At 38.8% G+C, this 112,947-nt stretch overlaps 2 protein-coding genes across 3 annotated transcripts; one reads left to right on the forward strand and one right to left on the reverse strand.

Annotated features, from left to right (window-relative positions):
* The first annotated feature begins 9,901 nt into the window (after positions 1–9,901).
* Positions 9,902–71,607, forward strand: LOC124283075 (glutamate receptor-like). 2 transcript variants are annotated; one of them, XM_046719096.1, is made up of 17 exons: positions 9,903–10,188; positions 15,199–15,351; positions 49,441–49,686; positions 50,786–50,982; positions 52,141–52,194; positions 54,349–54,510; positions 57,768–57,956; positions 58,312–58,419; positions 59,024–59,137; positions 61,342–61,554; positions 62,516–62,862; positions 63,503–63,701; positions 66,877–67,124; positions 68,126–68,237; positions 68,822–68,959; positions 69,525–69,626; positions 71,341–71,607. In XM_046719096.1, the coding sequence occupies exons 1-17, from the start codon at positions 10,101–10,103 to the stop codon at positions 71,413–71,415; spliced, it is 2,745 nt and encodes a 914-aa protein (XP_046575052.1). In that variant the 5' UTR covers positions 9,903–10,100; the 3' UTR covers positions 71,416–71,607. The 2 variants fall into 2 exon arrangements, with proteins under 2 accessions (XP_046575053.1, XP_046575052.1); XM_046719097.1 differs by lacking the exon at positions 69,525–69,626 and having other exon boundaries at positions 9,902–10,188.
* A 10,114-nt stretch (positions 71,608–81,721) lies between these two features.
* LOC124283148 (glutamate receptor-like) lies at positions 81,722–95,420 on the reverse strand. The gene is made up of 9 exons (XM_046719176.1): positions 95,235–95,420; positions 94,481–94,624; positions 87,805–88,050; positions 86,350–86,564; positions 85,715–85,768; positions 84,852–84,983; positions 84,055–84,237; positions 82,751–82,858; positions 81,722–81,856 (listed from the first exon to the last, which is right to left on the reverse strand). Exons 1-9 carry the CDS (start codon positions 95,356–95,358, stop codon positions 81,737–81,739), a joined length of 1,326 nt encoding a protein of 441 aa, XP_046575132.1. The 5' UTR covers positions 95,359–95,420; the 3' UTR covers positions 81,722–81,736.
* Positions 95,421–112,947: the final 17,527 nt, after the last annotated feature.

The raw sequence follows: 112,947 nt of genomic DNA on the forward strand, positions 1-112,947 counted from the left end.
TTACATTTCTGATGAGATTATGTTTCAAGGGCACAATTAATGCAATACTTCCGTCTAAATTAGTCAAAACGCAATACCAAAGTGTTAACACAATGCCTGTTTTCTACTTAAACGGACAAATAGACATGAGCACATGAATAACTAACACGAGTCTGACAAGTCTCAGATCGCACTGATATTTTACACCGTGTGTCAGCATTATTTTCACAAAAACGGTAAACGTCTGGGGCTTTCTTCATCAACAAGCTGAGAAGTCGTGATATAACTGGAATATTGTTCAAGGCCATGTTACACCAATCTGACTCGTTCGCTTTACTCTAAGACAAGTAAACCTGAGGGGTACATCGAAAAGCATTAAATTAATACAAAGTGCTCACAGTGTAAGTAAAACCGTATGTGCAAATCGTAACAAAGACTCTGTACAACTAAAGAATATACATTTACTTTTGATTTACAAAATGTAAACACAAACCTAAATCATAGCATGATAAAAGGGGGAATATACCTGAAAGCACCTTATTGTATGGTGTTATGAAGCAAGTTCATATTTTGATACAAATATAATCCCATGTAAGTTCTGAACGTGCAATGGCAAAATGTACATTATTCAGAACTTACTATTGAACGTTGCATCTAAACTTAACGAAATTGTTAGGACTACCGACAAAATCGACGTTGACTAATTATATTAGCATAACTATGTGCTGTGTCTCAAAGGAATATTTAAGTTCGAACCATTTTCAAAACTAATTATTAGACTTCGTCAGCATTAGGGTGTCCATCAGCTCAACACCAAGTCCCACACTAACAGCCGGAACACGATACTCCGTGGGGGGCACATGTCAATATCTGCCAATCACAAGTGTCATCCCATGCGGTACAGCGAGGACGCACGGATAGCCTCGGGCGATTCAACAACACAGCTTAAGTGCTAACTAACCAGTGATTGACAGACTAGATTTCAAATACATTACGCCCCAAATTGTGCTTTCACAACATAAAGGGAAACAATAGGTTTTACGGTGCTTATGTTTATACCACTTGTCGATAAACTCCGCGCGTTTGGTACCTATGTCACAGACCTACCTGGATTAGAAATGTTAATATCCCATAGGAATATATGGAAATAAAATCAGTAAACTAACAGCAATTGGGGTTTGGAGATTAACCGTCCCAAATCAAATTTCACTGAGGCTATAGGTTCCAAATCAGATCTACAAGCGCGGTTAAATCTACAGGTAATCAACTTCTACATTCAAAACTCTTTGGAGTTGGTTGAGTCCAATGTTTGGAGTGGCTTTGGAGTTGGTTGAGTCCAATGTTTGGAGTGGCTTGTCTATCTGAATTACGGAATCAGTGACAACAGCTTTTACTGTGGTGCAGTATGTACTCAAATAGGTTTTATACATCGTGATTCTGCACCCGAGCATGTGGCAGGCATTGAACGCATTAGCACACCAGTCTGGAAACAGAAATAGGCACTTCTATGAGAGCAACGCAATCAAGGTTTTGTTCTACACGCACATTGTAATGCAAAGATTTATGGCATGGCTGGCGCATATTGAACAACACCAACATTAAAAATATAAGTATTTTACCAAGACTGAAAAAAGTTGCACTGTTCTTTTGTATCCCTCCGCTTCGATGCAGCCGTGAAATGAGTTGTTTCATTCAGATGGAGTTTATTGTTATTTGATAACCTCTGACCCATCTGAATCCAGTAGTGTCATATTCCATGTTGAAATTGGCGATTGTTTCGTAATGGTGGTTAATCAACTGTGTAAACAATCTGATATTAAATTCGTAATTAGGTAATTCTGTTCATCCTTATGGAACTAAATAAATTTGATAAATATCTTGAGATCATCGGACATCATGTATTTAAAACTTACAGTATGACTGTAGACGGATGTTTGGGTAAATGTGTGAACATAGATGTGAGTATTGCGAAAAAAGCGGCGTAAAACTAAACTCTCTTGTGTTTTACCTCTGTTGAAGGAGGGCGGGGGTGGGTGAGGTGAGGTGAGGTTGAGCTTGTGGTTAAAGCGTCTCTTCCACGCCGAAGACTCGGGTCCGATTCCCCACATGGGTAGAATGTGTGAAGCCCATTTGAGGGGTGCCCCCGCCGTGATATTGCTTGAGGAGAGAGATTGCGAAAGCGGCGTAAAACTAAACTCACTCATTCACTCTTGTGTAAAGTTGTTGACGTTAGTCAAGGAGGAGAGGTGAGGAGAGGTGGAGGAGAGGAGAGGTGAGGAGGAAGAGATGTTGAGAGGTGAGGAGAGGAGAGGGGAGGAGAGGTGAGGAGAGGTGAGGAGAGGTGAGGAGAGGTGCAATCCTGTTTAGTGTGGCGTTAAAGGTATCTCACCCATACAGTGACGTGCTGTACCTGTGTGGATGCACTATGTTGTCTCCGTGTAGGTCAGTCCTATCCCCTTAATGGCGAGTGACCGACAGGAGCACAAGTACCATCTTTCAGGCATGTTGGTATTATCCGCCCAGGAGATCGAAACACCTTTCATTTTCCAAATGGCGGTATGGAGGTTGCTAAACAAATTTTAGTGTATCCGTAATTGAAGTGGTGTTAAGTTGTTTGTTTTGGGGTCTTTTTGTTGTTTTTTTGTTGCTTAACGCCGCACTCAGCAATATAACAGCTGTATGGCGGTATTAATATTAAGTTACTGTAGTAATTATGTATATCACGGGGTGCTGGCTGCTTCCTGGAGTATGTACCAACTGGATGGCCAACAGGTGATTTTACTACATTGGAAGACGCTTTTGGTGTAGTGTTCATGAGTCCATTATCGACACAAATCAGGATTCAAACCCGTCTGTTCAGTAAAACCACTCTGTATAGTGAGTTATATCATGCGTGTGCTACAGACACACTCAGTATAGTAATCAGGTTGGATTTCGAACACAGAACCCAGCAAATAAGGGCTATATTTGTGTTTAGCAAAGGTGTAAAATCCCACTTTATTATTTGTTTTATATAAACTCCAAGAATAGGAATTTACAGATATCTGAAGTGTCACTATTGATGATATTGTTGAATATCTCACCGTTAAAATTGAAATTCAGCTACATATTATATTCTAATGAAATATCTTATTTGTCATAATGATTTCGAACATTTAATATTCAACCTCATTATGTATTATACAACATTTTAATATACATTAAATAAAGGGACGTTTGCCTATTCGAGACTCGATGCTTCAAGTGACGTAGTATTCTCGCTGAACTATTTGTGCCTGCTGCACAAACAACACTGAATGATGTAACAGTTGGAAAATTGCCAGCTTCAGGTGGAAATTTTGTCAGTGTATCAAACTAGTGCTTAATGGAACTCTTCCATACTTAAATACTTAATTTCAGACTTAAACTATCAAAACTTTTTTCAAACGTTCTTTGACTCAGGATGATCATTCGCTTCGTGAACACCTGGTGTCACCACACAAAGGTTTCCAAAGTACCCCTTATATTTCTGCATGCAATCTTGTTTTAATCATGCACCACTTCTTATGTTCCTGATATTTAAGAGGGATGCAAAATGTCACTTACAGAAAATTGGAATCATAAAACTAGTTCTCTAACTACTACGCATTTCTGCAAAACATTTTAAATAGCTAATAATGAACATTTTTTACTATGTCTCAACCTTACACAAAGCACAAAGTGTTACTCTGTTGATAGTATCCAACTGAGAGTTGTTTCCCGAGTGACAGACCGTAAATACATGATGTTTATAGGTTTGTCAGCACCAAACGTACGCGAGTTCTTTGCACCAAAGAGGGAACTGTCGGATGCCTGTCCCTTCCCCTACCACACACACACACACACACACACACACATATATATATATATAAATATATATATATATATATATATATATATATATATATATATATATGCACTCACCACCACAGAAATCTGACTCGCTGTAATAAAACAATGTCATTAGTATTGCTCAAAGCATCATTAAAACGTCATTAAACAAAATCCACTCACTCACTCAAGTTTTGATTCAAAGTTATTCCTTATTACAGGTTGCAGAGTGCACTTAAGTCAACAGAGACGGTGTTGATGGCTTAAAAATAACCAAGCTAGCACGAATTCAAATGTAACTCAACCAATCGTTTAGAAAACTAATATTGGCACTATTAAGAACACCAATTCAGTTAGATTTAAGTGATTATCGAATAGTGACTCTCTGGCGCCTCTCAGCGCCTAGGGTCGCATTTATTACGCGTTGCCACAAATGACATATCAGTCTAAAGATTGTTCGTCTTCATCTCTGACGTTAAGGAATGAAATAAACTTTAATATGCGTCGTTTCAATCTAATCTAGACTAACATTTTATCACCACGCGACATTAAATTACTTCCTGGCTGGTTACAATTTCAACAAAGCTCGTTGAATTTTCTTCATGTCTGAGCCAATCCTGGAGAAAGTTGATTTTTTTGTTTCAATAATTATAACCTTTCCCCTTTTTCCAAAAATGGAAACGCTCAATACACACGTTGGTCTTGTCAGCAACTCTGTGGTGATGCCAGGTGGAACAGGAGCTTACATATAGAGACCCGTGAAGATCTGGGTTAGGATTGGTCTTCAGTAACCCATGCTTGTCATAAGAGGCGACTAACGGGCTCGTCAGCCTCGCTGACTTGGTTGACACAAGTCATCGTATCCCAAATGCGTAGATCAATGCTCATGGTGTTGATCACTGGATTGTCTGGTCCAGACCTGTTTATTTACAGACCGCCGCCATATAGCTGGAATATGTGCTGCGTAAAACTAAAATCACTCACTCAATAACATGTAGATTGTGGTATGTTCACCTGCCTACACATAAACTGTTGCACGAGTTTTCAACAAATGGCCCATTGTGACCAAAGTCTTTGTGAAGGCATGTTCAGGACCTCAGCGACCAAAATACCCTGTTTTGTGCTCTGTTTACTCAGGTGAATATTCGGCTTGATCTTGTGTGTGCTTGTGACCGAAGGTACCAATGGAGCAGGATATGCTTAACCTTTCAAGAACTCCACTCTTTGACACTGAAGCATAGCGCATGCTTGAGATATATTGGGATTCGCTTTGTTGTTAGCACATATATTACGATTATAGAACAAGCTGAAGAGATGGTAATAAGTAAATGACAGTACCATTATCAAGCGACAGACTCCTTGAAAAATATAATTGAAAATGGTTTGTAAACGTCTTCCTGGTTCACAAAATGTTCGTAATCATCTTGATGGACGACCAGTATTAATAAGGGCTACCCTCCCACGTCAGTTGTTAAAGGGATACACTGTCCAAAACGTTTTGAAATCCAACACTCTATTTTCTTGTAAGTGGACATCATTATCTAACTGTATTTTCCTGAAGTCTCGTACACACTCGAACATATTCTGTAGTTGCATAAATTGAAACAAGAAATTGTCGTACACGCCACAGATCGGTATGGTCACTTCAGTAAAATGTCACTTTTCGATTACAGATGCCATATAATATTCTGGCTGTTCAAGCAGAACATATTGCTGAGCTAATACGCAATATAATCTTCCGAAACACGATATTTCTGAAAGTCCAGTAATTCACTTAGGTAAATTAAATTTTCCATTTTGGAAATAATATTCCTCGGAGAGAAAAAATGGTCTCCCCGCACATGTTTGAACGTATCGGGCATATTTTATTTATGATATGATGTGCCCTTGAGAAATATCAGTCAATACTGCTCGCTGTGTTGGAATATCAGTGGAATTGAAATGCCACATTATTCGATTTTGCTGAGGGTGTAATCATCCACTTTAAATGAAAAGAACGCAAAGTGGAGGGGCTTCATTATGCGATGTTGAAATTATCAGTTATTGACGACCTCGTTAACAAATGTTCTCAGAGGTATTATCAATAGAAACACTAAAAAACGAATTAATACCCTGACGTAATAAAGTTTCATCACTTTCAATCAGTATTTTTTCGCTCTGTGAGGTAATCAATATTTTTCAATGTGGGTCAGTATGCCATCCCAAAATATTTGTAAATAAGTATAATTTTTTACTTCGGGTCACATGAGGTTTTTTGGGGTTGTAATCATCATCGTGATATTGAAAGAGGAACTTGGGAACATATACAATATTGTTATAACATTTGTAGTATTTGGTAAACATCATATCGTTTAATGGGTCCAGTGTGTGAACCAGAAAGTCGCAAATATTTCTCAACCAATTATTATACAAATCCATGTATGGTTTAAATGTGTAACAACAATTAGAGGGAATGTTCAGCATGCTCTGGTATGTATGTGCGCTAATACTCAGTAATGTATTTTAACATCCCCGCCCATCCCATCATTGCATGCGTTCTGCAACTTTCGTCCTTCTTCCTACAAAGCCAACTCCTTAAAACCATACTTTATATATGCATGCATGATGAACATACACACTATGCATGAATTAATACTATGAGTTTATAACACGAATGTACCTCTCATACAGCACATAAAGTTGTATAATGAAGCTCTTCTGTTCAATTAGCTCTGATGGTATAGAGTGTTACAGCGTCGGTCCTTTATCAGTGGAATGTGATACGACCACTACCGTTAATCAAAGGATCAACTACCAAATGAACTTTTTCTGATGCATGCTTTGTTAATGACTCCAAAATGCACTCTGCTTCGTTCCCATGGTGTTCTGATGAACAGTAACTCCAGCACGTTTTACCGCAAAGAATATTTAAAGCAGTTGTTTTTTCATAACATTTACAGCTCTGCATTTATATGCAAGAATTGACATCAAAACATTTCCTCTTCATTTCCTCACTTTTTTCGTTTCTGTCCCTAAATGCACTAACAATATTCTTTCCCTTATCTAATGATGACAAATACCACGAGCTTCCCAGATGAAGCCCTACCACCAATTAAACGTCATCACTGGGAATGTAGGAATGGTGTGGCATTCAGGGATTTCGAGGTAGATAGGTTCACTGTGTTCTGCCCTGACCACAGACATTCACTGACCACAGGAACTCACCCCTAACATCAGGGTCAAATATACACAGCCAGGCTGATAAGAAGTTGTAGCCAGCGACTCCATCTAAGTCTCTCTCACAGAGCATACAATTAGTAGTATCTTATAAAACAACCAAAACCCTCATTCTATTCTCATCCGATTCGTGCGCCTTTCACTGCTCCAGGATTTTTTCAGACTATAGGGCCGTTAATATTCGTGAGTTCCTCATAGATATGTAACTGGATTTCAGGGACATATGTTTGTCTATTCTAGAACAAGCATGGGTACTGGGTACATCTTCCAAAACTGCCTGTACTATTTTAAGGGACTACAGCCATACTCAACCAATGGCACTGCCGGCGACCTGAAATTATCTCCAAGTACTGTAGTCATGTTGAGAATCGATCCCAGTGTGCAGAGCGCACGCTTTAACTACCCAACTCCCCACTTCTGGGAACGCAAGGGGACGTATATAGAAGTATAAGACCTTCCCTGAAGACAGTGGATCCAGATTTCAAGCCAAACCATTGTTTAGAGGCAAAATGTCTAATCTCGCATTTAACTGAAGGCGACAACTCCGTGTCTAAAGGTACATGTAAATAAAACTAACAAAAGCCGTTGGAACAGGAATATTATACCAAACGAAAAAGCTACACAACCTTTCACGGTCCATAGAAATCTCTAAACTCGTGAGTACGTGGTTATAAAATCCCTCTCTAATAGTGATGATACCAGGTTTTCGCCAACAGGTGAGCGAATACAAATATGGTACAGGTCACAATAGGGAATTGTCACTGATGAGTCTGATTTAATTATTTCCATGTCTCCCGTGAAACTTTTGAAATCTTTACTGAAGAATGACGCACTTTGAAATCTTTGATGAAAAGAGCAAGCTTGATTGTACCAAGACAATTGTAAAATGTAAACTCCCAAGGCAGGACATGAAGGGAAAGATGACTATTGGAAAGTTGAAATCTCCTCTTTTGCCATTTCAATCTGAACATTTAGTAAGCAGACATTATTTTATTATCAATGACGATGCAGTTTGGGACGTGCTCCACAGGTCTACAATACAGCTTATCGAAAGATGATCTAAAGCCTTGGATAAAAATGTGTCAAATATTTCAGTGAGTACATTTTGTAATGATTATGTTTTCTTATACTGTTCAAGGCGCAGAGACTTGAATGATCCGGGATGATATAATTACAGCAGTGTAGCTAATCTTTCATTCTCTTACTTTACTCTAAGAGTGATAATGCAACAATGACCGAAATATGTTGTCCATAAATAATGACAATATGATATCATGTATTGCCTTTTTGTTTGCTGTTCGTTGCACAAAACAAATCAGAACATAACTTGATCATGTACTAGGAACAGGGTATAGAATAACATGTTGTTTTTCCAAAAGCACTACTCAATGAACTGCTCATTGTCATGAATGAACAATAAAGTAAAAGTTAAATTTGGGTTCATGTTAGGCAATAAAGCCTAAATAGTTGTAATCTTTTTAAAGTATGATCGATTAGTTTGTGTTTGCACCGGTAATTAGTAAAGCACTTAGGAATGCACACAATTCCCCAAACCAATTAAACGAAACCTAATTCATGCGCTGGGTGTTAAGTCCAAAAATCCCATCGTCTGAGGTGTTTTATGATCAAATTGTTCGTTTCACATAACATTCCTTTCACTATCACGGCAACAAGATCAAAGCTATCGAAGACAAGTAATAAAGATTAAGATAAAATATTGCCAGTGCATACACCTTCTATTAACCGATATTAGAAAATTATACCGCATTTTTTCTCATTATGAACACAAGTGCTGACCATTGCTGAATGCATAAATAGTGAAACACAAGTGCATATTTGAGCAATTATTCTAAAACACTCTCCCCATATACAATCTAATATTTATTCCTGTCTTTGAGGAAAGGCCACATGTGGTAACACTGGTTTCCTGTCGTGACAATTAAAAAGAAAAGGTGTTTAAATAGCATAGTTATGTGTTAAACACCGACATTTCTACAGAGCAGACCCATGCAGTAATTAAGCCTTTATCTCTTAAAGTATCGTCCCTGCTCGTTCGTGATTCTTCACAAAGCCAAACTGAGCGAACCGTGGCACTCCAACGATAGCTTGCTTCTAATCTTTTGCCGGAGGGGAGCTGGGCACTACCAATCGATAAATGACAAAATCAAGCAAATGGAGAAATTTCCCCGTGTACGGCACATCCACATTCCTGCAATGTCGACTGGCCTCCATTATGACATATCGTCTGCTTGCGTGATTCCCGCGCTTTTATATCAACAACTAACACGAGAGAAAACGGTTATTTCCGAGATTGGAAACCATCCTCCATTTTTCAACTGAGGCAATTTTGTGACGCCACGCGGCGTGTTTAGAAAGGTGCTTGGCGTCTCACAAATAATGTTTGCCACGGTCCTCATTGTCCTTAGGTAATGCAGATAAGAGATATAGAGCCAACTTGTCAAGTTTCCCTTTCACTTTTGTGTTTACATTCATTCGTAGGATTTAAAAATGGAGGTTATAAACCACGCGATAATTAAATGGCTAAAACGAGAACAAATGATACAGTAGTGTTTACCATGAAAATCATTCTTTCCCAAAATGATATTTAGTTAGAATTCTGATTTCGCTAGAAGGCAAGGCTAAAAGTAAGACTAACGAGTCTTTGGAAAAGCCTGTGCGCGTCAACAATAGCCCTTTAATGATCTCTCCTTACCAAACATTCAATAGTGTTTACCGATCGAACTTCTGAGCTACACACTGACTGCCATCGCTAGCAAGACTATTTACAAATGGAATTACCCAAAACATTAGCAGGAATCACTGTAATGCACAATCCGACAACTTTCATTTCCACCCGTTGTTTCGGCTGAGCCGGGGGAACGCATGCGACCTCGCTCGGAGTTAAAGAAAATTGGATCTTTATTGCGCATGCGCACTTGTCCTTTTGAATCCTCCTCAAATATTAGTTGTGTGCAATGGCGAACGATGATGATCGAAGCGCTTGAGCTTCGTTATGGCTATAAGGTTTCCATCTCGCGTTTCTTTATTCACTGGACATGAGAAAGACGCCAGTTCTTGCGTTTCTTCTTTGTCACTGGATTTATCTGGGGTCGTTCCAGAGCACGTTAGATCGAGTGCCAGTTGGTAAGTAATACTTTCCTTCATTGTTATCTATATAGCTCTTCTGCCACCATGTTTTACAGCCATACGCTGTAGCTCTAGGCATCACCTAAACACTAGCAATACCTCACATTCCCCTACAACCACGGAGTCATATATATTGTACATTTCATTCATATTACTAAGTTATGGGCCAAATAAACACACATGGGTGGTTATATGGTCTTTCTATGGGGAAACATTGCTTGTTTACATGCCAGACAAAACTAACAATTTCGTGCGTTATTCTCAGCTTGCAATAGTTTTTCGGGGGCTATACCGGTGCTTGACACGCGAAGGATTCAAGAAGGCCGAGAAACCCCTGTTAATGCAGAAATCAATAGACCGGGACCCTCAGGGAGGTGGTTCCAGCATGTTCTGAAGCAAGTCGTCAGCAGAGTCATTCTAGAAATGAGTCCCCATTTCCCCCAGCATTGAAACCCTGGTACACAGACAGCCGTAGTAGATGTTCCGTACATGTGTGTATTCCCCTGGCACTTCAGTCGGATTAGTTCGTGATTGTTAACTGTGTTTATTGTGCTGGCCATCTTCTTTCCACCCATTTGTTTTGCTAATGGCACATGTGAGAAGCACGTGGTCTGATAACATTGAATAATGTTAGACATAATACACGGCAATATTCCATAGAGTCTCTTAACTGTTAGGTTTCTGTAGTGACATTTCTCGGGTTCCATGGTCCTACGTTATCAGATCCTCCATAGACTCGAGTAATGGGTTTCTGAAATGGTAATGAACCAAGCAAGGTAGTTGTAGTTTATATAGTCCTGTTTGCATTAAGCTCAACATTCGTTATTTCAAACTTTTATTTCAAAATATTTATCTGCATCGAAGACTACTCCAATGTCGCATTTGATAACGAATCTTGTTTTACAAAAAGGCTAAGATTATTATATTTCATTTTAAACATTGAGTTGACTGTCACTGAACTGATTTATGAGCAATAGAATAACGCATATCAACATAAACCAAAATAAGAAAAAGTTCTTCAACTTTGGTATTTGTTAGTCATTGCTAAATAAGATTCTTTGAGATCAATTCAAACAAAAAGTACAAAAAATTACTACCGTTGCAAAAGATTCCAGAAACAATAACCTAGATGAGATGTCTGCAACAACATACGCCTCGGGCATATTAATTAATTAGAAGCCAAAAAACTCATATTTCCTGAATAAAACATTAACCACTGAACACGGTTTTTTGGCAACATGTAAAACCCTATTTTCTGTCTCCCTATTACCGCATGCAGTGTCAGAAATAATACACGAATGGTCCATGTCGATTTGACCCAGACCTTCGTGCGGTTAATATGAAGAGAATCACAGTTCTACGCAAGTATCACACCTTGACAGCACACCCTTACTATAATCATAATAGAACATTCATGCAATAGATATTATTCACGTCTACAGGATACCATTCACACAAGAACCCGTTACATTTATCAGTGAGAAACGGCCTTTACATTCCAATCCTCAAAACTACGTACGAAGTGATGAAATGGAAATATCAATACTATTACAGTTAACAAGCCATCGTTCGAAAACAGCTTTGCGGTTGGATGAAAACAGAAGTTGCAGTAAAAATTGTGATTGAAAGAACGACCCTCGACATCGGTTCAGTAATTAAGCTATCATTAGCATCGTTATGATTAATGAACATCCGTTTTAACTGCATCCACAGACATGAAACACATACTAGAAACAATTAGACACAAAAGTCTCCACAAATCGCGTAACGTTAATCATTCGCCTGCTGGCGAGGGACTAATTGCTACTAGATTCGCTAGCTCGCAAACACCTCTGCAGAGAAAGACTTCGGTGGCTAGGCGTTGCTATGGGTGTTCATCAATTCTTGACGCCTCTCTGGATTATTTCTTACTGTCGCCATGTTGGATTGTCAGTCGGAACGAATGAGCGGAATTACGCCGACACCTATGTGGCAGTGCCCTGACATGCCTACCATCTCCACCTTTATATGTCTTTATATCAAGGAACTGGACGTGCAACATACGGCGTTGAATGCTTCTTTTGGTCATCCCTTGGGAATCGTATGTTCGGAGATATCAATCATAAACCTCTAACCTTTGCAAACCCAGACATGCCTGCTATTTGTGTACTTTATAGAGATGAAGAATACATAGCTTATGAATCTATTTAGATTATTATTTCTTGGCCTTATCTGTCTGGTCAAAGGTGACCAACTATAGATGCATGTTGTTAGTGGAGCTGCATTAGCTTTCATATTTTCTTTCAATATTACACACTGTTATTCGTATATCCGTATACGACAGTCACGTCCGAATACACGACAGTCATGAAAGTCATCGCTTGTCACTGGTTGTCTACTGTTGTCTAAGGTGCCGTAGTTTTAGGTGCAGAGTTGCGTGCCTTAGGTGTGAGAGGATTGTGGGCTGAAACCCAGATCGTACGTTTATGTTTCTGGAGCTTTCAGTACTTAGCCGTAACCACTGGTCACCAGAGTGATATAAGTGAAGGGCTTTCCTTCTCACGTAAACTAGCACGCAGGGGTGTAACTGGAATAGTGTTCAAATTGGCGTTAAACCAAACCCCTCATTCACTCAAGTTAGATCTAGATGTCAAAACTTACAAATGACAAATGACCTCAATCCTGCAGAGACTGTCTGGTATTACATATAATATAACTCCATTAGTTACAGCGTATGTTGCGCTATTTAAGACCTCATGACAAAAACAGGGCATTTTGGTGTATTTTGAAGAATACATATTCAGTATACATTATGCCCTTGGCACTGTAGCTTGGATACATGTTCTTGTCTTGGTTCACCCGCGGGGAGCAGATTACAGAAATGGGTTACTTCTCTCATGCAGGAATATGTATGTTGTCTTTATTAGTGCGGACAAAGTTCCAATCCACATGTCTCCACTGTGTGTAGGTCTGTAACATAGATACCCCTGCTTATAAGTTCTCCACAAAGGTCTCCAGACCTTCCTTTCCACATCAAGCATGTTCACTGTAGGGCAGCAAGATATCAACTTCACTCATCACGCGCATTACACCATCACAAGACACATTAATTTAATATACTTCTCCTAAAGACCTAGACGTAACAGGAACTTACCACATCAGGCGTCTTCCAGTGCGTAAAGCAACACACCATTGAATTGCGAGTCTCCTTGAATCAAAGATTGTCACACATGTTAATACGGTTTGGACACTCCTAGGGCATTATGTCCACATGGGATGGTTCATTTGTGGATAATCAAATGCAAATTGATATTCAGTAATAATCCAACACGGTGCTGGTTCATGGATATCGGTTAACGTCCGATCGATTTTTAAATTTAGGCTTGTGCAGGATTGAGATTAGTCTCAGTAGTCATTCGTCATTCATAATGTTCTACACAGAGGTTATTGTGACTTCATACAAAGTACGCAGTGTGGCTCAATATAATATCTGGAGAGGATATCTGAAACAGTGACATCATCTGTTAGAGCAAATGTAAATAGTCAACGTGAACGTGTTATGCTACCAGCATTGCGCTGAAAATGTTTTGACACAGAAAAAAATGTGACTTAATTAAGCTCTGTGCTTGTACAAACAGAGAATTGATACAGGACAATGAATGAGAATGTCAGATATTGATTTTAGATATCGATGAACTGATACCCAGTGGTTGGTGTCAGGTGACAACAATATTTAACATATGTAACATATATTTAGATGCCTTAAACATACGCATGGCAAAGGGGTCCGAATTAAACCTTTTCAACGTAAGTATATGCATATATTATTTTTAGGGGCGGGGAGCACATAATGTGTATATTGTGGAACTTCCTTTAAACTTCGTGTTAAATGCGAATACACTAGCACACTAAAGGACAGAGGGACATTCCATAGTCATTATAGCTTTCCGCTGTACGATTGCAACTATTTCCTAAACTTATTTTGAAGAATATCTATGAACGAGCGATAATGCAAGATGTTCGCGAAAACATTAACGCAGCCTTTCCCCATGTGGAACCCCCGACGAACACATCAGGGGTAGGTCAGTTGTCCTCCAGAAAACACCTGAGGAACACACAGTACAAGACAAAATGCTGTACGCCATTGTTGGTAATGATGCGTCAGTTTGGAAAGGTCTTCGCATGTCTGCTATAAACATCGTGAACGCTTTGCAGAAGCCTTGAATGTTGTCAGCTTGCTCAAGCAAATGTTTGGCAACAGTTGACTGACGGTCTTAAAATCGTCGTGGAAATAGCATGCTCGACTGTGTGTCATACGTTGATGAATGTTGACACCAAGAGCTGGTGCTGCCTGAAACTTTTATTCGAAAGAGAGGGAAAAGTGAATACTGGAAGGTAACAACAAATATCAGTTGTGTTTAGAACGCACAGTAGTGTCGTTAGATAATGTCACAGATGAACCATATTATCTAAAAGCTGGTTACAGGTTAGAAGGAAATACGTATACCTTTAGATTAACCACACATTAAGCACTGGTTATGTTTACTTTTCAGAACGAAAGTGTCATGTTAGTTAGGTTTTTTTCGGTAGCCATGTGACTGTGGGATTGATGAATGATGTGTTTCTGCAGTGGTACACTGCGTGGAGATCATGTTTGGAGTCCTCGCTTTTAAGTGGCTGGGATATTGCTAATTAGGGGGTACAATCCTATTCATTCATTCATTTCCTCAGAATATTTTGTAAAGTTTTGATTGTATGGTCCATGCGAAGTACACGCTAATGGCTGTTTCCATTTTCACGAACATGTGGTGCTGTGACTAATTTGCAACGATAAACTCATATCATCTTCATCACTATTTTGCCTATGGAGCCGAGTCAGTTTGAATGAACGTAAGTTAATATACCATCAGTGTATGAACCAATTCTTCAACCATCAACATGCATAGGCCCATACGTCAGTGAATGCTAAGTTCCATTTTAACTCCAATTTGTCTGACGTTGTTTTTGTACATTTCCTTTATCAAACAGGTGCTGTGTTTGATCGGAACTCAATCCAGGTGGATACAGCCTTCAGTCATGAGGTACAGAAGAAGAATAGTGGGTCCGGGCACCAAAGGTTCGAACTCCAAAACTGGACAATCACACTGGATGTCACCGATAGTTTCGCTGTCAGTAACGCCCGTAAGTAGCGCCCGTTGGTCTCCAAGCCAGGACAGAATTGAGCGAATAGCTTCAAATTGCATTAATAACAAGCTCTATTTTTCAGCGAGGCTCTTCCTCTGACACCTGCGCCAAAGGTTGTCAATTTCAGTGCCGTAATTGACAATATGATTAATTTGACAGGAGACGACTGGATTGTATTTCTCCACATCAGTATCTAAGTTCTCAAAATAATTACCTTGTGTCTACTCGCCGTTGACTCTTCTGCCACAACAACTGCTTCGATTTCAGGAGGCCACCAATCGCGTGATTAGGGAGGCTCACTGATTTCAAATTAGGAGCGGAAGAGAATAGTATCTGTTATTTGTCATGTCTGTAAAGAACATCAATATATGAAAATTGTTTCAAGTGTGTTTCCAGTCATTTTATGGTGTTTGTCACTTTTGCAAATGTTTGACGAATGGGTTCAGGGACCTTATTCGTGATTGGCTGCACATTTTTAGAGACATTCGAAGCATGGATTTGGAGTTAAACAGTTAAGGGTTGTAGATTTCAAAATGGAATTAATGACAATTGCCATGATATGTTCTATTTATCATGATTTTGAAAAAAAGTAGTTTAAATACTGCGTGTGCCTTCACTCTGTAAACGTGTCAACACTTTGGCTGTCTCCTGCACCTGATTGCTGTAACGGATATGATGCTTTTAGAATTCCGTATACATAATGATGAAGGAATGAACCAAAGTTTCAAAATTGATTTCAGGTCTCAATGGTCAATGGCATTATTATTAAAAAAACATCGTATAAAACTATTAAGATGAATGTCGAGTATCGTATGGGATGCTGCCCTATCTGTGAGGACGTACAACAATATAAACATACCTTAATGTGTGCTATGTACATATCTTTCACACAGATGCCTGTTTCGTTAGAAAAGTAAACAACATTCTCAAGTCGTAACACAAAAAGATTAATGAGACTTGATTTGACTCTTTTACATCTTAGATGAAGAAAACTGGAATACGCATAGAATTATGTATTGACCGCACACATATTGATCCAAATCACATGCACGGGAAACATTTAAGATCATTTATCAACAATTACTTAAGAAATACCTTCCGCTCACGCGATATTGAGTAAACATTTTGTAAACTGAATAAACACATTTTCTTCTGTCTTCACGACGCTTTCAAACTGAACTAACAATTACAGCGCATCAAGAAGCAGTGATATCATACGTTAATAAACTCAGTCAATAGTTTTGCAGAAACGCGCATTCCCATTGCTTGTGTATATCAATGCAAACCACATCGCGTTCTTTAATGAATCAAGAAACTGTATAGCCATACAACAGAATCGTTTCCCTTATATGCACAAATTTGGCCCGTTCTGCTGATAAGAGCAGCTCAAAAAGGTCGGTCTGTTGACAAATAGACAGAATAAATGTATTAATGTTGTCCGTCCTTGTGTGCTGCCGTAATATTCATAGGCACGCACGCACGCACGCACGCACGCACGCACATACATACATACATACATACATACATACATACATACATACATACATACACACACACACATACATACATACATACACACACACATACATACATACATACATACATGCACACACACATACAATCACACACACACACACATACATACATACACACACACATACATGCATACATACTTACATACACACACACACGTACATGTAGAAACATTGGTAATGTTGAAATTAGTGCTTGATTGCTGCTCGTTGCAATGTATTACATAAACTCAGCTTTATGCGTTTTATCAGTCGTAACGGTCACCTAGACGGTATGCATTGTATTATCCATGTCTCTGACCCTGTCTTGAGAGTAATGTATTCCCAACAAATAATTATCTAAACGTAAATAATAGCATTAGATATATTACGAGCTGGAATGATGCTGACATTTCAATATGTCAAGCAGAGTCACATGGGAATGTCACGATATTTGTGGTTGCTTTATGGTTGGTTTGAAAGCTCATGTTTTAAAGTTTGAGGTTGAATTGCCAAACACGCCAGATATGCATGTAACAACAGAAAACCAATCAGCATCATGCATTTAAAATGGTCCCTAGGCAAATGATTTAATGATTATTAATATATCGACATTTTGGTGGCGTTTATACATAATGCAGTGTTTGTAAAAGTTATCAAAATATCATTGTTGTGACTATAACTGTTTTGGGGTTTTTTCATCTAGACATAATTGTAACATAAAGCAAATTGGAACTAAATATCCTTAGTGTTTTATATTTCTTGTATTTTAAGTATTTTAAATTATATATAGTGACACCGTGATGATCTTCACACTCACGCTGTGGTGTTGCTGGAATATTGCGGCATAAAACCATACTCACTCAATCGACCCTTATACCGATTAACCAACTTCTGGAGCGTTACTGCTTGGATCCCTAAAATATATATTCATAGGATCATAATGCCGAAGATTTAAGAGTTACAATTTTGAGAGTTTCAGTGGTTTTTATTATTTTTGACTTAGATTATATTGGCAACTGTACGGATAAAACGTATCTTATACATTCATAATTACCTTATAAATAGAATGTGGAGTTGAACTAGTTTAATCGTTATATGTATTGGTTAAGAACCTGAAATCTTTCCTTAGACATGTGATAATGTATAAAATCAAAACGGTTACGCATGGGTACATTAAAATGCTAAACCTCAATCGGTGATCTCTTGTGAAATAGATTCACAAAATCATAGCACCACACAAACACGCTGTGGATATTGCAAATATCTCTTTCTGTCAGTCGTGTAATGAAGCACGTTCATTCATATCCTACAAGCATCTTCTTTGATATGAATTAATTCATGTCATATCAAAGACGACATTGCTGAAACATTTAATCACTTTAATTAAAAATCGAAGCCAACGATAATGCGTTATGCTCGTTGGCTAACCTCATTGAGTGAGTTCCAATGTTCACGATATCCTTTGAATGTGGACGTCTCTGGTCTTGTCATGGTGCGGGTCAGATGGTGTAGGACCCCTGTCTTTTGCAATCGATTTGCCAATGTATGATGAATGGCGCATGGCTTTATTCATTAAGGGCTTTTTCAGAAAGAGAGTCAGAAAATGGAAATACAACTTTAAACCAAACCTTCAATTGTCTTGGTATACTGTTCCAGGTTTTGGATACGATAACTGAAATTATGTGACATTTGTAAACAAATACAAAAACAATTAACATGCTCTCTCAAAGTCGTCAAACTCTACCATAAACAATATTCTTAACCTCGGTCTGGTGGAGTGCTCAGTCGTTAAAGTGTACATGCTGTCATGTTTCTATACTACAATGTGCAAAGGCCATGTCCTTTGTACCCCACGAAGATATTGCAGGAATATTCCTAAAAACGGCATAAACCATTCTCTCACTATCCCTAATATACATGCATTTGAGTTTGCACAAAGATACATCCGCTGAAATGAAGTTTTATACCTTGAGTCTCTTTTTTCACGAAAACAAACATTACGCAGGAAGAATGCATCCGTCTTAGTTGAAGCAAAGACAAATGCGGTAGCTAATACTTATTTGTTACTTAAAGAAAACATTCGTCTGAAGGAGTAAGAACACAGGGACAATCGTGTGCAATGAGAGATGCATTACTTCAAAAAGAACATTTCTTCTGAAACATATAGATTACTTTTCAGATATTAATTTAAAACAAATTACATCAACTCTAGTTGGTGTTGAGTGCAGTTGATGTCGAAGACGCGAGAGACAGAAATGTTCTCGTTATTATTCAACTGTAGTCGGGGAACTCATCCATCAGTTTAACCAAGTTAATGTAGATCTTATAACTCTTCGTCTTCTACAGATAGCAAGATAAATACTTGATTAATTGATCCTTGTCAGCCCTAAACAAATCGGCCTGTTCATACGTCACTGATTGAAGATTTGGCGGTTTCTTAAGACAGTTTTATTACTGTTTCTACAGACTAGGCAAGATTTAGTTTCATTCTGCCATTAAATAGAGTAAATGACTGTCACATTTCCTGAAATGATGCCTTGCATATTAGCACGTTCAGATCCATGGAGACAGTAAATTTGTCTCGATTACTCAATTTCACCGTTTCATTCCTTTGGGCGAATTGCAATAATTTTAGAAACATCAAAGTATCCGTTTTACAATATTATTCTAGTTATTTACACATGTCTGTAAAAATTATACATCAAAGATTAAAACAGATTTTATTTCATTTCAAATATTTGTAATCCACATAATGATACGCATTACTCGTGTCACAGTATGTTTCCGCCGAACATGAAACATCCATTCAGTACTCTCATTTGTGAAATCAAAAACAAGATGATTATTGTTTCTTATACAATGCAATTGAACCACCTCACTAGGTCAAAACATGACCACACATTCACCTCCCAAATGTATTAATCAATGCGAATACTGCAAGGCAAATGACACAAGAAGAGCTATGATATGTGTCCTTTTGGCACACTTGCGCGTACATATTGTTACAAGATAGTCTGAAACATTGGTTTGAAATATTATTAGATAGGACAAATAGCCATTGTTCGTAAAGTGCAAGTAATAAACCTATCAAAATGGCATGTCAAACGTATTGAAAATAAACCATTTGCCTAAAAATACATTCAAGTATAATGTTTTATCAAAAATCAACTTTATACTATTTGTTTTGACTTCTTTATCTCCTGTGAAAATCACCTCTAATAAAATTAGACCAACCCATCATGAATACCTCTCGGAGTCCGCTAACTTCACCTATATGTTCAATATAATTATTAGTCTAAATAATGCATGAAGTGACTGCGCTGTGGGGTTTCCTCATTCCTGCAATTATGAATATCTTATGCGGCCAGACATTCTCATCATAATACGTTGCACTTTTGCAGAAAATATACTTTTTCGATCAACCACATATACAGATGCATGTCTGTTTTAACATCGGCACAGTTGTTTATATAACATACTGAATTAACACTCATGGTTCTGGCTTCCATATGTATCTGTCGTGCACATGATTATTAGTAAAACTGGTCTGACATGTAATCGATATAAACATATTAGAAATCAATGGCACCGGAATTTGACCCAATTGATCGTGCATACCCAAACTGGGGAAACCCGTTTGTCTGTATTTTAGACTGACTTTGAATAGGAAAACAGTCTTTATCTTTGTTTATGCTAGCAGTATAAACACGTCTAAATCTTCTCAAAGCAAATACAGAGGAATCCATTCTTCGATAGCGCTTTTTGCCCAATTTCGTTTGTAGAAGAGATAGCATCCATTTCCTTTCGCTTGCTGATTAGAAGTCTCAATTCACTCAATTCAGAAAAGATGGTAATTTGACGAATAAAATACACAGGGTTTCAACTAAGATTTGTGTTTTCTTTCCTGAAAAAGGATGTTTCACGGAGCATTTGAAGGAAAGGTTTCAACAAATATTGTATTTCGTTTCAGACAGATCATTGTTGGTTATGTATGAGAGGCGCTAATATTCACTCCTTCTATGGTTTGTGATCAGGAAATTTGCCATACCGCTACAGAATTCTTTGTCTGTCAAAACAGATATGAGTTTTTGTTAGAAATGAGCTTTTAACCGGCTGCAAGGAAAGATTGAAGAACAGTCTCACGTTGCATTGTATACCATTACTTTGGACTTGCTCTGTGCGATGACGCCATTTCCAGGAAACAAAATAAGGATATAACGTTGCTGAGTTATTGAATATTCTCTCTTATTATTCTAAGCATAGAAGCATATTGCGAAGAACGTGCAATAAAATCTTACTACAAATGAGGGTATATTAAGAACTGATTCCCTTTCGAGTAATGTCCAGTCGTGTCGCAATTAACTACAATAAGGTCACTTGACCTCTTTTACTCCATGTGTCACTATGTTACAAAGCTAAAGAAGCTTATGAACCTAATCTTATTAGACCTAAGCTCCTTATCCGTTTTCGGATCCTGTGATCGTTTTAATACCAAATTCGGATTCTTGATATGCCACAATCTTAACCGTTACAAACGTCTGCGACGGACAAATATAAATCGTGTATCATATTGAACTAGCACGCCGTCAGCACTGCTGATATAGCTCACGGTGCATGTGTATCCATATCACTCTCTCATCCACCCTTCAGTCTCATGACTGATGCTGGTCATGACCATACATGGTTTAAGAGAATTAAGGTAACGCTCTTGTTTCTGAAATCACGACCTCGATACCACTTTTTCATATTGAACGTATTGTCCATTTTACCAATACTTTGGTGTAGTACCACCGTTCTTCTATGTGACCCTTAGCCCTGCAAGCGGATACACGATGATTGTCTTGTAGAACGTGTTTTGTTGTATCAATATTGGGCAATTTTCAATCACTGTTTGATAAAATCGCAGCTTTTCCGCTTCCATTATCCTGATCGAATATCCTACAGCAACAAGATCATTTCTCACCTAGTTTCTCGCAGCACCACTTACACAAACGCATCAATTCCATTCATCATATCTTGCATGGCACCACCTCCTGGGAAGTGGCGCTTTTATTTTGTGCACAACAGGATTGGGTTTAACAAAGCAGTATGCAGATGAACGACAACAAAGGACAGTTCAATAGTAACAATTATCTTCTCCACTGGATGCTAATGACATCTGATTTTTGCGCCACCGCTACAAACACGAACCTGCTGATTTTAATCGAATAGACGCGGTCTACAGAGGATGGGAAGAATAGTGTTAAAGAAGAACCATGTTAGAAATATAACGTTGGAGGGTATTTAGGGCAAAGTTGCTGACTCTTGATATTCTCTAAATAGTCTCAGTGCATATTTAAACAACATGGCTATTATAAAGTCCACGCAGCCAATAACGACATCTCGACGGACAGCACTGATATTTGACGATGGCATGGTTTACTGCTGCCGTTCACCTAAGTTAACCACCTTGTACATGTTTTTGCAATTATCCATAATTGTGCTGGAAATTGCCGGTTTCCTTTGAGGGAACAAAACTAACGAACTCATCTGTTGGATAGGTTGAATAAGTGAAGAGCGAGATGTCTTAGTGCAAGATAATTTCATGAAATATTAAGGTCATTAATGACAGCTACGATGACTTTGTTTTCATTGACCTTTGTGCCATAAGTCATGATTTCAACTCTGGAGTTTAATCTCTTATACACTTCGAACGCGTGTCACGTGACGTTTCGGTGTATCGTAAGTGATTTTAAGTTTAACATATATACCTTCATGGGTAGTATTAAACATGCGTGTGGCTTCATGTGTCATTTTGAAACATAGCTCTTAATGGGTGGGACATACGTGTCGGTTGATGAATTCCTGAACATATGCGTTTTTATGGTTTATGTTGAACACACGTGTCGATTGATGAATCTTGTTGAACATATGTCTCTTAATGGGTTATGCCAACATACGTGTTGTTTGATTAATCATGTTAACCATATGTGTCTTAATGGGTTGAACATACGTGTCGTTTGATGAATCATGTTGAAGACAAATGTGTCTTAATGGGTTATGTTGAACATACGTGTCGTTTGATGAATCATGTTGAACATATGTGTGTCTTAATGGGTTATGTTGAACATACGTGTCGTTTGATGAATCATGTTGACCATATGTGCCTTAATGGGTTATGTTGAACATACGTGTTGTTTGATGAATCATGTTGAACATGTGTGTCTTAATGGGTTGAACATACGTGTCGTTTGATGAATCATGTTGAACATATGTGTGTCTTAATGGGTTTTGTTGAACATACGTGTTGTTTGATGAATCATGTTGAACATATGTGTCTTAATGGGTTATGTTGAACATACGCGTTGTTTCATGAATCATGTTGAACATATCTGTCTTAATCGGTTATGTTGAACATACGTGTTGTTTGATGAATCATGTTGACCATATGTGTCTTAATGGGTTATGTTGAACATACGTGTCGTTTGATGAATCATGTTGAACATATCTGTCTTAATGGGTTATGTTGAACATACGTGTTGTTTGATGAATCATGTTGAACATATGTGTCTTAATGGGTTATGTTGAACATACGTGTCGTTTGATGAATCATGTTGAACATATGTGTCTAAATGGGTTATGTTGAACACACATGTTGTTTGATGAAGCATGTTGAACACACTTGTCATTTGATGAAGCATGTTGAACATATGTGTCTTAATGGATTAATCATGTTGAACATATGTGTCTTAATGGGTTATGTTGAACATACGTGTCGTTGATGAAGCATGTTGAACACACGTAACGTTAATGGGTTATGTTGAACACACGTGTCGTTTGATGAATCATGTCAACACACGTGTCGTTTGATGAATCATGTTGAACATGTGAGATGCCTAATTATTTATGTTGAACATACGTGTTGATTCAGAAGTCATGCTGATGATATATGTGGTTTCTTGGTTCCCGTTGAACACAAGAGTGGATTTACGAGTAGTCTTACATGCATGTGGAACCATATGTAGAATGTTGAACGAAGGTGTCTTTATGGACCATATCCACGTACAATGATGCCTCTATTCACATTATTTCGAAAAAGTAGTTGCATATCCTTTGTAGCAGCTTGTAAAATATGTGATAGCAAAGTTTCACCAATTTTACTGTATGGGTCTGAAATATGGGGGACAAGATACTTTGAAGTTATAGAAAAAGTTGACACACAGTATCTAAAACGTTTCTTACACGTTGGCAAATTCGCATCTAATAAGGCTATACTTGGCGAAACAGGGCGCCACACGATGTTTGTTTCAACACAGATAAGGGTTATAAAATACTGGATAATAATACTTCATATGAATTCTTCTAGATATCCATACCAATGCTACATAATGTTAATTTTTTTTAGATGATGCTGGAAAGCAAAACTGGGTGTCAAATCTCAGAAATTTGCTATTTTACACAGGTCTTACCCACGTTTGGTTATCACAAAGTGTGGGTGATTCTATATTGTTTACTACTATATTCAAAGATATTGAAAGACATTGATTGCCAAAATTCGCATAGTTGTATATCATCTTCGCACTATTTAAGAAACTATAGTAGCATTAAGACTTTGTTGCAGCCTGAAAAATATATAGTTGTGTCTCTCGGATAGGTCTTTGCTAAGAGCCTTATTTAAATTTAGAATATCTCTTTATGATTTTCATAGTAATCATCTACGTAGAAACAAAATTGAACATGTATATAAATCACTCTGTTTGCAATGTGATCTTAACGTTATGGAGGACGAGTTCCACGTCTTGTTTATTTGTAACAAGTATCATGACCTGAGATTAAAATATCTCCCAAGCCTATCTAATGTTAAGCACTATTCAGTGAAACTCTTGTGTAATATATTAAATACAGATAATGAGGATAATTTACGAGCACTCGCCCTTTTTCTTAAAAATGTATTTCTATTGAGATGTAAATGGAAATAGAAATATTGCTGTGTTGTTCACCACGTGACATGCGTTCTATCAAATGCAATTGTATTCTGGGCTATGAGGCCGAAATACTGAATAAATATACATCATATTCATGCCATTAATATAAGTGGTATTTCATGGGTCTTATTGAACATATGGAATTGTAATTTTATAATTCAAGTGCTAATTCATCACGCTGAAGACACATGTCAACCACATTCATTGTTTTATATACAAATAGCATCCATCGCAGGACATAGCCGTCATTTCAGCAACCTCCTTAAAAATGGTATGGAATCCTCACTCATTCATTCACTCACCACTCACTGCGGATGTTCTTTCAGCTGAGTCATTACTGGCATTCTGTTGTTTATGGACGGCACCTCCCACCATCTGATCAATCAAACACAAACAACCACTTTAGATAAAATCACTCCTATCGTTCCCCAAAGGAAATAAGTCAGTTTGTCTTGACAGATAGTGATTTATGTAAAGTTGTTGAAATTTACTGTCAACATAATAAGTTATTTCAAAGCTTCTGGGAAGGTACAGGTATCTCAATGATATAGAGGACACTGAATCCGTTGACAATATATAGTAATCCTTCTGATTTTCATCTCTAGTCACAAAAATCTTCTGTTTCATTCACACCTTATTGTAAAATAAAGTCCTACAAGTTCCACAAGTTTAAGTTGTTTGCTAGTTCTAATGGACAGTGTCAGCTACTACTGCAACACACACCCAGGAGGGATTCAGAGATTAGAATAGGTCTCCAGTACTCCGTGAGAGTGTTTTCACAAAGACCAAGCTGGGTAAACGTGAAACCGTTTGTTGCAGACTATACATGATGTCATGAAGATGCATCGAGAAAACACTTGAGTCTATTGAGCAAAGTGTCCAGTTGTGAAAAGTCCGCAAAAGAAGCATGGGTCTGTGAAATTTGGGCAATCATAAAGGAGGAGCAGTGGTCTATATATTGATTTCGTTTGTCAACATGTTTGTCAGTATCTTTAATTAGATGATCGGATCTGAATTTGTCATTTAGATTACCTATTTTATCTATATTGCTTGGATGTGATCAATCGTGGATTTCCATGCATAGCTGCACTATGAAAGTAGGCGACACAATTAAAACTACGTATGAATACCGCTATGTGTGACTTCTATTACGACCAAGCGTACTCTTGCGACAAAATAGCTATACGGTGTCTGCGCAGGACGTCGACCCTTGGGTCCATTTGACTTATGCCAATTAACAGGGGATTCAAAAAGAAAAATGAAAAATCCAGTGTTTTTACAAGGCGATAATCCGGATTATGCGATTGAGGGCACAGACACCAGGAGAAAAGTACTATATTTCGTCCATTTATTATAATTTCATTTTACACATTCTTTTACAACGACTTGGTAACCACTTTGCACCACTCTACTGCTATATACAAATTGTTAGAAATGTTAACAAAATCTATTAAACGATAATATTATCTGAATCTTTTGCGGTTGCATCAGATAGCAAATGTTAGATATGGAAAACGCGGTCATGTACATCAATCGGATCTTATATATATATTTTACTTTCATTTTCTTTGATATTAGGCATTGACAAGATATTAGGCATTGACGCTATCTGGATATCCAATCTCGCTTCCTCTTAATCACTCTGTACATAAATCCTCCAACACATAGGCATCTTCCACCACGAGAAGTAGGAAGAAATCGCTGAATTAATTGTGCATTTCCCATTTCGAAATGGAATGCAATCTACCGCGAGTTCTTTCCTATAAATCAATATTGAATGAAATATGTTCATCATTGATGATATTTGAGTGAACTACGTGAGTGAACTATGTTCACGCCTTACGCGATGTTCACGTTATCGTACATCTTACTAGCGGATTAGCGTGACTAGCAACACCTTCAACATCAAAGTTTACCGCGGAAATGTCCACAGCGAAATTTCAAAAGGTCGACTTCTTGTCCATAAACCAACTATACATACCATATGCCATATCGTTCATATTGTGGAAGAAATAGAACCATATATGTCGTCAGCATTTCAATGTAAAACAAAAATGTCTAGCAAAAGTGCACATTTATTAACGAAACATTAAATATTACGCTTTAATCGTTTCATTTCCAGAAAGATATACATACGTAAGCAATTGAAATAATTGACTGACTGACTCAGTTTACGGCCACAAGATTTTTTTTGATATAATACTAGGATATATCACAAACCATTTCCATCATCATAAACAGTCTGCAAAATGCAGAATCCACTGTACGAATTCGACTATATCATGAGCATATATTTATTAATCACTTTCAAATAGTGATTTTCCGGGTGTTGGCGATGTTGTCTCTTATAAGATAATAACATCAACCCTTTGATGTTCTATTTTGATGTTCTATAGGTTCCAGAAAATTTTAGCAATTAAATGTTTCGGTTGGTGTACTGACGCATTTGGAAGAGTTAAGTCTTGATTTAATTTGAGTTAAGTTGATAATGCATGCCTAAGGAATAGGTAACACCTTCTATTTCCAACCAGAAGCACCACACAGGCAATTAGCGCCCGGCAATACATTGGGGAGATATTCGTCTGGTGAAACACTAGTGGACTTTCTTTTCCCAAGTCACCCAGGTAATTACAATGGGCGATTGAGCAGTCTAATGTAGTATTGTCCAGAAACCAAGTGGCCATTTGAATGCATCGTTGCACTCTACGTTGATCCGACCGCGGATAATGGCAGCGTAATTATAGAAAATCAGATGATAGTGGCTTCTCCTGGGTTCTCTTGACCTAACTATCGAGTCAGAGAATATTAGGGTTCTGTTTTCTGGGTCTACAATAGATTGAATTCAATTGCTGATAGCCTCAATGAAATATAATATCTACAGAATTAATATGGCTTGAGTCTATATTTAGGGAGTAAAATTATTGTGATTAGATAACGAACGTGGGCTTAGATGTGTGGTTTGTGATTTGTAAGATGGTACACGTATTCGGGTGCTACTTTATACAAATCCACTGTGGTGTGATTATATGTTGTCATGGTATCATTCAGCAAATTGCATACATTAATAAACGACAAAACCCGTTCCATTCCCTATAAAATCTTGAGTGGAGTCCCGTTTAAGCTTCCGACGTATGCACCCTATGTGTTCACGAATCACTAGCACATGGTGATAATACTAAGTGTTCGCTAGTATATGAGCATAACCTGTCCAACTGGTGGCACCCGTCACAAACACACGAAAACGAAATCGGGATCATACGATCCAGGTGAAAACATGGTGAGTCCTCGTGGTTTGGTAGGCTGTCACTTTTACCCGAAGTCATGGCAAAATGATAGATTTCATTTTCCTCACTGGTCAAAAATTTAATGTCACACATATGACCATCATGAACATTTCAATATATCTCTTGCTTGTGGAACTTTTCTTTGTATTTATTTCAGTCAGTCTGTGGATTTTGACGTTGTGCTTATTAGTCAGGAAATTAGTGAGGATCGATTTAGTGCGTGGCATGTTGCTCATGCTTTCATTCACTGCTCTGTGATATAACTTGTACAATGCTCATTTATCATTATTCATTACTTTTGCGTTAGTGTATCATAAATTTTAGAAAATATCATGTCTTCACGTACAGGTTTATATGGAATAAACTAGTAATTATATGCATATATACAGAAAAACGTTCTTGTGAATACGCCCGGAAACATTATTCAGTCATGCACTTCCTCACCAGAAGGGAAATGCCATCGGAAGACGTATCCGGGCACAAGTTTTTCCGTGGACGAATGTTTTGATAATTACTACTGGTTGTTGTACTTCCAAACAGCGTCATCGTTCAGTCTGACTGGTGGCTACAAATATAGCATTTCCATTTCTACTTAGACGTCGCACTTACTCATGAGTCCCAACAGGGAATACAGCCGAGACATGGGTAAACAACGTAGTCATGTGAAAAGTGCTGGTCTGGCACATTTACCCATATCATATTTGTTATGAATATGCAATGAATAAAAGTGCACATATTACTGACTGAGCCTCGCTGAAGTCTTGGTTGCAGTTGTCATGAATATTATGACAATTGCCTGTTCAGGTGGAAATGCAATAAACGTTGCACGAATTTGAGTTAGATTATTCTGGTATGAGGTTGCTTTTATATGAGTTAACTACACATTACCTTTTATTCTTAAAAAGGTTTAATTATATAACGAGTTGAAGTTTGTATGATTTTTCGGAATGAGTTTACTCCTTTACGAATCTTTTATTATACAATATGAATCTTATAGAATTGTTTTACTCTTAAAATACAAGTACGTGTTTACTTTTAAACGAGTTCACTTTTACTCGACTTGACCTTAAATTGACATGAATCTATACTTTTACACTCAATACGAATTTACTAAAGTGGCCTGAATGTTTTGCTAATTTTCTTGTCATATACAGTACAACCAGAAATTATTGAGAATTTAAAGATTGTAATTTATTTTATTTATTCACTAATTACTCACGTATTAAATGTGAATATTAGCAGAACATAACTCCAGATTCAAAGACAGGTGAACAGTTAGTATTTTGTCAAGCCATCATGGGCAGCAATGCAGGCTTCAATGCGGCGGGGCATACTACTGATCAAAGAAGTTAGAAAGTCGTGGTCCATGCTGTCCCAATATCGGACCACCTCTTCTTTCATTTCAGCAATATTTGTCAGATTTTTCTTATTGACACTTTCCTTCATAAGTCCCCAAACATTTTCTATTGGGATTTAGGTCAGGGCTATAGCTTGGCCAATCTAATAATGTCATATTTTGGGTCCGAAACCAGGCCTGTGAATGCTTTGAAAGATGTTTTGGGTCGTTGTCCTGCTGGAAAATCAAAAAATTCCATAGAACACGTGAGCAGATGGAAGTAAATGTCCCTCGAGAATACCTGTGTACCGCTCACTGTTCATATTCCCTTCAAATACACAGAGGGGCGTTGCCCCTAACACAGATATGCCACCCCACACGTTACATTTCGGACTGTACTTTGGGCGCTGATACAAAGGTTTTTCAGTTTGTTTGGTCCAGAAATTCTGTGTATTAGGAAACAGCCACACAGAACTTTCATCTGAGAAAATCACATTGTCCCAATTAAAATTTCTATGCTGTAAGTACCAGTTCAACATTTGCTTCTTTTGTTCAGGTTTCATGATCGGTGATGGAATTCCTCGACTTTTCTGCCAACCCATTGCATGCAGCTCAGTTCTAATTGTCTCATTACAGACAGCCACAGTTCCTCTATCAATCGCGATCGTATTCAGCCTTAAGTTTCCTAAACTCCTTCGTTTGTTTTTAGAAACAAGAATACCAAGCCGCCTCCTGTCACCGACAGTCAAATTTCTGGGCCTACCTGCGCCTCCCTGGTGCTCAATGCCATATCCATTTGCAATATTTTTCAAAACACGATAAACAGTGGACAAAGGGATGCCTGTTCTACTTGAAATCACTTTAGCTGATCTGATGTCCTTGTTATAATACTCTAAAATCAACTTCCTCTTCTCTAAAACATCCATACTGAGGATCACTGAAAATGTCGTGTGCTAGCAAGTAAACAAAGCGGGATAACTATTCACAAACTAATGAAAAAGGTTTAACGGAGTTGTCTCTCTTGAATGAAACCAAGCACTTGAAAGCTTGTCAAGGTTGTTTATACTAGAAATCCAATTAAACATATTCCTAAAATTCTGAATAATTTCTGGTCATACTACATGTACGAGTTACGACTTTACTTTCCTCCGAGTTTACTATCATTGCTGTTTGCTTCATCCAGATTGTTACCATACGACTACTCTTTATGTGAGTTTCCTCCTAAACGACTTTACTGTTTGAAAAGGGAGAATATCACAGAGCCTTGCCATTGCTGTAAAAACATTCAGAACGCTCAAGTTATAAACCGCTGGTGTCCGACCGGCCATCCATTACTGCACAGAGGCGCCTCTTAGTTTGTCTGTCGGCTTTCGGGAATAGTCAGCTCCGAGGCACATACAGAGGAGAAACCTCTTAGGAATTTTTTCATACAATCTTGAAAAGAAATGTTTCAAGGTCGAAAAGCAAAATCTTACGACTGTTTTTCTCCCTGACTTTACATAATAGGGCCAGGGGATGTGATTGATGGGGCTTACCGTATTTGGTCTGGTTACTGGAAAGCGCTAGCAAGCAACATGGCAGGAACTGCTTTGTAAAAGAGCATATGCACTTGAAAATTGATTATTGCTTACAAATCACTAATTACAAATGTTGTCAAATCGTTACAAAGTTGAAAACACTTCCCGAAACAGTCCATGCATGAGATACAAAACACAATTATAATTCCCGTATCAAATGCATCATCATATTTGTTGTATACTTTTCTTTTGCAAGTTCAGATACATTCGACTGCACTGGATCCTGATAGTAAGGCAATTGTTATCGGTAGGAATTAATATATTGGACACACAGCACGCATTATGAAGTATAACATCCATCACATCACGCAGAACGTATTAATATGTTTGTTACTGAATGTAATAAATACTTGCTACATTCATTTCAACATTGGTTTATATTCATCAAATATATTTTATATCTGGTACGAAATGGATATTTTGGTTTATGGAACATTAGAAGACAACTCGTGTACGTAGTGGACGAGCGAGGGAGTCGGGTTTGATTTGAAAAGCATATCAGATATATTACTGCATGTCCGGGAATATGTAATGTATATCATGTTATTATATATTAGATTGTAGATTGAAACAATCAAGCGTCACACGCCAAATATGCTTTCACAAGAAAAGTTTTATGCGTTCCCAATTTCAAAGCAAGAGAAAAACACTCGCCATGTGGAGACAACTAATGTTTACCTAAACCATATCGGGGCTTTACATCAGAAAACTTTCCTTTTCGCATTTCGGAGCAAAGGTTGGCAATCCAATACGAACCAGAGAATTTGTCAAGTTTAGAAAATAAAAGTGCACAGAGTAATAGTTGTAGTGTAGTAGTAGTAGAAGAAGAGGAGAAGGAATAATTATGGTTAATGGTTGACAACAAAGACATACTAGTAGAAGACGTAGAGTTTGTAGTAGTAAGAGGTGGGGTGTAGAAGAAACAGAAGTAGTAGTAGTAGTAGTAGAAGAAGTAGTAATATTAGTAATAGTAGTAGTAGTAGTAGAAGTAGTAGTAGTAGTAGTAGTAGTGGAGGTAGGAGAAGGATAGAAGGCGTAGTAGTAGAAGATGTAGTGTTTGTAGTAGGGGAGGAGGGGTGTAGAAGGGATAGTAGCTGTAGAAGTATGGGGTGGATGGTATCGTAGTAGAAGATGTAGTGGCTGTAGTAGTAGGTGAATGTAGAAGGGATTGTAGTAGTAGAAGGAGGTGTTGATAGTATCGTAGTAGAAGACATAATGGCTGTAGTAGTAGGTGGATGTATAAGGGATTGTAGCTGTAGAAGGAGGTGTTGATGGTATAGTAGTAGAAGATGTAGTGGCTGTAGTAGTGGGTGAATGTCGAAGGGATTGTAGCTGTAGAAGGAGGTGTTGATGGTATAGTAGTAGAAGATGTAGTGGCTGTAGTAGTAGGTGGATGTAGAAGGGATTGTAGCTGTAGAAGGAGGTGTTGATGGTATAGTAGTAGAAGACATAGTGGCTGTAGTATCAGGTGGATGTAGAAGGGGTTGTAGCTGTAGAAGGAGGTGTTGATGGTATAATAGTAGAAAATGTAGTGGCTGTAGTAGTAGGTGGATGTAGAAGGGATTGTAGCTGTTGAAGGAGGTGTTGATGGTATCGTAGCTGACGATGTAGTGGCTGTAGTAGTAGGTGGATGTAGAAGGGATTGTAGGAGTAGAAGGAGGTGTTGATGGTATCGTAGTTGAAGATGTAGTGACTGTAGTAGTAGGTTGATGTAGAAGGGATTGTAGTAGTAGAAGGAGGTGTTGATAGTATCGTAGTAGAAGATGTAGTGGCTGTAGTAGTAGGTGGATGTTGGTAAGAAGTAGAAGACATATTGCTGTAGCTGTAGAAGGAGGTGTTGATGGTATAGTAGTAGAAGACATAGTGGCTGTAGTAGTAGTGGATGTGAAGATGTAGAGAGGTGTTGATGTGTAGTAGTAGAAGGAGGTGTTGATGGTATAGTAGGATTATGGCAGCTATAGAAGATGTAGTGGCTAGTAGAAGACATAGTGGCTAGTAGTAGAAGGTGGATGTAGAAGGAGGATTGTAGTAGTAGAAGGAGGTGTTGATAGTATCGTAGTAGAAGATGTAGTGGCTGTAGTAGTAGGTGGATGTAGAAGGGATTGTAGGAGTAGAAGGAGGTGTTGATGGTATCGTAGTTGAAGATGTAGTGACTGTAGTAGTAGGTTGATGTAGAAGGGATTGTAGTAGTAGAAGGAGGTGTTGATAGTATCGTAGTAGAAGATGTAGTGGCTGTAGTAGTAGGTGGATGTTGAAGGGATTGTAGCTGTATAAGGAGGTGTTGATGGTATAGAAGTAGAAGACATATTGGCTGTAGTAGTAGGTGGATGTAGAAGGGATTGTAGTAGTAGAAGGAGGTGTTGATGGTATAGTAGTAGAAGATGTAGTGGCTGTAGTAGTAGGTGCATGTAGAAGGGATTGTAGCTGTAGAAGGAGGTGTTGATGATATAGTAGTAGAAGACATAGTGGCTGTAGTAGTAGGTGGATGTAGAAGGGATTGTAGCTGTAGAAGGAGGTGTTGATGGTATAGTAGTAGAAGATGTAGTGGCTGTAGTATTAGGTGGATGTAGAAGGGATTGTAGTAGTAGAAGGAGGTGTTGATAGTATCGTAGTAGAAGATGTAGTGGCTGTAGTAGTAGGTGGATGTTGAAGGGATTGTAGCTGTAGAAGGAGGTGTTGATGGTATAGAAGTAGAAGACATATTGGCTGTAGTAATAGGTGGATGTAGAAGGGATTGTAGTAGTAGAAGGAGGTGTTGATGGTATAGTAGTAGAAGATGTAGTGGCTGTAGTAGTAGGTGCATGTAGAAGGGATTGTAGCTGTAGAAGGAGGTGTTGATGATATAGTAGTAGAAGATGTAGTGGCTGTAGTAGTGGGTGAATGTCGAAGGGATTGTAGCTGTAGAAGGAGGTGTTGATGGTATAGTAGTAGAAGATGTAGTGGCTGTAGTAGTAGGTGGATGTAGAAGGGATTGTAGCTGTAGAAGGAGGTGTTGATGGTATAGTAGTAGAAGACATAGTGGCTGTAGTATTAGGTGGATGTAGAAGGGGTTGTAGCTGTAGAAGGAGGTGTTGATGGTATAGTAGTAGAAGACATAGTGGCTGTAGTAGTAGGTGGATGTAGAAGGGATTGTAGCTGTTGAAGGAGGTGTTGATGGTATCGTAGCTGACGATGTAGTGGCTGTAGTAATAGGTGGATGTAGAAGGGATTGTAGTAGTAGAAGGAGGTGTTGATGGTATCGTAGTAGAAGATGTAGTGGCTGTAGTAGTAGGTGGATGTAGAAGGGATTGTAGGAGTAGAAGGAGGTGTTGATGGTATCGTAGTTGAAGATGTAGTGACTGTAGTAGTAGGTTGATGTAGAAGGGATTGTAGTAGTAGAAGGAGGTGTTGATAGTATCGTAGTAGAAGATGTAGTGGCTGTAGTAGTAGGTGGATGTTGAAGGGATTGTAGCTGTAGAAGGAGGTGTTGATGGTATAGAAGTAGAAGACATATTGGCTGTAGTAGTAGGTGGATGTAGAAGGGATTGTAGTAGTAGAAGGAGGTGTTGATGGTATAGTAGTAGAAGATGTAGTGGCTGTAGTAGTAGGTGCATGTAGAAGGTTAACTAGCTGTAGAAAGGAGGTGTTGATGATATAGTAGTAGAAGACATAGTGGCTGTAGTAGTAGGTGGATGTAGAAGGTTGTAGCTGTAGAAGGAGGTGTTGATGGTATAGTAGTAGAAGATGTAGTGGCTGTAGTATTAGGTGGATGTAGAAGGGATTGTAGTAGTAGAAGGAGGTGTTGATAGTATCGTAGTAGAAAGATGTAGTGGCTGTAGTAGTAGGTGGATGTTGAAAGGGATTGTAGCTGTAGAAGGAGGTGTTGATGGTATAGAAGTAGAAGACATATTGGCTGTAGTAGTAGGTGGATGTAGAAGGGATTGTAGTAGTAGAAGGAGGTGTTGATGGTATAGTAGTAGAAGATGTAGTGGCTGTAGTAGTAGGTGCATGTAGAAGGGATTGTAGCAACTGTAGAAGGGAGGTGTTGATGGTATGAGTAGTAGAAGACATAGTGGCTGTAGTAGTAGGTGGATGTAGAAGGGATTGTAGCTGTAGAAGGAGGTGTTGATGGTATAGTAGTAGAAGATGTAGTGGCTGTAGTATTAGGTGGATGTAGAAGGGATTGTAGTAGTAGAAGGAGGTGTTGATAGTATCGCAGTAGAAGATGTAGTGGCTGTAGTAGTAGGTGGATGTTGAAGGGATTGTAGCTGTAGAAGGAGGTGTTGATGGTATAGTAGTAGAAGACATAGTGGCTGTAGTAGTAGTTGGATGTAGAAGGGATTGTAGTAGTAGAAGGAGGTGTTGATGGTATAGTAGTAGAAGATGTAGTGGCTGTAGTAGTAGGTGGATGTAGAAGGGATTGTAGCTGTAGAAGGAGGTGTTGATGATATAGTAGTAGAAGATGTAGTGGCTGTAGTAGTAGGTGGATGTAGAAGGGATTGTAGTAGTAGAAGGAGGTGTTGACGGTATAGTAGTAGAAAACATAGTGGCTGTAGTAGTAGGTGGATGTAGAAGTGATTGTAGCTGTAGAAGGAGGTGTTGATTGTATAATATTAGAATATGTAGTGGCTGTAGTAGTAGGTGGATGTAGAAGGGATTGTAGCTGTAGAAGGAGGTCTTGATGATATAGTAGTAGAAGACATATTGGCTGTAGTAGTAGGTTGATGTAGAAGGGATTGTAGCTGTAGAAGGAGGTGTTGATGATAAAGTAGTAGAATATGTAGTGGCAGTAGTAGTAGGTGGATGTAGAAGGATTGTAGCTGTAGAAGGAGGTGTTGATGATATAGTAGTAGAAGATGTAGTGGCTGTAGTAGTAGGTGGATGTAGAAGGGATTGTAGTAGTAGAAGGAGGTGTTGACGGTATAGTAGTAGAAGACATAGTGGCTGTAGTAGTAGGTGGATGTAGAAGGGATTGTAGCTGTAGAAAGGAGGTGTTGATGGTATAATATTAGAATATGTAGTGGCTGTAGTAGTAGGTGGATGTAGAAGGGATTGTAGCTGTAGAAGGAGGTGTTGATGGTATAGTAGTAGAAGATGTAGTGGGTGTAGTAGTAGGTGGATGTAGAAGGGGTTGTAGCTGTAGAAGGAGGTGTTGATGGTATCGTAGTAGAAGATGTAGTGGCTGTAGTAGTAGGTGGATGTAGAAGGGATTGTAGCTGTAGAAGGAGGTGTTGATTGTATAGTAGTAGAAGATGTAGTGGCTGTAGTAGTAGGTGGATGTAGAAGGGATTGTAGTAGTAGAAGGAGGTGTTGACGGTATAGTAGTAGAGATGTAGTGGCTGTAGTAGTAGGTGGATGTAGAAGGGATTGTAGTAGTAGAAGGAGGTGTTGACGGTATAGTAGTAGAAGATGTAGTGGCTGTAGTAGTAGGTGGATGTAGAAGGGATTGTAGCTGTAGAAGGAGGTGTTGATGGTATCGTAGTAGAAGATGTAGTGGCTGTAGTAGTAGGTGGATGTAGAAGGGATTGTAGCTGTAGAAGGAGGTGTTGATGGTATAGTAGTAGAAGTTGTAGTGGCTGTAGTAGTAGGTGGATGTAGAAGGGGTTGTAACTGTAGAAGGAGGTGTTGATGGTACAGTAGTAGAAGATGTAGTGGCTGTAGTAGTAGAAGGGCGAGGTGGTAAGGAGGAACTGTTGTAGAAGTTGTAGTAGTAGTAGTAGTAGTAGTAGTAGTAGTAGTAGTAGTAGTAGCACGTGGAACAGTAGTAAAAGGCATAGTTGTAGCAGCAGGAGAACGAAGGAGGAGGGATATTGACATTATTGACTTAAAATGAGGAAACATCATTCTTTTTGATTTCATGACCTGGCTACGCATGGCATTAAGTTAAGCTTTTTTCAGTCTGGGTAGACTATACCGCCTGCTCTATGTAATACCACATGCCTCCATCCCCACTATCGCCATGACTGTTATCCTCATCCTCATCACTGATTTGCAAACAAAAAGTTTCATCTGTTGAAAGGCAAAAACACACTCTTGACTTTCAAACTACAAACTTCTTAAAAACAGACGGCGACCCATCATGTTCGAGTGCAAGACACGGTGGCAAATAGAGGAAGGGTAACTTAGCAGTTTTGTTTGCAAACTACGTAACGTTGACTCTCCAGGGAAATATGTTGTTAACATGACTACATCATTTGCAGTGTTTTGTGCGCTTTAGATCAAGCAATCTCTGTTTTCACTGACCTCTCGACTCTTGAAGCATCTCTAAGGATCCATCCTAGACATCGTTTCCCTCATCGTTCGATCATCTGTAAGGTTTTATGGTCCTTAGTGTCTCTGTGGTGTTTGATTGCTGCCTGAATGTTCCTGTCTCGTAAAACTATTTTACAAACCTATTACGACAGACCTGTTACTGTCTTTGACAAATTGGTTTCAGGGATGTTAACGGGATTCTCACTCAAAGGAAACGACACACAGTAACTTTCAAATTAACTGTTTCATTGAATCAGCAAGTCTATGGTAAACATCAGAGGACTGATTCTCACGTATTAATGCCATTCATTAAGCATTACCAATATGTAGAACAACATATATATCTTTTGTTGAATTACCACGTCCAGAAAAACAGTCACTAACCAGTTCTTAAGGGCATTGTTTCAATCAGATGGCATGACTTCTTCATCATAATTTACTCATCTCTTCGGGGCACAGACGGATCCTAAGTATATTGATCAAACAAGGGAACGAAATCCTAGTACAAACAGCGACATTTAATCCGTATACATTTGTCAATTTGGGAAAATGTTACATAATAGCTTCATGATAAACCAATTCGTTTCACACCCTGAAGCATGAAATAACTACTTGTGGTACAAAGAGTTAAATGTGAGGCGCCACATATGAAGAAGGAAATATTACGTCCCAATTATCCAATATCTTTGATAATCTTTGTCTGAGAAGGCGATACTTAGGCATCTGAAGCAAGTATTTAGCTGTCCCAGGGGCTACCTCCCTAAATAAACGGTTGGGCGGATAGACGACCGTCGTTTTTCCGCCTTGACGAGAATTGTCCTTTGATTACAAGGCACATTGCATTTCTTTCGCCTGATGGGGCAGAAGACCCCGAATCTCTCTTACCGCTGCGTTATAATGATACACGATTCACTGGCGGTTAGATCGCTCACGCATTATGAGCTTTTACTGTCAATTCGATCTGTGTCCAAGATTCAATTCATGTGTGATTGTGTATGCTATGACAATCCAGATTAAGCGGCGGTGATGGTTGACTGTGTAGACGCAACCTTCTACAAAGGGTTAAATCTGATTTTGCGCCAGCATAACACCTTTCTCTTACTTCTAAGAAACCAATTACTGGAGATGTTTGCTGATGGAATTGGATGTTAGATGGCATTGCGTCATTGTCTTGATCATATTTGGTGGTGTTCTTGTGTGCAGTGACCTAGAGGGTACCTTCCGATTTGTTCAGTGAAGCTGCGATTTGTCTTTGTCGGTTTTGCTGGATCTTTGTTGAAATTTCCAGTGATTTGAAAACACGTAACTCGGATTAAATTAATGTTTACGAACTCGAGTTTCTATGTCAGCTACATAGCCTATTTATCTGTCTCGTTATTGTTTCGCATTTTGGAGTTGATAGATTTATTTTTTCTTAAAGCAGTCCCTAATTTCATTAGATAGGGTTAATGTTTTTGGCACCAACGGTGAAGAAAGGTGTTGTGGTCTTGTTCTCATTTTTTGCAGTCATAATTGAAATGTCTTGCAAAACATTCGCCGCAAAGTTTCAACAAACCACTATCCGGATATGCAATTTAGAAAAAAATATCTTTGATAGGCTGAGGAATTACCAGCGGAAGAAATTGACATGTAATAAAATATGCATGCAATATCTGCAAAGCAAATCAAGTTATTTTTTCGGTGAATCAGCTGTTTTCTCCGGGAACTTAAATGTTGCTGGGGAGTCGTAGTGAAGTCACGAATGGTTAACAGCGAAGGTGTTTTAAAGTCGCGAAACTTACATGTTGAGACCTTGCTTTATACATACTCTGGTACATGCTTGCCTACATGAGAACCAAAATGTCGCGTCATTCACGAAAACAGGTAATAATCCTTTGTCCATGCTCAGAACGTGTTTCGAATAAAACTCATGATACTAGTTTCTGCAGATATATGATTAAGTTCGTATTTTCTGACGAGTTTCTCAAATAGTTATGATTAAAGTATGTGTCATTTTTATTAATCCCATTTCTTCTTATTACAATTTGTACTCATAATAGAAAGTGAGAATATTACATATTTCTCTTGTTTTATTTAGTAGGTTTACCTTCACCGCTATCATTATCAGTGAAGTGCTTGATAAACAATCTTGTGAGAAGTTTGTTACTGAGCAGTTTCTATGAGATGTCACTGAATAAACTAATATATCACAGTACGAACAACCATCATTTGACATAAACCATGCTTGTTGGTTATTGTAAATTGCTGGTTTTGTGAACCTTTGCTTTTTGTTAGAAAGGTCAGAGTTGAAAACTAGCTACCTAGTAATAATCTTGTTAATGTCAAGTTTGTCATTGTCTTAGTCATGTCTGCCTCTGCTGTGTAGGGAAAGCTCTGAAATCCCACACTTAAAATTGAACATTTGTATTTAATTTCGTCGAACATCTTTGACAGGTTTTATGCACTGTGATATTCAGTCTAATCGATAAATATATGGTGCACTAGTTTCTAGCTGTTTTTCTTTTTTTGGTTGTTAGTTTTGGTTTTTGATTTATTTTGCTTTGCTTATCGCTTGAAGTTCACACAGAAATCCTCAAGCAACATGACGCATTTTGGTCTGGTGTGCAGAGACAGTCCATGATGATGATGAAACTAATAACAAGGATGGTGATGAGGGTCATGATGATGATATGAAGATGTTGTTGTTGTCATTTATATTGCACCAGTTCCACACAACGAACTTTTCAGTGCACACATTCAGTGAGAAAATAAAATACCTTCCCCTATTGAAATATTCTCTGGTAACAGGCTGCAAACTCCGGATTATGTCATTGAAAATATTCAATATTAGTATGTAGTATACAGTTGGCGCTGTTGTTATTCCTTATATGTTATAAGAAAGTTTCATTTCTTTTTAGAATATCCATAAGACAATATCTTTGTTAATGTTATGTATGGTAAGTAATTATTTTTGTGTAATTATTAACCACATAACTAACATGTCGTTACTACAACTATAACACCATGTACAACCATGAAGATAAATAGCTTTCAATCGTATTTGACAACCATGAAACCAATTAAAAAAACCATCTTTGAATATGATTTAAGATGGTAAGATATGGACAGCACTTACATCATCCAGGACGAACTTATTCGCGCACTCATTCACTCACACCCTCACTAGCATTTAAAGTTTTCAGAAGTCTTACGTTGTGGTAAGGTCCATGCCATACACAATTAAACAGATAACAAAACTATCTTTTTACATAAAAATCAATCACTCGGGTTAATTCTTTCAGAAATGAAAAAAAACATTAAAAGAACCTTGGCGTCTTTCCAGTCGACAAATGAACTAAACGTACTTATTCCGATTCAATTTTAGAAACAGAGTGTCAAAGAGACTTAAACCACATGCCAATGATATAAAGTAATACGGCTTGAGCTGTGTAGAAGCAGTGGCTTCTGGTTCAAGAATGATTTAGAAATCAATTACTTTCTTTGAGTTCAACATTTTCTGTTCTTCTTACACAGTGACCTAACGTGCTGTGTACAGAGGGGTAAAATAGACAAGTTATCTTCATAACGAAGTAAAAGCATTATCTCAAAAGCAATTTGGAAACATAAATCAGGAAAAAATAGATTTCATCTGATTCCCGTTACCGACAATGAGTGTGAAATATCATCGCTTTGTTCCAAAGCGTAATCTAATACAATTATGCACCCAATGTGTTTTTACCAAACCAAGTATTCGCCCTTGTAATTTAATTCTGTCAAATATCAAGCAAATGGAAATTGATTTATGGTACTTGACGTAACAAAGGATTGCCATACAAGCAGGATGTGTTAAACCGAGATCTATCTGCTGCATCCAGCGAGTCCTCTCTTACTGGTTCCTCGTTAGATTTAAGCCTTTGACATGATGGCAATGAGACACCCTCAAGGCTTAACGAGATTTGTTTTCGTTCAGTTTATGTTCCAGACTCTAAGTTAATGTCGTTGCCATGGGAACACGGAATAAAGTTCAAATATGAGATATTTGACTGATCGTATGTCTAACGCGTGTGATGGATTTACGACGTGAACAGACTAATAAAAGCAGGTTACAGTGCTTATAATGAATTCGAGAGTACGACGTAATCGCAGGAGAGGATTTGTCGTTATCATTAATACCTTGAAATCACTGTCTATTTGTCAGCTGTAATCGACTGAAACAAGACATGTTACCCGCATTCACCGCATTATTACTTGATGCATACATACAGATGTAATTACTTACTTAGCAACGAGTGTTTTGCAAACATAACTTGTCTGCTGTACATAATATGAACCTGGATTCATCTCAAATATAATTATGTACTTTTACTTACGCATTTCATTGTCAAATGAAAGCAAACATGGATGAGTAAATCAAACTAGTACTATTGTATGGATACATAGATTAATATTTTGCTCTAAATCAACTTGAAATGTTTTCATTGTCCATCTCTCACAAGGTGGTATAGTGGTTCAAGCATTCGCTCGTTACACCGAAGATTTGGTTGCGATTTCCTGGATGGGTACAATGTGTGTAGCCCGATTCTATTGTTAACAGGTGTGAGATTGGTTGAATATTGCTAAAAGCAGCGTACAACAGCACTCATCCATTATTTCAAACATTATAGAATTACTTGGGTCTGTCGATGTGTACAGTGGACTTTTTTACGTTAAACCAGATGTTTGGTATTAGATCTACATGTATGTTTGCTATTGCTAGTATAGCAGAGTCTATGTTGAAACAAGGATAAGCAAAATACCGTAATGTGTAGCTTGAACGATAATCGCAGAGAAGGGTGACCATACGTAATGTTTGGTTGATTGTATTTAGTTGTCTTTTTTTTTTCTTTTGGAGGGGGTAATTATTTTCATCTTCTGTTTAGCGCCGTACTGAAATCTGTGATGGACTTTGCGAATATTGATCCAGGCAATTGGGATCCAATGTCATGCATCAACCAAGTCACCGTCCCTGACCAATGAATCCTTTTAACTGCCTCCCAAAACAAACATAAATTGTAGAGGATTTGTATTTTTTCCCGGAATCCCTACTGTTTGCACAGTGGAAGAGTGAACTGGTACCTGCAGTCACATTAAAGAACAGTATTCCAGTGTACGGTGACGATTATTTGTTGTTACCAGCTATATGGCGGTGGTGTGTAAATAATCGAGTCTGGACCATACAATCCAGTGATCAACTGCATGAGCATCGATCAACGTAATCGGGATACGACGTTACGAATGGCTCCGAAGTTGGTCTTTACTTAATAGAGCGTATAAATCGGCACAGAACTATATATATATATATATATATATGAGACTATGATCAGTATATATACATATATTTATTTTAAACTGGAATAGAGCTGGAACTTTCGCTGTTAAAGGTCAACTCTTTTACCAGGTAATCAGTTGCAAGTTTAGTGGGAGAGAGAGGTGTACCTTGATTTCATCTACTGTATCCAGTTAGAGAAGTAAGCCCTGTCCTCCACAGGAGATGTTGCTTTGGTGAGATCAAACCGTAATAGATATCGGTACAATGAAATTGTATCACACTTTTGAAACATAGTTCGACTGTAACGTCATTGGTTACCAGACGCCACAATCAAATTACATCACCAATCTCCCTGCCACTGAAGCTGGTTAGCTGAGCCTTTTACAACCCAGACAGTGGTTAATACTCTTTACAATGTGAATAGTTTGGAATGATTTGGATAACATACAGAATTTCACCCCTGTGTCTTTAGACATCAAATATATCAAGATTCGCAAAGGTGAAACATTGAAACCTTCCATCAAGTCTCGGATTCATAAACTTTTATTGACTCTTGTAGATACAGAACATACCCCCTTGGTCAGATTCCCTTTGTGGATTATACAAGAGGAAACCATGTTTGTCCTTTGTCTTCAGTACAAGAACACACTCTATCATGGAGTAACTGTTTTTTAAGTCAGACATGTTCTGAATATAAAATATCGGTTAAACCGCGGACGAGAAGTAACATGTTTAGTATTGGGGAGACGGTGAGCTAACTGTATTACTCCTAGTCGTGGACACTGACCAGAGGGACAGACAGGATAATGGAACAAACACTCTATTGATTAGCGCCAGAGTACGGCAGGTGTTTCCTTTGAGATCAGACTGTGGGTGCAAGCCTGTCCAAGCAAACTATTCACGTCTAGCTCTCTTCAACTCTCTGACATTATTAACAGTGTGCCTTTGTAATTCCCGATATCAGTGAACAACTCATCTCATGATGAATGTAGAATTGTTGGAGTAATGTTCATCGTTTAGCCACCGCTTTTTAAATATGTTTCAAATAACGTGTTTCCACGCATTCCACTAACAGACGAACACCACTGACTTGATGCGTCGCTAAAGATATCGTACATATATGGTCAGGGCTGAAATTACTTGTTTCATCATTCCAACAGCGATTGCTATTTGCGTTGAACGTCCAACCCAATCTGGGTAACTCGAAGTATGCTGTAAGGCAATGTAACGCTATTTCCCGTCAAAAGCGTTATCGGTATTGCTATATACGAACAATCTGCTTACTCCGAACTACGGATAATTCGACATAATTTCAGTCTTAGTCCCAGAACCGAGATTTTGTCAGATGTGCTCATGGACTGTCGCCAGAATGGTAACCCTCTGAGAGCTCCCTAATTCCAGAGAGCTTTCCTTCCATTTCAGCTGACACACTGTAATGAAACTGAATATTGTCAAAACGCAACGCACGCATTTCATATGGTATCAAATTGACATTGACACTGCTTATAGTAGGTGCTTTCTGCTTTGACTTACAATGCTATTGAACCAAATTGTAATTAATAGTAGAAGAACGAAGGGTAGCCTCGTTTTTCAAGCGTCCGTTCGAATGTCACGGGTCCGAAAACAAAACAACCCGTTGTCACTCACCAGTAAATGCCTAGTGTAATAAAGCATATACATTAAACATGTACAATTTTTACAAAGTGTATTTGAGAGAAACTATTATGCAAACGACAGACACATCGTGAAATTGCTTGGGGATTTTCACAGTTCGTCACAACAGACAAAGTTATCTTTCGCCAAAAATCAATAATTGAAATGTATTCTTTCAGTGTGCCTGTAGAGGAACTACTAATTTTATATCACTACCTGCAGATATTTATCACAATATATTGAAGACTAAGTACTGATTAACATTTTTAAAAAATAGCTTCCCATTGACTCGTTATTTATCCTTCCACAGAGAGAGAGAGAGATAGGTTTCTATTTATCGTTATGGCATGAATTTATGTGACATTAAAAATTCCGATCAGGCAAACTGCATGGCATTTTGTCTGCATTTCAGGATTCTAGGATAGCGTTTCTATAACAACGAAGAACTGAAATGTCAAATGATACATAGAAACAATTTTCAGGAACAGGGAAACGGACAAGAAAACGGATGTTTGGTCCTGGTGAATATCACTGATAATAGAGTAAACAAACTGATCACTGTTCAGGGCCTCAATTAATTGTACATGCAGAGGTCATGTAGGAGTCCTAAATGTGGCCGAGAACTCAAGTTTCTAACATACGATGCCACGAAACATATGTGCATGTTTCTACTGAAAACCACAACCCAGTTAATATTGTCAACCGTCACACATGCACAAAACATAAACATGAAGTTAAAGCACATGTTAACATGCTTTAATTGATCTCTCATTTCATAAAAATGATGTTAGTGGTTAATTTAAATTTAGCCTTCATGTTTCTTTAATAAACATTCAAATATTGTCCTTGAAAAACATTCAGCAGCATTGTTGTTTTGTAAAATATTCCCCAATCTAAAATTGATCCTTATATGCAGGTCGTGAAAGGTTTTCTTGGGGAGTACTTTGTTCAATACCGAGGTCTGCATTTCATTGGAGTACAAACGACTTTCTGTCGCATGGGAATATTTTGAATGAAAATCGTTAGAGAGCTCTAAGCCAAAGGTGTCTGTTCAGGACATGAATAAGCCCTGGTCTGTATTTAAGTCTCGAGAGCTTATAGAAATCACCACTTTCTTTCTCTAGGCTCACTCATGGTTCAAAGATTACACTCTTTGGGCAAATTTTCCTTCGATTTCGTTCAATAGACCCATAATAACCTGCAAATATTTTGAATGGGCTAAACCTCCTTCCCCTGGGGATGGAACTAAATGGAAAATTAGCGAGATTATTCCAGGGATAAGAATCAAATCGCACGAGGGGTACAGCAGGCACTTGATGGCTTGTTTGCCTAGCTACCGGGAACATTCTCCACAAAAGCTAGCTCCAATTTGTTTGATCAGCGACATCTCTGCAAGTATAGTTGAACACTTCCGTTGCCTAATCCAATTCCTGGACCCTCTTTGTAATTGGCCCTTCTTGAATGGGAAGAGATAGCACTGCCTGTAGGTGCATTGCTGCGAAAATTCAATTTTCTTTTTCTAGACCCTCTATCGATTAGAAAGCGCCACCAATAGTAGCTGTAATGACGGCGGAGATCTCATTAGCCTCAGAAGTCGACTATCCCAACGGTTAAGCCGGACCCTGCTCTATGGACGAGTAGAGTTTGCGATAGAACGAGCGCCCCAAGTTGCTTTACAAGAGTCTTGATACTGATATAAACGGGATAGATTGCTTGGCGCAAGACCAGAAAAGAAATTGCATTTTATACGAGCCACTATCAGTCTCTGTACAGCTCATTATCAAGTTACCAAACAGAACCCGTAGCCTTTGTGACGTCATAACATATAAAGAACTATTTCAAGAATGTTATGTCTGCGTTTGACCGCCCCCCGAATCATTGGAATTGCTCCCACCTCGTCCAAGTTCACCTTTAATGGACAGATGAGACCTAGAGAACATGGTGCTGTAAAACTGGAGTTTGAGATGCAGCTCCGCCAAGTATATTGCTACCGGAATTGTCATTTTGTTCACGACAATTCCCAACGGTTCCAATAAATACCATTCAGTGTTAGCGTCAACTCTAGACAATATCCTAAAAAACAAATCGAGGCCTGTATAATCTATTTCATGCCGCCTCCCATAAGAGACAGCTGCCATGGAAACCATCCGCCACATGTTGAAAAATAGATCAGATAGAGGAAACAATGTTGATAGAAGCAATGCATGTTTGTTATATAGTGTTTGTAGCGCGAATAGATTCAATATATGATTGAATTCTACACCCTTGGGGCATACATAAAACAGAGAAGAAATTGAAACAAAGTTTAATTAAATATATTCTAAGAAAAGGCACACAAACTGTTATATTCCTAAGATAATCCAATTTTGTGAGACACAATATATTGCTTTACACACGCACACGCACACGCACACGCACACGCACACGCACACACAGAGAGAGGCTGTGGTTTTTCTCTTGACTTGCAACATGTGATACTTTGAGAGGTCGTCTTAGGTGACTCATTGTCCAAAGTCAAGAATGTATGTTTTTATCTTTTTAATGTAAATGTGCCTTATCTGCTTCTTTTATAATTTTTAATTTTAATTCCAACAAAATTCCAAGGAAAGGACATAGGCACCCGATAATAGTATTAGCTTTACTTTTAACCATATTTTGGTACCATTATAACAGTCACATATTTATAGCGGTTGTGTGTACGTTTAAAAACAGAGCCTGTATATGTGTCGGTGAAGTCACTTCAGTCTCCACGTTGTAGTGAAGTTGCAGTGAAGGAGCAGATATGATGATGCAGGTGGCGAGAAACTTCCGAAGTGGCTCAAGAGCCCGTTAATGAGAGGAAACGTGTCGGCTTCTGCCCTTCCTTACCTCTAGGAAGAAACCCCATATGGTGCACAACAGTCAGACCCTTCAAAAGATATCCACTTTGGAAGAACAAACTGTGGCCCGACTAGACCTATAAGTACATTTGTCAGGTTGGATCTGCCTGAATTTACCAATGACGTGAAAGGGGGAAAGGTTGTTTGTGCAACTTGGGAACACTCTTGTTAAGTATTTGCTGCCTAAATTGCTTGTTATGAAACTGAGGGAGTCTGGAAAAGGAGGTTGTTTTCATGCAGGTCGTACATCAAAGCGACTCAAACCTGTTCCATATTCATAATATATCTGTACTACACGCAGTGTGTATTGCACAAACTATGCTGTATCACAATGATTCATTTATGAAACACTGACAAATAGTTAAGGTACAAGGTGGCATCCGTCTCCTATCCAATATTTAGAACCAGTCGAAGCACGCCATTCTTCCACCATCCCGCAGCAGTGACAGATATGGTAATGTTGTAATTCTCACAATTTATGAATTAGAATAGCTATGAAGTGAGTAATATTTTTAGAGGTATTCAAGCAATATCATGGGGATGAATAACCAGTTGCAAAGCATTCGAATCGCCAACATCTTAGAGTTAATCAATACACGAAAGTTATCGATGGAAATACAGTAGAACATTCAGGACAATTTCATAAATTCGCATTCAAGTTTAAGTGATGACACCAGGTATTTGTGAAACGGGTTGGCATGGGCTTCTCTGATGACCCAAGGTTACAATGTAAGTCATTAGTACAGTTTGACTGTAGCTGTATAGCTCATGGCCGCCGTGATATTGCTGGAATATTGCTAAAAGCGGTGTAAAACAAAACTCACTCACACACCGTCTAACTCATGGAAATAGTGGATGAAAACATTTATTCCGAACGTCAGGGTGTTGACAAGGCTTCAATACTGGAAACGTTCCACTGTAGCTATTCATAGTCTATAGAACTGATTGGAGTTATTGAAAACACCCAACTGTGATCGTGCATCGAAATTGTTTGGAAAACCGGATTACTTTGTACACGTCACACAATATCTTCAATAAGACTAATGTTTAAATAGGTATTTCGATTTAATGATTGCTTTTTGAAGAATCTAGATGTTGTGTTCGTTTTGTACAAACCTATATATCGCCGGGCCCACCGGTGTTGACAGCATATTGTCATGCGTTGATGTCACTTATCTGTTCCAACTGATTCATGCTCTGGTTTCGAGTTACCAGACTATAAGTCAGATGGGGCAAAGAATGAATCACACTTTATTATATTATGATGCGATTTATATTCTTATACCATTGTCGAGCAAAAGTGATCTATGCCGAAACGCTGCATCATAAAGTTACATTCCATAAGAGTCATACTTTTCTTATAACTCATCAACTTCTACAATGATCGGGAGCTCAAAATGACAAATTCGTTGAGGTTGTTGTTTGCTCGGTGTTCAGATTTTGCCATCTTACTCGGATTGTGTAAGGGCCCCTTTGTCAATGCTGTAACATCACAACTCTTCCTTGTTAGGGCTCTGACTCACTGTTTAAATGTCATATGAATGTGATTCCTTCGATGTAGCCGGCGTTTAATCATGCTGCAGACTATGTTTATGTACACGAGTATTGCAAATATACTAACCCGAAACGAAACTCGAAATAACTCGAATGGACAATTATGTATTGTATCCTTTTTTAGAATCAAACGCACATTTATCAAATATGTAAACAATGTTAACGATAGTTTAACGTTAACCATAGATACTGTTGTTCTTCGCCTATACTGTCACATGTTAAAGTACTCGTGACGTGAAAATAAAATCATTATACGTTATACTTCAACAACTTCCTACTTTCGCATTTTATCAACGGCTAATATAGGTGCTGAGTCACTGGTTTACCTTGGAGTAAGTGAGTGAGTTCAGTTTTACACCGCACTCAGCAATATTCCAGCTATATGGCGGCAGTCTGTAAATAATCGAGTCTGGACCAGACAATCCAGTGATCAACAACATGAGCATCGATCTGCGCAATTGGGAACAGATGACATCTGTCAACCAAGCCACCGAGCCTGACCACCCGATCCCGTTAGTCGCATCTTACGACAAGCATGGGTTACTGAAGGTTCATTCTAACCCGGACCTTCACGGGTACTGGTTTGCCTGGTCCAGAGTCGACAGCAAAGGGTGAATCTTTCTTTACTACACGTTGATCATCACTGGACGTTCACTCAAGGCTGTAGCTGCTTTGTTCTCCACAGTTGTAGTTACCCCAACAGTGGCAAGCCATAATGTCAATGAAATACAGTTCTGGACATTGTGAAACCTATATGAAGTCACAGGTCAGGTGGTATTTTGCTAACGAAGTCTTCTTTCCTTTCAGTGTGCTCCCATCTCTCGAACGGCGTCTTCGCCATCTTCGGTGTATCGAATGCTTCATCTCTGGCCACCATTCAGTCGTACACCAACACCTTCAAGGTCCCCTTCCTCACATTCAGTATGGCTCAAAACACATCATCCAACAATTCCTTCCAGATTTATATGCGCCCACTGTTTGTCAATGCCATCATCGATGTTATAGCTCACTATGAATGGAAGAGGATCTACTATATATACGACACGGACGAAGGTAGGGGAAACATGTGTATCCACTTGAAATAATCTGCTATAATTGTCTGGTTGGGACTGGTATGTCCATACTGATATATGGAACAGTCACTTTAGCCAACACTTTGCAACTTTTGGAACCACCACGCATTGTTTTTCAGGACAACCGACGAATATATTGGATGATTTGCTTTTACTTGAAACATAAGGACAAATTATTTGTTCAGGTTTTCAGTAGCGGGTTATTGTCCAAGACAAACAAAATCACATGCCTCCCATCATATCAAACGGTCAGCCTTTAGGAAAGCTATAATTTTGAAATAATTTGTGTATGTGCACAAAGCAGTTGATCAAACACAATATCATGCACATGTGTCTGGACAGATACAGTTGGTGTTCGATCTAGATACTGTAATGGAACTTTATGTAGATTCCATCAGAGGCAGGAGACAAATGTCCCTGTGGGTTTCCCAATGTGTCTTCATTGCCACAGGTTGTCAATCAAAATGGGAATTATAATTCCAGAATATATAGATAATATTTCGTATCTGTTCGAAGGGATTCAGCTCATGACAGCCGCTTGTCCGCTTTAAGTAGTCGCATCGTGACTGGGGATACTGAACAGTGGGGCATGGCAGGGTGTATTGCATCTTGTCTGTGTATGTCTCAGTTTCTTCTTGCTCATTGTTTTTTAAAATCTCGTGTATGGTGTAATATTACTAATGCATCGTCTTACTATTACCGACACGTGTTATTTCTAATTACATATTACGTCTCATAATTCCTAAGTTTGCCATCTTCATTCTCCCCACGAATATTGACGTCATTATTTTAATGTTTCAACCAATTTCCCCCCCTTACATATTTGGGTTTGCTTTCCAATGCTAGGTACAGCTGACGTCTTCCGCATTTCAGTGGCTCTCCTCACCAAACATCAATGCGATGTATAAAGGGGTTGACAAACTAAAAGCACTACTGTAGACAGGGCTTGTCGCATCCTTCCCTCTAATATGTTGCCTGACTACTAGTATATTTATTCAGTCTCTGTAACGTCGAATTCCTGTAGCTGAATGTTTGTAGTTTCGAGTCAAGTGTGATTATTGTGTTTCATTTGTTTGCAGGTTTAATTCGTCTGCAACAGCTCTTCCAGTCTGTAAATATGCACGAGTATGTGTTAGACATCAATGCAAAGCGAGTTTCGTCAGTGGAAAACTGTTATATGGTTCTAAGGGACCTCCATTTAATGGAAAGCGAGAATAACCAACACCTGGTTCTAGACATGGAAATTGGGAAAACTCAAGATGTTATTTTAAAAGTGGTATGTGTATTTTTGCTATTTTAATTATTAGTTGATGTATGTTTTTGTGATAGTGAATGAACATGCTTTTGCGCCGCGTTTAGCGATATTTCAGCAACATCACAACAGGGACACAAGAAATCGACATGACCAATCATTGAGGTATGGAGACCCAGGGAGATAATACGTAGCTTGCTTTAATTTAGCAAGGATCGTATTCAGTTGTGTAGCTTAGTAGCCAAAGCGTCCGCTAGGTACGTGGTAGAACGGGTTCGATGACCAACGGGTGAATTATATAATGAAACAAACAAACACCACCTTAACAGATTAAGTTGGAAGATACCTTTGATCAATCGGACCCAATATCCATGCGGTGTTCCGATGCAATTCCCTATTTTGCCTCACACCATACGTTCCCGAATTATTTCAGGTGAACAAATTACTAGACTTAGCATAATGTTTATGACGGGTGACACCGGTGGGGCAGGACACGCTCACCTTTCCGCGAACACCCGGTGTCATCATTATGTCATAGTGATTCATAAACACATGCTCTGTCATCGTACTGCATGGTGACAATCACTAGATTGTCTGGTTCAGACCCGATTTGTTTACAAACAACATCATACAGCTGTAATATTGCTGAAACAAATATCTGCTCGTGGTAAAGTCACAATTGTAAAATCGACTCTGTTTTTGGCAGGTATTTCTTATGACTATGGAAAGGGTTTTGTCGCTTTTGTTCTGTATTATTACTAACGAGCGGCCGGATTAGTGGTGTTTCATACACCACTTGATTTGTGCATTTGTGCATTGTATTGAATGACACTGAAGCATCACTATTGAATATTGGGTTGAACAAAGAGTGTAAGCAATGCGTAGATCCCCATGAAGCACCTGATCAATATCCGGCTGCCGTGGGTGACGTTGCATAGAGATGTCATAAATGGTTGTAGTTTGAGGGACCCAGGATGGAGAAGCGTTATTGAGGAGGCAACTCATTGCGGAATGGCAGGTCACAATAGCAACACATTATAACTATGATTCTCGGTGTATAAAATGTTACTTATTAGCAACGCATCAAAGAATAATTATATATATGACATAAAAGAATAATAAACAAATTTAAATTACCTGAATATATTTCCAGGTTTTTACTGTTATTGTATTCCATTTCAGAAGACGGATCCTAACATCAACAATGTAAAATTTCATTTTTTGATAGCAGAATTGGTAAGTATACATTTAAATACATAACCTTCCACAAGATTTCTTCCCGACTCGACGCCTTGCGACGCAGTAGAGTCCAAGTGTCTGGACAAAACTCAGCATGAGTCCCACATAAGCATTTATTCAGAAAGTGAATGTCCAATTTCCAAATATCTACATACAACAAAGACCTCTTATTTTTTATGTTGTTGCTAAACATTTCAAACTATAGGGTCTGTTTTATAATGCAAGGAAGGAGAATATGCATCTGAAAAAAGGTTAAATAACTATTTCGGATAACTGTTTCAAAATATGTCAATGCACCATCGACCTTGGGTTCTGGCCTCCAATATGAATATGCCGCTTTGTGAACCAGAGCAGACAATTTTGTCGGAAAATACAAAGCAAGCACGGTTTCTCGAAATAGCTGTGTTTTTAGAACAACACATTAGATTAAGTTATTTTCGAAGTGTGATAACAAATACACAATGAAATATGTCATCACTGCCAGTACTACTCACGGCACAGTAATGTACTAATGCGTGATGTTATCAAAGCTAACATTGACACTGAATCTAGGGACAAACGGTTCGATATTAAGTGTGAATCTGCTGATCTTGATAAAGCCTTTTCAGAACGCTTGTCACAATGATCAACGTTCTTAATAAATCAAATGCCAACGGACTCATAACATAAAAGATTAGTTATCATTATTTACTAATACCCCAGGGCAAACTGCACTGTTCATGAAAGGCCTTCAAGACCCACGTAGGCGATTATGCACGAATCTGTGACATCATGAATTACGATTTCTCGTGATATCTTCGGCACTATCGACATGAATCCGGTACATTATTTACTGATCTAGAATTACGAGAACTCTTTAGGCGATCGAACATAAATCTAATGTCAAGACCAAAGAATGAACGTCTGAGATCTGGTTTAAAACAAAATCATTTACTTTTGCTGATGTCCTTTTGATTACATTTGTTGCAGGTGTTACGTTTGATAAGCAATTTTACCAAGAACCAATATTCATCCTTTGCCAAGAATAGAAAGGAACGCAGTAATTTCAATGAATCGGAATTTATTCATCTGAAATAACAGTTTACTTAAAGTACCGAGTGGAAACAATTGTTGATTTGAAAAAAGGGTTACGTTGATTTCAAAACACATTTATTCTCCATTTAAAGGATTTCAGAAATCGGTTTGTCAATTTCATCACGATGTTTTAAATATAATTCACTCCGAATCTTCCTGATTTGCACTTTGCTCTTTCGCAATACCAATTGGGGAAGTTTAGCTGATACCTGACTGCAGCAATCACACAAGCACTACCAATACAGAAAAAAACATTACGTAAGAGCCATGTGATCGATGTGCCCCTTTGCACAGGATACGATGCGTTTGTAATAGGTATGGTATGTGAAAAAGGCGCGTTTAATTGAGACGAAAATACAAATTCTTGAACCAGCCTGAAAAAAAACTATTTTGGAACTCAGTAAAAACGTTTTCATTTGCAGATAAAACATCAAATATCTTTCCATAAAAAGCAAGGATACTCTCCTCTACAAATCAGCTTAATGCACAACGCACGTTGAACTTATACATATGTACATAACCTTCATTTTGGTGAGCAGCATTTTCATGCACTACAGCAGCGTATACGAACCATCTTTGCTGGTGTCACATAAATCACAAGAATATTCCCTGATGGTGTGTCTTGCATAACTGCTTTTCCAACGGGACGTTTCATTATTGCTCCATCTCAGACTGTTTTGAATTTTCCAAAGGAATACTGGTTTTAACTGAAGGGTTTGAGATATTAGTATTCATGAGTACACTAACTACATTGTTTGCTCTCGTTTCATGCTGAAGGTAATTAAATGAAAGTCATTCATGTTTCTATTTTCATCTTACATGCTAGTATGTATTTTTTGTTCCTGGGACGTGGTGCATTGAACGTTAGTTCGGTTGTCGTATATAAGCAGATGAACACATACTGACTTGCATATCGTTATGGCATGCTCATATCAATGAACCCCTGTTGACCACCTTCTGTAACATTCTGTACTGATATTTCAGTTCCAAATAAGGTCAACAGGCTGAAATCTACACGTTACCGATATCTACATTGATTCATGTTTGTCTAACATATGTTCAAATTCCGTTTTTCAGGGTATACTTGAAATGAATCTGACACACTTCACCATCGGAGGTATGAACATCACCGGATTTGAAATCATTGACCCAAACAACTCCACCGTGAGAACCTTCCTTGACCAGTGGGCCAATATGGACAGCAAGCAATGGCCAGGAGCCGGACATAAAAGTATTAAGGTCAGCTAGACATGGTCCTGCTGTGAGCAGTGTCATTAATAAAGTGTCCGTATATCATTTGCTTGATCACGGTGTTAGGATCTACATATAAAAGTCGCATCTATTATAATAAAGAAGTTATCTCTCCATAAAAATATTTCCTCTTCATCACACCAGCTTCTAAATGACACTTAAATACGTCCAGTATATCCGTTTACCAGAAATACCACTTATTGTAGGAATAAAAATCACCATTCTATCATCAATAGAACAGCACATAAATCCGGAAGAATTTTACTGTGTACTATATATTTCCATATGAAATAGACGTGCTAAAATCCCTCTGCTGTTTCAAAATTATATATTTCTAAACACCTTTTTGTATGATATGTTATGTTCTCATGCTGAAAACAAACAGACAGAGAAACCGATGATGTCATAGTATGTTAGGCAGCCGTTCCTTTCCAGTAGTTAAGTGAGATGGTTTACAATGTACGTTCATCTGCTTACTTCCATCATAACGATCATAATAATCATTCGATTTGACCCAGTCCCATCTGGAGGAACATACAGTCTGTCTGTACACACTTTTCAACTGATAACATTTGTAACTTAGGCGTCTATGAAAATACAAAATCAACATGTGAACTGGCATTATATGTTGATGTTTCCAATATAACCCATGACAGTTTAGGGTGGATGTAAAGATAGACTCGGTCGTGCTTAGCATTGTTCTTGTGTATGGGGGTATGAAGATTAGGTTCCAAAACAGCATCTGAATGATATCATATCGGTATCCTCAACCACTTTAATCTGTCATTGTTTTACTCCGTGTAATTATCATTTGTTTCATAAACATTACTTTGACATGTAAAACCAAATACGTGTAGATATTGAAATATTGACTGAAAATACCGCTTTGCTATACATTTTCTGTTGTTGTATTTCTGTTGTCTTCATTATTGTTACGTGTGTTGCAAGCCGGCAGGACAAAGACAGTGCTTGATTATCCATATCTGACCGGGTCCATGCATGTACCACAGCCAAATCTCTTGCTCATAATGGATGGACCCTTTCCTTTGCATTCCCATTTGTGATACCGCGATATTCTCATGAGGTATTGGGTGTGAACATTCAGGGCGCCGCAATATTCGAAGTGAAGGGTTGTATACCTTAGGTGGTCCAAACACATGTTCATGGGTTCGAAACCTGGAATCGCCCTTATTACGCTTTTAAGTTTCTCACCATTCATGAGCTCGTTGGTTTTACTGAAGTGTTAAATATCTAAGAGCTGCATCGCGTCCGCTTTCCATCATTGTACCTCAAGCTGAGAAGATGAGATATGGCTGAAATGGTGGCCAAACCGTTGCTGAACCAAACTCACTTAATCACTTCTAAGCTTCCCAAATTAGCTTGATCCCACATGGTAACAGACTCAGCATCCTTGAATGACCTACATGGATACAGAGGATATAACATAACACTCCACTATGTCTCTAGCTTATCGTTGGGTTTCTTTTGATCTCCTTTTTACTGGTGTTAACATCCACATTTTCGCTCCAATCTCCATTTATATTATATTTCATTCCTTTGGAAACTGTCTTTCATGAATATGACCCAGCTCGTATTGCTGCAGATCATTATTCAAAATCTCAACACAGTGGCCCCTACCGACGAAAATGACATTCCACCAACACGTATAGATTTTCAGACTACAAAGGCTTTAAAAACTTCAGAATAATACTACTAGGGGTGTACAGACAGATGAATCGTTAACTCAAACCATGAGTGTTAACTTCACTTCCCAAGAGATCTACAAGAAGATAGAAAAATCCTTTAATCAACTAAAATACACCCTTCAGAGTTCCACGGCGGACACTAGCATGAAAATAACTAGCTTGGGAGACAACCACCTCTTCTGTTGGTACCATGATAGATATTCGCGGAATGAGGAAAGACAGTACCTTTCGCTGTGTGTGTTATGTAGATCTTGTCGAAGGTCTTGTATTGAGTTTAGCTTAGAACGATGCAGACTCATCCGACTGTCTTCATTTCCCTTGGGAATGTTACATGCACGGAGAAACTTAATCAAATTCCTTTGAAATAATTGTAGAAAGTAAATTTGTGCCTTTGATGTTTATTCGCAGACAGGACATTTGTTCGCTAGAATACCAGATGCATGTTTAACAAGTGCAGAGCAAAAAACCACCTGCAAACGCCTTCCATTTTCAGGACTGTAGTTTTTGCTCATTTCCTTCAGACCAGTTACTCGCCTACGTGGTCAGTCCACCTGTGCGGATCTTAAATTTAAACCAGCAAGTACACTAACACATAGCATGTACATTTTTACACCATCTTACAATGAATTCAAATTATGTTCGTACCAACTAATAATGATAAATTAATATATTTTAGCATAATTGTAGGGAATGGTTACTTTTAACAATGAAACTGTAATTAAAAGAGTGTTAAGGTGTTCTTAACATTTAATTATATTACTGTAAGCTAGAACTACATAAGGGCAATTTATTTTATCAGTCAAAATACTTCGAATATTTAAAAATAAATAAAAATGTGTAGGTACTCTCGCGCTAAGGCTAGGAAAACAGATTGAGTTCATAAATTATTACTTATGATAACTGTATGATTACTATGATAACTGCATGGTGATGTTAAATATATTCATCAGGCAATTTTTCGAGATATCTGTCTGCCTAGGAATGACAAGTCTTTATGGCTGAGACCGCCTCCGTGGTGTAGTGGTAAGAGCGTCCGCCCGGAGAGCGGAAGGTCGCGGGTTCGATCCCCGGCCGCGTCATACCAAAAGACGTTAAAATATGGTACTTGTTGGTCCCTGCCTGGCGCTTGGCATTAATGGGTACAACAAGGACTGGTCGGCTCGGAGTCAGTATAATGTGTCTGAGTGGGGTATTCATGTTTCACTGCGGCATGGTATCTCAGTGGGCTAGCACTATTGAACCAGCTTAAATCTGGGCTAGTACAAGCAGCCGCACATACACATAAACACGCATGCACGTCGTCATATGAGCGAAATATTCTCAAGCACGACGTTAAACCCAATTTCACCTCACCTCTTTATGGATGATCAACTTCTTTATTGTACAATATCGATGTTTCGGTATAGATGCTTATACCGTTTTCAAGCCGAAACGTCGCTATTGTACAATAAAGAAGTTGATCATCCATAAAGACTTGTCATTCCTATTGCTCACAACTTCTAGAATACCTCTCAAACAGTTCATCTGTCTCCCTTTCAGTATGAAGCAGCTTTAGCGGTAGATGCTGTCAATCTGTTTATTCGTGCTATCGGGAAGATCCGTGGTACAGATCCCAACTTTTTACACAATAGAAGATTCAAACATACCGGCAACAAAGGTATAAAGTGCACAGATAACTCTGTTATCGACACGGATCATGGCTCAAGGGTCCTTAAGGAGCTCAAAAAGGTGTGTATACCCTGCAGAACAATTGAGGGCCGGTAGATTCTTTTCGAGTGCATTCAAGGTGTCCTCATATTATTCATATGTATAATGTCATTCGATGTTTGGAAAGACCGGGAAAACGTACAAATGTAAAACAACATACCTTCACCTATTATGTCTGCCAGCTGGTACCATTCAATACGATTAATTTGTATTCTACTTACCTTATGATATTTATTCTACTTGCAATGAAAACAATTGTATCGCAGACATCGTGACTACAGAACAATACGATTTGGATGCATTTCACTACTTACTACATAAATACGTATTATTAGCAGTTCACCAAAGGATACAAATATACTTTTCTCTTTTCTAGACCCAGTTTAATGGAATAACTGGAAGGGTCGCTTTCGACGACTATGGCCACAGGAAAGACTTCTCCCTTGAAGTGTACGATGTGGCCATGAACCGGGGAGCAGCCAAGGTGAGATCGGAGGCGTGATGTCTACGTTCTTCTGCTATTACTACAGCTATCTACTGCAATGGTCATGGAGACATATAGATAATGAAATGTTTCTGACAAGGCCAATGTCTTATGCCAAATTGCTTCTTTTGCTGCGTAAATATAGGTTCCGTAGATAGATAGCTGTTTGATTTGTCTGCCAAATATTTATATAATGCCAGTCCCTTGCTAAAGGAGATATGTAATAGAGTTTCTTGGGACAGTTATGGACGATGTGTATCATAGTTTGAGAAGAAAGGATCACTCAGTTGGCACCTGTTTGGAATACTTGGAATAGTTTGGCCAATATCTGTCAAAGGAATGGTTTGTAGTGGTAGTATTCGTCTGTTGGAATCCCATGTTAGAATTGTCCCCCTGGAACCACTGCATGTCGTACGAGGCGACCAAATGAATCAGTGAACTAGGCTGATTGTGTCACCGTGCCCTTGCGTTGGTCATAATATCAGTCACTTGACTGTTTGACCGAGACTCCAGCAGTTACACGCACCCGTCTTATAGCTGGGATACATTTTAGTACATCCTTTCACTGCATACATTCTTTCTCGACGCCTTAATATTGTTTCAGGTCGGCCATTGGAGTGAAAAGGATAGATTAGTTCTGCAACAAGCTCGACTCTTGAGAGACAGGAACCGATCGTCACGTGACCAAAACCGAACACAAATCGTCACAACTATCCAAGTATGTGTGTGGAAACGCCACAAATCCAATGCAAATGTCAACTCTGTCTTTACAAATAAATACGTTCCTATTCTAAGCTGTTATCACTTTAATAAGAAATTTGTTGTTACATGAATATAAAGGCAACATTTAATGTTTCAAACTGAAAATAATTGGTTGTATATAGTTATAGAAGGAAATATACCAGTCGGTTTCCAACCATTCCACATACTTTCACAGCAAACATAATAAATACAATCTTTATATCATCTTTAGTTTTACTGGAGGTCTTGGCTGGGGCGTATCTCTGTTACAGCAAGTTCAATTCAAGAGTGTTTCTATTGTCTGACAACTCTTAAAGATAGAGGAGGTTAAGAGACATTCCGAACTCGGGATGTTACACATTTTATTGCTGCTGAAAGCTGAAAGCAACGTCCAGATACGTCCGGAAACATTTTCTCCATTTCTTAAATTATAAGTAATACGTCGTTCATGATGTGGCTGTAATCTCGCTGCCAGTCTTATATTACAATGCAGGAGTTTCACACATGGCACCAAACACAACATCTTGATCTTAATGTAAAGCTGACAAAAGCCCGTGAAGCAATGGCCATTGTAGAGTCCTGGTTAGGACTGCTTTCCAATAATCTATTGTAGTTGTATGAGGTGACCAATGAATAGGGTCGTCAAGCTTGGTGACCAAAGTGTTCTCTCGTAACGTCACAGGCATGGTTCAATTCCCAACGTGTGAATCATACTATGGAGCACAAGAACCACCTTCGGGCCATGGACCAACCAGGGTGCCCCCATGTTTATTAAGGGTTAGAATTAATTAATGTCGGTATTAAGAGGTTGGGATCGTCAGTGTTGGGGGCTTGGCTGACAGCGTTTTTTCCGTTACGTAATACTTTAATACGTTGATATCGCGCAAAAACAAATGTCTTATATTTTAGTGCTTCAAGAAATAGAATACATGCACAGTTACATTTCTAGTTATAACAGTTTTATGGTAACCAGTTGTATGCAAACATGAAAAGTTTAGGCTTCTCGCGGATGTATTATGGTCGTTTTCCTTTTCCAGGTATTTTACAGACCTTTCTTCTTTACCTTGTTTGGATTAAGTTTGGAACACAAATGCGTCATTGCTTCTAAGCATGGGTATTAATTGCCAGATCCTCTTACAGTTTAAGTTGAAGTTTTCATGTTTTCAATTGAGTTCTGCACAGAAACGTCTTATGGCCAAATCTCCAGTTACCACACAAATTACGTTCAAGTATTCCAAAAACACTTGCGTAATAAAAGCTTCAAAAGAGTATGGTTAAGATCAGCAGCGGGATATTGTTACGCGGAGATATAGATTACCCCTACCTGAAGCTCTACCATTATTGCTTGTAGTTGGTTAGTGTGACAACCGTAGGTTTTGTAGCGAAGACAAAAGTGTGTCATATGATCTTCTTGAAATTTTGCTAAAGATTAGGATGAACATTTCCATAATTATCCTATTTACTTTACACGCCCATCTTATAACCAGCGTTGTTTAGTGTTCTGTTCACTTTGCGAACTATTTACAGTTACCCATAGTGTTCCTGGGGAACTTCTTTAATCCAGACGGCTATATGGACAGTTCTGGATTGTCGAGGTTTGGTTACCACAGGTTTCTTATGAGATGAAGTTACTTACATTGCGAACGTATATTGCGCTAGCTTCCACATACAAAGTGCATGCCCTATGAGCTCACATTATTACCCCGGTCAACGGATCAGTGTGCACAACCCAAGCTGGCTTTGAGGCAGTGGAAGGTTAACAGGCGTATGGCCATCTCATCCCACCGGGTACCCATTCACTGCTTGGTGAATAGAGGCAAATTTGAACAAAGTCACTTGCCAGAGGTGAGACCACATGTGTTACATGTGATTCGTTGTGAGGGCAAGACTGAAGTCAAGTTGCCAAACATGGTCACCCATCCATGGACTCTCCGCCATCAATGTTGGTTAACTTCAACTGATCTGTGACCTAAAGACTTTGCACAGAACCACACACCACCACTGTTATTATGACAGTCCTCATTACCATGTACCCATGGCTTCTTGTAAGTGTCCATAACCAGCATCACTTCATTCCCAACTCCCAAATATAGCTAAAACTCCATCATAATCTGAAATTCCGTTCAAAGCACAGCAAAACCACATTCACTGGTTCACGCTATTTGTATTTTCTTACCGCAGGTGGACCCATATGTAAAGTTCAAGACAATTCCAAGGAATGGACGTCCTCTTGTTGCCAAAGAAAATCTGGAGGGATTCTGTATGGATTTAGCCCAAGCCGTGGCCGAGAATGTGGGCTTTGACTATGATGTACGCTTTGTCAAAGACAATTCTTATGGGGCCATAATGAAAAATGGCACATGGAATGGCATGGTTGGCGAGCTAAGTCGACACGTATGTATTGGTTAATTGTATTTTCATGAAAACAGGTAATCAGAATTATAAAAAAGGGTCACACAAGACCACAGTGAAATCCGAGTATTGTCGAGGGATTACAAGAAGAGACAGTGCATGAGTCAAGACATCTGTCCATGTTACCGAAGTTGAAATTTAATTAAACTTTGAAAGTAAAGCGTTCTTCGTAAGGGTTTAAATCCCACTGCTGTTGTTCCCCCCGAACATTTGGCGCAGAATAACTGTGTGGCCTAGAAGCTATTTCTCTCTGGGCTCATCGAACCAATCTTCATGCGTACTTTCTTTTTGTCAGACAGGCATCAAAGACACAAGAAAGTTCTGTAACTACTGAACAATTTGAGTTCAAGTAAAACCCTTCCATTTCCTTTCCTAGTGTGGGTAATAACGTGTCAATAAAGTCTTGTTAAAAACAGATTTGAAGTTTAAGTTAACGTTTCTTGCCACGTTTTAATTCATCAGGATGAAAACGTGAAAGTGTTTGGAGAATTCATGCACGAACATGTCAAACCTAATGGGAGCGAACATTCTTTTATGTAATATGATCCTGTATAATGCTAAGTATCGTAAATGTATGCTATAAATTGCATGTAGATTCTGTAAGACTGATGCAGTAAAAACCCTTATTCAATAACTCGCTCAATAGCACATTCTTATATCCACTTATCGAACTACGTATGCGCTCACTTGCACACTCACTCACTCTTTCACCCATCTGCATACTCATTCATGGAATGATGAGGTAGGACAGTGGTTGAATTAATGTCTCGTCAAGTCGAAGACCCGGGTTCAATTCCACGCAATGTAAGAATCGGTGTATGGTATCAGCTGTCATAATAGTACAAGACTATTGAGAAATGTGGCTAAAAAATCAAGTTGAACGCATTCATTCATTCATTCATTCATTCATTCATTCAATTCTTTATTTACTCACTGATTTCAGGAAGCAGATCTTGCCATAGCACCCCTCACCATCACAGCAGCTCGTGAGAGAATCATTGACTTCACAAAACCTTTCATGAGTCTTGGAATCAGCATTATGATCAAGAAGCCAGAGAACCAAAAAGCTCATGTGTTTTCCTTCATGGATCCCCTGTCTTATGAGATCTGGATGTGTATTGTGTTTGCATACATTGGTGTGAGTGTGGTGCTATTTTTGGTGAGCAGGTTTAGTCCCAACGAGTGGCACATGTGTGATGACTCCTCTATTACCAATGACTTCACCATCTCGAACAGTCTTTGGTTTTCTCTCGGAGCTTTTATGCAACAAGGATGTGATATATCGCCAAGGTAATATCATTTTCAATGTACGTTATTCACATATGATTGACCGAAAAATATTTTTTCATAATATTCTTAATCGATAGAATGTCATCCCCTAGTTTACAGTTCCTTGTGTAGTCTCGTTGTTTTTTAATATAAACATGCATTTAATGAAATTCGGGGAAGTCACAATTCTATACTGAGGGAAACAAATAAGGGAACATCTCTCAATCGCAGTGTTCCTTTATCTATACTCTGATTTTTGTCAATACAGTGCAATACAATGCCTGTGAAGAAACCTCGAAACTAATAAAGGAACATTCATATGGTTATGCATTCCCTTACTTGTTTCTGTCAGTATATATTAGTAGGTAAATTGAAATCGAAACTGCTACCTCGCCTACATGTGCATGGCATTTAGTTCATCTGAAGCCGAAATTGATTCGTATTTGTGTGTTGATTCATTCTTTGACAATCAATTACATCGGCTGGATTCCATCAATTAAACATGATTTATGATCTAGGCGAGAGATGACACTGGTACTACTTTAACGAATTAACAAGTCAACCTCAGACAAACATAGTCTTTCTGTTTTGAAATATATTTTGTTTTGAATTTTAAAAATATACTTGGTTATTGTTCAAAAATATTGTTTCTTTGTTCAAGGTCGATGTCAGGGCGAATAGTGGGGAGTGTGTGGTGGTTCTTCACGTTAATTATAATCTCGTCCTACACTGCCAACCTGGCAGCCTTCCTCACCGTGGAGCGTATGTTGACACCGGTGGAATCGGCGGAGGACTTGGCCAAACAAACAGATATCCACTATGGTACCGTCAGTTCTGGAAGCACAAAGATGTTCTTTAAGGTAAAACCTTTATGTATATATTTGTACATTAACCTGTGTGGATTGTGAAATTAGGAGTGTCTCTCGGCAAGAGGCGACTAAATGGATTGGGTGGTCTGGTTTGTAGACAACATGCTGTGGTACATCTACGCATAATATCAATCAGTTGTTTGCCTGGGCAGACTATTGCCCAACAGGAGGTATTGGAATACCGGAGCATGTGACCACAAACAAGCAAACAAACAAAACTATTTGTGCACACTTATGCCACACTTTCAAAACTCGTATTTCAACTTTGTTTCACCCATCAATTCCCGATGAGCAATATTGAGTGAATGTTGTAGACACAATATTCCAACCCTTACCATGGCGGCCTCATTGAATCCTGCATCATGCCAACCAGTGGTCGAGTGCATGAAAACACACCGTCAGATCACACAGTGAAACGTCCGCCGATCCTATTGTAAGTCTGCTCTCACGATAAGTGAGTGAGTGAGTTAGGATTTACGCCGTTTTTAACAATATTTTTAGCAATATCACGGCCGGGATACCAGAAATGGGCTTCACACATTGTACCCATGTGGGAAATCGAACCCGAGTCTTCAGCGTGGCGAGCGGACCCCTCCTGGATGTTGCTGAAATATCGCTAAAGGCGGTTTGAAATTATTATCACTGACTCACAATAAGTGCATTCATTTTAACTTAGGTGGCACAGCGTCTGATGCGCCAAATATTCCCTTTCTGAATGCCATATTTATAAATATTTATATCTGACGGATGTTCAACTCCCAGGTTGGACGTGGTTGTCATTATGGTTATTGTTTTGTCAAAACCGTTACACCAGTTCGTTGACGTGGTAAATGAAACTGAACTGGGTCAGGTTTGAAGCCAACACCAGGAGACTCTCTGTGATGAAATTCAGATGGTCTCAGAGGCTATAAAATGGTTGAAACAGTAATACACAGTTTATCTTCGTAATTATTCACAAATATACAAATGGAAGGTATTAAGAAGAAATACTGATGAACAATTTAATAAACGGTATTTTGACATCCTGCAGCACTGATTTCGCAAGATAACGATATCTAAAATTTAAATTCATGCACCTATTGATATCAGTACTTGTGCTTACGTCAATATTTTCAACAGTTTATGTTATATGTGTGTGCAAGTATGTATTTGTACATGGTTGAAAGAAAATGGTTCCAACCAAAATGCTAGACATTGTTGCATAACCGATTGTTACACGTTACCAGTGACATGATTACACAACAGTGAAGGTGCACATATCCTGCACAGTGAGTCTCGGTAACTAGGAGGGTACACGTGCCACTCATGCCATCAATATACTAATCCTAGCTGCGGAGTAATGTCCCTTTGAATATACAGACATTGACGTCGGGTTGCGTACCATGATATCATCGGTTTGTGATGTCCATAGTTTCCTCGGTTTGTATACCATGATATCATGCCTTACAGTAATAGGGAGATTAGGTGTGAGGACACTCAAATTGCTACCCAACTCAGCAAAATGTAATTCCTTCACACATGAATAAATGTTTTGACTAAGATGACACCGGGTGTTGAGAGGGCGCAGGTGTCCTGCAACTTGGGGAGACAGTAATGTGCACACGCCACAATCCCTATTCATACTGGTAAACAATGCCAGAGCCACCACGCTATGAGGTAATACCATGTCAAGTTATCCTCTTATTGATCGCGTCAGCAGATAACATCACGGAAACATATTTGTTATTCCTCGTGTACAGCTCTTGCTCAGCAGCCGTGAATTATGCTCACATGGCATTATGCGTTATATTACACGTGTATTGCCATGTAACGTATAGGAGTTCAAGCACTGTGTGATGCAGTCCGACTGGTTGAAACATGTTGTTGGATTCGGGGCGAGAGGAATTTGTGACCTTTCACTGGGTATAAATGCTTCTCTCGAGAAGAAGCAAGTCCCAAATATGAAAAAAACCGTATTATTTGGCACGGTGACATAGATATCGCATTCTTTATATATTGCTTGATAAATATATATATGAGATCTTTTAGATTCGGTGGATTTGTCTCTGCATCAAGTTACCAAGACGAATCCTGTGTCTCGTATTCAATTGATGTAAACCGGTGTATTATAACGTAAGATTCCTTAGAAACGTCATGTCTGACGTCAAACACCTGATGTCAACACAAATGTTCAGTGGTCCATTCATATAATTTGCCTGTTAGACCTTGTATCGTAGATCTTGTGTATCGTGCTTATTGCCGGGCGTTTACGTTTTGAAATTTAGAACACGTAGATTAACATCTACGGAAAATTTCAATATGCAGAATCATTAAGATTTTTGTCTGGATCGGAATATGATAAAATTGTAATGGCAGACTGGATGTAGAACCCTGCATCGTTTTAGGAATGTCACCATTGAGAATAGGACATCGGAAATAAAATTCTTCAGTTGATTTACCATGACTTATCATTTGTTCCTTCTGTAATCGCCAAACACGGCACACCCACATTGATGCCGACAAGTATGCACCCATCCACATAGCTTATACTTAGAATTCTACCTGTTCAGTTGTGCGGTATCTGTTGGTGTCATTTCACAAAGTTAGAAATTGCCTCGGAGTAACTTTAAATGCGAACTAAATAGCTGAGTGTTTAACACATTGACTTAAATGAATTTTCGGAAATTAACAATTCCCTCAGCCGGTTGTTCATTGAACTGCTTTATCTTTTTAATTATATATGAGTCAAAAGCAAAGATGACACAGACATCTTGTCACGACAGAATAGTCCATTTTCACCGTTCTCCACACTCCGATACGTTCTGTTCTCTAAGCTCCCAACAGTCTTCTGAGCAAGTGCCCTGATAGTCAATCATTTTGATGAACGTCCATTGCGATACAAACGTAAAGCATTTCTTATTGGAGCGTAGGGGCCTCCTTGAAGCCCCGCCAAGACCTAAAGATTCTTAATGAGGGTGGTAATATTTGATGTTCTACTTTGGGAAGCCAGGGTAATGGCTTGAAACACCACGGAGGCCTATTGACCACTGTGTTACACACTGAATATATCACCCGCGGGGTCTTGTGTTCATCTAAATGGACCCCTGCCCGAACGTTAGAAATGGTGCTCTGAACAAAATAGGCAACGACCACTTGCTTAACTCATGACTTTTTCGGTTCGTTTCAGAATTCGAAAGTAGCAATATATCACAGGATGTGGTCCTACATGACTTCAGCGCAACCAAGTGTGTTTGTGAACTCTATAAAAGATGGCATCGAAAAGGTTCGAACCGAAAAAGGAAAATACGCTTTCCTTATAGAATCCACCACCAACGATTTCTACAATCAAAGAAAACCATGTGACACGATGAAGGTTGGACAGAACCTCAATTCAAATGGTTTCGGGATAGCAACACCAGTTGGATCCGAACTCAAGTACTGTGTCATTCTTGTTGATTATATTGTGTTACCATTATATATCAAATGCTCCCAACACTTTCAGCTTTACTCTTTCACAGAGTACGCAGAATGTACCACGATGTACATGTACTGACTGACTGACTGAGTATGGTTTTACGCCGTTTTTAGCAATATTCCAGCAATATCACGGCGGGGGACACCAGAAATGGGCTTCACAAATTGTACCCATGTGGGGAATCGAACCCGGTCCTTCGGCGTGACGAGCGAACGCTTTAACCACTAGGTTACCCCACCGCCCCCGATGTACATGTAGATGACGCATAGGGTATTAAAGTATTATTCTAACCAGAAAAGTCTAAATTGAGTGTTAAAGGTTGGCTGAGCTCCGGGTTTGGTAACAATATTGAGTGCAGAGCAAGACGTTGAGAGTTGCATGAACTGTTATTCTGCTGTGCCTCATACAATGTGAATTAGCTGTTTTACAGTGTGAAACAGTGTTTTAACACGAATCATGAATGCTGAAACTGCCACAGACACCCTTTAAGAATGATTTATCATTCGGATTCATAAACGGTCTATGAAGTTCAACTGACTAAAGATGTTTTGAAAAGGCTTGGCACTTTCTTGACAGATTTACAATGTGAAAAAACATCAAAGGCAATAGAACCCTCTGCACTCTGAATAAATTCTAGTACAATACAACACAATCCAAAAGCAATGGAAATATATTTTAGAATCACGGACATCTTTAAACGTTTTTCACTATTATTTCACTCTATACACTCTATAGTTTTCTTCGTATCAGTCATGCAACGAAAGGAAGTTTATATGTTACTATTTCACGCTCTTACATTCTCTTCCTAATATCTTGACGGATACTAATAACATGTTTTGAGCCGAAGGCATTGAAACTTCACATCAATACCATAATGCGTTTAATCAAAGACAGTCTAATCTGAAATAATATACAACGACGAGGGAAGGGACTGCAAAACCTTCATAATCTTGCTCCACAGGGACTACTTGAACTTTGCTGTTCTGGAGCTGCGAGAATCCGGCAAATTGGCACAATGGCAGAAGCACTGGTGGTACGACCAAGGGGAGTGTGCTACAGAGAGCACGTCCACGGTATTATTTTTCCCCTAAGTAGTCACGTTCCCGACATATTTAGAGTAATTGTTCTTAAAGCAACTATCTGTAATCGCACCGAGAGGAACAGATTAGAACAATTTCCGGCTCACATATTGACAAGGGGTACGACTAACCCTGATTATTTTTAGTTAATGAAAGTATCATTTGGTAAATGGCGAGCATGAATACTAGATAGAAATGGTGAATTCTAAAAGTCCAACACTGATGATTAATTCGATAGTACGATTTTAAGCTGTTCAGACACATTAATCTTTAAGGTAAGTTTTATTTCCTTATATTATCACGTAGTGATAGTTTTACATTAATTAATGAAAAACATGATTATAATATCGTCTAAGACGTACAAAGGTCACTGGTTGTGGAATTACGTCGGTTGATGTTATGTAGGTGATTATTTCGTTATGTTTTGTTTTTAAACTTGCTGATCAAACCTCTAATTATATGTCCTCTTTATATGTCCATTTTCCTCTTAGGAATTAAGATATTCCTCTACCGTATTTCACATAAGTTCAAGAAGAATAAGATGCTGAAGAAGGTATGTCACTCTCATTGTTTTTCAGGACGGGACCCAGAGTGCACTGACGTTACAAAACGTGGCAGGTATATTTTACATTCTTATTGGAGGACTCATTCTTGCCCTGGTAACAGCCGTGGTCGAGTTTTTCTACAAGTCTCGTGTCGACTCGAGAAAATACAAGGTATGAGAAAGATCTATATCCCTACCTGTAACTCTGTTCTCATGAATGTTCCTTTAATGAATGGCGTTGTTGTCGACATTAACGCTAATGTCACCATCACAATCACCGCAGCTTCGTGTAATTTGATGTTGATATCATGTATGTTCAATCGCAATGAATATGTAATATCAATAGAATATCACACAGTATCTTCCAGGTGTTTACCAATGCATCTATCACACATTTGTACCATATTTGAAAAGTACAAAGGTCTGTAGCCTAACATGTTATAGTATTATAACAAGCTTTCACGTTGTTTTCTTTTGTCCTTTCATTCTTTTATTCTTTTCCTACCCTTTTCATCAATATTTCATGTTGCCCTATACCCCTATCATAAAACATGATGACATGGCATATAAGTAGAGTATTAGTCAAAATTTTGAAAGAAAACCTTGGCGTATCTTTACATATTTGAAATATATTTTCATACCAGGATACATTCTGCAAAATAAAAGTACCTTCCTTTTAAACGTAAAGAGCTCGAGCATATAAGATGGAATCATGGGCGTTTTTTACCATCTTCCAGACAACGTTTGGCTCCACAGTAAGATCAAAAGCTCGACTTTCGTTCCGTGGTCATTCAGACAGCGATGAACCCACCTCTCCCCCTAGGAAGACATTGAATACTGTGAGTTAGCTTCTTTCTCCCACAGTCGTCTCAAGCATCTTGGTTAGTCAAGATTCAATCCCGTGGTTTCTTTCTGACTCAGCGGATCATATTCTTGATTTTCCCGTCAAGACAAATACATACAAATACTGTTTTCCTGTTATGACTTGCAATGAAAGGAAGAAACCTTTCCTATCACGGCTAAACAAAAAAGATACTGTTTTCTTGTCACCGCAAAGAAATATCCTCTTTTGGTCATGACCAACGAAGAAAGATGTATCCCTTCATAGTGTACTTCGATAGTTGTTATTTCAAGTCTTGACTAACAAAGATCAGTACTGTTGCACGTTATTTTATCCTATAAATTAACATATATTTTTAATATTCTTATATTCCTTCTCAATTTGTCTAACAATGCCATGCATTTTCTTATATGCAAATGTTGAAACTTTAAGCATATTGTCTTTCACGACATTACCATTTTAAGCATAGTCTGTGTTTTCAAAGATTTGATAATTGCACGTTTGGGAAAATATGTAAAACCAAATATGACATTATACATGTATTTAAGCTTCGAATTGTACGTTGACTGTTCAAAGAAAACATATTTTGTAGGAAAATTAGTTGGTATCTATTCAATTGATTTTTATACAAACACATTGCCCTTGAAATTGAGCTCATGAAATGTTAAACATGAAACAATTTCATGATGATGACATCTCATCAAATCCTTTATCAGTTTGAATGAGGTATTTTATATTTTGTGTTTTGGAATGTGTATCATTTTAGCACCATTTTGTTCTATATGCACCTCACAATACATCTGTGGTTGCTTGTACCTTTTCTCTCCCACCTGCGCTTCACAATCCTTTTTAACATTTTCTTCTTTTGAGATGCTACTAATAGCAGGTCGGCGTTGTTTTTAGCTATTTGTTTTTATATATTTGAACAAATGGTATTCTTGTAATAATATTTCGTTTTCCTATGCATATCAGAGCATGAATAACCGCAAATTGAAAATTATTCTTCACATTTCTATCTTTAAGCTTGTATACTCACTAGTTTTTATGGTAGTACTTGTATCGACGTTATGTTCACCTTTCAGCGGCATTTGGTCAACATTCACATTATTGACATTACTTTTCATGAGCAGTACATGCATATATTACCAATACCACAGGGAAGATATAATGACATTAGACACAACGTTTTGTCAGAATACATACGTTCTACATTCATTTTACACATCCTTATTCAAATATTCAAATTGGGGTCTATGTTCCCCAGGGAGGAATGCGAATGAATTTTTGCATTTCCATATAAGGGGTAAACAAATACACCATACGTTAAGCAACAATGCATCTGGTTCTGACTTCTTTTCTTGATACATCAATGGCATTACAAACATGAAACAGAATTTATTTTGTCAGAGGAAAACGATAATTAACTGGAAAATATATGTTTGGGCCTACACATTTTAACGCAGATTGCTGTGCATCCTCAACAACAAATCCAATGCATGACAACTAGTGTACGACTAACAGTGTTATTTGAAACCTTATTGAATTACAGATTGGCGAACGTAAGATGGCTTTTCCTTGAACAATGCTTTGAACACACCAGCTGTTACTTTCTAGCCTTTTTTTTGGCTCTGGCAGTTTTATAAGATGTTTCCAATTTCTACAGGAATGGACTTAGTCAGCGAGGCATCTAATATTTGTGTCAATTCTTTCAGTATACATACACCGGTCCTACCCCCATCGTTGGAGTTGACACATACCAAGACGGAAACACCCACACACAAGTCTGACTGAGCCCGGATTATATCATTGTACAAACTGTGTACAATGGTAGCAGCCAGAGTTAAAATATATAACTAAAACAGACAGTCTTCGTTCATGGTCATTGTCGAAGTCACAACATTAAACAGATGTCAGTTCTGAACAATGTGGTAAACTAAATATGAGATCGTGTCATTCGGCTCCCCGTAGCTTCACTTTAGGATAGGACTGACTGACTGAGTTTGGTTTTACGCCGCTTTTAGCAATATTCCAGCAACATCACGGCGGGGGACACCTGAAATGGGCTTCACACATTGTACCCATGTGGGGATTCGAACCCGGGTCTTCGGCGTGACGATCGAACGCTTTAACCACTAGGCTACCCCACCGCCCTTTAGGATAGGAAGGCCATTTGGTATTAGGGTTTGAGATCAGGAGGCCGAGGTCAATATAGCTGTCCGATTAGACAGAAAGATTGTTACCAGGCTGCACAGTAAATTATATCAGAAAATATGTATTAATACACCAACCAATATGATCGGCAATGAGAAAACTACCATTGATGTGTAAAAAAACACAACAGTCCAAATAACTGTTTTAGTATGGTCTAAGCTCTCGATAATGCAACCAATTATGACTCCAACAATACTTCATCAAAGAAAGAGATAAAGTACATGATAGTCTTATATCGCAGAAGAGCCAGCATCTTTTGTCAAATTGAAAAGGTGATCTGTTAATGTTCTTGCTGACCTAATCCTTGATCACACAGTGAATGGTATTAACCATATATATAATGGATCCAAAAACAAGTGGGCCAAAAGATTTTTTTATAAGAATTATGTTTTATCCAAGGGCATTAACCATTAACAGGTGGTAAGAGTGGAATGTGTTTTCAGGCTTTCGTTCTTATCCACATATGGCAAAATGCAAACAATGAAAGCCTACCATTTTAACAATGAGCCAAACAAACTGCTTACCTGCCAAAGACCATGGATACGAAACAAAATGATGATGAGCCATTATGATTTAGTTGAGCACGATATGTATAACAGCCTCTTCGGCATGTGCTCTATGTTCTGAATAATAAGTAGCCATTAATGAATTATGACTATATTATTTTTGCACGTTCCTGTCTGTTCCGAAAGGAATTTTCGATGAGTTTGTTTAGTCACAGACACAAGGATTTTGTATCCATGCTGTGAATGAAACTAAAGGTATCATTGCTGCTTCGATATATTGCAACCTTTCAGACCACGTTCCGTGTTTAATGTTTCTGTTGTGCACACTCTACATATTGCTGTACATACCTAGTAGGACACGGGGTGACAATGCAACACACGGCACCCCGACAACGTCACCACAGAGAGCGGCATGCATTGTTCACGTTGTTTTGGCCTTGAGACATTGAACGATATCAAAATCGTCGTTCCTCCAACATGTGCAAACACTTCATTCCAGAATGGCGATCCTAATTTTTCAGGAGGGTTTTTCAAATTCACGTTTTTAAATCTCATTAAACACCCTAGGACAATTTAATGGAATGGCTAACCGATTAGTTATTTGTTCTTCGTTTTCTGGTTTCTGGTTTAATGATACGATACATCTATGATCCAAAAGGTATCTCTAGGAAACTGCTACTACATGAACACGAAACTCTTATAAAAAGCTCAATAAAAGGTGCAAAAACTGAAACTTTGTGTCATATTCTAGATATTTGTTAGCAGTCGTTCGTTTGTCTGCTAACAAGGGTTCCATCACAAGTTGGTTTCGGTTGAGGTGAAAGGGCATCTCCGAAGAACAAATAATGAAATTGTTGTAGCCTAGCGTTAAGTTTATTGAGTATCAGAACACTTCCAATCAAGATTAACTCGTGCATATTGATTGTCTTTCATGCAACACAGTTTCTCTATACATCGTCTGAGCATTCGTTCGTAGCCTTATCTCTTTAAGACTGCGAAGGGAACATACGGGTTGCATATATTCTAATTGTTCTTGGGTTGGCTATTTTATCATGTTTGTCAACCTAGATATATATTACTAGCTCCATTAGACATGGTTTCACCTGATTGCTCAATTGAACATAGACTGTCGTGTAGGTGGACGTTATGTTCTGTTTTCGATCACTTTGGTTCAATAGGATACAACGTATGTTAGTATTTGTGCGTCTTTACTGCTTTTGGTAAGTTTGTACATTGTATAATCAGTATAATGCTTAAGTGAATTGCAAAATAGGATGAATCTTACTTATTTAAAATTAAGCCAGTTATTCAAAGTCTATATATGTTATAAACTATACCCATTTCGTTTATTTCTTGTTGGCTGCATACTATTTTAAATCTATATTGTTACATGACGTGAATTATATTTTATGTTAGAAGTTGTAGATAATATCATAGTCCTGCCAAGTTTACGCATGCAATTTTGGCTTATGTATTAATAATACATATTAATATTGTCTTAGAGGTAGCCAGGCACATCACATGGACATACAGCATGGTCACAATGCAGTATCAAATACCTTGTATCTGTTTTTCTTAGGTTTGCACTTCATTATCGTTCATACAGTTGAATTGCAATAATAGTAGAAAGTATTTCAAGACATTCTTAATTAGTTTTATATTGTATTCCAAGCCACACGGTCGCTTCAGTGTCAAATACACTTTTGTAATATTGTCTATAATATTACCTTAAGACTTGTTTGTTTGTTTCTAGTGGTGCACTTTGAGAGTAAAGAACCCCGATCACGATCTTCCACGTGTATCAATAAAAACCAGTTTGATCTATCTTCTAGGCCCATTGGCCAATGCCGTTTTATGTGTTTTCATGTTATCTCTCTATTGCCTATACCATGAATGAACTTGATTTCAAATATATGTTCCTCCACTTTTCTCCAAGCTCAACTGATGTTTCTTGGACATTGGTCGGATTGTGTACAATGCATTGTGTATGAGCCAATATAAATTATTAGTTTTGAAGAGAAGGAATTTCATGTCTGAATTCTGCTTTCAGAGTTGCTTCGTGTGTCCTGCTAACCAGTGTGTATATATTCATATGCCACATTCAGCTGTTCATGCCGTTTAGCATTCCATCTAGTACATTTGTTGAGGAGGAGAGATCGTCACAAATTGTGAATAATTTTGTCAGTCTTTTGAAAGTCATCCTGTAAATTTGTAATAAAATTCGTGAGAATCAGTGTCGATTTGCTGTGTGTTTTCATTGGTTTAGATCATCCTTAAAAATCGAAATCCATGGTTATAGCATGCGGTTAAACCTTTATTACATTGCATTACCATGTTTAGCTGGAGCAGGGTTATGCAGACAAGCTGAGACTTCGATCGGAAGGAATATGTCACCTTATCTGTGCATTTGGTGGTCGTGAGAGCTTGCAATAGAACCTGTGGCCAACGACTGAGACACAGCCAAAGGTTATATTGGTTCAGTATATTTCGGACACAGAGCGTCCATGACCCCTATGTGTAGAGCACACAGCTACCTTGGCCTGGGCATACACACTGGACACACAAACATCAATACTGGACACTCAACTATATACACTCAATCTGAGCTTCGGTGGGGTGGTCCAGTAGTTAAAGCCTTAACTTGTCAAGCCGAAGGCCCAGGTTCGATTCTCCACATGGGTACTTCCGGCATATATTTCATATGAATCTATACCTTTGAAACACATGCTCATCGTACATTTTCGTATGCACAAGTACCTCGTTCATGTATGCCATGACCGGATTGTCAAGTATTTCCAAACATGAATTGCAAAACAGATACCCAAGTAAATACATGATCATACAGTATTTCCGATGCATTCCTTTGAATTTCAATGGGTGCTGATATTTCCGATTTCGTTCTATGTAAATTTACGTAGGTGGGGAAACACATGTAGATTTTCAAATTTGCAAATGTTTACACACCTTAAATATTAATGTATCATACAGGATGTCAAGGATATGTATATGAACGGTTCATACGCCTTCATGTTACCTGTGCTCAAGCAAGATGATCATTTGTTTCCATCATGTGAATTACTTTGTTCATGTAATTTCATCTTCACACTTATTAGTACGTTTGCAATTAACGTTCACGTGACCTCATTATTCTTATCATCAAAAGAGCCTGACTAAGAAAGCAATATTACACGAGCTAACATGGTTTATTAAGCTGCACTCGCTCTTGCTACCAGTATCAGTTACGCTTTGTCTGCGGTGTTGGCAAATCTTGTGAACGGTGAACAAAGGGGTGATGAGCTGCCCCTTTGTCCTTGCAAGTGTCCCTACCTGTCCCAACAGAATAGCACTTTATCTCTCTTGGAGCGCGGCCAAATACGTTACACGAACCAACTCGTAATTTCTTAAGTCTCTTCGGCTCGCGCATCAGTACTGTAAAATAGGTTTTTTTCTGTACATAATTGGAATATTTTTGCACTGCATGTGACCTTTCTTAATAGTCTCACAGTGCCTGAACCATGTTATTTCTCCTTCCGCCCAGCCTTTGCTGTAATAACGACATTCATGTCAAACACAAGTAAATGTGATGTTGCACTGCTGTAATTTTCCCTGTCGGAGAAGTCCTTCTCACAAGATATATATTCCGTTGTTTGAAGCAGGCCTATGACTATTACGCCCCAGTGTTGCTAAGCATCTTGCAGACCTTTAGCCTGACATAGACGCAGACCCGCATGTTCAAGTTCAGATCTGACAGGTGCCGAAAAATATTGATTTCCAACAAGAATGCAATATCTCAGTGGGTTATTGTTTTCCAAAGTAAGTGGAGTGCTTTCTACAACATTGTAGACAATTGTATCGCTGTCCTGATGATATTCCCCCGAACGGAAGCTCTACCCATTTAGGGTACAATGTGTATGTTACAGATTTGTAGGGAATAGTCTTAAGACTTATCTACTTTGACCAGGATTCTTCGAACTTGCAACAGTCGTTTGAGAAGATCAAGAGAGAATGGGGTAGTGTGCGATGTATCTGGCAGACGATATGGAGAAAGTTCGAAGAATGTTGCTGTATAGAAATACCGGTTATGTTTGAAAAGTACCCTCAATCTGATAGCCAGTGAGATTATTGTGAAAGATCGCAATATGTATCATCATAAACGGGCCCAGATGAAAGTAGATGTCATTCATTCCCACATTATATACCCTTCACAGACACGGGACATGGTTGTTACAGGTAGGGCAAACACTTTCTTCTATCTGCCGGTTTCACGTTGAATACATGTATTCAGATTATTGAGAAAAATAGCGACGTATGTTCTCCTCCATCACACATATAATTGTATAGATACCCAGTGATTAGGGATATCACTGCAGCAACTTAAAGAAATTTACGACACACACTGTCATCTGCAGTAGTACTGCCATACCTAGTATCGTATTTATTACTCTCTTACATAAGGTGAAATATCACAGGGTTGTCATTGTAACGATAATTTGGTATACTATTTCATGTCTTATTCTTTTATCTGCGATCGCAATTTAAATCAGTTTTGACGTGAGCATGTTAAGAGAAAAGAAGCTGTAAAACGAATATTAATGTGATCGAACCTATAGGCCTTTGTAAAAGCGAGTTTCAAGCCACCTACATAAAAACCTTCATGATGAACAGCTGCTAATCCGTGGCACGATTCCAACCATATCATGAGCATGTGTTTGTGAATCATAATCAAATGGTGATGTTACAAGGCGAGCATGCCGCGTCAACAACTCATGGAAACGCAAGGGAATTGCAATACGGGCCCCTAAACCGTTGATTCTCCGTGACCTGGAGACATATGTGATTGAGCGTATGTTGAGACGGGTAGAAGACAAAAGACAAATTGGATACTGGTGCTGTTATACTTTTGAATTATAAGTAAACATTCGTTCTTATAAATGTATACTTTCCAGTTTCAACCAAATGTACATTCAAAGGATATCTAAATCTAGGTTAAGCTATTTGAATCATATTTGCAATTAAAAGACCCAAACAATGGTCTGTTGTCAAAATATTTTGTTTTCCATATCTTGTCCCAATCTGTATCCAGAGACCATATAATAGTCTATTATATGGTCTCTGCTGTATCATAGTCACAGAACGATATTATTACCCCTTCCGCCCAGCCCTTACTGTAATGCTTACGCCCTCAATGAAGCATATCTAGATATTCCCAGGTTCAGCGTTTGTTATAATCTGCAGGAAAACTCACTGCAGGGTTCGGGTTACAGAGTAAACATACCAAACATCCATGGCTGGCGGGGACCAACATCTTCAGTAACATTTACATCTGCCAACGCTTAATTTGCAAGTGGTGAGGCAATACGCTAATGAGGCTAAGGGTCTTGTACCATGTTAATTGAAATATCTATGATGCCTTATATGAAGTCTATAATCTAAGCAAGTCTAGCTAGGTATGGCTTTACGTCACTGCTTGAAGAAAGGCTCCTCTAGAATTTTGTTTGGTAAATATTAGCATTTCACTTGACTTAATCATATTGGAAAACACATGGCAACCTATATTTCATTGTGACTATGATTAACATCATTGTAAATCACAAGGGTTATTTCCTTTGAGTTAACCTTTTCGGATCACTTTGGAACTCCGGCCAAAGGTGATGTTATGCTGTCTGGAAATATAGCGTTTTTGTAATGCTTTGGTTGCACTTAATGATTAGTGATTGTTAAATGTACATATGATGTATTTTTAAAGATAATCTCAGTTGACTCAGAGACTTTGCATGTGTTTCCCCGACTCTTTCCACACCCATCCTTCAGTTTTTATGTTTGTGACATGATCTGCACACTGATAATTTAAAACATGTATATAAATAATAACTGTTTGCAATCTTTACCCAGTTTTATTTTCCATTTATTTAGCAGTTTTCAGTTCTATTATTTTCTGGAAATTTTGTACGGAGGTACATTTAACAGTTTCACCCAATAACAGTAAAGCATACAGATAATACGTTTAGGTACTTTGATACATTAATAAGTTTACATTATATTCCAAGATATTGGGATGCCAAAATGATTAACATTATTATATAATGTATAACAAATCAGACAGCAAAAAGCAAAAATTAAAAACGCATGAGCAACATAAATGATGTCAGGTAGTAAGCTTTCAATAATTACAGAAACTGCTTTGTTATCTAACTTTATGCAGTCACTAGAGTTTTCTATAGTCTACCCCAGAGATGGAATCAAAATAGGTGTACAGTATATTCCGTCGGGTAACTGAAATTTGAGAAAACGTCCGTATGGGACAATATCTGTATTCCGAATCAAAACGAGGCCATCCCAAGTAGTGGTGTAACAATTCATCGATAGTATCGATGTTTGCATAGTCAGCTATGCCATACGAATGCATCAATAGAAAACACATTTAGGTATTACATCAGGATAATATCGCGAGGGTCCATGATACATCGATGTATCGCAACAAGAGACGATATATCCCGATAGTACTTAAGTACTACTTAAAGTTGTAAGGAGTATTGCATTAGGAATAGGAAGGGAGTCTCTTTGAAATCCTTCTGAAATTTAAAAACAAATTGAGCTTTATAGGAAGTTGTATCTGTTACATGAACAAAGGAGTTGGTGTAGAAGTGAAAGAGTGTGAACATGTTTCAAACACTGTGAACTGTACTATACTTGTCTTCAAGTAATGGAAATATGTTTAAGTTGTTTGACAAATAACACCATTTATTCACGACTATGAACATTGTTAAGAAAGAGAACAAAGATAAGATACAATTTAGACAACAGACTTAAGAGTTTTTTTCAGTGATTCTGAATTCTGATATAAATTACATCGAATTGTTTGTGAAAGAATTGGTGTAGAAACACAACATCCCAGTTTCAAATGTATTTTGAGGCGTGCTGCACATGTTTGACTGAACCTTCTTCAACATGAAATGCTGAAATTTTATTAGATCAACAGCTCTTTAAGTGTGTGTGTGTGTGTGTGTGTGTGTGTGAATGTAACACAGGTTTTAATGAATTTATAACTATTTCAAGTCACGATATGGCTGGAATATTGCCACTATGACTATAAACTTTAACTCACTCACTCACTCAGTCATGATATATCGTCTCGCCTCATTAAACTGGTATCAGGATATAACGTCTCCACACTTAGGCTACGAAACACAGCTCTAATACCAAGTATGTGCATATCAACACATTTACAACTGTTACAGTAATTTACATCGGGAATCAGTAATACATTGTAATCATCTTTTTTGAAAGTATAGATAGCTATGATCATGAGTATGATAACTCATACAAGTGTGCACTAAATTAGGGGACCTACCAGTTCATGTCTGTGTAAACACACCTGTCTGTGTTTTATTGCAATAAGCAGTCTCTCCTTGTTTGTCATATATAAGAAGTGTACCTAAGGTCATTTATTTCAACTATAATGTAATTTACATTGCAAAATGTATAAACGATATTACCTACTGATCAGAAAGGCTTATCTGTACCCCATCGCCACCACCCCACCACCCCACCCTAGGCCTACCCTATTCCACACCCTCTCCCTCTCACACGCACGCACACACGTGCACACACGTGCACACATATCGCTCTGGCCCATAGACCCAATATTTGAACCTTTTAAGCAGACATCATGTGTATGTCAAGAAAGGCAGGCACGTTAATAGTGGTGCTCAGTCATGGGTATCACTTCGCCATGTGTTTCTAATGATCTCCGTGCATTATGGCGTGGTCCGACGCGCTAACGAACCCGATGTGACAGTTACATTACAGAACCATTGAAATACATGTTAAAGTAGTATTAATCTTGTAACACTATATTTACCCATTACCAACCATTTACGCGTGTACTAAATATATGACAAACCTAACCCTGGTCATACGAGATTTCAAAGGTATTGAAATGCATGTCCTACAATCACAGCATTTACATATGTTACACATGCTAGAAAACACATGAAAACGATGGCCAGATTTACACACCTGTGAAATACATGTAAATACAGAGTTGAGTGTTCGTTTATTTTAACTCCCCTTTAAACGTGTGTAAATCTGACAGCCAGATGATACGTAGATTTCAAACGTTTGTTCATATGGCCGCCGGATGAAACGTATATTTCTTAACGTTAGTAAATTTGGGTAATACAGTCATTTTGTGTGGTGCGGGAATATTGCTAAAAGCGGCTTAAAACCCAACTCACTCACTCAGTCAGACGTACACTTAGGGCAAATCGATCACACATGTAGAAGTGTATTTTCAAGGGAAATCATGTACATAACGTTGTGTAAATGTTTATTGATGTCGTCAGCATTACAGACAATTTTTATGTAGCTTGGTGCACCCTAGTATAGCTCAGATGCAACCAAGATTATGCTATAATGATATAGGGAGACAAGGTTGAGCCATGAACGTTTTATGTCTTCATCTTTATATCAGTAAAGATGAAGTCAGCTCTGCAGGATCAAATCCCAAAGATGTTTCACACTTTGTAACCCTTGAAACAAACAGATACATAGTTATTGAAGAATATTAAGATTTCACTTCTCGTTTGGAGGAGCTGGATCTCACGCCGCAATGAATAGTATTCCGGTAATGACACGGCCAGTCTTGAAGAAACCCGTGAAGATCCGGGTTAGAATTGATCTTCAGTAACCCATGCTTGTCGTAAGAGGCGACTAACGGGATCGGGTGGTCAGGTTCGCTGGTTGACTTTTCACCAAGCTCAACTGACGTTTCGTGGACACCGAATCGCAGTTGCGTAGATCGATGCTCATGCTGTTGACCACTGGATTGCCTGGTACAGCTTTGATTATTTACAGATCGCCGCCACACAGCTGGAATATTGCTGAATGAGGCGTTAAACTACAAACCAACCAACTGTCATGGAAGAAATCCCGAAGTGGCACGGGTCTTGGATCTTCTGTGAAACTCACCAGCTTAAGTGGAACCAGCTCAAGTATGGTTCACAGCGACCCTGGAATCGAACCACAATCAAAGGTGTCTGGCACGCCCGATACGAACTGCATTATACGAATGGGCCGCTAGTGAAACACGAACTGACACCAGTCTTCATCTTCTATTGCGATTACAGAGATGCCTTACACAACAACATGCGCACCAAGTATTCTTTTAGCCTTCACTTCAATCAAATTCATTTTCTGTCATTATTCCCAGTTGTTTCGAATAAATTGTTTTTGATTGAGAGAGAGACATTATCAAATTACCATTACAGCTCAGCGACTCAGAACAACGATCATGAAAACAGTCCCTAGATAATTCGTGGGGAACCGTTTTTGAAGCCAACTGATGTTTCCTTTGAATTATGAAACAACATGATAATTGACGTTTGAACCTTTATTCCGATTTTTGTACAAAATGTACCGGACGAGTGTTATTGATAAGTAAAATGACCGTCTTCTCTATGTTCCAGCTCGAGGTCATTCGTAAGCCTCGTTCTGGGTGCCATTTGCCGATCTGAAAACGTCAACATGTAACATTAGTGAGTGAGTGAGTTTGGTTTTACGCCGCTTTTAGCAATATTCCAGTAATATCACGGCGGGGGACACCAGAAATGAGCTTCACACATTGTACCCATGTTGGGATTCGAAATCGGGTCTTCGACTGCATGCCTCTAACGATGAAAGCACAGGAATAGACCTAAGACACAATGGCCCGTGGCTAGTAAAATCCAGTCGGGCCAGTAAATCTCAAGTCACTGGCCCGACAGGCTACTGAATTTTCATTGGGTCATTTTGTAAATCTATCACTCTCTCCGACTTGTAAAGTTATAATACACTTTTAAATCATACGAGATTATGGCCTGATAAAAATGTTCATCATGTCAGCAGCTTAATGATGAAACCCGTGTCTACATTCAAATTTTGGGGTAGTGAATTATTTTGTAGGCTAGTAACTTTCAAGCATAACTAGCCCGACTGGCTAGCAAAATTTGGAAACTATTTCGCACACTGCTAAGACACTGTATCCAGCATCCAGAATCAAACATCTATCGGTCTGTGTTGCCAAAAGAGCGGGGTGCCATATAGCGCTTGCCCAGTTACATACCAAGCCGTTGTTTACCATTGCTGTCCCTCTCGAGTGAGTGAGTGAGTTAATATTTATCGTCACATCGGCAGTATTTCAGCCATATCGTGACGAGAACAGTTTATATGTCCCTCTCGAGAGACACCATACTGACTCCGAGCCGACCACCATTTGTTGTCCCCATCAATCTAAACATCAGGCAAGCTTAACAGAAACAAAGAAAATACGACCGAATCTGCAGACGTTTTGTCCACCAACCCGGTTTCCTGTATACCCTTCCAGTAGAAAGAGCAGAGGTTGCGAGAAAGGATTTGATTTTATTACCCTTTTGTTTGCTTCACCGCTAGTAGATTCAAATATTTCCAAGGCAAAGTTGTTCCTTTTTCCGTTTTCGTCAAATGTCACTCTTCCAGTCTGACCATCAAACTGAACCTGTAAGTACGTTCAAACATGGAACAGATTACATTGGGCTTATATCTTGGGGACGTAAGTGTTCTTCTGTTACCTGTTCAAAGACTTATATAAATCTTCATTAATAATCCAACTGATAAACGTAGAGACAAAGACAAAAGTGTGTAACCCGTGCGAGAGTCGGAAAACGTTAGATTATGAATTATGGCTGTTTAAATAGTGAATGAAATAGACTTCACGTATCATGAGGCGCAAATTTACCTTCCATTGCCACTGGAATGTAAAGGGACTTTTTCGATCAAACATTTTTATTTGGGTCAGTAGAATATTTCTGTCTTTACTAGATGCTCGCAGTACTTTTATGTTTTGCGTTTATATCTTGTCATGAACTGACTTTTATCAAAGTAATAAGGTTTATGAGGCAGTCTGTAGAGCAGATTGATGAGTAGTTCAGTGTTATGAGTTGTGTAGAGATCTGATGTATCTATCTGTCCTGTGGCTGGGCTATAACTACACCACACAAACCCTACTAAGCCTGATGCAGTAAACTCTACATGAAGGCCGCAATCTTCCAAAGATCAACATTCAAAATACACTCTGACGTCAGTACAAATCAAGTACAAATCTGTTAATCATTTTCTGATCCTGAAATAAAATTTTCCTGGAGATCGAACGTGGAATATCTTCGTGTGAAAATTTGATCTAATGGAAGCCAGCGGGAGTTATTGGCTTGAAATATTCAAGATTGGTCCAAACGGTCAGGCAATTGAAGGCAATCTTCCATAATCGAAAGCAAATGATGTTGCCCCCTCTCTCAAATTGTCAACTGTTCCAACCTTTTATTAAGGTTTACTCTCAAATCATACTTCATACATCTAGGAGGAAAAAAGTAAAAACACTAAAGCCAGTACAATCTATTTCAAAAAAAAGTTTAACTCAAGTACCTCCCTCTCGTGGTAGTCATTATGCAGTAGTATCTTATATGACAGTAAAGTGTTTCATTTTATTTATATTTTTATTTATTTATTTATTTATTTATTTATTTATTTATTTATTTATTTATTTATTTATTTATTTATTTATTTATTTATTTATTTATTTATTTATTTATTTATTTATTTATTTGATAACCATCACTTTCTTTAATAACTATTTGTTTCTGTATCAGTTACTTGTGGCATGCCATTCGTTTTGAAACATATCCTAACTATACAAACCTGTCTCAGATGCTCCATAAGAGTCTGCCCATGGGTGGTTTTGTCCACGACAAAGTTTGTGCACTTCACTTGACTGTCTAATTGTTTGCTTCTCTCCATCAACCAGCCGGGATTGACTCTCTCCACCTCCTCTACAGCCGTCCTCACAACGTCCACAGCATCAACCAACAATGCTTCCGTGCTCTAGAAGATCAAGGAATAATCACAAATGTGATTTAACGCAAACTATACCTGAAACATATGAGCTGGTTTTACCTCTTCTTTTAACAGTATTTCATTAAAGTGATCCCGTTTAAGATTTTAACACTCACATGAAACTGCGAAGTTGGTCTGAGAAGCCCATATGGATATTGAGGACGAAACCCCAAATCCAGTGTTTCAGTATGACTATAAATGGGAGGCAATTAATTGCAAAGTTGTTAAGAACATGGACTTTAATGAATGCATGGCCACTGGCTTCAGATTATTGAGATAATTTGTGTATGATCTCCATTTTACTAGTATGAATAGTGTACTTGTCTGTTTACTTTTGGGTTCTCTTCTGTTGCTTAACGCCACACTCATCAACATTCCAGGTAAATAGAGGCTATACGCAAATAACTGCGTCGGACAGACACAAACCCGCGGTTGATATTATGAACACCTTAAGGGCACTGTTAGCACGTCACTGTGATATGAAAATACACGGTCGACCCCTAAGTCCATGAGCATTCAGAACAACCGTTCACACCATATTACTGCAGGTTTTGTTAAGAACAATTGTCATCGTCAGAAAATGTAGTTCAGCAGATTCTCACCTTCATGGGATCTATCACTACTGAATCATGAGGACCTATCACGTGACGTCCTGACCCGTCCGACACCAGCTGGAAGCCCGATATGTTGGTACATGACAGGTCTGTGTTGGAGGACGACACTGGTACCAAATCCTACAACAGACCACACCCTAATGGGATCAAAGTCAGTGAGTGAGTTTAGCTTTACGCCGCACCCAGCAATATTCCAGCTATATGGCGGCGGCCTGGATTGTCTGGACCAGACAATGATCAACAGCATGAGCATCGATCTACGCATTTGTGATACGATGACATGTGTCAACCAAGTCAGCGAGTCTGAACACACGATCCTGTTACTAGCCTCTTACAAGCATGGATATTTTCTGAAGATCAATTCAAACCCGGATCTTCACGGGTACTATCAGGATGAAAGTTAGTGGGGATAAAAGTTAAAGTGTTTACACTGCCTTTACAACACGTCCAACAATATGATGGGGAAATTCCTACCAACATACACACATTGTACATATTTCGTAAACACATTCCACAGAATCGCCCATGGAGGTCAAAGTATGGCATGACATGTTCACAGTATAGTTATATAAAAATTGATAACGTCATTAACGAATTAAACATAGTACTGGTATTCTCATGGGGTTCAGTTTCACGTCAAAAGAGGCGATGGGGTAGCCCAGTGGTTAAAGCGTTCGCTCATCACGTCAAAGACCCGATTTCGAATCCCCACATGGGTACAATGCGTGAACCCATTTCTGGTGTCACCTGCCGTGATATTGCTGTAATATTGCTAAACGCGGCGTAAAACTAAAACTCACTCACTAAAACACTGCTACTACCGATAGATAACTTATGTGACATTTCCTTACCAAGGCAACGGCTATAATATTCAGATCAATCCCAGACATGATGTGTTCTTTCCTCTGCAAGAATAACATTATACAGTGGATAGAAGTCGTGCATAACCCGTAACATGCATAAATAGCATCTCACACACGTCATCAAAGCAACGTTTATTGTTGAGGCTACTGTCAAGCCCAGTAGGCCCTTTCATAATAAACAGATTAACCTTCAAATCAAATAGTCCCAATTCTCTATGTCTAACATACGTACTTTGAAGTCATGGAGATATTTATCATGAATGTCATCTGGAGCTTTGATATGCTAATCGGATACCTCGGTGAAAGGTTTGTAATTACACATGTCTTCTTAATTACATACACCGACCCACAAACAAAACATATGAATGGATGAAAAAATGAAGTAGGTAGGTGGGTAGGTAAGTAGCTAGGTGATTACCAGTGCGTTGAGTGAGTTCAAGGCACGCCTGTCTACACGTAAAACCTGCTTCCACAATCACCCCCCAAACACACACCAGCCTTATGTTAGCATTTATTGTAATAAAAAGCCAAGGGCATGCACGTGCTGAAACGCGCAAGTGCTCTCGCTACGAATAACACATACGGTACCGGTAATCGCTAGTTGAATAAAAATAATATCTTACCAAATAGCGGATGACGCCCAGGACATCGAGTTGTTCAAAGTCCATGATGTAAAATATCTTCTGGGTGGTGTCTCCTTTGCTCATATGGTCAACTCCAACTGGAATACCCATGACGTCTTTGGAGACCGGGAGTGAGTTTATCCTCCTCACATCTAGATCTATCAGTAAGTCCCTCGTGTTCAAGGATTGGAACAGATCCTGGATCCGCATCAAACCTGCAAAAGGAAGTCAGTTCAATGCATTATCCAACATTAAATATCCACATGACATTTTTGAGTTGGCTGTCAACACCTGATGTCGTCACTGATTTTCAATAATCAAAATATATACTCATGCCAATAATGGTTGTCACCCTCTCCCCACCCCAACCCCACACACCCTCTCCAATAAAAACAATTGAAGGGGGTGACAACCATTATTGGCATGAGTATATATCACAGCTATTTTGCCTTTTGTGCACATAGCGTTAATAATGACCGTAGCCTCAACATTTGTTAATAAATACACTCAGTAGTTACATATCTTTTTTCACTCTGCTGATAAATGATGCTGAAAGAGATGTTGATTCACAGTTTCCACTCACCATGTGTCTCCCTTTTCCCATTGTAAATAGCAGGGTTTTTTTAGATAGTCCACCCAGTTATATTTCACTATGTTCAAGTTCACCTGGGGTACAAGGGAACTCCGACAGAATTAATATGTTCAATTTATACTTGGAATACAAGGAAGCAGAAGATTCCTTTTCACCCATAATAGGCTACGTAACTCCGTTTTAATCAAACATTACCGTCATACGCTTTTCAGCGTCATTGAGTGTCGATGTTCTTGGAATACAGCTGTATGTATGATAAACATATTAATGGTGGAGATCAATTCTTCACCTCTTGTTACTACAAACATTCCTGTCTGGAATCATATTAATATAGGTAAAATATATTTCAAATAGTAAATATTGAATGTCAAGGTCAGGGAATAATTGTTTGCCCTTATCTGTTGTGCGTTATGAAAATGTAAGAATGAATCACTGAAAATTAGTCCTGTTAACAGCCAACTGATAAACGAGTGTTGCCGTTCAATACGATCGTGCCCTCAAATATGCACATTGGTTATTTCGCGACATTTGAGAGTGTTCTCTACTGGTCAAAACTAAAAGTGAACGCGATACGTCACTGTTGCGATTATTCTGAACAATGCTTTAGATTTAGTAAACTTTCCTGCCAATTATTGACTGAACCCTGACTGAAGGTAACAGTCGACAACTGGATCAAGTATTAGATATGATAATCTCCAACACAATCACACAAATATTGTTTGCACACATGGTCCACAAGCCCACACAAAGTTGTCTATATGACGGTAACGACGTTATCGACAATTACGCATATCTGGTTCTCTAAAATAGCTCCGGTAATTCAATTTCACTACGAATCTCAGTATGACAATTGTTCAACCTGCCTTCATCGGAGTCGTAGATGTACACGGCCTTCTTGCATCCATAGTAGTGAAGCAGATCGACCACCGCCCCCATGAAGGACGGGCGGACGAACAACTGGAAACCTGGGGTCGTCGTGAAGTTCTGTGTTGATCCGATGCTCACGAAGGGCATGTTGAAGGTGTTGCTGTAAGACTGGATGGTGGACAGTGATGAGGCGTTGGTCACACCGATGATCGCGACGACGTCCTTTGTTATTAGATCACACACTAAAATATATAATATAATTAAGTCTGAGAATTCACCATGAAAATATCATGAATAGGATGAATACAGTGAATGATAAACTGAGAACCTTTGTCCGGATACGACGACATATAGGTCTGGTCAAATTACTCCAAATCAGAGTGGTATCAATATTTTCATCCACTGTCTCCATCCGATATCTCATCAGGTTACGATACATTTGGAATCGAAAACCAAAACCACGTATTTCTCACAGAGTACGAAGGAGTATACGGTTACCAAAACATACATTGACAGTGGAATTGTCAGATGCATTCCAGATTTTGTTTTTCCCTTGACCTAGGGATTCTGGGCCTTCTTACAAAGCTTAAAATACTGTGTGATGCTTCTGTTAGGTGATTCTTGCTTTGATGCAGCACGATAATATGTCTCTATACCGACTCAGAAACAAATCCAGGTCTAATTTGGAAGCATGCATGGCATATCAAATAGTAAATAATAGAGTGAAGTCACATATAAACTGTCTGAAAATGATATATAATATTCCATGAAATTCATGTATGACGACTGTAGATTGAAATTCCGTACGATGAACCTCTACACAAATATTGCGAACGTCTCTTGCCTGGCAAACTAACTCACATGCCCAGTCCAATCATGTTTTGTGGATCTCGGGCTCCAATGTGTCCTACTCCAAAATATATGTCTCTCGAGGAAGCAGGGAATTCGGTTCCTGCTACAAAACCTTATAATGACACAGCAAATTCATATGGCAAAAGAACATGACATGGCTATACACATCCTGGAAGATGAAAGTGATTGGTTTTTAAGAGGCATGTTTCCACAATGCATCAGTTGTTACAATATTCATAACTGTATCTCCGTTATATCGACTAGGTCAGTAGATGAGTCTCAAACAACTTCAGATTCCGCCAGATCTCTACCTATAGCGGGGAATGAGCCACACGGTCGATCGTCAACCTTAACTTTATTGGTCCTTTTTTCGGAAGTTGATTCAATGGATACTGAAACAAATTTACCGACTCAATTCGGAGTCTTCGTTTTTTTGTGTTTCGATTTGCGGCGTCCTCCAGTCGATATAATCGCACGAGAATGTGTCTTCAGTGAAAGCGCCTCATCTGCTTCATACTTAAAGCTATACTACAGATTTAGTTACTAACCAACCTACATGTATCTACAAGAACGTATGAAAGGGGGTAAGATTTCAATTTTCCAGTAGCTAGTTTATTTCACGTAGAACCATAATCCAACAGCTTTGTTTCACCTCGTTCGGGAACAATTATCTACCAAGATTATAAAGAGTTTCATGCGAATCTTAATCAAACGTTTTGATTACGGTTACAATTCCCTAGTATCCTGACTTGTTCTGTGTGATACAGTCCTTTCACAGAGGAATACTATTCTCATAGTTGCACGTGTGTGAGACGAATGTGACTGGCGGAGTAGGATAAGCTCACTCTATCACATACACCTGGTAGGAACACTTCCATAAGCACATGCTTCTGATATAGTCAGCATCATGAAAAAGGGGTTTTCTTATTTATTGTTACTTTGAACAGTTCTAAACGTATGTGGCATACCAATTTGTCGTTCACGGAAAAGGTGTAACGTCTAAACGGACCAATCGAAACAGTGGAAGATGAATACGACCCAGCTTCCACTCTTACATTTAAGGACAATGCTATTATGACTCATTACTTACTACTTACGTTTTTCCTTTTTTTTAAGCATCTTATGTTAATCATATATTTCCTGAGTCCACGGACCAGAATGTGTCTAAGATACTATATCCAGTGGTGTGAATATTCAGTTCAGGACAAAGAAAGTCAACTTCATATCAAACTCACAATCAGAGAATAAATGTACATTACAGATTTTCCTTTTCAAGCTTATGAATAGGTTGTATCAAATTGTACGGCACTAAAGTATTTCTCCTTATGGCATTGAACACATTCAGACAATACATAGTAACATTTCCGTATGCATGCATAATAAAATGTAGCTGTTACAAAATCTTACGAATGAGAAGTTTCAAACAGGATTTGAACACGCGAATTGATATACGAGATGACCCTCGAGATCAAACCTGGAACGGGATGAAATTATATGGCAAAAAATAGCCATTGAAAATATTATCCACACTTGAAAAAATGCTCTCCTTAACGCCCGTTTGGCACGTAGGATAGAACTTTGCGCAACTTGTACAAGCAATAAATTTCATGGGTGTCATGGACACCGAAGTGGAAGCTATCTCAAGCCCCTGGAGCAAAGGTCTCTTCATGTGCTTTACTCAAATGGAAGACCAAGACCCAGGGGTGAAACGGCCAATGGCACAGAGATTTCTGTGCAGTTCCTGCTATTAACATCAGGCCAATATGATATCCACACGCTTCCATTTCTGCCCTGAACTGATCATTCTGTCGTTGTCATTACATTTCGAAAATATGGCGAAATGGAGCTTTTCTCGTTGATTGGAAAGCATCAAGCTTGTACACATGTGTGTGATCGGCACCAATAGATCCAATCCCGATTTCTGGTAATGGATTTTCCTAGGTTCGTGGATCCAGTAGATTGCACTGTATTAAATGTTATTACAGTTTGTACTGTGTCAATACACAGCGTCTGGGCCAAAATACCAAATGATGTCCCAATATAGGAGATTTTACTATGGAAATTGACAAAGATTACTTTTTGTTTGCATTCGTGCAAATTCCTTTTTTGTTCCGTCTGAACCCCATAATAATCGGTTTCATCTTTACGGTTTTATATTCACTCATGAATACAGAAAGATGTGTTATAATCCACAGACGTGTGATTCGCTTCCCTGGCTGCGTTTGTAATAAACTACAGTTGATATATACATATGACAGCTGACACATCAAGAAATGATTATGTGTATTCCGGCACCCTTGTACATACAACACGTCTATTCAGTCGAAGATAGGTCCCTTCGCTTAGCAAACACTAATTTGATGAATACATACATTTGACTTTCATCAGAACTCCTTCACTTTGATCAGTTGTGGTATTGGAAAATCATCACGTCTGAATATTTCCACATCCACGCAGGACATATTACGGCACTACACCTTAACACACCCAAACCCAGGTAGTTGTAGTTGTAGAACTAGTGGTGGTAGAAGGGGGTGAATGATGAGTGGTTGTAGGGGATGTTGTGGTGGTTGTAGTTTGTATGATCATATTTATATTAACACTTTTTATTGAAGTACAAATTCTAGAACTAGTACTAAAATGATTTATTGTCTGTGAATATGTTTTCCCAAATATATCGTATGTTAAACTGGACCTAACGGCATCATCTATTCATCTTCATAATATTCAATGTGTCACTATATTCGTAATCTCAACTTAATACTGAAATAGCCAATTTGCACCTAAAGTCTCATCATAACACTGTTCACGTGATTTTATCATGATTCCATGTCGGATTCGAACTTGCTGCACGGCATTGGTAAACATTCAAGTGAAGTTTAAATGACTGAGGCCTTTAGTTTCACCAACTACCTGCGGGACAAGACTATTTCCATAACCATAAGTAATAGCTGCTATCGATAAAACAACACTAGATAAGTATACCTTGTACTGATATGGACCACATGGCATAATGGCATACAGTAAGCATTATCTAACTGTGTATACAAGAAAACCCTTATCAATGAAGGTCACGAACCTCTCCATAACTTTGATAAACCTCTTCTGTAAGACCACCGTCCACCGATTCCGACCAATGCATAAACATGTGCCAAGGAACCACAATCAACTACTATGTCCTGGTTTGAACACTTTCTACTATGACTATAAATGTACATGTACTTGTGTGTTGCGACACATGTTTTGACGCCTATACTGACCAGTGACTTTTGAAGTCATTTCCATCCTGTCTATGCCGTTCAGTTACCATGGGTCGAACCTTACCATGGTATGCCTACTTATATACATAAACTGTATTTGTTTCTCTGTTGTAAAACTTAAACACACGAAGCATCAAAACAGAAAATATAACAAATGGAAACAATGTTGACTACTACATACAAATCCATTCTTCAAGTTGCCTTGAAAGTACATAAAAGACTTGTTCGTGAAATTACACGAAACAAAATTTATCTACATCTGAAATTTATAACGAATAAACATAATTCAGTTCAGTCAAGTTTTCTTTATAATTTCCACATGATCAGTGTTACAACTGATCACCCGGTCCAGGGAATATCACCCATGTTCTAAAGTTGCTTCGAAAAGCTAAAGGGAGAAAACTCGGTGACCGGTTATGTTAAACACCCAGCCCTGGATCCCATCGATCTGGAATAGGTCTAAGTACATGTATGTGCATAAGGTCTCTGTACATACGTACACATCATTAACGTACATGAAAAATTGACTTTAAAATGACATTTTTACAGGATAACTTTAGAATGACATATTTGAATTCTGCTATTTAAAATATACTATATAAATGATAATGGGACATTCCGGTGATGTTGTTGAGGTGCTAAATACATGTTAAGGTGCCATTGAAATGACACAATCACGAATAAACACTTCGGTAAATTAGAAAATAATACATTATGATACATCGGTGCTGGATAGGAAGTAACTTTAAGATGCAATCTGAATATGAGCAGTCAATGCTACTGAGTACGTTTACTTAAGTAAACAAAATACTCGATATTCCGAATATCCGTGCAGCCGGACACCCTAACCCGTAAATTACAACCGACGTCATTTTTACGATATTCTATATGGATCGTGGCTATCTGGAAGTCTCGACGCCATTTTCAAGCTAGTTGTCAAACGGAGTGCAAATATAGAACAGTGTTGATAAAGATTGTCCATGGGCTCAGAGATACACGGTCTTAAAATGAATTGGGTTTAACGACACTTTGAAAAGTATTCCTGTTATCCCAGGCGTGTCAGTTTAAGTGAGAGGAAAGCCCGACCTAATACGAATTTCAGACAATTGCCATTTTGCAGAAACCCCTGAGCGCGGAGAAAAGTTTGAAAGGTTTATTGAGTTAATGGGTTGGAGATAGCTGACATGGGATTTGTTCATGGCTACAAAAGCCGAATGGGGATAATACGATAATCGAAACCTCCGTTCACCTCTGACTGGATCTGTTTTAGACATTGCTTGTACACTTGTCGCGAACACCTGGTGTCACCAACGATTTTCAGCGATCCTTTAACACATTGTTCACCCCAGGTTTGCCTTTCACGCCCAATGGAATCTGTTTTACGGGGTAATAGAGGCGGGTTATTTTCTTAGGTTATTGTTTCAAAGTTTGTGAGGAAACTTTATTCTTGGTTGGTTGGTTTGTTGTTTAACGCCACACTCAGCAATATTCCAGCTATATGGCGGTGGTCTGTAAATAATCGAGTCTGGACCAGACAATCCTGTGATCAACAGCGAGGGCATCGATCTACGTATTTGGGATACGATGACGTGTGTCAACCAAGTCAGTGAGCCTGACCACCCGATCCCGTTAGTCGTCTCTTACGACAAGCATGGGTTACTGAAGACCAATTCTAATGGGTCCTGTATTCATGACTGATTACAGACTATGACTTTGTTCAAGTTATTATTCCTGATCTATGAATATAACTAAGTTATGTATCAAAGCAATTATCTTGTACACAATACAGTTCGGCATTATTTTGCCGTTTCTTCCCAAAGTCGAATCAAAATAGATAAAGAAATGAAATGAATGAATGAATTACTGCCAAGCTATTCACCTTCATCAGGCGCCCTGGTTTGTTTTAGATATTCATTTAGATACCTTTTTTCGAGATTCAACTTCACTGAATAAAGAAGAATCTCGAATAATTTAGCTTTAAACCAAAAGAGTTTTTTTGACGGGTTTTTTTCAGAAAAACAATTTGAAGGTTACATTTTGAACTGTAGAGTTGTCTATTGCGCGTTAATGTTCCTTCATACTTCCCTTTTACACTTTGCAAAACAAATGTTGTTCTTGAGTGTGTTGTTTTGAGAGTGTTGTTTTTGAGTGTGTTGTTTTGAGTGTGTTGTTTTGGAGTGTGTTGTTTTTGAGTGTGTTGTTTTGGAGTGTGTTGTTTTGGAGGGTGTTGTTTTGGAGGGTGTTGTTTTGTAGGGTGTTATATGATTTTGGTGAGGGTGGGGATGAAGGGATGTTCGTGAGCATTTGTTCTCTTTTTCCTTTTTGGGGGGGAAAGTTTAGTTTGTTTTTTATTGCTCCAGAGAGGAATTATTAGGAGGGTTATTTTCGGGGTTTTGTTTGTTATTCATTCTTTGACCAACTCCACAAAAGTCGAGCTTTAACAGGTTTCCATCAGTAGCCTTTCTTCAGGACTCCCATCACATGTGACAATATCATGCTAAGTATGTTGATCAATATCGATCCAGTATACACCAGCATGACAGCAGCTTCCTCTACTCACTGGCGTTGCTGACGGCAAAGCTGTCGGTGATGTCGACAGTGGAGATGTGTGGTTGAAACACGAGACTGCTTTCCTCCTTCGTTTCGCCCATCTTTGCCTCCAGCAGTTGCCGAAGATGGACAGATCGGACGTCAAGCAGCACGCCTGGATGACACAAGGAATATAATAAATATCAAAACAACACGCTCTTTTGGTCAGTGACAGAAAAACGATGCGGATGTCCTTCACGACTTTGACTTGTACCATGCTTGTGGTTCAGTGAACAATTGCATGTTTAAGCATGTGCTTGAAGCGGGTGCCACCGTTAGTTGATAGAGATTCATTAACACATACTCATGCTCTAAATGAATTGGCCAGTGCGTTTGGTAGAGATATATTTAGACATTTCACGGCGAGGGACATAGGGCCAGGACGCCAAACACTAATCGACCAAGGGCATTCGGCGTGATAAGCACAAGCCCTCCTGACACCTTTATCCAAAGTGCTCTGATATACACATTGTTTGAGGTTACAAATAAAAATATTATTACTTTACTTCCAATAACTGCCATAGTAGTGCAAACGTGATGAAATATGCTGGTTGTGTGAAACCATTAAATAACATTCAACGGCCTTGTGAAACATATATGCTGATAGAAATACACAGGAAATATCCTATACTCCTATAACCAAACAAACCAGCATCGTTAACAACTGTGCATCCATTGCAGACATTACCTAATCAATTAATAAAATCTGTGAATCATAATCTCACCAATACTCAGCTTAGCTTTGTTTGATAATCCAGACTTGGCGCTCAAGGCAACTTCAAAAGCCGATACCAGCACCATTAGTGCGCTCGCGTCCATTAAAACCCTGTAACTGGACTGAATTATCATTATTGTAGCCACTAAAACGATGTTTTCAAGTTGCCAGTGATTATTACGGTGGTTACAGCGGAAGCTCGTTGACTTCCGGACCTGCGCAGTACGGTGAAAAGAAAGTATAAAGAAGTGTCTTGGCGTATTGATTTTCGAGTGAGAGGGTGATCCGTCGTGACTCACATATCCCCTGGATGCGCGCCTCCTAAACTGTCTGATATGTCCACGGTATGACTGTCTGCAGCAGCAATAGACTCTGGTCGTTTTGTTTCTCTGTATTTTCATTGTGTGCACATGTCAGACCTGTCTAACGGCCCGTTGTTATCGAACATTTTGTATGCCGTACTTCACTTAATTTATTTAAAAGTTACCTAAGTTAGACATATTGTGTTCTGATATTTTATACGCTGGTGTTTCCTACACGCATTAATGTTAGCTGCAAGGAAGTTACATGACAGGATGATTGAGGATGTAAATAAACAATCGCCATCACCAACATCATCATTTATTTTTGTTATGATTGACACAGTGTGAAGTATGATCACGAATTGTTTTATCTGTACAAATTATACCGTTTCGTTGTATTACTGGGCTGAGAAGGACTAGGTGCTAATAGCTGCTATATTGTTGATGCGAAGTGAAGCAAGAATCACTCACTCACTCTGATACCCCCATCTCCACCCCCACTCCGCTCCCAATCTCCTCCACACCCGCCGAGAAACTCGTGGTATATTATTGCTACAAGTTGCGTAAAATCAGCACTCTCACTCACGGCTGCAATATCAGAATATCAGTGGCACTAGGGGGATGCCGTAAAACACGGAACTAGGTTTATACCATGAAGAAATGAAGAGTAAAGTCACTATTTCTGTTCTGTCATGCCCTCTACTCCTATATGTCCAGTTTTTATATCGCGATGAAAGGTTCTCAATAGCTGTATCAATGAAGACTGATGTTATAGTATAACTGACCTTGTGCAGAACGTGGCAATATATTTATCAACAATATCGACCTGTGGAGAAGACTTTTGGAATTATATTATGAATTCTTCATACATGTATCTCTTTGCAATATTTCATGCCGAAAATATTAAGAATGAAACTTCATTTTACGACGTTCTGACAAGAATGGTCATTTGAAGTGAACAGGGAAGCATTATTAAAGATCAACACGTTTCCTGAATACATGCACTATCGGATCTCACAAGGTTTCATGTGCTGAAGAACACAAATCTGATATTATGAGGAACATTAAACTGAATGAAATTGGATATGTAAAACAAATGTAACCAGTAATAGCTTGCATATCATACCGCAAGGAATAACCATTACTGAAAAGCCATAAATCATGCAGACCTTCATTATAACCACAACATTACGTGGCTACCTTTATCTTTCATTTTCTCTGTGTCAAATTAAGTATGCCCGAGTCTGCAAAGGTTCCTCAGATAGCCACGGGAGAATGTCAGGGTTTATCACAATGGCGCTTTTCAACGACAACCATCATAAACTAACCAAATTACGACATTACATAAATGAATCTTAAACGTTCGAGGACGGTAAAAACTTGTAACACAAGAAAGGCAATCGACGTTCTGCTATTACAACATCCCAAGCGTGTTTCCAGGCGAGAAATACTAATTTCAAGAGGAGCAATCAAAGGCTTTAACGACATTTCTTAGTAATTAAACCACTAAAACTTAGCTGTGAATTTACATGTTGTGAGGGACAAAGGAGATTAGCCCCGTTTTAATATCTCAGGACAGACAGCTTGCTATCGCTGCCTGAAGACGTCAAACAGATCGATTTAATGAGATTACAAACGATCGCATTCCTAACACGCGTCCAACGATGAATGTGCTAGGAACATTAGTTCAAGATTCCCTCTTCCTGGTAGACATTATTTTTGCATATAAATCCCTCCAATGGTGATTGGTCTGGAAAAATGTGTTCCCGATAGTTGGGAAATGTCATCTTGATTTTCCTTGTCTGTAGTGATGAATATTCCTTCAATAGCAGGGGAGGTATAAGAGCGCCGTGGCGTACTGTTTCTCTTGTATTGTGGTCTGAGCATGAGAACCAGGGGTACATGGTGTCAGATATTGGCACGCATCCGTGATACTTATATAAGGACATTACCATCTTTGACGTACAGTTCATATTTCAAGTGTGGAGAAATACAGCGGAGATCCCCCGGTCCAGGGTGGTTTCTCTGAACGAATATCTCTGAATAATGATCACACGACTGCAAATTACTGATAGCATGCAAGAGCATGTCTTTTGACAAAAACTGTTATTGAATTGTGAGAAGAATGAGAATGGGATATTTAAACTGCTTGTGATCATTCAAATGTAATTTCCGGAAAAGTACGGGAATGCTTTGAGTTTGTAGCATGATACGGTCAATCATTCCCAGATTTCAAACCCCATTCAGAATACATGTGAAGCAGACTCATCGAACTATGTGGAGATATCAGAATTCTAACGAATTCATCGTCCTAAACTATGTATAGAATATATTATAATTAAAGCATAATTCCTTATGCTCTTAGTCTAACTATTTGTAATGTCAATAACCAAGTCATATCGCAAATCAGTCAGAAACGATTGGGCGAATGAGTTTCCACATACGAAGATCGGGGCTCATGATATCCATCATTGGTTTGTGTGGTCCTGATTCGAATGAGTGAATCTTCTGTTAGCGAGATACAACTTGTTAAGGACACCAGGAAAGTTTTGTAAATGATTTGAAAAACGATAATGAGTATGCAAGGAGGTTAACTCTCCGCTGAAAAGTATTTCTGTATAACCCGGACATGCAAGATGCTGAAATGTGACTTTAACATCAATATATGTTGCGACTTCTACCATTGGACGTTGACATGTACTACACCACGTATAATTCGTTGCAATCACATTTATGCCCTCTATGCAATGTCTGTCCATCTGTATATCTCTTTGACAGGGTGGCCAACTTCAGTAGAGGTCGCCAATGATCGAATAGTTTATATATGGCTTGTACATGAAACCGGAACTGTTTCATCATTAGAACAGACACGGTGGTGTTCGCATTATGGCCCTTTATTTCTGATAGTTCCATGTAAAAAAAACCAAGTGTGTGGACCTGGGTATAATCAGTACACACCGACAGCTTCACGAGCAATACACCTACATCTTCAGAAATGATCTCAAGAGCTCCTATAAATGTCCAAATAATTCAAAACGTGTGAGATTCAAAATCCACAAATGCCTTGTGACCAGTTGACAGTTGAAACGTTCTGAACTGATATTAAACTTCAAACCTTAAAACAGGGGACAGTAAGCTTACAAGGTTTATGACAAAGGGACAGTAAGTGGTGCGCTTGGGCAGGCTATTGTGTGGCAGTGCTCTAGGTGACTGTGGCCGAGGCAGAAAAGTCATGCAGTAAGCTGAGAGAGGGCTTAAGAGAAGCTGACGAGTGAAGTATATAATGTTTAAAATACACTAAATTGAATATTTAATTCAGTTAAAACTAAAGAATAAAAACACTAAATATATACAAACAATTCATCCTGTCACATACACAAACAGTACCATGGTTATTAATTGTTTGGTTGCCAAAGTATATTTCATGAACAGTTTGTTGAGTCAGTAAAAAGCGCATTCCGTGGTAACATTTTCAGGTCACGTGTTACTTTAGGTCGTTTGTCCTCTTAGTATGGCTCGATGCCTACCTTTAACACATAATGCTGATAGAGGCATGAAGTAAAATTCCAGTCTCAATGGTGTCGATATGACGTGCGTGTGTGTGTGTGTGTGTGTGTGTGCGTGTGCGTGTGTGTGTATCCCTTTGTCTTCTTTCTTCAAAATGTTCACTTTACCAAGATTTAGGATACATTAGTACACAAGACCATACCGCGATTACTAGTAGTCCGGTGGTTAAGGTTAGCCATTTTGTGCAAGGAACAGTTGAGTTCGAATCATTAATACTCACTGATTAAATCATTGGTTCAAAAGAACCACATTTGGTTTATTTTCCTCAGTGGTGTCCGTCATTTCGGACTTTCCGACCATCTTATGTCCGCAAAACTAACATAACTGAATCCCAGGTCACTCACTCATTCGCTTGATGTATACGTAGAGGCACAACATGCAATATTAACGGTATCGGTGTCTTTTAGTGGAGGTTCCCAAGTCAGTGCACTGTACAATCTGATACGACGGGGGCTCTTTCATCATGGCTCATGACGACAGAATTATTCAATATTGAGATACGCGAGCACACAAGGGCACGGTATTCATGTAGGAAGAAAGCCTCACCATTAATAAATTGACAATGTCACTTTGAACGTTAATTGACTTTCAGCCATGACAATCACAATGCTGGTAAAACAATATTTCAGTCAAACCCACGTTCCCAATATACGATTTCTTGGCCAGGCTAGTGGTACACAGAATCTCCTTAAATTTTCAAGAAAGGTACGAATACATACATTTGAAAGATACATGTTAATACTGATTTCATGCTGGTACTGACTCATCACTGCAACGGAAATATCTTTGAGTGTGTCAATACATCTACAAAGATTAAGAGGTTTGAGGGAGGAATGTTAATGTAGAGAAGTTTCTCTCTGAATTCTCAATTCTCTTCTTTTCCCTTATTTAATATGTTAACTGTGGCAAAGATGCTGAAGAGGGCTGTCTACGTTCAGGCAATATGTGCCCAATCCTTTTGTGAAATATGTTTTACTAACTAAAAGTAAAACACAAGAGAATATGTTTTACTAACTAAAGTAAAACACGAGAGAATATGTTTTACTAACTAAAGTAAAACACAAGAAAATATGTTTTACTAACTAAAAGTAAAACACAAGAAAATATGTTTTACTAACTAAAGTAAAACACGAGAGAACTACTAACTACTAACTAACTAAAGCCGCGTTTACATGCACCGTTTGCCCCTGGGGGCAAAATACCCCGTGGGGCAAATTTCGTCAATGTAAACGGTACATTGGGGGTATTGAGGCAAAATTTGCCCCAGGTCAAGAGGAAGGGCAAATCTGTTTACCCCTGGGGGTATATTTATCCTCGGGGGCAAACGTGTCATGTAAACGCTTTTTATAAATTTTCACGGGGGGCAAATGACAAAAATATAACACCCCTGTACAGAATATGGACTCTTTTTTTTCTTGGAAATCGATTTGTAGCACTTATGTAATAGGTTGCATCATTACCAACACTCTTGTCTACTTTGAGGAAGTGAAAATGACACCAAAGGAGAAGTGCTCATGGGGTAATTCGTGGTGCGATGCCAGCACAAAGTGCCTTCTCAGTATTTGGGGTGACTTGAAAGCACAATTCCAACAGGATAGTGTCTCGAAAACAGACTATGCTGTATACAAAAATCAGCAATGCTTTACATGACATGGGTTATGAGAGAACCAGATCTCAGTGTAAGGAGAGGATGAAATTCTCAAAAATTCGTACAGACAATGTCGAATGCATTGAAGAAAAGTGGACAATCACACAGAACGTGTAAATTCTAGAAGGAAATGAATGAAATACTGGATATAAGGCCAGCCACCTCCCCTGGAAAGATGATCCAGAGTCTTGAGAAAGAGGCGCCAGTATCAGATGCAGAAAACGCTCATGCTGCTTCTGCTGATGATGGTGATCCTGCTACTGGGGAGATGGAGGATGTCATACTGCTTGAGGGTGAGGATTTGGACACAGGAACCGAAAACAAGGATGATAAATCATATGCTGAACCACAAACAAAAGAAGAGGCAATAATTGAAACTAAAACAACAAAGAAAAGTCGCTTTCAAGCATCTTTATAGAGTGTAATGGACAGGTTAAAAAAACTCTTATTCTTAAGTCATGTATTGTTCAAGCTTCAAATAAAGTAATGTTTTGATGACAAATTATTTGTTAATTGAATAAACAAGGATAGAGTAATCACTGTCTCAAAAGTTCATAAGAAAAGTTTCACTGTCTTTTATTGGCAAACTGTGCAGTCAATGCTTCTCGAAGAGCTGACCCAGTGACTGGATCTGGATGAACTTGTTGTCCACTCTCTCCTGCTCCAACATCTACGTCCTGCAGCCAGTCTGGGTCGAACAACTCGTGCTCATTCTCACACATGCTGTGCAAGGCAACTGAAGCTGCAGCAAGTACTTAGAGAAACGTCTCCCATGCCCCTTGAAGCGGCCAAATGTGTTTTAGTCATAGTCATGTGTTTTAGTAATAGTCATGCGTGCACTGCTCAGTCTGTAGTTGAAGTAGGATTGTTCCTCTGTCTGAGCCCTTCTGTTGCTATATGGTTTCAGTAGCCAAGGACACATAGGGCACGCGGGGTCTGCGATGATGACAATGGGCATATCCACACCATGAGCAGCAGGGCCTACACTGTCCATCATCTCTGCGGTCTGTGGTAATATCTCACCACCATCTGCCAAAGCCCTAAGCTTAGAGTTTGAGAACACCCGTGCGTCGTGCACCAGCCTATGCAGACATCAGTGACCCTGTACTTATCATCACAAATAGCTTGCATGACAATTGACTAGAACCCTTTTCTATTCACATAATCAGAGTGGAATTGCTGCGGGGTCACAATTGGAATGTGTGCTGCATCTATAGCACCTCCACAATTTGGAAAGTTCCATTTCTTTTGGAATCCTGAAATAACTCTTTTAAGTTCTTCGCCATCAGGTAAATTGACAGGAGCTGTGAATATGTATGGATGTAAATGGCATTACACACCTTATGCACAATGCAGCAGACAGTGGACTTGTGTATTCCAAAAAGACTGGCGATGGTGCGATATTCGTATCACATGTGCTTCGTTGTGGGGTAGGACTGAAGTCCTAGAAACTCTCAGGAGTCAAGCTGCCAAACACGGTCACCCATACAAGGACTGTCCGACCTCGATGTTGCATAACTTCAACTGATTCATGGCCTGAGCTCTACGCACAGGTCCTTCCCACACACTTCGCTTTCTGTGTAATGTGGATGTCACACATAAAACCATAACTTGCAAAAATCTGTTTCTTCTCCTTTTCTTTGACAGCCGCCTGTACCTGTCCATGGTCAGATTGAAATGAGAATGATGAAAACCCATCCTTGTCTAAAAACCCATGAAAACGCAAATTCTTTTGCCCTTTGCCCCTGGGGGGTAAATTAGCCTCCGGGGGTAAAATACCCCCGGGGTCAAATAGGTGTCATGTAAACGCAGGTTAAAAGTAAAACACAAGAAAATATGTTTTACTAACTAAAAATAAAACACGAGAGAATATGTTTTACTAACTAAAAGTAAAACACGAGAGAATATGTTTTAATAACTAAAGTAAAACACGAGAGAATGTTTTACTAACTAAAGTAAAACACAAGAAAATATGTTTTACTAACTAAAAGTAAAACACAAGAGCTATTCATCAGCATATGTCGTTACATGTTAAACCATTACGCAAAACATGCCCCGATCTCCGAATCTATAACACCACATGGTTAATACGAAGTTGATTGTATGGTAAAATAACACTCTATCATTTCATATCAACACGTTGTTCATTTCTGCCAACTGTTAATCCCCAGCGGGCGGACGAACACGCGTAGATTAGGGAGGCACTCCGTCCATTGATACGCATCGCATGGTGAGATTGGGTTACAAATTGAGCCATCCAAACAACGCCAGAGCAACGTCAAGATTCATTGTCTTTCAAAGAGCCATGCGATTACCAGAGTTTGTCGATTAACACTCCATGTCACACAGCTTATTCTCAAAAGAACCCACCAACGGTGGTACATGAGAAACGTACAATATAAATTCGCATATGATAATATACTAGCCATATAAAGAAACTGTGCATTGTCAAAATATTATCCCAGTTGATAAGTACGATAACAATGTCAAAGGTACATATAAACTTTAAGGGAGGGATCATGAGACCATAACAAGTCGGGAGAATTTCAATTGAAAAGTCAATCACAATGACGTCACGAGTCCACAAGCGGGACAGGGGTCAAACGACCATGTCACAAGCTCAATAACGGGTATGTCCACCATCGGCATTGAGAACAGCAGTGCATCGACGACGCATAAAGCCTATCAAACGTGCAAAGGAGGCTTGTGGGATGTCACGCCAGATTCTCTCAAGCTCTGTTGCAAGGTCAAGGACGTTATCTGGCGGATGAGAAAGACGGCGTAGACGTCGATCCATCTCGTCCCAAACATGCTCTATCGGGGAGAGATCCGGTGAATTTGCAGGCCAAGGCAGTAAGTCAACGTTCTCCCACGTTCTCCCACGCGTCTATAGGCACGTTGACGTCCATCACTATGGGAAATGTTAAACCTGGACTCATCTGTAAAAACAACATTTCTCCACCAAAACATGGGTCTGCGGACATGATTTCGGCACCACATTCGGCGAGCTTGTCGATGACGTTGTGTCAGCATAGGCCGTATGGCGGGACGTCGTGGTCTGATCCCGTGATGACGTAAACGTTGTCGAACTGTGTTGGGGTGGAATCGGCGAAGTACTGGGATGGTTCGGGCAGTCATCACTGCAGTCTGAAACCTGTGGCGAAGATGGGTCACCCTTATCCATATGTCCTGTCTTGGCGTTGTTACACGTGGACGTCCAGAACGTGGCCGATCGATGACGTCATTTGTGTTCTGGTAGCGTCTCACCAGTGCAGAAATGGTGTTCCGGTGGCAGTGGAAATGTGCAGCCACTTGTCGTTGAGACATTCCCCCTCGGACCATCCCAATGGCCTCATGACGTTGTGCAGACGTGAGCCTTGGCATGCTATGCGTTTCAATAGCCGTTTAATTTTTTGAACGATCGCAAGGGCAGGGGTTGAGCTTTCCAAAGTGACAGTATTGTGTGGCATTCATTTGGTTTGTTTCTCTTTCCCGGAATGCACGTGCAACAACGTATTGCACGTCTCAAGGACGAACCCACTGACGTCACGGAATGTGGCACGTGCATGCATGTTGGATACATGTCACTAATCTCTGAGTTTAAATCCTTATGTGTCTACACAGGTTTGATAAATTAAGATTTTAAATTTTTGTATGCACAGTTTCTTTATGTGCCTAGTATATTATCAATCAAGATGACTGCAATATAAGGTAAATACATATATATAGTGAAATTTTCAATGAAATATGACAAAGTATGTTAACATGATTCTCATGCAGCTGCAACTAATCTAAAGATGATGTTGATGAATTTAGACAGGTTTTTCACATTTTTTACTCTGGAGATAGATAAACATTTTTTTAGCTTGAACATATTAGGCCATTCGTAGAGATATTTACGGATGTGTATAGACCGCGGCTTGAGAAGGGCTTCACACCTGAACAGGGGTATCAGACCAGCGTCCGGTTTCAACTGGTAAGTTGTGATTTGTTGTTCTAAATGTCAAGATTGGATAATAGACGTGTTTAGGTAGATAAAGGTACTTTTCAAAACGTATATTTTCTTTAAACATTTTATAGTACACACCTTTCGGGCTTTCAGTAATGGAACTATGCCAGTTCTGCAGGAACTGGTCTTTCAATATTTCTTCAACTTTTGAAGCTAACCACCGTGAAGAACACATAAACGGATTGTTAAATATTTCACCTAATCCACAGTTATTTAATATTTTCTTAACAAACGTTGTCCATAGTAGTTTTTCAGTGTTGTCAGTAAAATTACTGGTGATAAATCTGCAGATAATAGTTGTTAGTTTTGAAGTTTCATTATGACTTGCCATTTTGTGCCAGAATAGAATAGCACGTTTGTATATTTTGATGTAGAGGGGTTCCCTACCAAGTTCTCCATAAATCATATAGTTTGGTGTTGAATTTCGAAGACCTGCTGCCAATTTAAGAAATTTTAAATGAACTTTTTCAATTAGTTTTATGTTCTCAAATGCCCAGATTTAGAGCAGTGCATTAGGATCGGAGCAATCAAAGTGTCAAATGCCGATATTAAACAGTCAATGTTCTCTGTTTCTAATCATAGCATTCCTAATTGGCATTGGCAGTACGTGTTATGCCGGTGTTTCTTTCAAACAACTCTCTTGCTTGTCGTCCATTATGTGTTTCATTCTAACGGGCGTTTTTGTCATTTTTAATTGTTTACATGCTTTCTCAGCGGATAATCAATACTTCTGCTGGATTTCTCACATGTGATTGTTTCTGTTTTGCCTTGGTGGGATTTTTCTAAAATACCGTTGTCAATAATGCGTTTTTTCCCGCTAACCTTGTATAACCAGGTGATGGGAGTGTATGCTCCTTCTACGAAGAATTTAAAAGAGCGTCAATGATTTATTCAAGAAAATGGTTGGTTGTTCAAGGCATACAAGGCCCCAGTAAAGATTTCATTACAATTAACCGTGGCCGTACTCTTGATACTCTTTTGACTCTCTGTCTATGTGTCTGTAAACCTTGCAGATGATAGAATGTCCTATGTTATGTACAATTATTACATTTTGCGTAATAATTACACGGCCTTTAACAACGCTGTCTTGTAAAACGCTGCTGGTGATATATGGAAAACAAGACCATATGTTGGCAACGTAGGTGTTGGTGATATATGGAATACAAGACCATTTGTTGGCAACGTAGGTGATGTCGATATATGGAATACAAGATCATATGTTGGCAACGTAGGTGATGGTGATATATGGAATACAAGACCATTTGTTGGCAACGGAGGTGATGGTGATATATGGAACACAAGACCATATGTTGGCAACGTAGGTGATGGTGATATATGGAACACAAGACCATATGTTGGCAACGTAGGTGATGGTGATATATGGAATACAAGACCATATGTTGTTAACGTAGGTGATGGTGATATATGGAATACAAGACCATATGTTGTTAACGTAGGTTATGGTGATATATGGAATACAAGACCATATGTTGTTAACGTAGGTTATGGTGATATATGGAACACAAGACCATATGTTGGCAACTAGGTGATAGTGATATATGGAACACAAGACCATATGTTGGCAACTAGGTGATGGTGATATATGGAACACAAGACCATACCTTTGCAGTTGATGATGATGATGATGATGATGATGATGGTGGTGACGATGATGATGACGACGACGGTGTATGATATTGATGGGTACTTTTACGACGACGGTATAGTTATGATAATAATAATGATGGGTGTTTTACGACAACGACCGCGACAGTATATGATAATGATGGGTTTTTAACCGGATTTTCAGTTTTATGATCATCATTGTAATGACTACAACATGTTCTCATTATGATCACTTCGCAGCATGACAAAGATTTTAAGTGCCGTGGGAATTGTATCTCCAATTAATTACTTCCATTGCATTCCGACTAAAGTCTGCCAGTGTTATAGCGCTAGAACAAACGTGATAAAATAAATTTTCATCAACACAGAATATGGAATCATGAGAAACAGATTGTAGAATTGACGCCAAGCATTGTCATTGTAACTTAAAGAGCCATTCAATCACTTTTTACAGTTCGTTTGATTTTTTGATTACACGCTGTGATAAATTCCTTTGGGGAAAAATTAATGTAGCATGGTTAACGGTGAATGTTTGGAATATGAGTCATAAAATACGATGTTTAACCATTCCAGTAAATGTTACATGCTCACTGTGGAATTATATTTTTCAGAATAGTGCTGGTTGTACAAAAGCTGTGTATCAGTCTAGAAACCTGCCATACATGACGTCAATACGTTCAGTTATACATCTTGTCCAGTACACTGCCGCTCACATGTACTAAAATCTTTGTTGTAGGGGCATACCGTAGGAACACCGTTATGAAGCTTAGTGAAACAAGTCAACGTTTACCTCTTTCCTATTACCTTCGAGAGACAGCAAACATGTATAATTAAAATTCAAAAGATGCAGTACTATCAACCGTTACCACTAAATTGTAGATTACCTCAGGCTCATGAAGAAGAAGATTCAGATATTTGTTTTTAGAACCAGAGAAATTGACCCTTGAATGCGTCATTATACTGGATCTAAAATTAAGAACTCATTCGTTATCTTTCTAAAACAGTTGCATATCGTTTCGAATACAATCGATAACGGTAGTTACCAAATTCCAAAATATCCACCAAAAGTGTTTCTGAAGCATCACTAGTACTTTTACTCTGTATTGGTATTAAACTCTATTATTTGGTTTGACGTTATGCTAAACAAACTACCTTTCAGGGAAGATTGTCTGTGCACAGTCTCAGTTTTGTGAAATGCGCTTATCGTGTCTCTAAATAAGATAAACTCAAACCCTTGCATTCCTCAAACACTCTTGGTAATTCACCAAACATGTTGTTGAAGTTTCCCGTGAAGCTTCTGGTTAAGCACACAGCATAGGCTTTAGCGTCTATTATGTGTTGTAAACCTCGGTTTGATCATGTGCATAACAAACAATTGTTCCACAAAGATGAGTATCTGTGAAATGAGTCGATGGGGACAAGCCCAACACATGTTTCCCTACAGAGTCCTGTAATGTGCCACTGCGTAGATGGTGGGTTCCACACCCGAAGATATAATTCAACACATGGATTATTGCAGACACACCTTCCACAGTATGCAGGCATTTCCCACTTGGTACTTCCACGTGTAATAAGTGTTTGGGGCGGTTGCCTTCAATTTGTGTTCCATGATGATTTGAAACAGATATTACACACTTGTGATATCCAGTGATAAATATTCAATATAAGGCTAAAGTGTGGTGCTTCTCATGCAGGCAAAGTGCCAAGAGAGCTAACAAACACCTTCCTCGGTTCCATTAAGTTTCAATTTGCATGTATCATCCTGCAGTGAGGGAAGAGTTCACCTCGAGGATGGCTCGCGGTTTCTCAGCGTCCAGGTACATTTGCAAAGTGAAAAAAGAAGTGTGTGCAATAGCACTTCGCACAGAAAAGACATTAAAAAAGAAAAACGTATGGCGATTACAATTTTTACAACAGCTTTGGGTGCAATTCTTCTTCAATTTGAGATAGATACATGTTCAAGTCCAACGGATTAGCTCCTACGGTGCTTAAAAAACAAGTGCTTACACTTTGGAATCGTTACGAAAATACAATAAAATACGGCTATTTTGTTGTACTTTTGTGTTGATTTCTTTTAGGTGCATGACCTTATCAGTGTGAAAATTGTCGTCGATGCATTGGGTCGATATTTTTTTGCCTGCTGCATTTACGTTTGACGACATCTAGATTTGATCACAATGATCAATCTGTTGTACGTGTACAATCTATTATGTCCTGATTGTGGGTAAGGGGATTTGTTTGTATCTCTGTTTTAAATATATTGTTCGGGCCTGCTTGTGTCGGGTCTGTGTTTCCAATGTTCCGTTCATATATTCTTCACAGCTATTTTACACCAAATGAACTCTTTTCTTCTGAATAGTTAGATATTCTTTCGCCTTGATGTCATATTGTGATAAGCGTTATATGTGTTTAATTAAATATCTACTATAAATGATAAATAGAAATGTTTAAACAGTATCTGTAGGAAAGGACAATTCCGACACACCCTTGACATGCTGTAACACCAGCAGTTTATATAGTGCCGGTAGATACATTATATACTGAACAACATTAGAAACGCACCTCTCATATAATACGAAATATCCCCGTCAGACTGAAATGTACCCATGATATCTGAGCATTTTAGTGTGGTGCGTTGCTAATGTTGTTCAGTATATAATTATAAAATGATAACAAGTATGGCTTTATGCTGCATCTAACACTGTTCTAGCACTGCGCTTGCTCTGTTCTAGCACTATTTAAACACTATTCAAGCACTAGGATCAAGCAGTCGGGGCACGAGAAATGTACCCACGCAGAGAATCAAACCTAGACCTTTTTCGTAAGCGAGCATTACCAGGAGACTAAGCAAATGCAACCAACTGGTTGACGTTACAATAAAGGCAGTTGATCGAGCCCCACTGTTAAGTTATACTTTCATCATTGCCACAGACAAGGATGTGTAGTTTTGGGAGATTTACCGTTGTTTTACTAGCTTCAATGTTTCCGATAAGGACTGTGCTCCTTGACGATAAAGGTTCAGCTACAATATTATCAAACAAGCAGAGGAATCTATTTCAACCGCCGGTTAAATGATCAAAGAACGACTCCACGGGCGGTCTCCGGAGTCCGACAATGACGAATATTGTTGAATGTTTATGGCTATTTCTTCTGGTACTTTGGCCATATTGTGGAAATTAAAGGTTAAAGGAAAACAAGAAAGATCTCCCGTGTGGACTTTTATGTTTTCGATAAAACATACTGGTGATTTCGGATATGAAATGTCTCTCCGAGTGAACAATCAAATGATGCTTGTTCTTTACAGGAGGGCTTTTCATATCACGAAAAACTGAATTGTGCATGCTGCATTAATCGCATCCACTTAATTTCTGTTTTATATTAATGAAACTTCTGCTGTAATAATTATAGCGATAATGATAATAATAATAACAGTACTTTATTTGCATGGCCCTTATCCATGCTTGATATTCTCATCAAAGAAACAAAGAGCTCTGACCATTTGAGCAGCGTGCACTAGTTTTATATCTAAATATAAGCAACCTAAGCTGCATGTGACATTAACGACCATATCACCTCCACACGCTACCGGGTACCCATCCACTGCTGGATGAGACATATTTCGAACATAGTGACTTATCCAAGCAGAGCCCACGTGCGCTACATATGCTTCAGTGAAGGACAGGATCGAAGCCCTATGCTTGTACTAGCCCAGACTTAAGCTGGTTTTATAGTGCTAGCCCACTGAGATACCATGCCGCAGTGAAGCATGAATACCCCACTCAGACACATTATACTGACTCCGAGCCGACCAGTCCTTGTTGTACCCATTAATGCCGAGCGCCAGGCAGGGACCAACAAGTACCATATTTTAACGTCTTTTGTATGACGCGGTCGGGGATCGAACCCGCGACCTTCCGCTCTCCGGGCGGACACTCTAACCACTACACCACGGAGGCGGTCTCAACATCAAAGATAATGTTTAATGGAATTATGCTGGTTTTATACGTGGCGTCTCTGTGTCTAGTTGAAACAACAAAGGGATCATTACAGTACATGGACTATACATAGCTCGGTGTATGGTAACGTAGCCTTTCACCGGCAGGCTAAAGCAATTATATGGTCCTTCATTGGGATATGGATTTACTCAAGTTACCAAGAGCAGAATATTTTAGTTACTCATTGAAAGCATAAGTAAAACACTTAACTCAGTCAACTGTTTAAAAAATTATGTGTAGTGTTTCAACGCTGCGCTTTGCATGGCGTAACATCGTTCTATATAAACGCATTCTCAGCAAATGGCTCTCACGAAGGTAATGGAGCGATACTTTACGTTGTTGGTCATTTGGATAGCTAACGTTGAATGTAATCTTACTCGGTGTTCGTCCTATTCCTGTACATTGTGTCCGTTGGGAGACTCAGAAACCGACATGCAACGCACTGACACCCCCTCACGAAAGGTCATGTCAGACATTAGATCGACCACTCTCTCACACACACACACACACACACTAACACACTAACACACAGGGTACGATCTTTCCTTAACCGACTTTTAGTATCAACAATATTGGGAGTGCTCGGCTGCTTTTCATGACACAATTCATGACACAATTTTTATGTGCACTGTTGTACCCTTCAATTTATCTGATAATCCTCTTGTGGAGCATGTCAAGGCTCATGATGAACAAGGCATTCCACGGTTGTCTTAAACGATGTTGGAAGGAGGACATATGCTCAATGTCAGTGATGATGTTACTGATGATTCTGCTGGTACAGAAATGAATGTCAATCAAACGAAGTACCATGACAAATTGTAACGGGTTCAGGTACCAGCGAAATACCATCTGAACGACCACTGTATCGAGTTTACGTGCAGAGTGTTTTGAAGAACAGCAGGAACAGAAGGCTTCCTGTTTGCTGCTCAGGCCAGTCACTTCGTACTCGAGAACCAACAATGTGAAATGAATGTGATGAATGTGAAAAGACTGTACAAGACCTTTTCAGGGGATGTCCAGCGTTGCCACATACACATTATCTTAAGCGGGATGATGATGCGGCTCAATCTGTGTTACGACCAAGAGTATGAAGAGGGTGTCATGGAAAATAATAACCATCCATTTTTGTTCAGAGTAGACCCGCATAAAGCCTCAGACATATCCTGACCAACAAAGCCAACCATGTCGGTTTGTATTTAATCCACTGAAATCATAAAAATTCAGGAATATATCATAAATATATGGATCACTGGATTGTCTGAACGATTATTTACAGACCACCGTGATGATGAAGGAACATTGCTGAGCGTGGAGTTAAACAACAACGAAAAACAGAGAAGACTCGCTTACAAAATGTCACGCTTACACACCGGGTGCTAGGTTGTCCGACTCCCCATTGTTTTCGGTGCCTTGATTTGGTACTTCCCAATCTGTTGACTGACATTTGGAGATTATCCGGGTTTGTTGCCAGCGATACAGACCTGTCACCCTGAGTAATGCAGGCTGCGGTGTTGTTTCCTGGGGGTTCAACTAGGCAGCGCTTCCTGGGAGAAGCCCCATTTGCTGTCTGTGCTGCTTGTGGAGGGGTATCTGAGCTGATGATGAGCCAAACCAGTCCGACTGGGCCAGGATTACCCGAACTCCTTTGTTGCATTTCTTTATTTCTATCTGTACATAATTATCATCTATAAATAAAACTCATCTATAGACTTTCATGTAGCTCCTCAATAGGCTGTAGCTCCTCAATAGGCTGTAGCTCCTCAATAGGCTGAATAAAATATAAACCCGAACAAAGCACCCGAATTTCATTCTCACTTCCGTGGGAAGTATACAATCCAACAGACCCAGGAAAAGCACATTACCACCCCCTACTACCGATCCTGATTGGGTCAACAAAGTCTCATTTCGAAATATAATCGAAATACATACCTTGGAATATCCTCACCACAAGTCTTCTTCCTGGTGTCCATCAATCATGAACATTATTTCTCAACAATACTACAATCCTCCATCACAAACAAGCATTATTTAAGGAGTTTATCATTGTTTTATAACGGAAATCACATCACATCTCAATTTCAATGTCATTCACAATATGCCTCGACTAGTTTACTATCCATCCGTTTGAGACATTTGGCCTCCAGTGTGGCGAACCCAGCACAAACAATCATAAAGAACGACAACCCTTAACAACCTACTCGAGCAATCGCAATACCAAATGGATTTATGAACTAAGTAAATATTTATCTTTTTAGAATAAACACATGGGGTATGCCTAGCGCCTCGAGTCTGTGCATGTTCATGTGGATTAATGTAACTGGGGGTATTGATTAAGCTGAAGTTGGCGAAATCACATGTAATCATACGACCCTCATTGCCACCATAGAAGTCACGCTCGGATTTGTTTGCACTCGAGTTAAATCATCGAGGGCCCGTTTGGTACAAGCAACGTTAGAGGACTGAACCACTTCAGGACGTTTAGAAACTCCTTCGTACAGCAGTGTCATAGGTTTGATCTTTCACAACGTAAGGACCGTTAACTAAATGCCGAAAAAACGCCCGCAAGAGCTTCATAA

The sequence above is a fragment of the Haliotis rubra genome, unplaced genomic scaffold (genome assembly GCF_003918875.1).
Source record: "Haliotis rubra isolate DU_JTF1 unplaced genomic scaffold, ASM391887v1 Scf31, whole genome shotgun sequence".
NCBI lineage: Eukaryota > Metazoa > Mollusca > Gastropoda > Lepetellida > Haliotidae > Haliotis > Haliotis rubra.

What these genes read in the sequence shown, in the direction of transcription:
- LOC124283075 (XM_046719096.1), top strand. Translation starts at nt 10,101, where the DNA reads ATGAGAAAGACGCCAGTTCTTGCGTTTCTTCTTTGTCACTGGATTTAT. An exon ending in TTTCGCTGTCAGTAACGCCC is followed by an intron (nt 15,352 to 49,440) that starts GTAAGTAGCGCC and finishes CTTTCCTTTCAG; the next exon opens with TGTGCTCCCATCTCTCGAAC. An exon ending in TCCTTAAGGAGCTCAAAAAG is followed by an intron (nt 57,957 to 58,311) that starts GTGTGTATACCC and finishes TCTCTTTTCTAG; the next exon opens with ACCCAGTTTAATGGAATAAC.
- LOC124283148 (XM_046719176.1), bottom strand. Translation starts at nt 95,358, where the DNA reads ATGATAATTCAGTCCAGTTACAGGGTTTTAATGGACGCGAGCGCACTA. An exon ending in CAAAGCTAAGCTGAGTATTG is followed by an intron (nt 94,625 to 95,234) that starts GTGAGATTATGA and finishes TGTGTCATCCAG; the next exon opens with GCGTGCTGCTTGACGTCCGA. An exon ending in TAGTGATAGATCCCATGAAG is followed by an intron (nt 84,238 to 84,851) that starts GTGAGAATCTGC and finishes TTGATCTTCTAG; the next exon opens with AGCACGGAAGCATTGTTGGT.